This window comes from Carassius auratus, chromosome 30 (genome assembly GCF_003368295.1).
Source record: "Carassius auratus strain Wakin chromosome 30, ASM336829v1, whole genome shotgun sequence".
In the NCBI taxonomy this organism is placed as follows: domain Eukaryota; kingdom Metazoa; phylum Chordata; class Actinopteri; order Cypriniformes; family Cyprinidae; genus Carassius; species Carassius auratus.
The window spans coordinates 26190353-26330361 of record NC_039272.1 but is presented as its reverse complement, the minus strand read 5'-3'; the positions used below and the strand labels follow the sequence as shown (position 1 = coordinate 26330361).

The window sequence follows — 140009 nt, the reverse complement described above, 5'->3', positions numbered from 1 at the left end:
ATTTAGGTGGTACGATATGACATATTCTTGACTTTTATTTGTATTTTTATATATTTTGGCACTAACCAACAGATGATGCTTTTAGTACAGTCAGTTAATAATAATAATGAAGCATGTTTGCTGAGAGTTTGGTGATTTTAATTTTTTAGATTCACTATAACTGAATTAAATTTCAACACTTGGCTGTTGTGAAATATTGAAATGCTTCTCAGTTGCTCTTTGTACCTCGTCTTGACCTCTGCACTATCGCTGGTAGATTACACTAACACTACTAGTGCTACTGAACACAGTTAATGCTGGCTCGTGCTGCTGCCCCCTTCACATTCGTTTGCTTGCATTTCTGTTTTATAACCTGGCAATTAGAAGGTTATGTGGTCTGAACATCATAATGATCAGCAATGGTTGACCAAATCCTTGTCCTTCATCCATGCACTCAAAAGATCATTGATACCATCACTTTTTTTTAGTAATAATTAAGGCTGTGAGCTTTCCATAGCCAATATTTTCCCCCTCGTCTCAAGAAATATCTGCGTCCACACGAAACCATGAAACTGACAAAAAAGCAATGTAGTATACAGGCCAGACCAGCATGTGGTGCTGTAATTTCACTACTGAACTGTTTAAGGGGCCGTTCACATATCGTGTCTTTTGCGTGCTCAAGTTCGTTATTTCCTATGTAGGCGCGCAGTATGCACTCTCATAATGGAAGCGACGCGGTCGCGACACGCAAGCGGTGCGATGGGCCCGTTTTTCCAGGCGCGTCCACACCGCATCCATTTATCCTTTGCTGAAATTTCCGGGTCTTCATGGAGAGGGCACGTCATGGTTGCTTAGCAAAGGCAGACGCCTCAGGGGCTCTTCTGCCCGAGCGCTTTGGAAAGAAGAAGAAAGCGGCGCGGCTAGCGTTTTCCACGCGTTTTTAGGTGCGATATGTGAACGGCCCCTAAGAATTTTATTTGTGCAGATTCTCCAGTACAAGGTTGTTAGCAAATGTTTAGTCGTAAAAGCTGATAACATTGCTTTTTAACAGTTAACATTTAAAGCTTTACAAACATGTTATGTGATCAGTTTGTCGTTTACCAGTTCATAATTCAGACTTGCAGCCTAATTATGACTGAATGAGAGAGGTAAATGTTTGAGTATATTTAAAATGCACTTCTTTTCTAAGTATTCACTGCTCTTTTTCACACAGAAGGTTTTTTGTGTGTGTCCCAATTTTCTGATGGATTTTACTTTAAATTGTGAGTTCCATTCAGGTTTCATGCCATTGGCACTTTTTTTTGAAGGATTGTTTACAATTTCACAGCATAAGCTATAAAGCTTTTTCCCAGTAAATAATAAAGTACAATGCACTGCAATTTTATTCTGTTTTATCCTTATACTTATACTATATATGTTCTCAAAGATTCCTTAAGCTTTGTTTGGGATGTTAAACTACTTTAGGAGCTCTAAGGACTGCCATGGTGAAAACAATATTTGAAATCTCCTTGTGAATTTTGCTAGAGTATGGGTCAGTGTTTGATTGCAGAAGAGTTCGACAAAGGATTACTAACATAATAAAACAACTCCAGGTATATTTTTGATGAGGATATGACAATGCAAAATGGTTAAAATCTCTTAAAAATCTATGCTGAATGATAAAGACCCTTTATTAATAATTTACTTTACTTGGGGAAAAAATGGAAAAAACATTAGTATATAAGTACATAAACCGATTAATCGATTAATCGTAAAAAATAATCGACAGATTAATCGATTATCAAAATAATCGTTAGTTGCAGCCCTAATCTAATCCTGTTTACATGAAATAAACCTGCTCCCGAGCAGGTTTAAGCTTGCGGACCTGTTGCTATGACAGCAAGAACCAAACGATCCAAGATCACGCCAAATCGTCAACAATCAAATCCAGCTAACTGAGTTAGCGACGTACGAAGAACGGGCCCCTGGGCTGATGACGTCATTGTTTAAGAAAATATACGGATTCGCTGTCCACATGAAAATGCAAGGGTGGCATTTTCGGATTTATGTACTCTGGAACCTGCATGGTTACAAAAAATATCTGTTTCACTCTCCCAAAACACTGGATCTGTGTGGATGAAACACAAAATTTACAATATAGCTAAACGCGTCTCCGTGTGGACTGGGCCTAAGACGTAATATAATATTAGCATTAGTATAACTATGTAAATATTTAACACATTTTATACCCCTCCCTTTTTGATTTCTCACTGTCTTGTTGTTTATCTTCATGGGAACGAGCACACAGCACATAATCAGATCACTTGTACAGTTCAACACTGTTAAAAGCTGTTCTTTAAACATCAGTAAAATTCTTCTTCAAGCACACGCACTGTCCCCGTTAGGAGCAAAGCCACAGGTTTATGTCTGTTGAGGAAAGGTCATAATTTGCACAAACAATCAAAACCTATTTGGACCAAGACAATTGTTTTGCATTGTGACATCAGCGGTGTTTTCATTTTCTGTTTTGTTATTTGACAAAGTGAAAATGTGCGAAGTCTGCAAATCCAATGAGCTTTTAATGTCATCCCTAAAGAAATGAATTGTTGCACAAGTTTTGGGTGTAACACAAAAGACAGAAACAAATTATCTCACAATTCTGACCTTTTCTCACAATTGCAAATGCATAGCTAGACTTCTGTATTGTAAAGTCCAATTCTGAGGAAAAACTTGTTTGCGAGTTTATATCTCACAATGACATGTTATGAAGTTAGAATTGTGAGATAGAAGCTCACAACGATGAGAAAAACATTTCGACTCTTTTTCTGTTTGAATTTGGCTTTGTGCCACTGAATGAAAAATAAAAAGTTTACCTCACAATTCTTACAAAAAAAAAAATTAATGAAGAAAATTCAGAGGAAGAAACGTTAGAATTGCTATTGTTCAAAAAGGTTGGAAAGTATAAGAGTAGAGAATTAGCAGTTTGTCCCAACTTCTGGCTGGAGCTATAGTGAGTGGCTGAAGAGAGGCGGTACTTCCAGGGTTTTGTGGGTGTGACTAACACCTTGTGATTGGATTAATGGCAGAAGAGGGAAATGAAAAGCAGATGAGAGGTCACATGAGCAGTCAGTGCAGTACGACCAGCCTCACACTATATCCCTAAAGCTGTTCCTGAACACTAGCTCTGTCGTGCTGCACATGACTCGCTAATTGCGGCCTGATTGCCGAGACATACTTGAGAACAAAAGCCTGACAGGAAATACTTTTTTACTAAAAAGAAAAAAAGGACATTTTTGTACTGTCAATCAGAAAAAAAAACCTCCATTAAGAAACCAAGGAAGCCAGCTGAGAGAGGTGACAGATTTTGCCTGGGTGAGTTATTTCTGGGGAAACTCTTCAGTGGATTCTATTTTAGTTGATTTTTTGGTTTTGTATTATGTTCATCAATCAGATTAGTTTGTATCAGATTGCTTAATGGCAGAAAGGAGTGAATACAACTATTAACAGACGTTTAGTCATGTTTACAAGCAATCCATGGTATCTCAAGTGTTAATGTCTTTGTACTATATGATTACTGGATAAAATATTACAGTATTTACATGGTAATATAAAGAAAACTGAGATGCATGTCCAAAAAAACTACCAGTTTAACTAGGAATTTGAAGAGATTATATTGTTATTGTGCATAAAAATGTATAACTTTGAACTAGTGTGCAGACGTGTAAGTTATAAGAGAGTGGACACATGATGAGTTTTCCTTCTGGACAACACTGCACACTGTCTAGACTGTGTATGAAGACTGGAAACAAGCAGATATTTATTTTCTGAGTGTACTTTCTGACTTGCTTTCCCCTTTCTTCCACTGCTCCTCAGTTGACCTGGTTAGACCTGAATCTGAGCTAATTGTGAGGAAAAATTCCATTCCACGCTCTTGTAAAACGGTGTCTGCTTCGTCAAACAACAAAATGCTGACTACTGGCTAGTACAGAAAGTCTAGATAATCACATTCACATCTCTGATGAGTGTTTTATCCCCGAGGCTGTCCCAGACCTTTAGAAAAGTGGGTTTGCTGCTCAAGGGAGACAATAATTGTTTTATAGAGGTAACTGTTTGATTCTCTGGACGGTGAATAGCCTGGGGTTGTCTGAGCATTCGATTGTGTCTGTTTTTCCTTTGTCAGAATTTGACTGAAAATAACCAGTGGCTTCATTTAATACTCCGAGACCGTGAGAAGTATCTGGTTCCTAAAATAGGTACGAAATATCAGATTAACCCTTTAATATATCCACTAAAAATCACTGCTATACCAGTTAACTAAAAGTCATTGCTCAAAAGATTTAAATTATTTCTCAGAAAAAGAGGCAGTTGTTTGCACTTAGCAGATACAACTTAATTTCATATTTTATATATAACGCAGTGATATTCAGATATTTACAAGTATCCATCACTCTTTGGGGCTGCTGTATTTCTGGCTGCTGCTTTTAACCTGTAGGACAGGATCTTACAGATTTTCCTTCTGTGGAACCTGCATCAAATTCCTGAGCTAAAAAAGCTACTTTCAAGATCCAGAAACATTTGAAACATTCAGCTGTAGTATGTTCTGCTCCTTTCATTTAGCAGAGTAGTTCTAGAACATTCTTTATTATCCTAGAGAGCTGTCAAACGCATAACTTGAAGGTTTGTACTCTGATCTCTCCTCAGCACCTCTGTGAAGGAAGAGAAATATGTCCAATCCACACAGTCACCATATGAACCCAACCATGCAGTCAGTCTCGGACCATCACGGGGACCATGTGATGTCCCCCAACACGGGCCACGGAGATCACATGATGATGGTAAGACCACCAGGAGTCCATTAAGCCTGCGTTTCAGTGTTTAGAACGTTGACTTGATAAAAATCCATCTTCGCGTATTAAAGAAAGACGTGATCATGTTTTCTGTTCATTTAAAGCTGTCGTTCAGTGGAAGTAAGACTACTGCGTCGTTAAAATATTATCAGAATTGTGTTATTCATCATGGGGAAAAAACATAGGTTGAACACATTGACTGATTTATTCTTACAGCCAATGACCTTCTACTTTGGCTACAAAAATGTGGAGCTGCTATTCGCTGGGCTGGTCATCAACACTCCAGGAGGTGAGATGAAGGGCTGTTTTAAACTAACATGGGGCGTATGAATATGAAATCTGTTCGATTTTCTTCTACGATTCCGCATTCTCTGTTTTCTGTTTGGATTTTTTTTTTGGAGTCTTTGTTTTATGATTTTTACAAATGTATTATCAACAGACAGTGGCAATCAAATTAATGCATAATACTTTGTAAAAAAAAATTTAAATCAAATGGAAAAAAATAATAATAATAATAATTGTAAACAAAGTGAGGGTTAAAATTTAATTGTTATATTTCTATTTAATAAACATTGTTGTTATTGCTTTGTGAAGTACATTATATTGTACAAACGTGATCTATTTCTATCATATGTAAATGTAATCATAAATGTCTTTATGTGCTTTAATATTCACAGACGTTAGTCCATATCAGGATTTGATTTAGTGTATTTAATTATCCAAACTTTGTCACCCTCATGTCCTTCCAAACCTGTATGAATTACTTTCCTCTGTGGAACATGAAAGATATTTTGAGATTAACATTTTAAGATATTAAAAATCACATATGAAATATTTTTTTGTGTCCATACATTGCATGTCATTGGCCTCCAATATTCAGTTCCCAACATTCAAAATATCTTTTTTTATTTAATTTTTAGTGTTTTTTGAAAGACATACAGGTTTACAACGATGTGAGGAAATGACGACATTATTATTATTATTATTATTATTATTATTATTATTATTGTTGTTTTCCTTTCCTTTTTTTTCTTTTAGCATGTAGGTTTTTTTTTTCAAAGTCATTCACACCGGCAGCAATTTGCAGTGATGAAACAATAACATTATCCAGTCTTAATAAATTAATTTCAAGGCAAACTTTCATGCCAATGAGCATTGACTTGCCAGTGCGAGTGTAAAGCAACAGTGCAGTGACTTGCCATCCTCCAGTGAATCACTTTCAGTGTGAACCTAACTTTACAGAGGACCTAAAATTCAATATTGAACAAAGCATTAAGTGTAATAAAAGAACAACCAGTGGTGTTCTTGTGAATAATGTCATAAGATCCACTAAAAGGCACGTGTACTGGTTGCACAGGTTTTAATAAGCTGATGCATCTGAATTATCAGAACAAAGCAGAATATTTTTGCAGCCAGGAATTCCCGGTTACACTAGGGTAATAAGATAAAGTAGGTGACAATGTGAGGGTTCCTGGGTTTTAACCTCTCTTCACCCTCGTCTCTAGGAATGGTGGGCGCGTGCATTGCTGTGTTCTTGCTGGCTGTGTTCTACGAGGGTCTAAAGATCGGCCGTGAGTTCCTATTGAGAAGGAATCAGGTGAACGTGCGTTACAACTCCATGCCTGTCCCAGGAGCTGATGGCACCGTGCTCATGGAGACACATAAAACAGTCGGGTCAGTGAACGGAGTACTCATGTTTTCAGGATGCAATGCCAAAAAATCTAAATGACTAAATGTTCTCTGTTATGATATGGAATGGCCGCATGTTTCACCTGAACTACGTGACAAAATAAGTCAAAACCAATTGCATGTTGACCTTAAAAGTTATAAATACTGAAACCGGTCCATAAATGAGACCATTAGCCCCACCCGAACGTTACTGTCCAAATTTATAACTGGAGTTTTTGTGTACTATGTACAGTACATATTTATGGAAGCCCATTTCTGCCACATAAGAAAAAAAATCATGCTTTGAGAAGACATGATGGCATCAGTAAATGATAAAAGAAATCAAAATGATCAGATTAAAAAGTCAGCGGTATGACATATCAAGTCATTATTATAAAACAAACTACTCATAATTACTTCTAATGTTATTATGGACTTTTATCTCTCAAATTCTGATTTATCTGTTTATATCATAATTATTACTTATAATTATGTCATAATTCGGACTTATGTCATGATTAAGCTTGTAAGCAAAATAAGCATGATAATATAATGTTAATAATTGGCCTTTATATTGTTTATATATTAGCACCAAGGCCAAATGAAACAATTCAGATATTATCTCTATTATTAGATGTATAAAAAATAGATCCATTTATTAATTTAGTATCCAGTATTTTTTGTCTCTTTTTGAAGCACCACCTTGTCTGCAAACCGCTAGCTCCGATTGAAAACCTTTTCTTTCTTCACGGCTTTCAAAATGAGCTCTGTGAAAAACAGGCAAACCCAAATCAGCATTAAGCCTGTTTCCACTGATCTAATCATCCCCTGAATGAAGTCACTGCCGCACGAGTGGGTAAACATGCATGTCCCAGGTTGTCTTCACACCGATGACCTGCCTTTTCTAATCCTGTAATCAACTAAACACCTGCTTCGGTTCTCTCCTGCAGACAGCGAATGCTGAGTCTGGCGCACTTCTTCCAGACGTTTCTTCACATCATTCAAGTGGTGGTCAGTTACTTCCTCATGCTGGTGTTCATGACGTACAACGGGTACCTGTGCATCGCTGTGGCGGCAGGCGCCGGCTTCGGCTACTTCCTGTTCAGCTGGAAGAAGGCAGTGGTGGTGGATATTACAGAACACTGTCATTAACCTCTCTCGTGTATAACCACAAAAAACACCCACTTCACAATCCCAACATGCACCGCGACTCTATATGTGTAGAGCACTATATGATTTCTTTAATCTCCGTAAATATCAACCAAGTGGCTCTATTCATTTTCAAGCTCTAAAGCTCTCGTTTTTGTACAGTTTGCCCCATATTTCATATCCCGACAACCGTTCATCATCACCATCCTAATAATAGCATAAGTGGGCACAGCCTATCAGTCTACCTCCATAGTGCTGACGGTCACAAATGCCATTGTAACATCTTACAGATTCTTCTGTTTATGAAGGTGCTTCTGGGTGACGAAAGAGCCTTACTTAACCCTTTGCCTTAAATGAGGGAACACCAACATACACCCAAGAGGGCGACCGTAGACTCTAAAAGCCAAACTGGATCTGGTGGACCCAGTATATATATAAAAGTGGTGGGAGGGGGTTGTTTTTTTTCCTTTGGAGGTTGTTATGGCCAAGTGTTTCAAATCGCTGGAACCACCGTTAGTAATCAGTGACCATTGTTTAGACATAAACACTGGACTGAATGATGTTTGCACAAGAAAGAGAGGTTCGAAGTAGAACTTTGCTCCCTTTTGAGTGCTTTTAAGTAAATATGGGGAGATTAGTGGGAAATAAATTCTATCTGATGCCAGTGTCACCGATTTCATTTTTATAATTTATATTTGTAACACTCAACTGTACTTGTCATCAATGTTTTCTGGCTTTCTTTATGTGGATTCTTTTATGTTATGACTTTTTTAGATGAAAGATTCTGGCACATCTGTGATGTTGAGCGAATCATGAGTTGTTAAAAACATTGAGGTCATCGCTTCTGATAGTTACTGGGTCTCGGAATCTGGATTCTGTGTGGAAATTGATGATAGTTATACTCCTTATTTGAAAGGAGTGTGCCTTTTACATACAGGACCCAATGAAAGTGTCTCAAGACCACATATCTTAAACCAGCTAGCATGTAGGTTTTAGAAGAAAGCCTGTTAAAGTTTTTTTTTTTTTTTATACATTTATTTTTTCCTGTAATTTTCAGTTTTTTTTTTTTTTTTTCAACTGTTTTGTAGCAGTTGTCCCTTTGTAGAATTGTTCTCCATCATCACAGGTGTTACTCAAGCTGCAGATTTAATATATATATATATATATATATATATATATATATATATAAAGTAAGTTTGCATTGTCTTGAGTGGGGAAAAACTACAATTGTGGACTGAACCTCATTTCCAGCGCTGTGGCAGTGTAATGATTTCTTAGTCCGTTTACAGTTCAGTCAGGTCTGTAGAGTAATGTACTGTAATCATGAAGAAAAAGATGAATAAATACTGTATGATTTCAAAGAGAACTTCTTGACCACCTCATTTATAAACCAAACCATTTTGATGATCGGCTCATCTGTGTAATATTAATCCTTGTCTTGTTCTTGTTGTATTTTACAGTAAAACAAAAAGAGACAATTTTCCACATCCAACTAACAAGATTTTATTAACTCGAGTAGAAAAATAGTCCTCTGTAAATCAGTTATCACAAACACAGTTAACCAAAGTCTTTCAGGTCGTGCATTATTAAATCCTATGTATGTTCGGATTCTTAAGACCTTGTAGTGCATTTTCTCATGTTTGCACATTTTCAAAACTGAAGGTTCCCAAAAAGCGAGGGTAAGGTGTTAGGCTTTGGGAGGGGTTTGTAACCGATTCGCTCGTGGATCATCTGCTCCCTGGTCTTCCCGTCCGTGCCGCCACCTGATGCGCCGCTCATCTCGCTGGATGTGGCCACACCAACTACATCCACCTCATCCCTCTGTTTCTTTCGACTCTAGACAGACATGAGTAAGAAACATGGAGATTAAAACAAGATCAATCTATGCTTACACAAAACTATCTTTAAGTATCATACAGTTTTGCTTAAATATGCTATAGACAAATTGTTGTTTCCTGCTCAAACCAGATGGCATAAGTTTCACATATGGCATTTTCACAGGTTTTTTTTTTTTTGTTTTATCATCACTGTTAGCTGCTCCAGATTGGTTTAGGTGTTTGGTTGACAGGTATTTTGCTACACACGAGTCTCAGTACCAGAAGGAATTGTAGGTGAGGGAGTGAATGTACAGCACTCTTTTCTACCTTCAATAACCACTGCCCACTGCTTGGGGTGCGTGTTCACGGTGTGTGTTCACGGTGTGCGTGTACTTGGATGGGTTAAATGCAGAGCACAAATTCTGAGTATGGGACACCATACTAGGCCAAACGTCATGTCACTTTATCCTACAGCTGAAATGAGTAGTTTTTGGCTGGTCATGTGATCACAACATAAGCACAGTTTAAATACTATGTCTCACGAAGAATCCATCTTTTTCCTAACCTACTGCATTTTAAATCATGAGGCACTTCTGGTTTGTGGAAGTTCCACTTAAAATTAATGAAACAAATCATAGTTGCACTGCAAATAATCCTGATCCGTCTGAATGAGCTGTTAATGTTCCTTCATGCTCTATTTTCAGGTGTCAGGAGATTAACATTACACTTGGTATATTCTAGTACGTTATTTTAAACATTAAGTATTTAAACGGTAGTATTCAGTTCTTTAGCTTGTTTTGCCTGCTTCTTAAGGCTTGACTGAGCCTGGTTTCTTCCAAAGTTTTTCCCCCCCCTCCTTTTCTGATGGAGCTTTGGTTCCTTACCACTGTTGCATGTATGATGACAGTGCCTTAACAACATTGACACAGTTATTGAAGTCAATTAAATCAATATTGAACTGACCTAAATGGAATAATGACATTATTGTCTGCTGTAGCTGAAATTAACCAAAAATGTCCAAACAATTTGCAAGATTAAAACTGATATTTTCCAGTTTATTCATGTAAAGTTGCTGAGAAAATCTGAACAGTACAGTATAAATCACTATTTAAATAAATGTGACTTGACTTTAGATTTAAAACTTGTTAGTGTGGGAACCCCTTTAACTGATATCTCTACCACAGGACTGAGCTTACTCTTAATAAATCTGTCAAAAGGAAGAGATCGTTCCAGTTAAACGGTTATCACTTGCTTGTTTCAGTGTTCTTTTCTGGAAACTCCTAGTAATTTGTATATTAAGCATCTCCCAAACATCCAGTCGTGTGAAGAAGTGAATCTACTGGAGGATCCTCTGGACTTTACCTCCAGCTCTTTCTTGACGCTTTCAAACTCCTCAGTGTCGTCCAGCTTCAGCTCCAGGCGCGTGGGCTTCCTGCGCAGCATCTTCTCATCCCAGGCCTCTCGCTGCCTGAAGCGCGTGAAGAAGACAGACGATAAACCACTGAGCTATGGATACAGTTTAATTATAGCTCTGTGAGATGAACCCTTGTACACATTTGTCGCAAGGAAATTAGTATCAAAGCAGTCGCTCTGACTGCAATACCGATATCTGTACACATAAGACATATACTAGTATTTAAAGTTTAGCATTTTTAAGTAATGCATATACTGTCAATTTAAAGACTGTTTCATCGAGTCCTGCTGCAATTATTGTTTAGCAGCTACATGCTAATTCGCTCACTAGCTTTGAACTCTCGAGTCTTAAACACAAACATTCACAAACACCAGGGTACTGAACTATGAAGAGTGTCGTTTATTGTATTCAGCATGACAGATTATAATCGAACAATTTGAACTGAAATATATAACTGTCTGACACGACGCCACTCACCGCAATCAAACACGCTTCCATACAGGAAGTTCGGAAGGGAATCATGGGAAATGTAGTAAAAGCGCATTGAGAAGAAACGAGAGGACAGAAATCAGTCATTCAGGAGCACGATGATAGAATAAACTGAGATAAAATGCTGACTTGTTTGAAGTGGTCTGTGTTTTATAATTTCATAATTTATCAGTTTATATTTAGATTAAAGGCCCACATTATTAGTACAGTTCATTTAATAATTCGTTTTGGTATATATATATATATATACAGTACAGACCAAAAGTTTGGAAACATTACTATTTTTAATGTATTTGAAAGAAGTTTATTCTGCTCATCAAGCCTGCATTTATTTGATCAAAAATACAGAAAAAACTGTAATATTGTGAAAAAAACTTAAAATGATAGTTTTCTATTTGAATATACTTACAAAAAAAAAAAAATTATTCCTGTGATGCAAAGCTGAATTTTCAACATCATTACTCCAGCCTTCAGTGTCACATGTAACATCCAGTCTATCACATGATCATTTAGAAATCATTCTAATATTCTGATTTATTATGAATGTTGGAAACAGTTTTGCTGTCTAATATATTTGATGAATAAGAGGTTAAAAAGAACTGCATTTATATATATATATATATATATATATATATATATAAAAAATTATAATAATATATATTCTAATAATATATTTTCTTTACTATCACTTTTTGTCAATTTAACACATCCTTGCTGAATAAAAGTATTACTGACCCCAAATTATTGACCAGTAGTGTATATTGTTGTTACAAAATATTTTAAAAACATAATTGTTATTTTTTTTTCTTTTTATTCATCAAAGTATCCTAAAGAAGTATCACATGTTCTAAAAAAACATTAAGCAGCAGAACTGTTTCCAACTTTGATAATTTTTATCATATTAGAATGATTTCTAAAGGATCATGTGATAATGATCCTAAAAATTCAGCTTTGCATCACAGAAATAAATGATAAATTAAAGTATAATAAATGAAAAAACAATTATTTTAAATTGTAATAATATATCACAATATTACATTTTTTTTTTCTGTATTTTTGGTCAAATAAATGCAGGCTTGGTGAGCAGAAGAAACTTCTTTCAAAAACATTAAAAATAGTAATGTTTCTGACTCTTAAATGAATTTAATAAATAAACCCACCCTGAGAGATAAATAAGTAAATAATTATATAATAATTGCTGCAGCCCCTACAACCAGGGGGTCTCAATGTGACTTAAAATGGTACACCAAAACATGCATTGAAATAAATCAGCGAGGTTTAGAATCTCTACTCCACAGTTCACGCTTCAGCCTAATAAGAAAAATAATAAATTGATAATGATTCAACCGCTGGATGTCACTATTGTACAGAGTAAAACAGGCGGATATGAGGACATACTGTACGCCGGGTATCCTGCGTCGTGTAGTCGTGTTTGCAGAGAATACACATTAGATTTCATCTAAACAATCTTTTTTTTTTCTTTTTTTAAGCAAATTATTTGTGCGTGTGTGAAAGGATAAAGGTTAAGTGAAGAGTTAGTTGAGCTGGTTGAGATTGTAGCTTCTCTCAGACAGTTAGTTTCTGAGCACCCTGCAAAAATACTGCTGTAACTATACAGTAATACATCATGTGGTAGTAATATAATACTGGATGATTGCAGTTTTCATATAGAATGGTATTTACGTTGTGCTTCAGTGTAGTTGATAGAATATCACTGTACTATGCACTGTATTTTTGTTAGTTAAGGAGCACCATCTGACACTGTATGTCCTGTCATTGTATATTATCAATCAAAGTAAAAGTTGGAATGGCTAATAAGGTATGATGTAGAACTGCCTATATATTATCTGTAAATAAGATACTCAGGTTTAAAATGATGCCTGTTTTAAGTATCAGATACTCTGTGGTTGTTGGACAAATAGTTGAAAAGATGTCGGATGAAGACGAAGCTCCAGTTGTGAAAAAGTCCAGAATCTTCTATGGAAGCCTCGAAGAAAAGGAGAAGGAGCGTCTCAGCCGGGAAGGAATATCTTCCGCTGCCAAAGATGCTGTTAAAGCTGCCATTGAGGCCGGACATATTAATATCTCCAGTGGTAAGTTTGATAATTCAAGATAGTGAATCTTATCATCAGAGCCCAACTACAAACCATTCAATTCTTGAAATTTTGTCAAAGTGTTTTAACCCTAAGCCTACTGTAGTTTATTTCATTGGAAGAAGATTATTACCGGTATTAAATTTTTTCTAGAATTTCCCCTTTTTTATAAATTAAAAAAAAGTAACTTTTATAATTTAAAATGAACACTTGCTGGACTGAAGAAATGTATAAGTTTTAAGAGAAATCATATTAAAATGTAAGAATCAATTACAGTAATGTGACTTTTTGTTTAATCAGTTTGGGCCTATAAATAAAAAATAATTATTCCTAAAAAATTTGCTTCATGTTTTATTGTATCATATTATACAGGCCATAAAAGCCAGATGTATCAAACAGAATACATCTTTTCAAATGTCAGCTTTTACAGGGTTAGTCTGGGACAGGAAATGATGTTTGTTTGCTCTTGAGCAGTATTATTTGTATCTTGTTTCCCTCTCCTCAGGTGAGTCTATGGAGATGGAGGAGCGTGTGAGTGAGCGACAGGCTGAAGTGCTGGCGGAGTTTGAGCGAAGGAAGCGAGCGAGACAAATCACGGTCTCTACTGATGATGTAGAGGTCAAGGCCTGCCTCCGAGCTCTTGGCGAGCCAATCACGCTGTTTGGGGAGGGGCCTGCAGAGAGACGAGAGAGGTGGGTGGCCAGGTTTACTGACTATTGGTAAGCTTTGCAGCATATTCTAGGCGAGAATACTTTTGTATAAACCTTGATAAATTTTTTGCGGCGTTATACATATAACTCAGTTTTGACTAATTTAATTCCTCCTTGCTCAATAAAAGTATTACAAATATATATATATATATATATATATATATATATATATATATATATATATATATATATATATATATATATAACAAAAATAAAAGTACCAAACTATTGAAAGGTGGTGTACTTGACATTACATAAACACTGTATCTCAAATGACAGAATAAAACTGAAAAATAGATTTCCAGTTTTAGGTGTATCTGACTGTTTCCATCACAGACTGAGGAACATTCTTTCAGTAGTTGGTCCTGATGCCTTGAAGAAATCAAAGAAAGAGGATGAAAAAGCAAAACGGACTGCAGATGAGGTAAGAACACCTGATGTGGTTTGTTATATCCTTACGGTTACAGCAGACTGTGATAGATCTGAATGACTGATGGAAGGTGATTGTCTATGCATACGTTCTGTGCAGTATCAGCAGACGTGGTACCATGAAGGACCTTCCTCTCTAAAAGAGGCGCGTATTTGGTTAGCCAAGTATTCCCTACCCAGGTAGACAGAGGACAGATATAATTTTCGTGTTTCTAACAATCTAAATATAAAATGCATCAAAATGTATGTATTGTATGCTTTAGATCTGTGTTTTTGTTTGTCTCTCCAGAGCAGTGGAAAGGTTGGATGCTGCGAGGGCACAAAAAGAGATTCCAGAGTCGACGAGAACAGTTAAACAGCAAGAGCTTCACAAGACCCTGCGGGTATGCCCAGAAAAAGACACAGGCTTATGATGTGTGGTCATTTTCTTTCACTTTTAATGCTGTAAGTAATTATTATTGTGGTTTATTTAGAACGTGAATAACTTCTGCAGCCAAATTGGTGATGACCGTCCAATATCTCACAGCCAGTTTAGCCCCAACTCTGAATTGCTTGTGAATTGCTTGTCTCCAAATATTTGGAGTGACCATTTTGCCTGTAAAATAGAAGTGATTTTCCTGATACACTTGAACAGGTTTTTTTATTATTATTATTATTGTTTGAAGGCTAGTTGTTGGGCTTAATGTCTGTTGTAGAACTTGTTAATAAAAAAAAAATTTTTGGATTTAATAAATTGTTTACAAAGCAATTCTAAATAATATTTTAAAATATATGTTTGAGCATGAATTAAGAAGCATGTTCTTTGCCATGCAGATAGCCTTAGATGTTGATATGGTAATTAAAATAACTACTACTTTTACTGCTTTTTTGTAGGAGTGGCTTGTGTAAATTGTGGAAAGTCCCAGATTGTACACTTATCCGCACATTAAGAGGTAAATATAACAAATATGTTATGTAATGTTTATTCTTGAAGTTGTGTTTTTTTACATTCCTGTTTACTTTTACCACTGGATTCATTGAAGGTAACTCTTCTTTCTCAGGTCACAATACCAATGTGGGAGCAATTAGCTTTCACCCTCAAGCCACACTCACACTCGAGGAGTCCGATGTCAATATGGCCTCCTGTGCTGCGGATGGATCTGTTAAGCTGTGGAGTTTAGACAGGTGTATATTATTAGTATTTATTAAAAAATCGGTCTCCGTTTCTAAAGTAAAACATTAACGTTTACCTGTTCTTATCTGTAGTGATGAGCCTGTAGCAGACATTGAGGGGCACTCTATGAGGGTGGCTCGGGTGGCCTGGCATCCTTCTGGGCGGTTCCTGGGAACGACTTGGTATGAATGTTTATTTTTTCTGTTTTTCTGTATTTTTTTTTTTAGAAGTAAATGCAAAACAATGGTATACATTTTGGTGTTGGGATAAAACATTTCTGTCATATAATTAAAAGAACTGTTTTTTCTTTTTCTTTTTTTATTTGCTCTTTAGCTATGATAACTCATGGCGACTTTGGGATCTTGAAGTCCAAGAAGAAATTTTGCATCAGGAGGGTCATAGTAAAGGTGTCCATGACCTGCACTTCCACCCAGATGGCTCTCTGGCGGGAACTGGGTAAGGGCTTTGCACTGAACCCAGAGGCACTCCACTGTTTTTGTAAAAGAATAAGCACAACACTGTATCTGTACAGCTACTTTAATGCTCTTAGGAGTCCAAGCTGGTCTTACACTTAACATAAGTGGTTCCTAATCTTAAACCTGATTCCTCTGATTGCAGCATTGGTCCTGCAATATTCGCATTACCAGATAACCACTTTTCCTCTTTTTTTTTTGATTGTTCATTCAGTCTGCTTTTGATTGGTTGAATTTAGAGCTGTGAAATGTGACGATTTTTGATTGTGGATGATAAAAATGTCTCCATGATCTGCTTTTGAAGAAATATCGTAGTATTGTGCTACAGCGTACGTTCTGCCGCCTCCGTCATATACAGTTCAATGCCACATGCATTCACAGCTGTGTTAACTCAGCCGTAAGGTTACTCTCATTATTTCTGTTTGTTTTTAATGTGTTGATGACTGAGCGGTGATTGCAGTCAGGTACAAAGCACTGCACCATGTTGCTGTCGTTGTTGTTAACCGCTTTCAGACATGCACACAATATATAAAATACACGACGATAAATATAAAAATCAATATACAATACCTATATAAAACACTATTTATTTACACGATTGTAAATTCACTACATTCACTAAATAAAATAAAATTCACTGGGGGAAAATGTTCGCGCGGGAGGCCGTCATCAGATTTGGAAGTCGCTCAAAAGGCTCGTTCGAGCCACGGTTGTGGCTTTAGTCGAATTCAATGAGGCGCGGTGGTTTATGGGATGAGTAGTTCCTTCGCTCGAAATAAAAATATGTACACAGTCTTGTACCTTTTGACTTTTTTTGGATTTTCTTTTAATTTTTTCACTCAAAATGATATGTTATATGCTTATGAGTTCAGCCGTAGCTGGTTATCCTCACACATGCTCTAAAACTCTTTAGGAACTGATTTTTCCAAAAGTCAATGGGAGAAATGAATGGGAAATTTACTTGCGGCATCAGAGCTCTCTCGGGCTGTGGGCGGGACTGTGATGCTCTATAGATCACCCTAAAATTTTTGTTAATTTCTGTCATTATTTACTCATTGTCACGTTGTCCCAAACCTGTATTAATTTCTTTCTTGCGCTGAACATAAAATAATATATTTTGTAGAATGTGGGTAACCAAACAGCTACTGGTCCACATTGAATTAGATACTAGCAAAAATACTCTGGAAGTCACTGTGGACCAGCATTTATAGCATTTATGTTCAGAAGAAGAAAGAAACGCATTCAGGTTTAAAACCACTTTTGAGTGAGTAAATGGTGGTATAAAAATAAAACACTATGACAGAATTCACAGACAGCTGACAATTTTTATTTTTGAGTGAACTATTCCTTTAACATTAGTAAAACAACAAAACACAAAGAAAAATCTTATCTGCTATTTATATATATATTTTTGTTACATTTGAAAGGCTTTGTCTTTATAATAGGGAAAATAGTTTGGCTGTAATGCTCAGACATCTTGCAAAATAATAAAACCAACATCGTGATATTATATTTTTTCCAAATCGCCCACCCCTAGTTGAATTCTATTTTTTATGTAATTTATATTTGAATTATATTGTATTTTTGAAAAGACTGATATTTGTCTTCTTAATCCTTTATTTGTTGTGTTAATGTTATTCGTACAGTGGTTTGGATGCATTTGCTCGTGTCTGGGACCTGCGGACTGGTCGTTGCATCATGTTTCTGGAAGGACACCACCAAGAGATTTATAGCATCAATTTCTCACCAAACGGGTAAGTAAAAGAAATAGCATGTGCATATTGAAATGATTAAGTAAGGCTATTTACTGGTATTTAACCTTTATTTGATAATTATCCCCTAAATCTTCCTTGTACAGCTTTCACGTAGCAACGGGAAGTGGAGATAACACCTGTAAAGTGTGGGACCTTCGTCGTAGAAGGTGCATGTACACAATTCCTGCCCATGAGAACCTTGTGTCTTCAGTCAAGTTCCAACGTAAGTAGTTAAGAGTCATGTCAAGAGGACATTTATTATGAGTCATTGAGAGATTATTCATTCAAACATAAAAATACTCATCCTTTACTCGCCCCTCTTCTCAGCAACCTCAGAAAGTTCCCGAAATCAAAAAGCACTGTGGACTTTCAGCAGAATATGCGTGTTCCACCAAAGAAAAAGTCACACAGTTTTGTATGAACAAATATTTAATAGGATTTTCATAGGTCAATAGGTCAACTGACTGTCAAAGCTCAAATGAACTTGCAAATTTGTGTAACATTTTTGCAGTGTCAGTATTAAAAGAGTCACTTTCTTTTAGCTAATGACGGGCATTTTCTGCTGACTGGTGCATATGACAGCACAGCCAAAGTGTGGACCCATCCGGGCTGGTCACCTCTGAAGACTCTGGCGGGTCATGAAGGGAAGGTCATGGGGCTTGACCTTTCACCCAATGGACAGCTCATTGCCACCTGCTCTTATGACAGAACCTTTAAACTCTGGATGGCAGAATGAGATTCTGTTTGTCTCGATGCGGTTTTTATTTTTGCCCTACAGCTGGAAAACAACAAAGTTCAATTAAAACAAAAAATAGAATCAGATGTTCCCCACAATCTGAATTTTTGTAACAAGCAACACTTATTTCCAGTGGACTGTGAAATCCAATCTGTGCATTGTCCTGAATTGTCTCTCATGCCCATGTATCCTTTTCCATTTTGAGTTTAGCAGAATTTGACATTACTGATTCACTGGGTATCCAAATAAAATGTATTTTATTGTCCCAGGCAATTCTGTAAAGGAAGCTGTGACTTTCAGACAGCGGGATATCCACTGTCAAATGTTTTTGTACGTAATGTACGTGAATCTAGCACCACCAGCAGCAGAGCAGACAGTGTTTGCAACAAGGGCTTCTGTGGAAGCGATGATCTGCCACTGCCACATTGGCCCACGCTGAGGGGGGCTGATCTGTGATTGGCTGCTTTATAAAGGAGGGCTTGGTCTCCAGTGGTGCTTTCTGGCTGTAGGTTCGCTGGTTCTCCACTTCAGCTTTAACACCCAGAAAAGCTGCCAGGTCTAGGTCTAGACCAGTGGCGCCCCCGCGAGGTAGAGGAGTGTTCTGCCGGCACTGAGGACAGGGGATCCACATCTAGGGGATAAGAGAGTCAGCTACAAACATCTGACACTGCTCAGCTGAGGTGTGTGTGTGTGTGTGTGTGTGTGTGTGTGTGTGTGTGTGTGTGTGCGCATGTCAAACATCTACTATACAAATGTAATATATACAGCTTTATACAATACAGTTAAGAAAAGATAATGTTGTCATTTTCATCTTAATTTAGTTTAGCAACAACAGTTTCATTGTGGCAATACAAATTAAGTTTAATTATACAGCAGCTTTACTTAAGATCGTAATTCAGCTCATGTCATTTTAGTGGTGATTCAGAAAACTAGCTTCATGAAGTAAAATTTTTAGCCCAAGATTTCGCTTGATTAATCAATAAATTAAATATTGAATAATTTAAGCCAAGAGACTACTGGTGAAATCGGACTGATTGTCACGTAAGTCAGTTTTGTATTACAAGTTGTCTTATGATGTAATGTTTAAATATGCAAATGAGGTATTGCCTAATTAAGTTATTTGCATATATTTCCAGAACAGAAATCCGAAAATTGGGTAAAGCCAGGCTTACAATTGTTTATCACTCCATAAATCAGAAACATTTTGTCAGAAGCCATAAACAAACACAATTTAATGTTCATAGGAAGAAAGCGTTTAATATATATCATATCAGGCGAATTATATATAAACAAACCCTATTTTTTTCTGCAAAAATAGCAGTGCTCTTCCTCCGAATGTCTATGCTATCCTCTCTATCTGCCCTAAATAATATTGGGAAATTTGTATTGGATGGATAGTATGCGCACTGGGACGCGGGCAAGGTTTTGAAACATGTTCAGACAGGTAGTCCCGCCCCCAATCTCATGTCATTGGTTGACGACCAAAATAAATCTACGCAAAGCACATCTGGTTGCAGTATTTATTTATTTTTTTTATTATTTTTTTGCGTTCCCTTCTCTAAACAAAATAGCCTGTATCTTAGAGAGCTGTGGTACAACCCTTTTAAGTTATTATGGAAGATGACAGCTTTTTGCAAAAATGCCCCTAAGAATTATTAATTTATTTATGTAATGTCCTAAAATGTATTCATTGTGACAATTTTAACGATAATAGACCAGGATATCTTTTAATTTAGCAGACACTGTTGCGATGTTAAAAAGCTAGTATTTGTAGTTAATTAATATAATTGCATTATTATATTCATGAATATTCATATATATTCATGAATATAATATATTCATTCACAAATGGAATGAAAAGGTGCCGATTTTGAAGAAAAAACATTTGTAAGAAAACATTTTTTGGAAGCGATATCTGAAAGTAAAAAAAACTGTTAAAATAGATGGAATCTATTTATTTATTTATTAGGGTTAGGGTTATTAATCTAGCTTGTTAGTGCTGGATTATTAGCAGTTTTCCACATGCAAATCACAAACTCGGTGAACAATTTGTTTCGCACTTTAAAATAAACAGGTCAGGCAGAAATAGTGTCATTAGTGATATTTGTGATGGTAGCTGGAAGCCCACCTGGTCATTGATGAGGGTGTCCAGCCGCTTCAGACAGGTCTGGCAGAACGTGTGACCACAGTAGAGTTTGCGGGGGAGTCTCTCTCCCAGATTATACACACTGTAGCAGATGATGCAGTCCAGTTTACGGCTGTCCCTGGAGTTTTGTGCTCCAGCCTCCACGTCTCCTTCCACAGGAGCCTCAGACACAGGCCCATCTTCACCCGAGACCCTACAGAATGAGCTCAGTATGATACAAACATCTCCCAGTGCTTGCCTGAGATGTTCACTGCTGACTTTCTAATGGTTGATTATTTGTGGCCAACATAACTGGCCTAAAATCTTCAGTACGGGGGCAGCAATAAACATTTATTTGAATAATTAAACTTCTAGAATGCTCTTGAAAATATCAAAGCAGCCGGTTAAAATTGAAAAAATACCACAAAAGCAAAAACTAATCATTTACATCTCCCCCACAATATTTTACTCTTCCAGATACACTAGGTCAGCCGTTAAAGAGTGTGTAAGGCGAGTCGCATGTATCTGTTTACTATTATTGGCTGGCAGCAATGAAATTTGTATACACAAGATGTAATAGTAAAAGATCTGTATACTGTGGGTTCTCAACCTCTAACAGTGTTATTTTTATTCCAAACAAACGAACAAACACAAAACATAACCATAAAACATACAATGTGCTCAATCAACTTATGTGAAATATTAGATGGAAAAAGTTTTATTTGCATGATTTGTCAAAGACATTTCATTCTTTATAGCGAGAGCAGGAACCAGATGTTTATTTAATAGAAATCATCATTGCAAATATAATAAAATGAATAAAAAAAACACATGCACAATCTTAAGAAGAAATAAAGACAATTTCTTTCAAGTGAATGTAAAAAAAAAGACGTTTTTTACTCATTTGTTTCTCATTCGTATTTGATTTTCATTTGAAATAAGCACATTTTCAATGACATCTTATTTTAATATCACATAAGCAAGTTCCTAGAACTTCAAAAATGAATTTTCCATGCGGAGGATCTACCTGTCCACTTCATCCTTGTGTCTGTTCTGTGTGCCGTCGGTCTCCTGAGGTTCTGTCGTTCCGCTTGTCATTCCATCCATCTTTAAAGTACCAAAAGTCCAACTTCTGTCAACATTTTACAGCCGACTCTGTCTTGGTTTCTCCATGCTTCACATCCTCTGTCAGATAGTTTAACACTCGAGTGCACCCTCTGTTGCTTTCCTTGAAGTAGTCCTTGCAGTTCCCAGTAGCACGATCTCCGTCTCTGTTGCCGTTTGCTCTCTCTCTCTCTCTCTTTCTCAACCAACCACAACTGCCTCTCTGAAATGGAGGGCAAACAATGGTGTGCTTTCCCAGAGCCTTTAATATTTAAGCACCTCCTGTCACTGTGGACCTGTGCTGTTACACACACACAATTGCAAGTCCTCCCTTTAAAAAAACAAAAAAAAAACAATTGGTGCTTGTGGGAGGAGAGATGCATGTTGTTATGCGGGTGTTTTAATATTTAGTCCTGAGTAACACATGTATGCATCTTGATATAAACTGCTCTGTTGTTTTCTCTTATTAATTAAGTAATGATTTAATTCTCTCTTGCATATATTAAGGGAAAATTCAGAAAACATCCAAGAGCGAAGGAAAGGCCCACAGTCACAATGGCTTCTGAGAAGATTTGGGTTTAGTTTTGTGGAAAAACTTGAAATTAAAGACATCAGACATGTTTAGGGTGCAAGAAAGTAGAATGGGAGGAGGGCGTATCGCTTTACAGTCACAAAACAGGCCTGAAATTCAAGCCTAGTCACCCACAGACAGTCTGTCATCAATGTTTCCCTGCCAAATTAGTTCTGAGACCTTCATCACCCACATAGCACAGCTTCAGGATGATCATATAGGTACATATCTATTAATATTGACCAGGAGAAAGTGAAGTTGAAGGGGGTACAGCTCAATTAGAGTCACGTTAGATTTAATGAGTGTAACTGAGATCTGGATACCCATTTCCCTAGATGCTGGGGGACTTTAGGGGGGTTTGAGAGATGTGATGAATCACTCCAGATCTTTAGGAAAATGACACAAGAGATGAGAATTGGCACAAAAACACACAGTCCTGACTCTTGTGACGTCAAAGGCAGCAGTCTGGGAAAAACATTAAATCAGAGAATCCTGAAAGCATGCATCACTTTTTTACAAACATATAAAGCAGCACAACCATTTAATAAGAAAAATTTCTCGCACAGTGAATCAGCATAGAATGATTCCTGAAGGGTCATGTGACACTGAAGACTGGAGTAATGATGCTTTGCCGTCACAGGAGTAGATTTTAAAATAAGAAATGTTTTTCACGATATTACTTTCTTTTACTGTATTTTTGATCAAATAAATGGTGAACATAAGAGACTTCTTTCTAAAACTTAATAAAAAAAACTTCTGAATTTGTCGCAAAAATGTTGTCGGCTATTCAGGGCCACTTCTGAATGGTAGGTTGTTACAAACCAGCAGAGGTGAACATAACAAACTATATCTAAACCCTGACTCATTTGTTTGGGCAATACAATATTCAAGCTGTACTAAAATACAAAACCTAACAACAGGTAAGACAATGTTACTTATTTTGGGACGAGGGCTAGTAGTAAATATAAAAATGTACATTTACATTTAGTCAATTAGCAGACACTTTTACTTACAAACGAGGACAATAGAAGAAATCAAAACCCACAAGAGAGGAATAGTATCAAAACTCAACTCAAAAACAAGTAGATATAATATAAAAATATCTACTTGTTATCTACTTCAAGTATAACTCGTTTGAAGTAATGGTGCTTCATATAACATTATCCAGAGAAACCAATGTTAATGATAAATCCCCTGTTATGTTTGTACTGGCTACTGTATACAGGCCACCAGGGCACCATACAGACTTTATTAAAGAGTTTGGTGATTTTACATCCGAGTTAGTTCTGGCTGCAGATAAAGTCTTAATAGTTGGTGATTTTAATATCCATGTCGATAATGAAAAAGATGTATTGGGATCAGCATTTATAGACATTCTGAACTCTATTGGTGTTAGACAACACGTTTCAGGACCTACTCATTGTCGAAATCATACTCTAGATTTAATACTGTCACATGGAATTGATGTTGATAGTGTTGAAATTATTCAGCCAAGTGATGATATCTCAGATCATTATTTAGTTCTGTGTAAACTTCATATAGCCAAAATTGTAAATTCTACTTCTTGTTACAAGTATCGAAGAACCATCACTTCTACCACAAAAGACTGCTTTTTAAGTTATCTTCCAGATGTATCCGAATTCCTTAGCATATCCAAAACCTCAGAACAACTTGATGATGTAACAGAAACTATGGACTCTCTCTTTTCTAGCACTTTAAATACAGTTGCTCCTTTACGCTTAAGAAAGGTTAAGGAAAACAGTTTGACACCATGGTATAATGAGCATACTCGCACCCTAAAGAGAGCAGCCCGAAAAATGGAGCGCAGCTGGAGGAAAACAAAACTAGAGGTATTTCGTATTGCTTGGCGGGAAAGTAGCATATCCTACAGAAAAGCATTAAAAACTGCTAGATCTGATTACTTTTCTTCTCTTTTAGAAGAAAACAAACATAACCCCAGGTATTTATTCAATACAGTGGCTAAATTAACGAAAAATAAAGCCTCAACAAGTGTTGACATGTCCCAACACCACAGCAGTAATGACTTTATGAACTACTTTACTTCTAAAATCGATTCTATTAGAGATAAAATTGCAACCATTCAGCCGTCAGCTACAGTTTCGCATCAGACAGTGCACTATAGACCCCCTGAGGAACAGTTCCACTCATTCTCTACTATAGGAGAGGAAGAATTGTATAAACTTGTTAAATCATCTAAACTTACAACATGTATGTTAGACCCTATACCATCTAAGCTCTTAAAAGAGGTGCTTCCAGAAGTCATAGGTCCTCTTCTGACTATTATTAATTCCTCATTGTCATTAGGATATGTCCCCAAAACCTTCAAACTGGCTGTTATTAAGCCTCTCATAAAAAAGCCACAACTTGACCCCAGAGAACTAGTTAATTATAGACCAATCTCGAATCTCCCTTTTCTGTCCAAGATACTAGAAAAGGTGGTATCCTCACAATTATATTCCTTCTTAGAGAAAAATGGTATATGTGAGGATTTCCAGTCAGGATTTAGACCGTATCATAGTACTGAAACTGCTCTCCTTAGAGTTACAAATGATCTGCTCTTATCATCTGATCGTGGGTGTATCTCTCTATTAGTTTTATTGGATCTTAGTGCTGCGTTTGACACAATTGACCACAACATTCTTTTGCATAGACTTGAACACTTTGTTGGCATCAGTGGAAGTGCATTAGCATGGTTTAAATCGTACTTATATGACCGCCATCAGTTCGTAGCAGTGAATGAAGATGTATCATATCGATCACAAGTGCAGTATGGAGTACCTCAAGGCTCAGTTCTAGGGCCGCTACTCTTCACGCTTTATATGTTACCCTTGGGAGATATCATCAGGAAACATGGTGTTAGCTTTCACTGTTATGCTGATGATACGCAGCTCTATATTTCCTCGCAGCCCGGTGAAACACACCAATTTGAAAAACTAATGGATTGTATAGTCGATATAAAAAATTGGATGACGAGTAATTTCTTACTGCTAAATTCAGAAAAAACAGAGGTGTTAATCATAGGGCCTAAAAACTCTACTTGTAATAACCTAGAACACTGTCTAAGACTTGATGGTTGCTCTGTCAATTCTTCGTCATCAGTTAGGAACCTAGGTGTGCTACTTGATCGCAATCTTTCCTTAGAAAGCCACGTTTCTAGCATTTGTAAAACTGCATTTTTCCATCTCAAAAATATATCTAAATTACGGCCTATGCTCTCAATGTCAAATGCAGAAATGTTAATCCATGCATTTATGACTTCAAGGTTAGATTATTGTAATGCTTTATTGGGTGGTTGTTCTGCACGCTTGGTAAACAAACTACAGCTAGTCCAAAATGCAGCAGCAAGAGTTCTTACTAGAACCAGGAAGTATGACCATATTAGCCCGGTCCTGTCCACACTGCACTGGCTCCCTATCAAACATCGTATAGATTTTAAAATATTGCTTATTACTTATAAAGCCCTGAATGGTTTAGCACCTCAGTATTTGAATGAGCTCCTTTTACATTATACTCCTCTACGTCCGCTACGTTCTCAAAACTCAGGCAATTTGATAATACCTAGAATATCAAAATCAACTGCGGGCGGCAGATCCTTTTCCTATTTGGCGCCTAAACTCTGGAATAACCTACCTAACATTGTTCGGGAGGCAGACACACTCTTGCAGTTTAAATCTAGATTAAAGACCCATCTCTTTAACCTGGCATACACATAACATACTAATATGCTTTTTATATCCAAATCCGTTAAAGGATTTTTAGGCTGCATTAATTAGGTAAACTGGAACCGGAACACTTCACATAACACCGTACTTTCTACATCATTAGAAGAATGGCATCTACGCTAATATTTGTCTGTTTCTCTCTTGTTCCGAGGTCACCGTGTCCACCAGATCCAGTCTGTGTCCAGATCAGAGGGTCACTGCAGTCACCCGGATCCAGTACGTATCCAGACCAGATGATGGATCAGCACCTAGAAAGGACCTCTACTGCCCTGAAAGACAGCGGAGACCAGGACAACTAGAGCCCCAGATACAGATCCCCTGTAAAGACCTTGTCTCAGAGGAGCACCAGGACAAGAACACAGGAAACAGATGATTCTTCTGCACAATCTGACTTTGCTGCAGCCTGGAATTGAACTACTGGTTCAGTCTGGTCAGAGGAGAACTGGCCCCCCAACTGAGCCTGGTTTCTCCCAAGGTTTTTTTCTCCATTCTGTCACCGATGGAGTTTCGGTTCCTTGCCGCTGTCGCCTCTGGCTTGCTTAGTTGGGGTCACTTCATCTACAGCGATATCATTGACTTGATTGCAAATTAAAACAGACACTATTTCAACTGAACAGAGATGACAACTGAATTCAATGATGAACTGCCTTTAACTATCATTTTGCATTATTGAGACACTGTTTTCCAAATGAATGTTGTTCAGTGCTTTGACGCAATGTATTTTGTTTAAAGCACTATATAAATAAAGGTGATTGATTGATTGATTGAAAAAAAGAATAGACAATGCTAGTGTAAGAGGGGCCATTTAAAAAAAAAAAAGAACAGAAAAAGAAGGCTAGTTTTAAGAGGGTAATTTTTTCATTACAAATAAATAGAAAACAATTAGATAAAATTAGAAAAAGAAAAATTGTCATCATCAAAACTCACCATCATGTTGTTCCAATCCGGTATGACTTCTTAATGTGAAAAATATAAAAACAGATTTTTAAGAATGCTGGGAAGAAAACATTAAAGCCCTCTGGCTTCACACAAACAGACACATGGATAAATTATTACAGGGTACACTTTTCTCTGTCAGCCGCGACACGATGCGATTACGATTTGAAAAAAAACAGTGTATCCTTGTGGCACGGCTGATACAGAAGAGCGTAAGCTGCTTGTGTTCAGCTCGTATTCTCCAAAATGGCACTACGCTGATGCAGAGAGACACTGAGGAGAGGAATTGTTGAATAGTCATTATTTTTGTTTTATTCACATACAGAAAGTATTCTCGTTGCTTCATAACATTAAGGTTGAACCACTGATGGCAGATGGACTATTCTGAAGATGGTTTTGATACTTTTCTGGACCTTGACGGTGTAATTTACTTGGTAGTCTATGGGACAGTCACAAGCCTCCCGGTTTTCATCCAAAACATCTTAAAGTGTGTTCTGAAGATGAAGTAAGCTTTTACGGATTTGGAAAGACATGGTGGAGTATCCCTTTAGGAGTCAAGAAGGTTGAAAACGAATATCTTACAGTAATGTACTGCATCCTACACTTTACACCAGCAGATGACAGCACAGAGCAAATCTTCTTCATGGCGGTCAACTGTAACTCACTAAACATTTATGATTTCTTTTGCTTTGCCATCTCTAAATGGTGAAGTTATATTATTAATCAGTCACAAAAGAGAAGTATGGGATGGAGTATTTCCTCCAGAATAGCGGTTTTGGTTGCTGCAGCATATTTGTCAGTCTCTGATTTCACATGTTGGCAATGTGGACGAAGAAATCCAAGTTTACAATGTCCTTCTGCTGGCACAATGAGGGCAATCAGACGTCATTGGTCCTATCAATCCTTTGTTTAGTGTGTGCATGTATCTGTGTGTTCGGTGTAGTTTGTCTTTGCATGGGAACTCACCTTTGTGGACACCACACAGATCTCAACTTTCCCATGAACTCTTGATCATTATCTCGCGTGTAGGGTTGTGTTGCGGTAAGAAATTATGACATATGCAAATCCCATGACATTGTAAACACAGTAAAAGGTGAGGACCTGCTTTTTAAAATGAGATCTCTTTAGTTTATTTGGACTTGTAGTGGATAAGGAAAAACAATTACTGAATACCGTCCTCAGAGGACTCTGGCTACCCTAAATATTTACAATGTCTCTTAAACATTTTAACAGAGTTCATAAATCTATTTCCTGTAGATAAATACACATGAGACTAAAGTAGTGTTCACACTGACTGCATTTTGCTGTATTTTTCAAACCTGGTCAAAACTGGATTGTTGAGAGAGAGAGAAAAAAAAGTTAAATCGATGTGTAAGAGTGTTTACACTTACTCTTACACGTAGTTCAGTTCCCTTGGTCCTTTTGTCTGGACTCAAGAAGAAAATTAGGTAACACTTTAGAATAAGGTTCCATTAGTTAATGTTAGTTAATGTATTAATTAACATGAACAAACAATGAATAATACATTTATTACTGTATTTATTCATCTTCATTAATGTTAGTTAATGAAAATACAGTTATTCATTGTTAGTTCATGGTAATTCACAGTGCATTAACTAATGTTAACAAGCACAACTTTTGATTTAAATAATGCATTAGTAAATGTTGAAATTAACATGAACTAAGACTTATAAATGCTGTAGAAGGATTGTTCTTGCTTAGTTCATGTTAACGAAAGTAGTTAACTAACATTAACTAATGGAACCTTATTCTAAAGTGTTACCGAAAATTATACATTTAGTCCTTGGTTCACTCAGCGTCCACACTGTCATTTTTAACAAGAAACCTAAAGACACATAACAAAAGACATAAGGATATGTTCACGCGCAGACTGGAAAGCTTTAATGATGTGTATTTTGGTAACTTACTAAATATCCAAAACTGCTGTGTGCTGGGCTAAATGCTCATTAAATGCTTGTATATATGGTGGTATTTTTACCAGCTAATTCACAAAGAGCTTATAAAAAGTGCAAAGGAAAACAGTTCCAGGAAATCCTATGTTTGCACTCACAAATCTGCTGCAAGACAGAGCTTCTGATGCCCTGGACCAAACTGTAATGGGCAACATAGCTCCTTTGTACCAGATTTCATTTCAATCAAAAGAACCGGAAGTGACAAGTCGCAGTGCGTCATTCAATGAAGTTCCATTAAACCTACTAGAAGGAGCTAATGGGCTCATGTTAACCACTCAAACCTTAAAAGAATAGTTCCGCCAAAACATAGAATTCTGTCTTTTGTGTGCGAAAAAATAAATAAATAAAAATAACTTTATTCAACAATATCTTCTTTTTTTTGTGTGTCAGCCTTCTACACACTTTTACAACAGTACCATGACGCATGCTTTTTTGTTGCTCTGCTTGCAAACAAGGCACAGCACATCGGGATTCCACGTCATCGGCAGCATCACAAGCATCTACATGTGCTACTTTCATGAATGTGTGTTGAAGTCATTATTTTTGTTTTCTTGCACTCCTTGTAGATTCATAAAATAACAGCTGATTCTCTGATATAAACTCTTTTAATGATGTCCTTACTACCTTTCTGGGCCTTGAAAATGGTAGTTGCGAAGCGGTCTATGCAGGGACAGAAAGCTCTCGGATTTAATCAAAAATACTTTAATCTGTGTTTTGAAAATGAACAAAAGACTTGTGAGGTGAGGTGAGTAATTAATGAATTTTGGGGTTAACCCCATGCACACACTCTTTTGGCCAAATGCTGCTTTCGACCCTTGCAGTCCTCCTCCAAGCTCAAATTGTGGTGAAGCAATGTTACCAGTGGTTCTCAACCATTTTGACTCCATCACCTCATACTTTACACAACTACATTCTACTACAATTACAACTATATAATTATATTCAAAGGCCTTGACTTTTCCAGTTGTCCATGATTTATTTGATTAAAATAAATAAAATACTTTAAAATTAATATTTATTTTAAACACATTTGCAATTATTTATTTTTTTACAAGATTGTATTAATGACTGTTACAGGTCTAGAAATAACTGAAGGAGCTTACATTGTGAGTAGCCTTCTGAATCATAAAATGATAAATCGCACACCCTGTTGTCCCGTGGGCTTCACAGACACGCACAAGCAAGGACCTCAAAACCACAAGTTCACAGCAAATGTGCCATATGGGGACAATTTGTAAAATGTTATGCAAATAATGCAACAATGCAATGCCTTATGCAACGACTAGTACCAACAGCGGTGGAGACAATGATCACGTGATCTGTCTCCTGATACAACTGGATACTGCGGTGACTCAGTGACCCCCAGCGAGTCTAAACTGAAGTGCTGTGGTAGATATTTGATTCTCTCACGAACCTGAGATACCAGCCTCTGCCAGCTGGGTGTGTCCTTTGATTATAATGGATACTATTTAATAACCACAGGCTTTAAATGGTCTGAGAACTGCATTTAGGCTCATTTGAGGAGCAAGTCACCGCAGAGTCATAACCTGGGAAACATATGTCAAAAATTATGTAAGATACCACGTGTTGAGGAACTCGTTTTTGTGAGTGTGAGAAAAGAATTTGACTTAGTTTCAGTAAGGATCAAGTTGTTTTCTATTTCCTTGTTGATTTGTTTAATTTACCGCTGTTTGTTTTGGGAGAGCTGCTTTTTGCTCTGCTTTTACAAGTGGCGTCCTATTCTCAAAGACTTCAGATGGACTTACAGTACCATCACTAATATAAAAAATGTAACACCCAAGCCACTGAAACCCACTGAATGAGAAAGAGAGAAAGAGAATGACACAGAAAGTAAGACAATGATTCACTTAGTGTGGAATGTAATCCGGTCACTTGCATGTTTGACTATGGAACCAGTCTCTGATCAGTTCCTGTTTTCTTTTGGGTCACTGCCACAGGATTTGAATCGAATCATAAAACCACGAGAGTTTCCACATTGTGTCACATGACTAAATGGCCCAACTGCTTATGTCTTTGAAGTCATGAGCCATTTAGTCTTTAGAATCTAATGTTAAAAGGATTTTTGGTGATGCTAATGCTATATCATCTCTGCAATGATCATGAGAAAATGATTGTTGACATGAGATCAGAAAACATGAGAAAACTTGTTGAAGAGAGGTGTGCTTCTAAGTGATGCAATTTCAAATTCTGACCTGGTGGGTGATAAAATGTGTGAATGGAAATCCCATAGACTTACACTGAATAAGAGAATAAGACACACAGTAAACCCACAGTAATGCAGTAAAAGCAATGCACACCTTAGCAGTCGGACATAGCAACATTTTTACAGTCACCCACAACAACCTAGCAACCACACTGCAACGTGTTAAAAAATAACTCAAAACGTGTTCTGGGAAGATGTGGGAATTTTTTCGGCATGACCCTCGCAATGCATAATGGGCATACACTGGTGGTACGCGGGTAGGCAAGTTCGGTCCTAGAGAGCCGCAGACCTGCAGAGTTCAGCTTCAACCTTAATCAAACACACCTGAACAAGCTTATCAATCCACTCAGGATTACTAAGGTACAGGCAGGTGAGGGGTTTTTTCAGGGTTGGAGCTGAACTGTGCAGGACTGCGGCTCTCTAGGACCCAACTTGCTTACCCCTGCACTAGCCAATGTGTGTACATCAGTTGTACACTCGTTATTGCAGTGCATTATGGGACTGAATGAGTGCCTTCGCTAATGTCCACTAAATTGTGCCCTATTTAATGGTAGGGGCAATTTTTGAGACCGCCCAACTCCTTATGAAAACACTTTTGCAACTGCATAGAAACCCCCTAGGAGCCACCCATAACATGAAACCGAACAAAAACAGCAACTGCATATCAACCTCCCACAATCACTGGCAACCAAACAGCAATATGCTAAAAATATATAGATGTAGTTATGTTTCTAAGAATAGAAGATATTTGTTTCTCAGGAGTACATGATTTTCAACACTGTCTTTGTTTTTCTGCAATGTTTTATTTATTAATTTATTTTTTGCTCTTTTAACAATAGCGTTGTTTGTGCTGTTAGCTGCACCATGAGGCGCAAAAACAGAGTCATAGATGCTATTGATAGTTTCTTCTGTTTTGGTCTAACTATCTAGTTCTTTGTTGCTGATGTTTGTGTTGGCTGTCACTGGGGCTACCTTTGATTGAAGAGGTCTGAAGTGCCTCTTGAACTCTTTTCAAACCACTTTAACCTCTGAAAACAGAACCTGGTCAGACACGGCCTTGTTTATAATTCTTCTAACTTCAATCATCAAATGAGATCAAACGTGGGTGGGGTGGATTTCACGTGTGTATGTCAGCTGGTTCAGTCCGGATGGGCCTGCCACCTCCACAAAAATTTCAGATGCACCTTAAAACTCCCAGCAACACCATTTTTAGCTCACTAGTCAACAATGTCCTCATTCTCAGGCCTTGAAAAGAATGTGTTGGAACCTGTATGTGTGCATTGATATTGTGTTTTGTCATTGAACGCCCAATGACGCCATTCCATCAGGACGATCTATGCTTACAGAACACAATCTGGTCAAAGAATTACTAAGCATTGCAACTGAACAGGAAATCATGGTAAAAGTGTAACTACAAACAAAATGAATCACCTACAAACAAAAGAAATTCTTGGAAATAGGTGCATGGGTAGTTATTTATATATATATATATATATATATATATATATATATATATATATATATATATATATATACATACACACACACACACACATGTTTAGGTTGAGATTTAAGATTTTAGTTCAAAATTAAAACATACTGTAGGTCAATAACATTATAAAGCCATTGCATTAAATATCAAAGCAAGTAATATTTCCCCCCCAGAATTCACTTCCCAGAGACATTTTTACAATTATGTTTTTCATCTGATCTGTCAGTGATTTCAGACAGCTGGACGCAGGTGTAGTTCATCACTTTAACTATAAACATCATCCACTAATGTTTGACAACCACAAGGTCACACTCACAATACTTTTCATTTTCAACAGTGTGTCCGTTTTTGTGATTAAAACTTCTTTAAATAAACACCATTTGATTTGATATTTTGCTATCTAATACAATTTAATCTAATGCTAATGTGTGTATCTATCTATCTATCTATCTATCTATCTATCTATCTATCTAGATAGACAGATAGATAGTTCACACAAAGTGAAAATATTTTCATCATTACGTACCTTCATGTTATTTCAAAATTAGTTTCAAAGTTTGCTGAACCACCATCGAAAGTCTATGCAACCAAACATTTGATTTAAAAAACACACCAACCAAGGTTTAATCAGATGTAATTTATACTTTTATTTACATTGTCCAGAATGCATACGCTGTACATAGAACATATCAAATACATTTGATGATAAACTTTTTTGAAGAGTCAAAGTTTTGGTTGCATGGACTTTTAATAGAGACAGAAACTATGGTTACAATAAAAATATATAATATGTCATTTGAAGATGAATAAAAGTCTAATGGGTTTAATGTAACATGAGGATGAGAAATTGATTTTCAATTCGAAGTGAACCCTTTAAAGGTAGAAATGTTCCTCTTAAATTAATATGAGTTCATAAAAGCTGCAAATAACAAAAGAATTACAAAAACGTTGGTAAATAGTTTTATATGAAGCAGAGCATGTCACACTGCAGGACAGTACCCATACATATGTTTTCACTACTTTTATTGCATTACAATTAGCTCAAGACTGAACGAAATTTAATGACGTCAAGTTTTTGTAATAGGTTTCTCTTTCAACAAAAACCAAACCCAGACACCTTTTAATTCTCTCTCAGCATTTAAAACTGCAGCACCCTTTTACTTTCCCATTCAGAAGTAGTTTAAAAAGTAAATTCTGTTAATGTTTAACAAAGTTAAAACAAGGCTGTGGACAAGAGTCTGTGTGCTCCTCTCAGGCCCAGCCAAACTGGGATGTTTGCAGAAAGCATAACCACCTTACACAACAGCATCCACAGGGCAAAGTAGCTTTATCAGGCGTCCGTTTGATGAATTTTTTTCTTCTTCTTTTTATTTACTGTATCTTGTCTGGAACAAGTCGTCGTACTGTAATATTAATATAGTAATTTTAACATTAGCATTCCTGAACTCTCATTAACCCACCCCCCCTCACACACACAACATGAACACCCAAGGGTGGGGTTACATACACACTGCCATGTTTAAACAAGACTCACGGTCAGCTGGATTGCCACCGCCTCCTTTTCCCTCCAGCCTGGTGGCTCAGGTTTGTCTCACCTTATTTCGGAAACACGGAAGAACAGAAGTCACAGCAGAAACAGCGTGCAGCTGTGAAAACTGATTCCCACCAAACAAATCGCCCCCAGGCCTCTGCCGGTAAGCAGTTTCTCTGTATTTAAATAATCACTGACACAGGAAAAGTTAATTGTTATTTGTTTTTACTTTTTTACAAGGAGAGGGGGGGAATGGTTATAAGAATCTTGTAATATCTTATTTACAATAGGGGCTTAGGATATAATTTAAAAATTAAGCATTAAAACAGTTGTAGTAACAACTAAGCATTTATATAATTCTTAAAGTTACACAAATACTAAATTAAAACTTAATTCAAGCAATATCCGATTTGAAATCGTGCTGTTGTCCGAGCATCAAAGTGACGTTACGAGGCCGCAGATATAACGTTAATCACTGGCCTGCTGTTATTCAGAGCACAAACAGCGTGGGACTGTGATATTGGTTTATTTTATAGGCTACATCTGTACAAAAAGCAATAAGTTTAAATTGAATAACTTTAACTTAAGTTAAAATTTTGCCAAATATTTTGTCATTTTCTGCACAGCCAGTAAAGATTTCAAGCGAAAATCAGTTGTTGCGTCTCCGAGCAAAACACAGTAGTGACGTTCATGATTGAATCAGCTGATGTGTTTGAAAGAATCGGTTCGGTGAACGATTCAATGGAAAAATGGGGGAAAAAAAGAACTAAAATTGGCTTTCCACCGTTGTGCTCTATTTCTGTCATACTTTTTATTTTAATGAAAAAACACTAAGAACGGTGTTTCATTCCGAATTGCTGCCAGTCACTTGTTTTGTTCATGAATTATCCATGTCTTTGAACGATTCAATGACACGCTCATAATGACAGAAAGACTTGTCGCCACCTACTGGTGTATTTGATGTAGACCTGCAGAAAACGTCACTGAATCCCCATAACTATCTGGATATCTGCTCAGCCAATCAAATTGTAAAGTGTGAAAGTGATGTGACATACAGCCAAATATGTGAGCCATACTCAGAATTAGTGCTCTGCATTTAACCCATCCAAAGTGCACACACACATCCCGTGAATACACACCCAGTGTGTTCTTATGGTTGTAGAACCATAACTAAAGGCCCTTTCACACATTAAGGATAGGAATCATTTTCAGAACAACAGTCACCTGTCTTTGAAGAGCTCAGGCATATAAAGTGGGAGATCACACAACTGCAGTGGGCTTTTAATAAACAGAACCGAACTCTTAGTTTGAATGGGTTTTGTTGTATAATGTGTTTTTGTCATACAATCTCTTATTTGCTGTGCAAAAGTTAAAACAAAGAAATAAATTTTCTTTCCCCAGGAATATTCAAGAAAAATCTGATATTTGGGACCAGTTATGTTTCAACCGTTTTAACAGACTGAAACCGAGGCTCTTGATTATTCGTTTTTGACTTGCTTTCTCCAGCCTGACACCATGAACATCTCTCTTGAGAACCCCTATGGTGATGTCACCATCCCTCGTGCCAAACTGCGGGATCCGGCTGATTCCAGCACCATCATCATGAACCCAATGGCCTTGGAGAGCACCTACAACAACCGCAACTCTGCCTTAAACCCCTACAGCAGCTTCAAGACCCCAGGCGAGAACAACACCTCAAGTGTACCAGTTTACGGACAGGCCAGGAACGGCAGCCAGAACCCCCCTCCGGCTTACACGGTGAGGGAGAGCGAGGAGCAGGTGGGACGCTGCTACGCCTGTTGCTGCCGGAGGAAGAAGTGAGACTAGATTTACCCTGTGAAGCAAAGGATTATGGGTTTACCATTGGGAACCACCATTCCACCTCTCAAATTTTGGAAGCCAAATGCTATACAGTTCTAAAATGGCTGGATTTTGCTATTACATGAACTTGGAGATCATACTGCGGTTTGGACAAAACAAGACCTGACCTTCTGTGACCGCACCGAAACCTATTATATGAAATATTTACATTTGGATTACATCATTGTTTAGTTAAATTGGCACAGTTAAGTTCAGCTGGATTGCAGCCTTACCTTTATTTGCCTCCATCAATGGCATGCTCAGATACTCTTCTTCATTTTGGCATCACCCAATTGTTCCCATACACTTACTTAAAATAACTAATGTTAAAGTTATTCGACTAATGTTGTTGTTTTTGTTGTTAATGGAGTGTTTCTATAAATGTATAATGAGGTAAAACAGGTTTTATTGGTGCACTCAGCGGTGGGCTCTCTTGAAAATATGTCCAGGTGGACTTCTCCAAGTTTCTTTAGGTTTTTGAGCCACACCCTGACATGCCGTCAAACACAGGTGACTGAAACTTGAGGAAGGGATCCAAAAAAGGACACTGTCAGCTTTTAGTACAGGACGAGTGTTGTGCCAACAGAGTTTCTATTGAACGAGCTTTTCTGGTTACTGTAGACACACCGCTGACACAATGTGTCTAGGATTGCCAAAGGGATTATTTAGTGCAACATAAAACCCTTTTAGTACTATATTATGTGATTATAAGCAATATTATGGTAGTTAGATTAAATACAATGGGTCGTTGACAGGTTATTTTTGGCCATGAGACTGTGAGCCCGACTATTGTAAATATGATAAAATATGCCAACCAAAATGTTTTGGATGTCTGTATATGTTAAGACACGATGATCAATATATTTTTTGATACATAAAATCACATTTATCTCTGTAAGCAATTGTTTTCAACTCATTTTACTTCTGAACTACTCAGCGTGCCTTACAAGGTGACTCAAATTCTTTCTAGCTGAGTAAAGGCAGTATTATCAGACAGCAGCTGAACCGGTTTGTGTCCTGAGAGCAAGTTCCTGGAACAAATACACGTGGAGTCCGGATCAGCCAGTTTACAGGTGTAAAGAAACTTTGTGACCTGGAATCTCAAGCACTACAGTATTTCCGGTATATAGGGTTATTATACAATATTGACATTAGTCGTAGATTTTAGATTTATTTTCAGCATAGTGCCAAAGGCTTAGTCTAAAGTTACCCAAAGGTTTGCAAAGACAGAGGAGAGAGAGTCTTAACATTTAAAACATAATTAATATATATATATATATATATATATATATATATATATATATATATATATTCATTTAGGAGTCAGTTGATGATAGATTCAAAGGGAAACTCTTAACTGTAAATGTTAACCATTAAAATGCTGGTAAATTGATGATCCACTGTCTTGAGACTTTTGCATATTATAAACATATTTTAGTTTTACTTTCAAACTATTCCCCTTTAAGAAAGAAATACTAACCATAGAGGTATTGTGCAAAATGATCATAAATTCATATTGGATCTCATTCGAACAATCGTTTTCAGAAACTTTAGTCTTTTTTATTATTTGCGCAGGGGTGGTTATATTAATAGTGTAAACAAAAACGAAAATATGACTCCAAACGTAGTAAGAGGAAATTCTAGGACAAATAAATGGAAATAAGTATTCATGTGGTTCTCACGATGATGAACGTTTTGTCAGTGCAGACTGCCAGTAGGGGGAGATAAAAGCTTGTAATTGTAATAAAATCATATTTTCTTCCCTCCCAAGTCGCATTTTTTTGTTTTATTCATTGGCTTGCTCTCTTTAATACTATAACTTAAAACGTATAGCTACGTTTAGTGATAGTTATATTGTGTTTTGATATCACTGTGCTTCCTTCTAAAGCTGTATGCTTGAGAGGGTAGAGAAGACTATTTATAAAAAAAAATAAAATTAATGTTAATGTTTTACGGGTTAAAAATGTTCCCGATATTCATTCAATTAATAAATCATTTAGCTAGCTTAAACTGCAATTAAGCTTGATTCACAAACTCAATGTCATTTAAATACAATGTCATTTTCAATCTATATTAAGAAAGGGTGTACACTGATACTGTATGTCATTCAGTGATTTTTTTTTTCTTCTTCATTTTTGTTGACAGTGGTGCTACCCTTAAAGTTTTACAAAGGAGCATAGGTATTTTCGGCAGAAAATATGTTTTTTTTTTTTTTTGTAAAGCTAAAATAACGGTAGTTGTTGTATGGCGTCTGATGGTAAATTGAACGCAGTTGTTAGGGTGGCATGGGGATACACACCAAAGTAAACAGAAAGGAAATATCTGACTTCATACGTGGTCTAGGAAGAAAGTGCTAAGAGATGCACATTGATTTGATTCTCACAATATTAACTTTGTTTGGTCACTACAGACCTGGCGCCAGAGTGGGGGAAGCTTAAAATGAAACCTCCAGAACACGCGGGGGAGTGAAGAGGGTCGCGCGGGCTTCTCGAAGCTTCGCTCAATGGTTCTGTGGGTGACGTCACTTTTAAAATGATAAATATCCCACACAATCTTACTATTAATATTTAGTTATAAAACAATGCATCTTAAATGAGAATAATTTTAAATAAAGTAGGCTATAGCATGTCACATACGTTGCTTGATCCAGTTCCTGATTCAGCACTTTCAATTCTGCTGAGATTTTGTTCATTATTATTCAGGCTTAATACATAATGATAAATGACTTTCCTCAAACACCGCGGTCATATTTATCCTTTTTATATTCCCCATGTTTATACAAACTGTCCTGAGAACACAAACTGTATATTAACATTTTCCTGCTCAAGAAGCTGCAAACCTATTAGCTGAAAAAAAAGATACTGTAGGCAAAACGCTACAATGTTATTAAATCTTTATATTAATATCACAAATTTATATAACACAACATTTTAAATAACCTTCAAAATGTATTAATGACATGTTTCTTGCATCTGAACTAGTTTGAAATTAATGTCAGTGTTACATGAATAATTGATGAGACTTTTCTCCAAAAGAGTGTGGCCCAGTGCACAGAAAAGCCCAGTGTTTTCAACACATTCAAAACAAAATTTCCAGAGTCCTTCTCCTAATCTTCATACACATGTGTGGTCCAGATTAGGAGGGTCCGGAGGGTCTTTATCCTTAGCTCAGGGTGTAGAAATTGTCTGTTGAACTTGCCAAGTGCTGGTTAATAAAATAAAAGTCCAAGAACAAAAAATATAAGCCATACAACCACAAGACCTAGATTCATATCAAAAGGGGGTAAAACGTGTGTTAGTAAAAAATATATCTTGTGTTTTGGCACTAATCAAGTTGAGACAGCATAACACTTAACATTTATCTCCCAACTAATTGCTAGACCAACAAGCGAAGGCATTCTTCAATGCCAGAGAACAACAGCAGTGATAAATGTCGACCATCTTTTCCAAAACTCATTCTTAGTGAGTAAATGTGGCCAAGATTTTACTGTCAAAATGGCTTGCACCTTCATGAAGAGCAGAAGTTGGACGGAGAGAATGGTTTTAAAGATAAGCATTCTTAGGGTGACCAAATGTGCCATTTTCCCAGGACACGTCCTGGCCAGGATTTCTATATTGTCTAAAATATCCAGGTTCTGGCTTTGGTTTCCTGTTTTCATTCTTAATGAAAGTAATGATTGTTTGACCATTAACATGCAGACATTGTACGTAATCAACCATTCATGGTGCGTGAGAAACCGGGGTCTACAGAGAACAGTGAAAGCGATGCAGATACGTGTACATATTAGTGTTCCACTTGAAGCAGCACTGAGCATACCGATCAGTGTATGATACCAAAGTACCGTGAGAGCAATTACGGTACTTTGTTATACAACAATTAGTCTGCGCAGCACAAACAAAGCCAAAAACGTAAATATTTTAGGGAATGTAGAAATCCTGGCCAGGATACGTCTTGGGAAAATAACACATTTGGTCACCCTAAGCATTGTCAAATACCAAGGTACCAAATAATGATGGCCTCTCATACATTCCCAATGCTTGCAGAGTTAGCTCTGGAAGTCCTGAACCCTTCAAACCCTTCACACAGGTTGACTCAAGCCAAAGGCAATATGGGCAAACACTAAAACAAAACAAAATAGTTTTACTAAAACAAAATAGAAAAATAATTTAGAGTCCAAAAACTTCAGGGTGGCATTTCATGGTAAACAAATACAACGTGATGGTCTAAGCTTTGCTTATTTTACAAAAAAAAAAAAAACCTACGTACCCTAACACAACGACTGTGAGAACCCAATGGCAATAATGCAACAGTGGTGGTTGATTGAGTACATATGAACACACATGTATCTCAGTTTAAACAGAGTGCATCTCTGCAAATGTGAATGTATTAGTTTTTGAGACCCTGAATGCATCTGCACACATTAGTGTGTCCATCATCAGATTCCGTTCCCCTCTCATAGGCGTTACATTGTCCCAAGAGGTTCTCCAAAACGGATCTTCTGGCCTGCTTTCAAATTAAAGGTAAAATCCCGTGGAGCTTCGAATAACAGTACAATAGTGGAGCCCAAGTTGAATTCGCCCAGGTGTTCTCCTTTTCTCATGCTGACCCCTTCCTGGTTGTTGTTCGTTACGTAGCTGAAGTCATTGTAAGTTCCTTTGCTGTATCGAGGGTTGTTGGTGCGGAGCTCCTAAAGAGAGAAAAAAACAACAACTTGTTATTATAACTGCACTACAACCAAATGGTTTGCCTTTTAAAAATCCAACTACCCTCCAAATCTGGTACTTATAACAGATGGGGAACCTCTCTATTTATTTTATTATAAATTAAATCCAAATCCATTAGATTTAAGGAAAACGTACTTTAAGAAATGGGATATTTTGAAATAAGCAGGGTCACTTTCTCAAGTCGCATCCTGCTACTGAAACAGGTGACACTACCGTCTACTTTCAAACACTCGTCTCACCTATTATTAACCCAAATTGTTACGCAAGCTCACTGTCTAGTGGTCTGATTGTGTCCCATTAGGAATGAGGCCAAATCCACTCTTAGCGGTGTAGCTCAATATTCTGCTAAAGCTGAATGCTTTAAATATATCATATGCCAATTCAGAAATTAAACCATATAGGCCAAAACATTTTTTCTCTATTTAATGCGTGCATGCACTTCTTAAGCACACCAGTAAGTGATCATTGTTGATAAATCCCACACGTTCTTGAGCACCATGTTTGTTCACATTCATGGTAATTTGCATTCAGAAATGCCTCGAATGAACCATGTATAGTGAAACACCTCCCTTTATAAATCACGTGAATCTATATGTCCTCACCGGAATCATGATAAAGAAAGTGGTACCGACTGAGAAGCCATTCTGTGCTCTCACTAAACAGATCAGCGCCATCTTTGAAAATGCGTTCTCTGCACAGTTCATGGGTTGCCAAATCTTTCATTGAAGCGAAATCAGCCATGACACTATAGCTAATTACTTTCCAGCTGTCATTTATAGCTATTCACAACAAGCTTGAACTATGAAATTATTAATGGAGTATTTGCAATTAAAGGACAGTCTTTATGTAGTACCACCATTCTATCTCTAGATTCTCTGTGTAAGCATGCTTAGAGTTGTGCTTATATTTACAAGTAAAATTACAAGTTGGTAGATCCCACACTTTTTGTGAAACTGTTCTTACACACTCATTACGCACACATCATCATTTATCGACTCATTACTGTTGATAATTAGTTAATCAAAACCTACATTACTGCCTTTCTCAAGCCCGGATTTGTAGGGAGCAATGAACACTGTGTAGGGAGCATGTCAATGGGAACACAGTTCAAGCACGTAGCTCAGTTCTAATGAGCTGATGATCTAAATCGGGTGTGTTAACTAAGAGAGACACACAAAATATGCAGACTCGGGCATCTGTTGTTGCTGTCTGGTAGTTTGTTGTTATGGTTCTGCAAAGGACTGGGACTTTATTGCTACTTTGTGCACCAACAAATTATTGCAAAAAATTCAAAGCACGTGTGAGTTGAGCGTTCACAAATGCAAAGTTAGACAAATCAGTACATGTGCACAGTACACATTTGCTAAAAAAATAAAATAAAATTAAACCTAACTAAAAAAAAAATAAGGCAACCTCTTTCACTCAACTTGTTAACTCAACTAGCAAACGACAGCTTAAAAACTTTAGTTCATGTAACGAATAAAAGTCAGTCTACTGAGTGTTAAAAGATCTGTCAGAGCAAACAAAGATCTTTAGCATTTAGCAATGCTAATCCTTTTTTAACAATCAACTTTCATTTAAATTTGTTTATTTACAAAGCCTTCTACATAATATGTGAAGTATATGTCTCTGAAAAATAAAGGCAAACATTCATGCTGAAAGAAAAATGTATTAAACAAGTTGCAACAAGATGACATATACAGTACCTCAGCAGACAATTCTTAACCGAGCTGAGGATCAACAAATTTTAAATGAGTAAAATTATTAACTCTTATTCACATGACTGCTAACAGACAGTGAACAGCAGCAGCAAAAATTAAACCAGTACAATTTTAAACAATAATATTTTAGTAATAATTAACAATGTTTTCAAGCTGCAATGCCTGCTGGTAACTTGTGCAATATTGTTCAGTGTAAAATAGTTTGTTCAGATGGACTCGATATGAAAACATTTGGATACTCTGTGAACAAATACTTGAATATCTAAGGTAAAACAACCTTTGCTAGCCACATGTTTAGAGTACTTTTGTTCAGTTCCCACAAAAACTATAAAAAAAAGAAAGTTAAACTGACTTTGAAAGTTGGATTTTTCCAGTATTCAGATTACAGTTACAGATACAAATACTAGCTGCTACATGAAAATGTAAATATGTAATGTCATAATTATAAAGTTTTGGCAATTTACATATGTAATTGTTGCATTAGGCTATGAATTAAGCATATATTGGTAATAACTATTTCAAGTCTTTTCATTTACAGTAGCATGAACCACGAGTAATTGAGCAACTCAAGTATTTTAAAAAAAAGATATCGAATAGCAGAAATCAGTAGTTGTGCAACCCCTGATTTGTGGACAGGAGAGGGTGACATTTGAAGAAGCAGCAATTCTCAAATAAGAAGAACATTTTAGCAAACTGTGCTATTATTGTGGTTCAGTGTTATTTTTATACCAGTTAGTAGTTCATCCATCATATAAAAACTGCTCCACATGGCTCTTGGGGATTAATAAAGGCCTCCTAAAGCGAAGCAAAGAAAACGATCATACATGTGTTCACAAGAGAGCGGTGTTCCAGCAGATGACGGAGGCCTTCTATTGGACTAATCAATATCAACACCCATTCATTGCCATTATAAAGCTTGGAGGCGCCAGGACATTTTTTTTTTACAAATATTCGTCTGAAAGAAGAAGGTCATATAAACCTAGGAGCCTTGAGGTCATTTTCATTTTTGGGTGAACTATCACTTTAATTTCAGTTAGTTTTGCTTAAATTTGTTTTTAATCTCATATTTATAGTTTATTTCAGCTTTCAGTTTTTAATAGTGACTTTGGACAGCACTGTTAAAGCCTGTCCGAGAAGATTCATTTCACAGAATTGCTGCTACAGCTTTCAGAGCAGTGCATATCAATACTGCTGGACAAATCACCTCCTGTGATTAATGTTCCTGTTTTTATGTAGAAACTGCACTTTTATTTGTGAGATGTTATTGAGAGATTATAGGCTGTTGTTAATTTTTTTTTTTTTTTTTTTTGGTGCTACTGCTTTAAAAATAGCTGCAGTACAAAAATGGCTGGACAAACAGCTGGATACCATGAACTAGATGTTGCACAACCACAATATTTCGAATCAAACAGCTATGAAGTTTTGAACGAGGAGAATCACCCTGTGAGTCAAAGTGCTTATGAGTGGTTTTGCTGCAATGTGTACTGGAGCTTTTCATAGATAACATTCTACTGTAGAAGATCACAGTTATTTTGATCATGCAAAGAGCAAAGATTGAATATACAGATTTTAATATGATTTTACCATGTATTACTTTGGAAGGCGTTTGTCTTTCAAAACACAGTAAAGTGCACAAATTCACAAACTTTTTTGTCATCTGATCCTCTTTTTTCTAATATATTTTTATTTGAAGTACCGCTGAGATCATTTTAAAAGAAATAATTTTAACAATGAAGTATCTCACATGTCTGGCGTTGATAACATGACATGCAGGTAAACAAATATATATATATATATATATATATATATATATATATATATATAAATATTTTGAAATATTGGCCATATTCTCCTATAGCATTTACATGAACCTTAACAGCCTGATGTATCGAATATAATACTCAACTTGCACAAATATTTTTTTTTTCTAAAGGTCTAATAAACTGTTCCATTTCAAAACGTTCTTTTTCCAACTGTTATTTCATATGTCAGGTTTTAAAGGGTTATTATTAGGGGGTACTACTCCTTTAAACACACATTCTTTTGCAGAAGCTAAAAAAAGAGAAAAAGAGTGATATTTGTATTTCACTGCAGAGAAAAAAAGTTCTAACCTTGTCAAAATAGATGCGTATAGATCCCACATTTGTTGCTCCTACAGCCGTGAGTGAAAAGAAACCATGCGTCCACTCCCCACTCAAGACCACCCGCTCATTATGGCAGAAAAGTTCCTTGATCCAACGCGCAACTCCCGGGTTCACAGACATCAGAGAACCTATAATACACACAAACATATCAGACTATGCTCTGTGCTTCGGTTATGTAACAACACTCTGATGGTATCGCACTGCTCAGCCGCCATCAGATTAGAGAAGACGCTTATAACTTAAGAATATAAGACCTAAAGTCACTGTTGACTAATCTTTTAATAACAAATCATATTTTCAAAAAGCAAAGCGAAATAGAAAGAGAACATATAATGCCGCTGACCTGGGAAGTGGCGTCTGTGTGCCACCCTCCAGTCTGTAGGCGAGTGGAAGCAGTGGTAGTCACCTGGAGCCAGGTAAACTACGCAGTGAAACAACTCATTCCCCTCTTTAGTGACCAGGGCATCCTGGTACGTGCCAGGATCATCCTCATCTGAACAAGGTGAGAAAAACTAAAGTGATTATTTTCAATAATTGGTAGGAAAACCAATTTGAAACATACCGGACAGTTTGTTTTTTTATTGTCCTCACATGGCCTATAAGCTTTGCATGATTTACCCAAGGAGATGTTTCTTGATGTTCAGATTGGTCAGACAAGAATTTAGGGTTAGGCACAGGTCTTTCAACATTCATATCAGTATACAATTCCTTTTTTTGTTGTTGAGATTTTAGAGGTATTGATCAAAAGTCTTTTTTTATTTATTTTTTAAAGAAATTAATGCTTTAATTCTGTAAGGCCTCACTAAATTGAGCAAAAGTGACACTAAAAACATTTATAATGTTACAAAATATTTCGTATAAATATATATATTTGATAAAGAATCCTGAAAAACTCCTGGAATCCTTAAAATGCATCACCATGTCTGTTTTGAAGACGATGATAATATAATGACATTTTTCTTGAGCACCAAATTATCAGAATGATTTCTAAATGATCATGTCACACTGAAGACTGTGGCTGCTTGAATATTCAGATTTTCTATCACAGGAAGAAATCACATTTAAAAAATATTCAAATAGAGAAAAGTTTGACAGTTTTAAATTGTAATAATAATTCGCTGTACTCTTGATCTAATAAATGCAGCATTGGTAAACATAAGAGACTTAAAGTCAAACATACAGTGATGCAAAAATAACAATACGGACTGTGAAGAAAGAAAACTCAATGTAAACCAAAATGTTACATACAGGTCCTTCTCAAAAATTAGCGTATTGTAAAAGAAAAGTGTTTTTAATACAAAAAAAGTCAACCTTCAAATAATTATGTTCAGTTATGCACTAAATACTTGGTCGGGAATCCTTTTGCAGAAATGACTGCTTCAATGTGGCGTGGCATGTAGGCAATCAGTCTGTGGCACTGCTGAGGTGTTATGGAGGCCCAGGATGCTTCGATAGCGGCCTTAAGCTCATCCACAGTGTTGGGTCTTGCGTCTCTCAACTTTCTCTTCACAATATCCCACAGATTCTCTATGGGGTTCAGGTCAGGAGAGTTGGCAGGCCAATTGAGAACAGTAATACCATGGTCAGTAAACCATTTACCAGTGGTTTTGGCACTGTGAGCAGGTGCCAGGTCGTGCTGAAAAACGAAATCTTCATCTCCATAAAGCTTTTCAGCAGATGGAAGCATGAAGTGCTCAAAAATCTCCTGATAGCTAGCTGCATTGACCCTGGCCTTGATAAAACACAGTGGACCAACACCAGCAGCTGACATGGCACCCCAGACCATCACTGACTGTGGGTACTTGACACTGGACTTCAGGCATTTTTGCATTTCCTTCTCCCCAGTCTTCCTCCAGACACTGGCACGTTGATTTCCGAATGATATGCAAAATTTGTTTTCATCCGGAAAAAGTACTTTGGACCACTGAGCAACAGTGCTGCTTCTCTGTAGCCCATTTCCTGCACACGCCTGTGCACGGTGGCTCTGGATGTTTCTACTCCAGACTCCCCCAAGGTCTGGAATCAGTCCTTCTCCACAATCTTCCTCAGGGTCCGGTCAACTCTTCTCGTTGTGCAGCGTTGTTTGCCACACTTTTTCCTTCCCACAGACTTCCTACTGAGGTGCCTTGATACAGCACTCTGGGAACAGCCTATTCGTTCAGAAATTTCTTTCTGTGTCTTACCCTCTCGCTTGAGGGTGTCAATGATGGACAGCAGTCAGGTCGGCAGTCTTACCCATGATTGCGGTTGTGAGTAATGAACCAGGCTGGGAGTTTTTAAAAGCCTCAGGAATCTTTTGCAGGTGTTTAGAGTTAATTAGTTGATTCAGATGATTAGGTTAATAGTTCGTTTAGAGAACATTTTCATGATATGCTAATTTTTTGAGATAGGAATTTTGGGTTTTCATGAGCTGTATGCCAAAATCATCAGTATTAAAATGATAAAACACCTGAAATATTTCAGTTGGTGTGCAATGAATCTAAAATATATGAAAGTTTAATTTTTATCATTACATTATGGAAAATATCACAATATGCAGATTTTTTGAGAAGGACCTTTTACTCATTTGAAAATTTACTAGAAAATGCCTTACATGGAAAACAAACTGGCGACTGTAATTAGAGCCTGCTTAACTTTGCTACTGTTGTGACAATCAGTTAAGTGTGTTATTTTCTGCTGACTGTGCAGTGTGCATGCAAATTGATAAGAGTGAGTGATACTCTCCTTCCTGAAGTTGTGATTCTTTCCCAAGTCGTGTTTACAAACTAAAAATAGATTTAGCTGCTTGGAAAGCCTTGCATTAAATGTCGCTGTTACAAATGTTGTAGTGTTTATCTTGTGATGTTCCAATATTAAAGGATTTTTTGTCCTACTTGATAAAAATGACAAATTTATCGAGACTTACTTCTGTTAGTGGATAAATTCTCGGTCCAGTTGCGCGGCCCGAGGAACGTCTCCAGTGAATAGGTCACTCCCTTCACCTGCTCGACCTCACAGTTCTTCACGCGGCCAAAGTGAAGGATCTTGCCATCAGCTGGACTGATCTGTAGAGCAAATCAACAGTCATAGTAAACTTAACTAGTCCGCAAGGATCTTTGTCGAACAGGGATGTGCCATATTGTGATATAATATCTGGATATTTTCTGGGATTTTATCGATAATGATAATTAGATGATATTTTGCTGTGTGTAATTGTGCTGGTAGCTTAAGGATACCATGGGCTCCAAAAGTTTTAGGTATTCTTCACATTCTGTGTGGTGGTCAGTTCATTTGATCATTTTGCATTATTGACACACTGTTTTCCAAATGAATGTTGTTCTGTGCTTTGACGCAATGTATTTTGTTTAAAGCACTATATAAATAAAGGTGATTGATTGATTGACAAATAGAAATTAATCTTTTCCAATAAGTTTGAACTGATTTGTACATTTAATGGGCATTTTTAACTTTAGAAAGCCATTATTTTAAAAGTGTCCATTATCAGTTGAGTCAAATTGAATCAGTGATTTAGATTCGGCTGGCTGTTACCAAGCAAATTTAGAAGTTGCATCTGAAGTAGGGTGACCATATGCACCTTCTTATATGGGACATGTCCCAGCCAGGATTTTAATAATGCCTAAAACATCCAGAGCAGAAAGCGATTTGAAAGCATAAGGAGCCGTCTGCTCTGCTCTTCATAGCTCTCATAAATGTTACACAACGCTCAACCTGCACAGTGCAAATTGCCAAAACATGGATATTTTAGGAAATATTAAAATCCTGGCTGGGAAGTGTCCCTTATGAACGGCGCATATGGTCACCCTCTTATCTGAAGTGGCATTAGATATATTTACACACTGATTAATGCCTGAAATGAATGCATTTACCTGCAATTACAAATGCATAAACACATTGCGCTACACCAAATACACAAAATAATGTTCTTTTTAGCAACATCATATGAACCATTTAATAAGTTGTAATTGAACCAAATCAATGGTCAATTCATTTAGAACGAAACCCCATCATGTTGCTCAGAGATGCAAAACAGCGCTGTGGCTTTGTTTGGAATTATTTTTGTTGTTGAAATAGCACAAAAACAGGAAATATGGTGTCTAAAATGTAAGTCTCTTCAAATATTAACTTCTTGTTTATTGAATTTTCTGCCACCAATTGTTCATTTGTGATCATTCTAAAGGCATTTTAATAGACTGAATCATGCAGTGAAAGAACGCTCTAATGTTCTAACAATTATGATATTATCGCAGACGATATAACACACACTAGGTCGACATATTGTTTATTTGGTATATTTCTGTATTTACATTCCAACATAAGTAGATGGAATATGCAAAATTATCAAAATCAAATAAATATTTCAGACACCATGTAAATTTCATTTCAATAATAAAATGAAAATATTTGAATCTCCAAAATGTATAACATTTAGTCCATCTATTGGCTCTATTGAAATTGAAAATTTACGTACATGCTTGCATATGCACCCATTCTCTTGGGATTGCATATGAATGAAATTGAATGGGGGAAAAAAATCTATTCCATCTACAAAGAAAGCTTCTACAGTTACAGACTCAGACTCACCACGCAGTGGGAGTCGCACACTGGTCTGACTTGAGGCTTGAGTTTGCGCCGAAAAAACTCGCCCAAGTTTCTGTAGTGCTGTAGATCCTCTATGGCCGCTTCCTTCATGTTGACTCCAAACGTCCATATATACAATCTGAAGATAGGTTTCCGTAACCAATTTGGCAGGTCCACCTGGTTCAAGCGACCCCAGGCTCTGGAGAGAAGTCTTGTGGGTATGGACTTGTAGATTGTAACCTGCGACCCAAGAGACACCATGCTCAAATATCTTATACACAAAAGCAAACTTTTGAGACAAGTAAACACACTAAATGATCGTCCGCCTGCAAAGCCAATGTAAACTGCCACTTTATTTCTTTATATATCATCTGAGTAAAAATAAGTGATGTACCAAATTATTTGGCCACAACAGCAAAAAAAAAAAAAAAAAAAAAAAAAGATTTAGGTTTCAGTCAAAATGGTTTTGGAGGGCAGAAAACATTGACCAAAACAGGGACATGACATTCATATACAGTACTATGACCCAATTACCCAATTATATTTGTGTTCAGTTTTGGACTAAATGAAAAACACTCAATACAGCAGGGTTAAAACTCTTTAGATGCTCACATGCATCAGCCATAAGTTTACAAATTTAATGAATTATTAATTAATGAGTATAATTACATTTATGTTCAACAGGGTTTGCAGGGATCCTGTCTTATATTTCCTCTTTTACGTTTTTTCCCCCCTGCATGACTAACATATGAGCATGTGAGCATCTGAAGAGTTTTAACCCTGCTGTATTGAGTCAAGAACCTGCATATGGCTTTACGTCACCCTGCTGTGCACCATGTGCTCCAGTGTGTGCATTCCTAGAGTGTTTAGATCAGTGTAGCTCACTGATCGTTATTGATCTGGGCAAAAGGAATGACCCTAGATCAGAGTTACAGATAGTATGGAGGCTGATGCATGACAGGAGCTGACTGAGTGTTCACTGTAAGTGGATTACTGTAGTTAGCTTCAATCGCAGCTGACAGACAGGAGGCTAAATGTGGAGACTCTCGGAGTCTTACAAGGTTGGTGGGTTGTAGATAATTGGTTTAACAAGCAGGAAGTGTAGGATATCTGACCCAGAAAATTCTCTTTAAGAAGCAAAAGTGTGTCATCATATGTTCTCTTTTTTTTAAACAGCAAATAAATATTATGCCAAGATTAATACATTTATCCAAATCTCTCAGAAGGAACTGTAAATTAATTACTTTATAAAATACAAATTGAAAATTCAAATAAAAACGTTCCTAGAGTATTTTTAAAAAGTCAGCTCAATGTATTGATTATCTGTGCAATATGATTTATTATTAGTTTAAATAATGTATTATTATATTTACATTTGTTATATTTATTTAATTAAATTCCAGTTTCTAGTGGTAATGGTTTTGTTTGCTATATTTATGTTAATAATTCATAGTCATGATGCCATAACGCCTCCTGTATGTCCAACACATTTTTCTGTTTCTCTGTAACTTCCTGTCAGCCAGTGGAGATACGGTATCTGCTTCAGAGCATCAGCATGGGCTGACTGGCCATTTTTTTGTGGGAACTGAACAATAGTGGTGCAAGAACCACGGTGGCACGATGCCCTCGACTGGGTCTAGAGACAAACTGTTCCTCAGTTCAGAGCTGCACCGTGGGACAATGGCTCTTTTCACACGAGTCCCAATGGAGCTCAGAGCTCAGCGGGTCCATATGCAAGCAGCCATCTGCTGATAGCAGCACTTTCTGCTGACCTCACATCAGATTTGTAGCTGCCTTTCTTCTCTGGGTTATGAATGAAAAGTACTGATCCCAGATCAGGGTTACTTGGGGCATTATTCCTTTTTGATTCCAGTAATGTATATTCCTATAATCTTAGACAAAATTGCAAATGGCCATTACACACTGATTACTCACTTATGGATGGCATTTATGTCTCTGGATAGTGAGATTTTACAAACTCAAACACACAACATCAGTTTGTGGGCTCTATCTGTACTTACTCTGCTTGTGGGCCTCCAGCCTACTTTGGCAAGAGGTTTGAGTGCTCCAAAGGGCAGGATGTAGTAGAGGATGGACAGAGGCCATGAGCGAAGGCGGACAGTAGACCGGGACATGCAGCTCAGCTGGCCTAGTCGCCGCCGTAGGGCCAACTGTGGGAACTGCAACCTGCACAACACATCCGTGATGCCAAAGTGCACAAAATACTCAGACAGACACACGTGAAGTTTAAAGAAGGTGGAAATGAAAGATACATGCACAGATGGTCTGAATGTTGTCAAGCAGGGGTACTCCGTTCTGTTAATGGAGATCTATATGTGTATCATTCAGTTCAAACTATGCTCCAACCTGTTCTTGAAGATCTTATTTAATTGGTAATTGGATTGGTATTGAGCTAAACTGTGCCTGTAGACCTCCAGGAAGAGGATTGAGCACCACTGTTATAAAGAGAATCTCAAGAAACTTGTCAAGACCATTTCTGGATCATATTTTACCCTAAAAATCTTCAGAAAGAAGAAAGAATTGTGTGAATTTGGGCCAGGGTGATTTATATGTCGGTTCAATGAAAGACAGTGGAAAAAAATTATTTCTGCAGTACCATTTGTTGACACTAATAAAAAAAAAACTTTTTGACATTTTGACAACTAAGCATGTATTTCCAAAACCACTATTACCTCAAGGCAATCATTCATTTAAACATAAATAGTACATAAATATATAATATAATTAAGTTCTTGACAATCAAATTTGTCCACAATTGTCATTACCTTAAAAATTCAAAATAAAATTAATATTATTTAACTTAATTTTATATTATATAAAAATAATTTAAACTAAATACAAATATAATTATATTAAAAACATAGCTATCGACATGTATTTGTTTAATTGTATATGTTTTTAGTACAATAATGATAATACTCATTGAGAATAAAAAAATAAATAAAAAAAGTTTTTAAAAAATGTATACATTTGCTATAGAGTACAGTAATGGGAAATTGTGCGAAAATGTAATTTTCATGAATGTCATCAATGTCACAATGTCAAAAAAAAAAAAAAAAAAAAAAAAAAAACCCCGGAAAAAAAAACAACATAACACAACAGTCTAAGAAACACAATAGTCTTTTTAAATACAGTTTATTGTTTCTTATTGATTTTAGAGTGAAATGTTACCTAAACAAGCTTTCTTGAGATTCTTGAATAATAATAGAAAGAAGGAAGGAAAGATTTATAAAAACTCAGAAACATACACACAGCCCACACACACATACCAAAGACCAAACACAAAGACGGCCATACAGAAGAAAAAAGACAAACGCTAGAAAAGATTCCTGAGAGAGGAAAGAGAGAGAAACCGCAATTCTCCACTTTACATTAAAATCTAAGCTCATGGTCGTTTCCCACTGCTTTTCTTGACTACACTGACCATATACTCCTTTCAGCTCAATTCCACTTACATCAGTCTAAGCAAAGGCTGCTTTCACCTGCTTAACACCTCTAGTCTCATTTAGGGTTTATCATCACCTTCCTGCTACACTTGTGCTAGAAATGGTACATGAGGAGGAATACTTGACCAAAGGCCCGGGGCCAGTAAAAAAAAAAGCCACATTTTAATCAACATAAACCTATTTAACCAACAAGAACATGCATGTTTTTATGGGTCATGCCGAGTGGAAGCCATGAGGGACATCCGGCAGTAATCATAAAAAAAAAATTGTATCCAGCGCGTTATTTTTAGCACCAGTGCGGGTGGATTACATTCCAGATCAACACAACTGGAACGGCACGTGCAAGAATATTGCACCTCTATTCTGGTCCTGTTGGTGGAACGCGTTGACTTGTTTGGCTAGAACTGCTCGCTTTTTATTGAGAATGACACTAAGAGCTACTGCTTCTGGCTAAAGTGAGATTAGCTTTACTGTGTCAGTAAAGTGGGTCATATTTGGCCCTGAAAGTGATGACACAGCACCAGCGGGTTGACAGCTACCATCCAGGGCTGCAGCTACACAGGCTATCTATAGAATATAATACTGTGTCCACCCTAATCAGGATGAAACCGTTCTGACCTGTGGACAGAGGAGACTTAGCCATAGAAGGGTAACACAAACACTCAATGTGTCACCTGACTTTGCTCATCATACACACCAGAACATCTTTATGATGTTAATGAGGTAATAATCCTCAAGTGTTTTGACGATAAAAACTATAGCAACACTCACGCCAGGTTTGTCGGGCTCACTGGGCAACCTTTTGGTGCCTGGAGTACATTATTTCCCTCCACAATCTTAAAGTACAACGACCTGTCGTGCGTCATCATAACAGCATCTGATGTGCAGGCCTCTCCCACAGAAAGGTGTCAATTTTTATTGCTCTTACTCTAAATGTAGATACACTGCAGCAGGCATAACATCAGACCATACTTTGGAGACCAGTCTAGTCATAGCTCTGGTATGAGCAAATGTAAAAATTGATGCTCAAAGTCCTTTGTAAAAGAAAGTGAGTCCACTTGGCAGCCATCTTGGTAAACACACCAAAGAGAAACTTCCACTTAAGTACGGCTTCTATGTATTTGAAAGTTGAAAGACTGAAATCTCTGAAGTTTTTTGTCAATGTAACATTGAAATAATATTGCTTCATGCCGCTACCTAAAACTCAAAAATTCAATTCAGTTTCCAAACACTAGTGGGCAGTAGTGATGATTATTATTGGGGTAGATTATTAATTTGTAAACTAACTCACTTTGATGTTGGCATCATAAAATGTTCTATATGTATGGCTTTTCTGACAAAGTAAACTTGCTCGATAGCTCACCTGGTACAACACTGCACTTGCATTGCAGAGCATATATGTACAAGTCCCATGAAATATAAGAGCTCAAAAGCGTATGCAAGAAATTTAAATTGCGGGGTTGCTTCAGCAAATGCGTTTGCATTTCATGTCTGCTTTTGTTAACACTACTGGTTAGATTTAACAAGGTTAAGTCTAGACAGTACATAATTTTCAATGATGATTGAATCAATTTCGGTACTGCTGCAAAATGTACAACAACTTACGTAATAAAAAGTTGCCAAATTTACTTTAATCTGACATGTACGTTCAGTTTTAAAATGGACAATTCACAAATTTTCAAGAAGCAATGTAATATAATTTTGCAGAAATGTTGCCAGTGTGCCTGGGTTACTGGTTTTTAATGTTGCACTTCTTTTACTCAAGTAATACAAAAAAACTAATACGCATGAGCATTCAAATGTAAACAAACAGGTAATGCCTCTATTTAAAAAAGCATTTAGCAATGTAAACTGTGAAACATTATTACATAATGCTTAATATGGCCTATGATTAGACAGCTTCCTACCTCCTGCTCACATTTTTAAAAAATGTATTTATTTAAATTTATGAAAAATTCTACATAAACTGTCCTGAACCTGGCAGACAAGCATTTCTGCCTGGCAGTAAAAAAAAAAAAAGACAAAAGACTTACATTAAAGCTTGGATTTGAGCCAATACGGAGGGCTCTTTTCACTTGGGACACTAAGCAACCACGTAGAAGCCCATAGCAACGTCCTAGAATCACAAACGCAATTTTGCCGATGCCACCACCATTAACCTTTTCTTGAAAAAAATCTAGTTTCCTTTATCATAACATATTTAGAGATAAAATTAGCTACTCATTACACAACCTAACAATGAACCTGATAACCTGCGTTTACCACTAAATTTGTAAAAGTGCTGTGCAAATGCCCGGTATAACCTTTCACATTAAACACTTTTAGAGCTGTGCATTATGTAACCTCATTCTAGCGGATGGCAAATCCAGTAATGCCAAAGTGTGCGCTGCGCCCTAGTGCGCTTAAGCGGCTCTAAACAATGATTGTGGGTTTTTACGAGAGCTTTCAGTCATCAGGTTATCATTCAATTGAATTTAGAGCATTTCTACCCCTCCCCCATCCTGTCCAGAGCAGATGAATAGCCATCGAAAAACCTTGCAGTTCTACAGCTATTCACAGTCTATTACTCAAACTGCGGAGGCTGTTTGAGAGCTGATGATTGCAGCCAGTGAAAAAAACAACTTAAAGTCTTCGGATTCGGATTCAGACTCTTTCTCTTTCACACACACTCTGTCCTACATAGCCCCCCTCGTTTCTTCATTGCAGGCACATATTGGCCAATCAGTGGCTGAATCTGAGCCTCCCTTAGCTCTTTGCATCTTTCGCTCAGTCAAGGGGAACAGCATCTGCTCCAAGTAGAGCTATGCAAATGGTGTGGATTGTATTGGACGGAGAGTGCTAGCAACAGATTTATGTTATGTTGCAATTAAGGCTAACACAATTGCCGGGACAGTGAGGGGGGCTCATCCGGGGTGACCGAGTCCAATGACACTAACTCACACTGCACACTGATTGTCCCTCTGCAGGGTGCCCCAGTTCATGCAAGGTCTGTGTAATCCCTCTCGCTCGTCCACTTTCCAGCTCCACTGATCCTTCAATTGTCCTCTCTCACTCTGAGTGCCCCGACAACAACTGTTCTAGATGCAGCCAGCAATATTCACCTGTCATCCACACACATTCTCAGCCTGAACTACATCCTAGCATCTCACACACTCCCTGCCGGTACCTGAATCGGCTCCGGTGGCTGAGCTGAGTCGGGACCCCCGGGGCTCCAGGGCCTCCCGTGCCGGCGTTGTTGGCGCCGTGTGCGGGCTCCCCTGTTGCTCCCGCTGAGGAGCCCGGTGGACGGAAACGCCGCACATCAACCCTGACTCTGTGGAGGTTATAGCAAGAGGGAGAGCTGTTCAAAGACCTGCAGCATCTCACCATTTCCCCGCAGCGCTCCTCACCGGCCCCTTCTGCTTCTGCTGCTTCAGACTCCCCTGACACATGATCACTGTGGAGGGATTAGTGCGTATGGCAGGCTTCAGCCCTCTCTCACGCTCTCTCCGTCCGTCTGGCTTGGTGGTTTTCCGCTGCAAAGCTTAAAGACCAGCCCTCACTGCTGGTCACGTGTGGGATGCTTCACTGCGATTGGTCAGCCGGAGGCTGAATCCACCTTCTCTTCTAAGCCGCTGCGGAATTCAAGGCCTGGTGCTGCTGGGACGGTGGGTGATATGAAAAGGAGGAGGAGAGGGAGGGGTTTGTAAACAGACAATCCTGTCAGCATGTGCTCAGTAGATTCTGAATTTCATCTATGACCCCATCCCCCCCATCTCTTTCGCTTTCTCAACTGAAGGATAAAGAGCAGCTGTTTTATTTACTTGCATTTTATTTTAAGAACATTGGTTTCTGCATGTTCTATAAAACATTTTAGTAAAGCAACAATAGGTAAAATGTAGGTAAAATCTATGAATCATGGTAATCAAAGCACTTGGAAGTGGTTTTGGCACTGTGGGCAGGTGCTAAAGTCCTGCTAGATGAGGAAGAAAGCATCTCCATAAAGCTTGTAAGCAGATGGAAGCATAAAGTGCTCCAGAATTTCCTGGTAGACGGCTGCATTGACTTTGGATTTGATAAAACACAATGGACCGACACCAGACGTCACGGCACTCCAAATCATCTCTGACTTCAGAAACTTCACACTGGACTTCAAGCTGCTTGGATCCTGTGCCTCTCCAGTCTTCCTCCAGACTTTGATTTCCAAATAAAATGCAAAATTTACTTTTATCTGAACAGAGGACTTTGTACCACTGAGCAACAGTCAAGTTATTTTTCTCCTTATAGCCCAGGTAGGATACTTCTGACATTGTTTCTGTTTCAGAAGTTGCTTGGTAGCCCTTTTGTGAATTTCTTTCTTGCCTATTCTACACATTAAATACTTTGACAACCTGGCCTAAACACAAGTATACAACCACTTAAATAATAAAAAAAGACTTACAAAGGAAATCTTCACACTCAATTGTACAGTGACACAATAAGAGGTCCGTTGATCTTCTTAAAGGACTCCACTCCACTCACTGTCTTTGTACTAGGATCCACTCAGATATGACACGTGTGTGATGTCAACACTAAATATTAACCAGACCAATGAGTGAAGGGCTTACTTCCTATTTGATGACTGTCAAAGAGCCTCCATAAACACACACAACTGCAAACAGCTATAGCATGTGTATTCAATAGACACAGATAATTAAATATAACTGACAGGACCAAGCGCTTGTGATTGAAGTCATTAAGGAAATAATAATTTTCACAGAGCGATTGCTTTTGTGTTATGACTATTGCAACACTGTGACTCATAATTTATGGGGGGTGGAGGGGTTTCAGTGAACTGATATCACTTTTGGGAATTGGCTTGTAAAGATGCTGAGATAAATGATGCATTTTAAAAAAAAAAGAATCTATGAAAAGAATCTAAACACGTTTGTGTTATTTCAGTGCTTCTACAATCAAGCAAAAATGAAAGTGAAGAAAATGTCAACCCTAAAATAGGCAAAATAGACAGTAATTAATAATTCATGTTAGACATTAGCAATTTTTAGTTTTGTGTCAAAACATTGAAGGCTTCTTTATTATAATTATAAAAATGATTTAGTGAACTGACTTGAGTGCATCAGAATGTATAAATGTATTCCTGTTCTTATTTCTTTCTGATTATTATAATTATAAAATTATATATATATATATATATATATATATATATATATGACTATTTTATTGTATTTTTTAAATGCAGCCTTGGTGAGCATAAGATACTTCTTGTCAGAATCTGATCCCAAAACCACCTGAACAGTAGACAATAACAATTATTACACTTTAGTTTATCGATTTGGTATCATGACAGAAGATTTATCATCCATTTATTACCTCTAGGCTACAAATATAACAAAGCCATTGTGTGTCTTAGAAGTTTCTGGAAAAGGGGCACACCTACACAAAGAGTGTGTTATCTCCAGCAGCGAGGCTTTCTGCCAAACTGGGCCTTATCTGCAAATCTACAACAAAGCCGCTGAACTGAAATCTGTCCTTATATATCAGGCGTAACATAAAAGAGTCCATAGTTAATACATCTGAAAATGTCAAAAGCACTGGCTAATTCTACACGGTTAGGATGCAATGAAAAAACATAAGGGTTAAAAATGGCATTGATTCAGCCACTGTATAAATAGTCTTGTCCCTTGCAGCTTTGCTGCCCAACCCCCTTTCCATGCAAGAAGAAATCTTGCTATTGTTAGTGAGGTACAAGTCTGCCATGGTGCTGAATGCCCTTGAAAACCATTGCTGTGTGAATGCCAGGACTAAATCCCAATAAAATATATATAAATAGTCCTATATACAGACAGAGAGTGTTGGTTCTGGATGCTACTACTGTCTTTGTGTGTTACTCATACAAAACGTCCCAATGTCATGTTTAAAGTCACAAAGATCAAGTTTTTAGAGCTTGTGTCAACTGACTTAACCTCATTATAACAGCTTTGTGTGCAAACATAACTAACCTGCAATACAGGTCACCAATGGGTCACGATGAGTGACCGCTAAACAGGAGCTCCACGTTGGAGGCTGATGTTTATCTGTTATATGAAGCAGATAAAACACTACAGCACTCTAGGAAAAGCCTTCAAACAGCCAATCAGACGCTAGTAACAACACCAGTGAATTTCAACACGCTCAGGTGATCTGGACACTCAAACAACCCGATCAGCCGACTGGTATTAAAAGCCACACAATAAATGAACACTACATTGTACCTGTCCTGGATTTGTGACATGTCATTACATAAAATATCACATGAGCTGAGCTTCTCGCTGTGGTGAATTCGGCAGTGCTGTGAGTGGGAGGAGGTGCTCACCCCTCACCCCTCACCCCAGTGTGCTCATTCTCTGTCTGTCTCTCACACTTTCTCTCTGCACATTGCCTGCAGTGAAATCAGCTCTCAGGCCCAGCAACCTCCTCTTGTGTAGTAATGGTCACGTTTATGTCACAGTTTCTGGGTTGTGTTCCCTGGGTGTCCACTAGATGTCCTCTTTTCCCACGGTGTCTGTCACTTCATTAATCACATTCCTCACGTCCCTGCTTAAAGGGGGGGTGAAATGCTCGTTTTCACTCAATATCCTGTTAATCTTGAGTACCTATAGAGTAGTACTGCATCCTTCATAACTCCAAAAAGTCTTTAGTTTTATTATATTCATAAGAGAAAGATAGTCTGTAATGATTTTTCCCGGAAAAACACGACCGGCTGGAGGCGTGACGTGTGGGCGGAGCTAAAGAATCACGAGCGCCAGTAGGCTTTTGCGTTGAGAGCATGTGGAAGCTGTGACATTACGTGAGGACAAAACCAACCAAAACAAACCATGGCTAACAGTCAGATTCAGACGTTTATTTATGATCCAGAATCAGATCCCGAGGCTGAAACTGAACGAGAGCAGCAGCAGCAACGACTCGCTCCGAGCGGGGCTCGAACCCGGGTCTCTGGCATGGGAGGGGACGCACTAACAAGGAGGCAGAGATTTTTGAAGCAGTTTTACTCACCGTCTGCGGTTCCAACACACGATCGTGACCCTTTTTCGTTGGGATTGCATCATCCTTAAGAAATAAACGATAAGCAAATCCGGCGTCAAACTGGGCCTTGTTTGTAAAACAAGCATCTTCGAAATGCTGGGAACAAACAAAAACACTTGCACAACTCCGTTGATGCTCTGTAAAAATAAACTCCATCCACTGGTCCCTTAATGCTGTTTTTTTTTGGTAATCTGTGCAGGGTTGTCTTGCCCTGGCAACCAAAAACACACTTCTTTTGTGACATTTCGCGACGCTCTCGCTCTGATCAGTGAATGTCTGTTGTGCTCTCAGTGCTGTACTATACGGGAGCGCGCGCTCTTCCGGCAGACGTGCCCTCAGGACCCATATAAGGAAATTCCACTCCATCTAACGTCACACAGAGCCATACTCGAAAAAAACATTTCCGAAACTTGTGACAAACCGGAAGGAGTATTTCTGGAACAGAAATACTCCTTCAAACGTACAACTTAATTTTTGAAACTTTGTCCATGTTTAGCATGGGAATCCAACTCTTTAACGGTGTAAAAAAATCAGTATGCATGAAATAGCATTTGACCCCCCCTTTAATTATTGCACACAGCTGTCACTAATTACCAATCATCACACTCTGTCAGTTTCCCATTAGCGTTTGTCTCTCCTTGTGTATTTAACCCGGTCTGTCTTAGTATGTGTCACAGTGTCCTTGTTTGATAGTCATGTCCATCTCTAGTCTGGTTCTTGCTTTTTGTCCTTGTCAGTTTACGTTGTGGATTGATGTTTTGGTTTTGACCCCTGCATGGACTGTTTCTCTTTTGGATTTACCCTGAATAAATGACATACCCGCACTTGGTTCTCTCACTATGTTTCCTTGTATCTCCCGGCCGTGACAGTTTACCATTTATTATGCCATTTATCAGTCATTAATTTAATCAACTCATTTATGTCCCAACACAAAAACATGATGAATAACAAAAAGTAGGTCATGAGATTTGCATTATTGTGTTGTTTTAACAATGTAAAACGTTAGTAAAAACTGCATATGTTAAAGGAACATTAAATGTTTATATTTTGTTGAACTTATTTAAATTGGTTTAAAGTGAGTTTAAAAAACCTTGCACAAGCAACAGATTTCAGGCTTGCCAAACATAATAAATTGCCAAGTTCTTGTAACAGCTTGACATCTCCAGCAATGTCACACTGACACTTTCAGGTTTTAAATGTTTGTGCACACTGTATCATCAAAGCAACAACACAATCTCTCTGACAGAGCGGTAAATGACACAGCTTCTCTGTATCTTAGGATCTGTTTACACTTGGTCACTTAACTTTTTCATATAATTTATCATCAATATTATTTCTTATAAATTATTTATAACCAATAACTGAGCTTGCAACTTATTAAACTGAAACTACCCTTTTATCTGCAAAACAAAAACATAAATCAGCAAACTGCAACACAGCAGGAACATAACTCTCCAGTCTCCAGTCAACTGTGAGCAGAATAGGATTGGAGAGATGGAAAAGGAGAAAAATACAAGAGCTTTGAAGGGGAGCTGTAAGTCTGCACATAGCCACATATTTATAGCTTACTAAAATACTGTCTATTCACAGGGCCGGCCAGTGGCATGGATGACATAGGCAGTTGCCTAGGGTGCAAAAGGACTGGGGGGTGCCACAGGTTTTTATTTTTTTATTATTATTATTATTTTGGCCCTCTTGTGACCATTGTGCGCTCCTACACCCATATAAAATAGAAAAAAAAAATAATAAGATTTGTCATCATGTTGGACCAATTGAAACACTTTCTGGGTCGTGACATAGGCTAATTATAATACATCCTGTAAGTATGCAAGGTTAAAATAGTTTTGCCATTTATGTGCTCTTAAAGTGTCATTTGTAAAAAAAAAAAATGTGAAAAAGAAAATTATCAGAGGCACAAGGCAGGAAGAGGCACAAAGAAAAAAAGAATATGATTATAGAGGTAAGAATCACAAGTTAATGACTGTGTATAGCCCGTGATGTTCATGTAGTATTTTGAAAGACTTTTTAGAACATGTTAAGTGATCACACTGACAACGTGAAATATTTTTGCTTGAGTTAACTGCTTATTTAATTTTACTTTATTTTCTTCCAAATAAATGTAAGCTTTTGTGCTTGCTTTTAATTCACCAAAAAGTGTCTAAATATATTTTGAAAAAGACTATGCCTAGAACTATAATCTAGCATTCATAAAATGAAATAGGCTAATGGTGTCTCCATTCTGAAACTGAAAATTTGACAAAGAATGTCGCTGTTTGCAAATTTGCAGTAATTAAACATTACTAAGGAGATAATAAATAAATCTCATCTTGAAATTCGACCCGCTAATGTAGACATTTATGTAGCAGTCACAACATGCATTATTATAGTAACTGGGACTCATAATAACAACAACAACAAAAATACAATCATGTACATGCATGCATTTCACATAATATTATAGCCCAGTTTGTGCTGACTACAGTGATATTAGACTTTACCCATTTAGATATTTATAAGAAACTGAAAAAAGCACAAATATCAGGGCATGACAAAACTTCTCCAGGCCCCAAAAATACCCTTAGACTCCAGAGGGTTAAAGGACAAGAAATCTTTTGAAAACATAATTTAAAAACATAATTTAAGATATTTTAAGTTTTTAAGGACCAGTGGACACCTTATTAATATGTTAGCTGACGCAACTCTGTAAGGTAAGTTATATTTGTGTAACTAGGCTCTAAGATCAACTAACGTTAGGTCTCAGGATCCGTCACTTTATCCTTGACGGGTTCACCAGGATAATGCAAAAAAATACTCCCAACTCCCAGGTCCAAATACTCCAAGGTCCTGGCAGCAGCCTTTAACATGATGACGTAGCTGGATCGGATCCAATATATACTGGATACTTGACGAGCATGCGCAGTATTGGATTTTTATTTGCATGTGCACTGAAGCAAGTATTTAATGTAAATTAAACTGTAATTACGAGATTTAACTGTTTCATAGGATTACTCAACTTATATATACTGTGCTATTAAACTTTAAGCAACGATGGCATAGTTTTGAATAAAAGAGTTTGGTATGTAGCCTAAGGTGTTTTATTTTTTTATTAGTTTGATTTGTTTTAGAAATAAAACGCCACTAATTACAATTTATTTTGTTCTATATGAAAAAGAAGGGGTGTAGCTATAAAAAATTGTCTTTATTTTTTACTTGAGTGTTGTGTCCAAAATGATGACCATTGACACCTTGCACAAGGAGGGCAAGACACAAAAGGTCATTGCAAGAGAGGCTGGCTGTTCACAGACCTCTGTGTCCAAGCACATTAACAGAGAGGCGAAGGGAAGGAAGAAAAAAAAAAAAAAAAGTGTACAAGCAATAGGGAAAACTGCACCCTGGGCAGGATTGTGAAACAAAACCCACTCAAAAGTGGGAGAGATTCACAAAGAGTGGACTGCAGCTCTACTTGTGCAAGGTGTCAATGGTCGTCTTTTGGATAAGTCAGCAGTCTTCCCCATGATTGTGTAGACTACAGAACTAGACTGAGAGACCATTTAAAGACCTTTGCAGGTGTTTAGAGTTAATTAGCTGATTAGAGTGTGGCAGCAGGTGTCTTCAATATTGAACCTTTTCACAATATTCTAATTTTCTGAGATACTGAATTTGGGCTTTTCCTTAGTTATCAGTTAAAAACATCAAAATAATAAAATAAATAAGCATTTGAAATATATCAGTCTGTGTTTAATGAATGAATATAATATACAAGTTTCACTTTTTGAATGGAATTAGTGAAATAAATCAACTTTTTGTTGATATTGTAATTATATGACCAGCACCTGTACTACAGCGCTTGCACGTTAAATCCACAACGTAGTGTAGTAGTCCAGCTACGTCATCGTGCTGCAGAAAGCAGCGAGGACAGACTAGTTGATATATCATTAGCGTCCGACGGTTTAATGTAATTTAGATTCATTTACAAAAGGGCAAAATATAATGACACAATTACCTGCTGTTTCCCGTCCCTGACAGGTGGATAATAAACTCTCCGCGTGCGAGCACTTACAGTTGTCCCGTGTTCTCCTTCGGACTGATGCCATCTACCGGAATACAGCGTTCATTACCACAGCACTTGACACACAGCACTAGCTTTACAATCAATTAAAACATAAATACAACTTAAAATAATAAATAGCAAATGAACAAACATCTCATTTAAAACAAAAGCAAAAAAATGAAAAATATATTTAGCTGTTATCGTGTTACATGTCTAAAACCTGTAGTACCAGGTACAAAGATAAATTAACAAAACAAACAAATAAATAAACCAGAAATAACTATGTTAGTTTTGTTGTACTGCTTACAGGTACAGAAACATCACCATGACAGAACAAGGAAAGACGACAAAGGGGGGAAGAAGAAAATGTATTGGTATTAGTAAAAAAAATGTTTGAATGCACTGTAAGTCACTTTGGATAAAAGCATTTACTAAAGCAAGTGTATTTTGTTGGTTACAAAGTTTTTATATTTAATTTATTTAATTCATTTGGCATTTTCATTTTTATTTGTCATTCAAAAATATAAATTACTGTGATTTCAGTAAACCACCCCAAGCATGACACGGAGTCTTTAGTTAACACTATTTTATTCATAAAATATATATCAAATCACATTGACAGCAATCAAGCAAAACTTAGTGTCTGTCTGTTGGCGAGCTTAAAGAGAAGCACAACAGCAGCAGTATCTGTAACACTGCACGAGTGATGCGGAAATAAAAGATCAATACAAATGGAAATATTTCCATCTGAAAAAAGACCAAAGAGCTGATTTCACTGCAGAACTCAGTAGACACACGATTGCCTTTTTTACATTTGCTCTTGTGAGTACAATTCTAACACTTCAAAGTGATTCAAAGAGACAATACATGTCTGTAGGTTGAGTTAAAAACACATTTCTATACCACAGACATAACAGAGATGCTCATCGGGGGAAAGGTGTAGATTCTTTTGGGTTCAAGTGCAGATAACTGACTTTTCAAAGCCTTAGGTAATAAGTCAAAGGCTACATTATAATTGATTGTAAAAGTTTCCCATTAAACAAAACAATGCAAATGACAACATAATCACATCAAAACAAAAAATGTAATCCTCAAAAAATGAGAATAAAGTTGTGGAAATATATTGCACAATGGGATGATAAACCTAAAACTAATAGAAGTCTAATCTGGCCAACATATCGTTTTATTAGCTGCATAGAACACCCAATAAATGTCAGATCAGAAAAGCAGAAAGTGGATCTCACCAAACGCTTCACTTTTCTCAACCAGCAAAAAAGAAGCATGGATGCACGGCAAACCTGTATTACACACCACAGCTCCGTTTCGCGTGAGTAAATATATTCTATGAATAAAAGCAATTTCACATCTTACAAAAGAAAGTGGTTTTCTCCCATTTTTCTCAAACACAACCCAGTGGTTCGTCTATCCCATGTTCGAGGTCTATGAATGTAGTCTTGGGTATAAAAATGAAATAACTTAGGACTATTTTATAAAAATTTATAAAAATGAGTTTGTGGCATTCTTTACCCACTCTCATTTCATTACTAACCTGCATGACTTCTTTTCTTTTGTGGAACGAGAAGATATTCTGAAGTATGTTCCAACTGTTTTTGTCCAAATAACGGTTCAGAACGATGCTGGGTTCCGTTTATTGTCATTGTATGGCCATTTTTTATCCTTTTGCATTCTGAAGTAGAAAGTAATACGGGTTTGGAATGACATGAAAAGTGAATAAACATATCACATCGTAAGAATATAATGCTCAAACACTGCACTGTACCTTAAACGATTTATTTAAAAGAAAATAAAAACTTTAAATAGTTTTCCGTAGTCTTGTTTTTGGCCGAAAATCCCTTAGTATTTTTATTTATAAAGCTGTAAATACATATTCTAGTCCTGATGGGAAAAAAAATGGAACTGTAATGATAAAATCAAAGCTGCCAATTTCATAGGTCATTAGTAGTCAAGGACGAGCTACTCATTGTTTCAGAGACCTTGAAGGGCTTAAATCAATGGATCAGTAATTATTATTCCCACACTCATTTTTTCATCTGAAAATGACAGATAGGAATATGTTAGTTGCAAATGCAAGAAAAACACAACAAGGTTGCAGCAGTCACATTGTGAGGAATCAAAGTGCTCAGGTGAAGGTCTACTATACTGTGCTTATATTATTTGCACGCACACACACAAACACACACACACATACAGAGCTCTAATGTCTTTCCGCTTTACGCCTCAACTGTAAATGCTATAAGAAAACGTTTTTTCATTCTATTGCTAAACGTTCGGTAAACAACCATGTGTAAAGCGCAAGTTCTTTCCTTGATTAGGCAAAAAGATGAAAAACTACATTTTTGGTAACTGGTCAATTGTTCACAAGAACTAAGAATGGATTTGTGAAAAACAGAGCTTAAACCTCCAGGCCTTGGCGGGAAAAGTAGTCCTCCAGTTCTGTGAGCTTCTCGATTAGCAATACATCAAGGTCAACGTCGTCGTGTCTTCCCCTACGAGCCCTTCCTCGAGGCCCCTTCACACGCAGCGGACCCAGGTTAGTTTTAGCCTTGCGTTTCCGAGGCAGTGTGAAATCTGGGAAGTCTAGAACTCGCTTTCGTTTCTGATGACCAATGCATACCAAAGAGCCGTTCTTCTCTTTCGGTTCTTCAAATATAGTCTCAAGGCTTCTGTGTGAATGAAAAGCAGAAACCGCAAAATGATTTCCAGAATAAGACAATTATAAATAAACAATTGCAAAAACAAACCTGTTAGGGGTTGGAGACTTGTAATTCTTGTTGGTATAAATCTCCTCCAAACTGAATTCCTTTTTCTTCAGCCTTATTGGATGCAAAACAGAATATTTATGATAATCAAGGTTTTAACCAATGTTGTAATTATCACAAGTTTAAGCACTTTTTTTATTTAAATGTATCCATCAAGTTTCCTAAAGACCCGTCTTTAAAATATTAAATTGGTCATGAACTGCCTTTGTTTATTATTTTGTATAGTGCGGTCTATCGATAAAAACAAAAAAAAAACTATATCGCTTTCTCTCACATTAATTGCGGATGAATCCCACCTAACATTCAAGTTTTTATATATGCTTTTATATTGCAATAATTTCACATTCAATCTTCAAATTATTGTACAAACAACATAAAGACAGTATATTTTTAATATTTGTTTAATCTCATCTTTTTTATGACTGAAAGCCAGTATCATTTATACCGATTAATACTGATTTTCCCATAAAAAAAACATTTTCACCCAAATATTTAACCATTGACCATTCAACATTACATTATAATTAAGTGCTATCAATTTTAACATTTATTAGACTTATTAGAGCCCCCCTCTTGTGAATGCTCTGTTTGAATAGGTGTGACGGATTGTAGATTTGGAATTAAACGCACACTGCTATGATTGGCTAACAGTTGTGCATGTTTGTTTATGTTTCACAGATGGACGCTGCTGTGATTTAGGTTACAAACGCATAAATACTCAGAACATATCAAACAATCTGTTTAACAGAAAAAGCAATAGTGACCACATAATAAAAACAGTTACTCATACTTGTGTGTTGCGAGATTTGCGCCATTACTTTCGGATCCAATAAAGTCGGTACAGCATTGTCTTTTTGTTTCAAACTTTCTTAAAATCCTGCATAAAATTATGCCTTGTTTGTAAAAAAAATCTGCCTTAAAATGACGTTAACAAAGGACTGAATTCTTACCGACGTGTTCTGAAACATCATTGAAAATAAAGTTAATCCACTCTTTTCCTAATTTTGGGATCAGAAGGAAGGCAATGCAAAAATGCACAGCGATCGTTATCATTTGGTTTCTGCATAGACCTGCGTTTGCATCTATTTTTTTTACAGTACATGTGCAAATTGTTGGGCGGGGCTAAACAGGAAGTTATGTAGAAGCAGGCGTTGATCTTCCTCTGTGGAGGCGGTGCTTATCCACACTATTACATAATAGAGTTGTACATTCCACAACTTGTCTTTTGGCAGATTGGCTACAATATAAGGTATTTTTAGACTAACATGAAAGTTTTGAGTTCAAACTGAAAGGATGTTTTTAATAGTACAATCACCTCTTAATTGTCAATTTTGATTTCTCAGTTCTTGACCCCTTAAACATTTTACTCCAATTACAAGAACTGTAGCAAACTGTTAAAACGGAGTTGAATGCTCACCTCTTTGGTTTGGGAAGTCCCATTGGAGTAAGGTTGTTATCTGGTTTGGGAACAGTCTTACGAATACGAATCTGAGAGACCCTTTTAGAACGTTTGGAACCTCCTTGAGCTTCATTATTAGTGTCGTAGAGTTCCACCTACAAGAGAGATGAATGTCTAGGCTTGAGGAAACATAACCAGAATGCAAAATCCTTCAGTTCAGCAGTGTCTGAAGATCTCAATATTTCTCCTTACATTCTTCCTTCTACTTGAATTCTTCTTTCAAAACTATGAGTTCAAATGCTAGAAGAGATGAAATACTGTAATACCTGGTTAATTTCTGTAGATGTGCCCCGATTATGCAAACCAGGGTATTTGACATTTGCACTGGCAATAGCATAACTAGGCACAGATTCAGTGGGGGATCCATCCATTCTTGCCGATTTGGGGCTGATGCTGTGCCGAGAGGGGTGATCTAGGCTCCTTTCTGGTGTGAGATGATTTTTTGACAGATGACACAATGATAGGGATGAGGTGGCTTTCCTACACACAGTGAAAGCAGCAAGCATTTTAGAGAACACCAGGTGATAGCTAATTTAACATCAGTCAACATCTACATGATCAGCCTAGAAGTGTAGATAGCTGTGGATTGTAAAACTGGACTGCCTTCATGCTTCAATCACAAATTGAGAATGTCTGAAAAGAAAGATTGATTTTATTGCTACATTCCTGTTTTATTATGTAAACCGCTTTAAGGTGAAGTGAGTAATTTCTGTACCACTAGCAGTATCAAACTGAATAGAAATCAAACATTTTTGTTTACATTTTATGATTAAGAAAAGTCTATTGTCAAAACCAGCCATGTCAGCGAAACACAACGAGTGACAGGTGATTCTATTTTTGGAATAGTTTATATCACGAGTGACAACTTGGAAAGGAAATAATAAAGGAAAACAACAAAAGAAACAACTATTTCATTGGAAGTGTGAGACAGCTGTGCGGTTCCAGAGACAGAGCCCGCCCACATGCTCTTCTGATTGGCTGTGATTTGCTATTGATTTGCATATCTTGTAGGTATGTTGCAATTGGTATGGACAGACAAACTGTCATTAGAAATTTTAGCTCATTAGGTTAAAGGTATAATGTGTTCTGTGTGATTGCCAGGGTGTTGTGGGTGGTTTCGTACTGGCCCACCCCAAAGGAATCCATACTCCGGTCTCTATGATATCTTTTTTTCTTTTTACCTGAAAATTGTACACTCAGTCGCTTAGAAAATTAACAGCATAGCAAGTTGCACAAGCTTGTCATTCATGTATGCAGCAAAAATGCAATGTTTGATATCTCTATGTGTAGTTAAAGTTATAATAATGATGCTTGCATTCAAAAACACAGGAAACTCACAAATGCCACAAAATGAGTTTCAAGGAAACAAGATGATGACTGGCCACTGTAGATTTCCAAAGGTATGGAAAGCTTCTCAGCCACTCGATTTTGTGTTGCTAGTTGCACTAAAATTATGCACTTCACCTTCAATCTGAACTGATTAGCAAAGACTGATTAAACTTATTTTTTTTTATTTTTTTTTTATTGAATATATTGGCAAAAATGTGAAAGATGCAGGGGGATATGCCCACCGTGCTGAAGCTCTTTTCCTGCTGGGTGAAGCTTCTTGACTGGATCGGCGTATATAGCTATCAATGAAAAGATGTAGATCAAAACAGGTTGAATTGTAAGTGCAAGCAGCATGCAGGTAAAAACTGACATACACCTTTGATTATGTAAATCACATTTCAATCAAAACATGCACAACAAAGTTTTAACTTTAACTCACTGGTGATCGTTGTCTATGCCTGGCGGGGCTGTGAAGTCAACCAGAGGTCGAAAAGGACGACATTTGCTCCTCCCCAAAATCCGACTCACAACCGTATGGATACCAGGACGTGACAACTGCATGAGAGGAAAGTTGATTCGCCGGTGTCGAAACCACAGTCTGAAGGAAGCTGGAGAAGATAAAGCCAGGACGGTACTAACACCTGCCCCAGAGAAGCTTCCTTTGCTAAAAGTAGACAAAGGCGGACTGCTGGGGCGAAAAAGCTGAGATAAACTAGGACAACCTGCAGAGTCTTTATCCAGGTGGACAGGTAAAGCATCTGAAGGACAAGCTAGTGTACCAGTTAATCGAGGAGACACAGGAAGTATCAAGTCCTCAAGAATCGGCTGCCAATGTTTGGACATCCCTCCTGCCTGCTCAAAGAAGGACAGAGAGAGGGTTTCTCCAACTTTAAGAGCGGGAAATCCAGGAAGGTTTTGTTTCTTTCCACCACAGTCTTTGAGTTTGGATCCAGTCCTGCTGCAACCAGTCCATCTGTCCGAGTTGCTAGAGGAACAGCTTCTGGATACCAAGCGATAGGCGGTATCTGAGAGCCGATTCAACAGTTTGTTAGTATCGCTGTCTAAAAATGGTTTGGAGCACCCATTTCTTGGGGCCGAGAGATGTGAACTGGAGTGTGCTTGATAAAATGCAAAAAGCGAACCTAGTGATTGTTGGTCACCTACACCTTTTACCAATTGTTTCGGCAAAGCAAGTTCACAGTATGGCAGGACTGATGACCCTTGAAAAGGGCTATCCTTTGAGTGTGATATATTTGAGGACTGACCATCAAAACTTTGTCCCTTATTCCCTATCTTTGTGTTCTCCTCAGAATCTCCAGCATTTGTCTCTGTCAATTCATCTACATCCCTTGATGTATGGACGTGATCCGAGACTGAAGTAATATTACTCAACGAGGTAGCAGTAGAATGAAAAAGACCATTCATTTCGATCTTGTCCAAGATCGCTGCTTCTTTCTTATTAGAAGTCTGAAAGAGAACTGAACAAGCCTTGGATTCATCAGGATTGGGTTGTGCTCCTAGAGGCTTAGTGGAGAAAGGGAAGGTAATTTGACTAAAGGACTGCTGCTGGATTGTTTCACACTCATCTTTAGAAGAATCTGTCAATGCTGCTGGTTTCCCAGAGGGCTTTGAGTTCACTGCTTTTGAAAATGAACAATGATGATCTGTAATTGTGTTTGATCTTAAGCCACTAGGAGCTGAAGATCTGAAAAACTGAACGGAAGGCACCCGAGGGTTTTCAGGACCATGTAAACACTGATTATACAAGGTGTCTTCTCCTTCCTGACCAGTTTTATCATTCTCCACAATAGCAGACGACAGTACTTCTTGAATACAAGGAAGTCCCTGGCTGCCTTTGTCATCTGAGCTGCTAAGCACAGAATCCACCAATACGTTTAAGGCGACTCTGTCCTTCTCAGCTTCCAGTTCCATATCCAGGTCTTCAAAATCAGAAACAGGCGAGTAGTTACCCTGCAAACAATTGTCTTTTTGTTCTGAACGGCATGTTCTTAGAATGCCACATGATGAACTGGAGCTGCTATAATTTTCACTTAGATCTTGACAGCTTAGGTCCTTGGACTTATGATCAGGACTTTGGCTGGGCTGGAAAGGAGTAGACATTGCCCAAGAACACACAGAGTGCTTCTTAGTTTCAGGAGAAGAGATATTTGAGATTATTCCTTTGTAGTCTTTTGCCACTTCCGCATCCACTCCTGCAAGCACAAAATAATAAATCAAATAAAAATTGAATCTATGTCTTTGCTTAGATTTGAGGTCACTTACATTTCAAATGTTGACTAAGTACTCCTAAAAGTTGACTAAATTATCTTTTGGCTAACACCTGGAAGAACGTCTCTTCAAAATGTACTATTGCCCAATAAATTGCTTTTCAGACTGAGAACATCCTCTCCTCAACAAGCATTACAAATCATGGTTTATGGTTTTATTATAAACTACATAATGATAGCTATTAAAGAGGGGCATGTTTTCTTCAACTGCACCTTCATGCTACAATAAGAAATACATCAACACAGGAAGGAATAGTATGCTCATCAGAGCATTTGGGATGGGATATATGAAATTAGCTTCAAAGTACATAATTCATTCATTTGTCTATGCTAATATTAACATTTACCACGACCGCAAGCTGATGAAACACTTGGAGTAACTGGACAGCCAAAGGATAAGTCTCTTCCCAGCTGGCCAACTTTACTGTGCAGCTGAGCTAAACTGCGAGTATGTGCACTGCTTTGTGAACACAGCTGGTCCATCCTCCTCTCCACTGCCTCAAGACGCTGGGTCAGAGATCCAAAGGTATCAGTCAGCAGACGCTTCATCTCAGTTTGATGGGACACAAGAAATCGTTCCAGAACTCCAAGCTGCTCTCCGGATGGTCCAGCTGGAGGAGGTGAACTGAAGCTGGCAGAGGGCCATCGCTGATCCCTAAAATTGGCCTCTGCAAAGAAGATGTTGATCAAAAGCTGCGCTTCATAACATTTACCAAAACATTGTTTTGATTCTATTTGGAACCAACTGTTTTACAATATATCTGCAATGTTCCGTTTAGAAAAACGTGTGCACACTTATAAAGCTACTCCTGTGCGGACCAAAAAAAAGCCCAGAGGAAAAACTTAAAAAGATTTAGACATTTCATAAAATAAGGCCAAATGAATGGGCAGCAAACTACAGAAGACTTGAAAGACCTTTCTGTGCGGTTATTCTGTTTTAGATTCTATTATTATTTATATACATAAGTTATATTCTGTATTATATATTATCGTAGTATTATTTTGAAATATTCTTTTTTCTATTCATAAGACAATGTCTAAAAAAAAAAAAGTGTCTAACAACAAAGTTTGGCCTCTAACTATATCAACTCAATAACTATCATCAGGGCATATTACCTAAATATTTGCTATATTCTACTATTCAGATAGTCTGGAGTTAGGTTAGCTGTTTTGTTCTTTATGTGAAACTAATACTTTTATTCAGCAAGGATACATTAAAAGGATCAAAACGGACAGTAAACATATTTACAAAAGATTTCAAATAGATAAATAACTGTATTATCATCATCGAATAAAAAAATCATCATTTTGAGCACAAGGGATTCATTTCAAAAACATTTAAAAATTGTATTGGCCTACTTGGCAGACGTGAGCAGATATATTCAAAATTACCTTGCTTATTACACATGTGCATGGAAGTCGAACTAGGATTGACTCCAAAGTTACTACTTTTTGGATCAAACGTCATCGGTTTCAGAGCTCCTTCATTTTCCAGATGAACTTCCTTCAAGCTCAAGTCTGAGGGTCGTGTTTTGTCACCAGATTCAGTCTCCTCTCTGCTGGTTTCTCTGCATCCTATGGCCAGCTGTTCCTGATACAGTGGAGAAAGAGCAGCACGGTGGCATGGACCAGCCGCAGACGCAGGCACCTGCTCTGGACCTTTCTGCTCAGCCAGAGGATTGGACAACATCTTTTAAAGGGACTGATGAAAGAGAATGCATCAGATCAGCAACTGATTAAGTCATAACATGAATTACACATGGTACTTTTAATATATTACTGTTGTGTACATTCTTTAGTCTTACCAGTTTAATCGTAAAACCGGATTGGTATATATTGTACCATGTCATTTACAAAATGTAAGGTCTCATATAATAATATGGCATTGAATGATTAATATATATATATATATATATATATATATATATATATATATATATATATATATATATATATATATATACACACATCATGGTACTTACAAGATACTTAATACTTTGATACATAACATGGTACTGAATTATTCAAATTAATATACCATGGTATCTGCATTTGCATACAATTCCAAGGATCTTCAAACTACACCAAAATTGTACTGAACTGTCTATACGTGCACATACATTTCAATTAATACACATAAATCATGTTTTGTTAAAAAAACAACTAGTTTCTAGAATAACAAGAATGAATGAAAATGAACAGGTTTCGTCCGGAAATATCACTGATTAAAAAACACTTTTCTGTGTTTGATAAACCATCAAAGAAAACATCGTCACTTCAAAACGTTTTTTGTAACGTAATAGGTCTCGTGCATAATGATGTCAAAGAACAGGCTCCTCATGCATGCCAGACTTTCGAAGGCCCTGGAAACAACGAATACAAATAAATCAAGAGCGAGTCAGAGATGTTTCGTAAAGCAGTAACTTACCTATATTGCGTTCCCGTTAACAAGTGTCAGTCCCCGCTAAAGACGGTCTCCGGCGGTGAAAGTGTGCTGTTATATCACTAATACTCCCGATCCATCCTCATGATGATGATGCACAGCTCGGATGTGATTTCTTTAAGCCAGTAAAAGTCATTTCCGGCGACCCTTCACACTCATATTCAGACGGATGGACAGACTTCCAGTGCAAAATGATTGCACACTAACCTAGCGTATTATTACGACAACTATGTGATTATCTATATCATACAATTAATACACAGTGCTAACAAATTTCCCAAGCGTCATGATATTTGCTTTTGACGGTCCGTGACGACTTCCGTCATGCGTGCTGCTGTAAAGCGTGTTTCCATTGGGCGCTGCAGGAACTCAGACTCGTTTCTATTGGGCTGTTTTAATAGAAACACTTTCATCTGTATTTGAAAAACATATTTTATGACGCCGAATCTACTGTGTACCATTTTGACTGTTACTTTCAGTGGTGTATTAGTCAGAATAATTACTAAAATATTTGGTATTAAAAATATACAGTCACAATTTCGTTTATTTACTGACCACTGAAAGAAGTCTAATTGGGAAAGAACAGATCATAAAAATCACAGGGGGTTGTTTATGTTTATATTAATCGTTTATAGTTTTTTTTTTTAATCGATAGCGTATAATGATGATGAACTAATGATGATACTTTGTTGAATTTAGCTTGCTATTCATTCTTTATTAGTAGTCAAGACCATAGACAGTATAAAACGGTCAAGACAGAGAGTGAAGAGTATGGCTTTTGTTAGCTACTTTAATAAAATCAGTGTTCTGATATTTTGACCAGCAGAGGGCATGCATTCCTATTTAATGCTACTGTACGTTTCACATGCCTTACAAAGTATTTTCTTCAAGGCACAATTGAGTATTTATTCACACATAGTTTGTGGTCCTGTAGGACAAGTACATGTTATCAATGTTGCACTTCAATATTAATATTGAACACTGAATCAGCAAAACTTAAGAGTTTCCTTTTGAATTTCAGAATAGTTGTTTTGCTTTTATGAATGCATTACTAAAAGAGTCTTTTTTGTGTGTTGTTGTGTAATCTTACTTTGTGTAATAATCTTACTTTATCCTAACCAACCACAAGAAATAAGGCAAACCATGAAGCAAAACATGGCTCCGTATGCCATTCGAGTGAGTGAAAGGGTGTTCTTTTTTTAGACACAGCAATAAAACCCTATTTTGCTATCGTCTTATCTTCATATTCCATAGAGAATTAATATAATCAATTATGTAATGTGTACAAAGCACTTGAATATCATTCATAAGCATGATCCAATTAGCCACAGCTGGTAGACATTGTTAAGAGTGCGTTTTAGACTAAAATAACAGCTGGAGCTTCGCCGGAGGTTGCACTTCCAACCTGGAAGTAGGAACCCAGTGATAAACCCTGTTATGATGTCATTTCCCAGATGGCTACAGCTTACTGAAACTGTGTCGGTGAGTCATGGCACCAACTTCTTTTGTTTTCACTTGACTAGAAATCTTTTCCAGAGAACAATCCCTTCTAGTCAGAATAAACCACAAAGTGAACCTGACATTAGCTGGCTACACAAGACTATATGATTACTATAAATTGACTTTTAATTAATAATCCAGTTGGCTGAAAATATATTATGTATTTTGATTTGCAGAAATGATATCATAGGCTATATATTTTAAACAAACAACCTCTTTATGGCACTGGAATGCCTTGTTCAAAGGTACAATAGTAAAACAGCAGGATAGAATAATACAAAAATACACGGAAATGTGTTTTTGTTTGTTCACGCCATAACTGCTCGCTTTGAGTGGACATTCTTCCTTTGAGAAAAGCTCATGTTTGGTCTCTGTAGTTCTCCAGGTGGGATGAATAAATCTGCAGGCTCAGCTGACGTCTGTGTATTCACAGTACTTTTAAAGTCTATGGTTGCATACTCTGTGACGTCGTTGTTTGAAGTCTGATTCAGTTTTGCTCTGCTGGTCGCAGTTTCAGACTGTAGGACTTGAATCTCTGCGTAGTGTAAAGCATCCTCATTCTGCTTCCGGTTTTTATTCACCTGGGCATACTGCGGTTCAGCTGACGGAAGGTCATACATGTGAGCCTCAACACGGGCCTGCTGTGAAAAAGAGTTGTTGTCGTCACAAAAACATTTGCATATATTTGCATAAAGGTTTTTTTTAGTGACCAGTTAAACCAACCCACCTGATGGGAAGGAACCGCAGTTGGACCTGTTGTAAAGATGTACGTTGAATAGTAATCAACATTAATTACAATAACGCAAGTAATAAACATTGTTTTGCTAATCAGAGAATCTTTTTCATTTGTTATCTCATAAGTGGATAGATTAGTTTTATTGTGTTTTGTTACCTTTTCTTTTTGTCTGTTTTTGTGAAAGTTTTCTTGGATTTATTCTCCATCTAAGAAAAAAAAACACATACTACAATTATTTATTTGTTCTGTAGTTCCCGAAATTAAGTTGATAACTGATAGACTTTTCCATTTTAAAAAAATTAATAAAATAAAGATGAATAAAGAGAGAAATAAAAGGCCACTTGAATGTTCTTAAAGAGTGCACACTATCATGACAATATTATTAATAACCGAAGTATACCTTTTAAAAGTTTTACTTTAAACAAACAAAAAAAAAACCTTTCTAATCTTTTTGTATATACAATTAACAAAAGCAAAAAGACCTCTAACTAGCTTGCTCTATTCTTTTTTTATTCTATCTGTTTTCTTTTTACTTATTATATTATTTTAAAAACCCTTGCTAAATGTACTGCGTTAAGCTAATATCATTGCTCTTTTGTTGGTTTTGATTGGTTCCATTGTTCTCGTAAAAGTCTCCTTGGATAAAAGCGTCTGCTAAATGATTAATTGTAAATGTACGGTAAGTAGGGAGGGCCATACACACCACTGAGGTCCCCAGGGTCCGAACCTTGGTATTTTTCCAATAACAGAAGTCGTGAAATAATTAACTTAGGCTATAGTAATTCTGCTTTGGTGCTGCAAGGATAAAAAGCCAAGGTAACAGATCTTCTCATCTGAGATGCCTCAGCGGAAGAGGTGTGCGATTTATCGTAATTGTTGTTATAACGATGTGCGATTTGACATGATCGAGTATTTTGAAAGAAACATTCAAAACACCCATACAGAGCATACTCATACATTATGTGAAGTCTAGACTGGTGCGCGTCATAGACATATAGGCTACTATTTACAGTCCATTCTTTCTGCATGACTCGCTCTATTAAAATAAGTTTCGAATTATCACAAAATTCAAGAAATGGGGGCAGAAAATGTACATATTTATACCACTTCAAATATCACTTTCACACAAAAAGTGCCAATTTGATATATTTTTTACAACAACTCAATAAACAAAAAGTTAATTAAGAGTCTTACGTTTTAGACACCATGTTGCAGGTTTTTGCTCTTTTTCCGCCAACAAAAATAATTCCAAACAAAGAATATATATATATATATTCATGTTTAATAATTTTAGACATGTGATGTGATGAGAAACTATCTTAATTTCCAGTTTGAAGCGTGCATCATTCATTCCAACATTTAGCCTAATCTGATTCTCATGTTTAAGAATCTGTTAAATTGAAAAATAATTTATGCTACTACTGCTCACTGTTTTTAATGCCATTATCCAATTGATGAGCCTTAAAACATCTTAAAATGCACACATGTAGGCTAAGTCAGGAAAATCTACATTTTCTCGGGGAAACAAGCCCCTGAACCCCCTATCAGTCTCGATTTTGAGACCTTGGTTAGAAAAACCTGCGTACGGCCCTGAAAGAAAGCAATTTTTTTATTTTTATAATATCATCATGCTTTATTTTGATTTGACTTTGATGCTCAAGCACAAAATACTTGATAACTTTAACTGTAGTGTATTATTTGATTTGACATTTGAAGTTATTTCATTTCCAATGTGTAATTGCATATTATTATTAAATGAGCGACATACAAGTTTCAACAGAAATTACATTTTAGTAAACATTTTATTTACCATAAATATTTGTCAAGTATCCATTCGGCAGACTTTAACAATATTTCGAAATTTCGAAATTACATAAAAAGATGCACTCACGTCCTACTTAAGTGGGTCAAAAAACATTTTTAAGATAGCATTTAATACGAACCTGATCTATAATAGATTTTCAGTTAATTGTAAATAACATGAATCTAAGTGTCTGAAAACAAAAAGTGTACTTTTTTACAAGGTTAAGAGGAAGAATATTTAGCTTCCTACTTCTTTGTTTTGTTAAATGCTAATACAATACATTTCCCTCTTCTGAACAATGCAATACCTCATGAACACCAACAGCATTTGTTAAGCACTCCAACTATCAAATATGAACAGACACAGAGGATCATGTTTCTCAAAGAATAGCCTACTTAAAGGTTCACATTTGTGTTAAATAGTGAACAGATCATTTAGCAACACAAATGAATCTTGTTTAAGGCAGTTTCCTTCCCATCAAGATCCTACGCCCATGTAACAAGCACGTCATAGAACCCTGTCGCATTTGAGTAAATAAATACTGTAAACTGTACCCAGTATGTTTATCCATTTAAACATGCAAATGTTTAGCTACTCACTTATTTATTGCTTTGGTTAAACTGCTCCCCATGGCAGAGATCGTCGTCAGTGCACAGATGCCTAGAGTTGATCAGTTGCTCATTTTTCATTTCCTTGTTCCTCTGTAACTAGAGTCCTGCAGGTGTTGCTCTTAAAGAAAGCTACCTTTGTACCTTGAACTGCAACGCCCCTATCGTCGAGGCTGACCTTGAGGTCATGAATGTTTGGCAGTATCTTAAATGTTGTATATCTTTGCAGTCATTCACTCATGAACATAATATAATGGAAGTGATTAGGTAAAAAGAGATCCATTTCCCTGCAGAGAACTCTTGGTTTACATGGGACCTAATATGTACTACTTGCATTGTACAGTAGCTGTATTGTAATATCCACATACTTGCGAATGTAAATAGTTAAACAATCAATTTTAAGTGACATATTATGACATGTTTAGTCTTTTTAGAAAATCATTCATTAAAACTGAAGTGTGTAAGTTTGCGATGATAAAATCTTTCTCAGATCCGGATAATATGAAGAGAAAACTGTAAGTAAACTATGGTAGACTGACTTCCCAGGAAAGTGTGAACACTGTGATCATAGTGCTTTCAAAACTTTAATGATGTTTGCTGCGCTCGCTTTCTTACTTCAAACTCACATTCAGATCTGCATCCATCCAGTTAAAAACGATTGATCGAACCAAGTCATTACAACTTTAACACCGCAACAGTGGCTCAACCAATGGCACAGCTCTGGGGTAGGGCTATCTTTATAGCCAACCAATGGCTGGTGACCTTTTCATTTTCACAATTACTGTGAGTAACAAAAAATAAAAAAAAAATTATATGTCTAGCAAAAATTCACATATGGTGACAGAACCAGCAAGGTTATCCTGAGGGAACTTAACATGCGTCATAAAATTCCTGGGAGTACATTTTTACTCCCAGATGTAAAGTGTAGCATAAATGAAGTAACTAATGTACAGTACCAGTCAAAAGTTTGAAAAAATTCAGATTTTGTTGTTGTTGTTGTTGTTAATGTTTTTAAAGGAATAGTTAATTGAAGAAAGAAAGTCACCTACATCTTGGAAGGCCTGAGAGTGAGTAAATAAACAGCAAGTTTGCATTTTTGGTGAAGTTTTCCTCTAAAATAAGTATTTTATTCTTGTCATGTCTGCATTTATTTGATCAAAAATACAATAAAGCAGTACAATTGTGAAATATTATTACAATTTAAAATCATTTTCTTTTTATATATTAAACTGTGGCAAAATTATTGCAGAAATGCAAATCTATTAGCAAATCAGCACATCTGAGGAATCATGTGACACTGAAGACTGTTGCTGCTTAAAATATCAGCTTTACAGCAGGAATAAATAACATTTTAAACTAAACTAAACAAAATAATAATAATAGTCTTAGTGAGTCTCAGTGAGTATGTATATATATATATATATATATATACAGTATTGTTCAAAATAATAGCAGTACAATGTGACTAACCAGAATAATCAAGGTTTTTCGTATATTTTTTTTATTGCTACGTGGCAAACAAGTTACCAGTAGGTTCAGTAGATTCTCAGAAAACAAATGAGACCCAGCATTCATGATATGCACGCTCTTAAGGCTGTGCAATTGGGCAATTAGTTGAATTAGTTGAAAGGGGTGTGTTCAAAAAAATAGCAGTGTGGCATTCAATCACTGAGGTCATCAATTTTGTGAAGAAACAGGTGTGAATCAGGTGGCCCCTATTTAAGGATGAAGCCAACACTTGTTGAACATGCATTTGAAAGCTGAGGAAAATGGGTCGTTCAAGACATTGTTCAGAAGAACAGCGTACTTTGATTAAAAAGTTGATTAGAGAGGGGAAAACCTATAAAGAGGTGCAAAAAATGATAGGCTGTTCAGCTAAAATGATCTCCAATGCCTTAAAATGGAGAGCAAAACCAGAGAGACGTGGAAGAAAACAGAAGACAACCATCAAAATGGATAGAAGAATAACCAGAATGGCAAAGGCTCAGCCAATGATCACCTCCAGGATGATCAAAGACAGTCTGGAGTTACCTGTAAGTACTGTGACAGTTAGAAGACGTCTGTGTGAAGCTAATCTATTTTCAAGAATCCCCCGCAAAGTCCCTCTGTTAAAAAAAAGGCATGTGCAGAAGAGGTTACAATTTGCCAAAGAACACATCAACTGGCCTAAAGAGAAATGGAGGAACATTTTGTGGACTGATGAGAGTAAAATTGTTCTTTTTGGGTCCAAGGGCCACAGGCAGTTTGTGAGACGACCCCCAAACTCTGAATTCAAGCCACAGTACACAGTGAAGACAGTGAAGCATGGAGGTGCAAGCATCATGATATGGGCATGTTTCTCCTACTATGGTGTTGGGCCTATTTATCGCATACCAGGGATCATGGATCAGTTTGCATATGTTAAAATACTTGAAGAGGTCATGTTGCCCTATGCTGAAGAGGACATGCCCTTGAAATGGTTGTTTCAACAAGACAATGACCCAAAACACACTAGTAAACGGGCAAAGTCTTGGTTCCAAACCAACAAAATTAATGTTATGGAGTGGCCAGCCCAATCTCCAGACCTTAATCCAATTGAGAACTTGTGGGGTGATATCAAAAATGCTGTTTCTGAAGCAAAACCAAGAAATGTGAATGAATTGTGGAATGTTGTTAAAGAATCATGGAGTGGAATAACAGCTGAGAGGTGCCACAAGTTGGTTGACTCCATGCCACACAGATGTCAAGCAGTTTTAAAAAACTGTGGTCATACAACTAAATATTAGTTTAGTGATTCACAGGATTGCTAAATCCCAGAAAAAAAACATGTTTGTACAAAATAGTTTTGAGTTTGTACAGTCAAAGGTAGACACTGCTATTTTTTTGAACACACCCCTTTCAACTAATTGCCCAATTGCACAGCCTTAAGAGCGTGCATATCATGAATGCTGGGTCTTGTTTGTTTTCTGACAATCTACTGAACCTACTGGTAACTTGTATGCCACGTAGCAATAAAAAATATACTAAAAACCTTGATTATTCTGGTTAGTCACATTGTACTGCTATTATTTTGAACAATACTGTATATATACACACACACACACACACACACACACACACAAAACCATTAAAAAAAAAAATCACAATTATTCCAAACGTTCAACCTATATAACCCCAAAATAAATCTGTAGACTTTTTCTGCACTAATTTTAGCTTGGAATCTGCAGAATTCTGTGGAATGCATTTGAACAAACTGTGAAAGGACAACACAAGTGAGAGAACTTTGAATTATTTAAAATATCCAAAATATTTAATAAATGAGCATGAAAGTGTTGGACAATTCCAACTCCATAGACTTTTCTACAGAGTTCTGCTTATATCAAGTCCATCTTATTAACTTTTGCTTTCCTTCTGGTCCACTTGAATCTTGAGCTGGTTGATTTTAGGCTCCAGGTCCTCAGTTTTTCGTGGTGCCTGGATGGACAGTATCCCGTCATGTGAGAGAGGCACCTGCACCAGCAGCGGATCCACACCCATTGGTAAATTGTATGTTCGGGTAAACTCACGACTCACAAAGCCATGCTGGTCCAATTCTCTGAGCGTGCCGCCCAGTCACCTCCAACAGGTTGTCCACTGTTCGCACACTGATTTCATCCGGAGTGAACTGGCACACATCCAGCAAAACTAGAAACCAATCATCTTCAATTTCTACCTGAGAGAAGCCCTGCTCCAGCTGCTTGTTGATGCGAGGACGACTGTAGTAACCGTGGTACAGGACAGGGGCCAAAAGGTCCTTGGGACTCACTGCTGAGAATGTGAGAAGGCAAATACGTCATAATCTCAGTTAATCATACTCTCACAACGCGTCCACGGCATGTAATTTGTCTTCATAATAAAATTAGAAACAACACAATATAAACATTTTATGATTATGCTGCATATATCAGAACTTCCTCCTTCCTGCTTGGAAGATAATATAATAATTTATTATAATAAATCCATATAACCTGAACTAACCTTGCCTTATCATTAAAATGTCAAAGCATCTCATATTTTAAGATACTTATGACCTCATGATATCATTTGATGTTTTGTTTACTTTTTTGTGCACTATATGATTTGTTGGCTATTTTTTTCTTTTAATATTTTAATCAACAATGAAGCAGATTTCTTCATTTTAAAGAAAATATTGAATATAATATCCTTAATTATTTGAGTTTATTTTTAAGACTTTTTTTTCATTGTGATATCAGAACAGTTGTGTCACGCTTACACTTTAACTTAATACTTCCAGAATGGAAAAAAATCAACAACAAAAAAATATCAAATATCTTGTTTTATTTTTTTTCTACATTTGCTGAATGGTAGTTGCCCTACATGTATATGCCAAATGACTTAATTTTTTTTTATTCATTATTTTAATAAGACTTTTTTTCGCCTCCATACAGATGTATTGAAGTATCTGTATTGCATTTTTGATATAATTTTTGAATCAAATCGAACAAAAAATCCACACAAAGAAACTAAAATCATGTCATTGACCATGAAGCAATTTGCTACTATTAATGGAAATGCATCTACTATTATATGAAAAGCTTTTCTCTCTATATTCTACTAGGAAATCTCTTCTAGAAGGCAGAAGAAATCTGCATGTCAAGTCTGTTTACAATTTGTGATGCCAGCTACAGATCAAGACTCAGGCTGCACTTACAGTTTCTATTTTAATCCTATAACACGTGGCATTTTTACATACGCTGCTCTGTTATAGCTTAACAGTGAGTGGTGTTTTCACAGTTGGCCTCCAAACCTGCTGCTAACTTGTTTGATAAGATCAGCTCATAATCAGTCATGAAGAGGACAAGAGGTTTTTTTGGTCATGTCATGTGTGGAATTCTAAATAAAAATTGTTACTGAGGCATCACATTTCACTACTGTCATAGTATAAGTGCTAATATGGATGTTTTGCAATTATAAATTTATTAGCTATAGGCTGACCCTCTGACAATCAAAATGTTTTTTGTTGTTGTTGTTTTTTTTTGCTATGTGGTAAAATCAAATAGATGGGAACTGCTTTAAAACATTTTTAAAGTCATTGGGACAGCATGATAGCCTGCAATATATAAAAATACAAGTGTATGTGTACAATGTACACATACAGGATGTTTTGCCTCAGAATGTTGTATATTTCTATTATATTCAAGACTCTAATTTTACTGACCTTCTGCAAAGTTCTGATCATAGATTCGAGGGGTGAACACATCTCGTAATCCACACTCATTGGGTAGGCGTGAGGAACGGTGCGGTCAGCCATTCTGACCTCTGTAGCAGGTTGACAAGATAACGGAAGAATTCGCTGGATTGACAGACTTCAGTTACACTCATTTTCGGAGTATGAGAGGAGCAGGAAGGCTAGAAAGGGAGAGGGGTGGAAAGAACAGTAGGGGAAAGGAGAAGTGAGATAGACACACTTGAGACAGGATGGTGATAAATCTAGCTACGAATAGCTTTTAGTAAACACTGTAGACCTGCATTGCTCATATAGGAGGACATACTGTATACTGTACACAAATGCATGGGTTTAGTGATAGACTCAAAAAACAAAACAGTCTTACAGTTCTAGATCTCAAAGTAAAAAAAGATTGCTATTTCAACTCTTGCAAAATCTTGTTTGGAATAGGCCTTAAGATAAAACATTAAAATAAAATGAAATAACATGAATGTACTTCATAACAGCATTATGTTAATCAGTCAAAATGTTATTTGCAGCATAAATAATAATAATAATAATAATAATAATAATAATAATAATAATAATAATAATAATATTATATATATATATATATATATATATATATATATATATATATATATATATATATATATATATATATTTGACAACAATAATAAAACATTTCTCAATACATAATGAAAATCTTAATTATAGTTGAATTGAATTGTATAATTTATTATTTATTTTTTATGCAGCCTTTACAGCCACATTTTGTGTCAAACAATCAACATTTTTTACTAAGTTCATTATTGTAATTTTTTTCTTGCTAAACTAATAATAAGTCCAAGGAACTAAAAGTGCACCAAATTCACAAAATGTTTTATTTTTAATTTTAAAATATTCTCTGAGAGCACAGCGACCGAGAATGCTTACCCCGCTAAAATGATGATGTCCGATCAGCGTGCCAGCTCAAGTAAGCCGTGTACACACTGCCCAGCCGAGGGCTCGTTCATGGGGATTGACTCTGTATGGTGTTTAGCCTGGCACAGTGATCTCAGCCACATTCACTGTCAGATTCAGTAAAGACTAAACCTCCAAAGGGGCTCAGAACCTAAATATGCACGGGCACATCACCTCATGGGCATCCTAATCTGTGCTGGCATCAAATGAGCCACAGCTGGATGCACCAGAATGCCAAGCAACTACTGACTTTCCTCAATGTTGGCAGGTTCAGCGTAGTTTCCAGTGCAGTGAACACAAGGGACCATCAGCACTATTGGGGGCTTGCACTGTAATCCAGTTGGTATCTGACTGAATTGAAATCTGATCAGCTCTTTGGATAAATACAGAGAGTGATGGTTGGAAGAGGGGACAGGGTGGCAAGAAGAGGACAGTGGGAGGGCCAAAGTGAAAGAGGCAAAGGCAGGCAAACAGTTTACATCATTATTCCAGAAAGATCCACTGGCCGTCTTTGTTGCTCTATTTAAGCGCGCAGACAGAAGGGACGGCAGTTTTCTGAGTGCTGCTAAGGCCCAGACACAAAATGGACATCGCCATCCAGTATCCCTGGTTCCGTCGCTCCTTCTGGCCATCCTTCTTTCCCAGCCGGATCTTTGACCAGCACTTTGGGGATCCCATCTCTGAAGCCGACATGATTCCCTCGCTCTACTACCCACGACCTTCCTTTTTCCGCTGGCCAAGCTGGGTGGACAGCAGCCTTTCTGAAGTGAGTCTCCAATGACTTTTGTCAACGTTGTGCTTAATCTACATCAGCATTATTGTAGTTCCGTGTCTAATTTACTGAGTCGCTATCTCAAAATAAACTGGGTGTTTAGGATCTCAAAGCAAAGAGGAGGGGTCTCGTATTAACCTAAATGGTTTTAATTTGTGATAATGGCTGGCTGTACATTTTCTCCACTGTACAGTTCATATATAATGGGTGTTTGAAGTCATTTTATTATGTTAACACTGAAATTTAAGAAAACACTTCATATTATAACTATATGATAAAGTATTGAAAACCGTCCTGTCTGCAGGATACATTTTTTTTATGTTGAGTTTTTTCCCATTATACAAGAATTTAGGGGGGCATTTTTGAAATCACCATGAAAGAAATGTCCAAATTAATTAATTAATGATTATTTTGAATCTGAAGTGCTAATTGTAAACATTAGATTAAACTATTAAATATATGTCGTTTATTCTGTTTTCTTAGATGAAAATGGAAAAGGACTGTTTCTCGCTAAATCTGGATGTTAAACACTTTAAACCAGAGGAGCTGTCAGTGAAAATCAACGGAGATTTCATTGAAATTCATGCCAAACATGAGGATCGCCAGGTAGCAACTCACAATACATAAACACTGAACACTTCCCTGTTGAAAAAAACAACAACAACAACAGCTTATGCTGGTTTTTCAACAGGGTGTAAACTAAAACCTACCCAGACCTTTGCATGACTGGCTTTGCTGTTTAATATCCACATCACCAGCATCACTGGCCTTGTGCCGCAAGTAAACATTGAGTTAAGCAGTGAAAGACGGACCATTCATTATCACCTGCTCAGAACGATGTTGTGCTTTCCTCGCAGGATGATCACGGTTTCGTCTCACGAGAGTTTCTAAGAAAATACCGTGTCCCTGCCGGAGTGGATCCAGCCTCTGTCACTTCCTCCCTGTCTTCTGATGGCGTTCTGTCAGTGACGGCCCCGCGCAGGCACACAGACGGCCCGGAGCGCTCCATTCCCATCACCCGTGATGACAAACCCGCCGTGGCTGGGTCTCAGAAGAAGTAAAGCTGCTAGACTTCCATGTTTCAACTTTATGTCCCTGTTTCCCCTGTCCCACTGTGCTCCTGCTACATTACAAGGGAATAACTTATTAGCCCGGTGTTTCCTGACAGGCCAAAACGTAGCTTGTCTTTGCCACAGCGGCTAGAGAAGAACCGGTTATTAGGTTGAAAACTCCATTAGCGTCAAACGAACTGTAAACACAATCTCTAAATGATGAATGTTACTTAAAAGATACACTTTTACAATAAAGTATTGTCTTCTGTTGATGCCACCAAACAAAAGGGCTTTTGAATATCGTGCATCCTTGACAGCAAGACAAATAATTTGAGTGTAGGAGTATTTTTCCCTGGCATTTCTTTTATAACAAAGACAAACAGGCAAAAATGGGCCATTGTATTAAGCTGGATCAAATGGCAAAAGTCTCTCATTATTAATGGTGTGATTTGCAGGAGAGTCAGAAAACAGGAACACTTTACAATAAGGTTCTATTACTGTTACTCAATGCATGAACTTACATTAACAATGAGCAATCTATTTCTTACAACATTTATAATCTTTGTTAACATTAATTAATAACAAATGTCATGTTGTGTTATTTCTCTGGTCCATTAAATATTATTAACAGATGCAACTTTTGATGTTGAAATTAACATTAACTAAGATTAATAAATGCTTCATAAGTATTTTTCATTGTTAGTTCATGTTATAGTTAACTAATGTTAACAAATGGGAACTTGCTGTAAAGTGTTTCTTCTGTTATTGTGTATCCGGAGTATGTTAAAATGATTTGTTTGAGATGTCATAATGGCTATTTGGTTTGAAAAAGTATGTTTATTTTGAATTTAATGATGGATTTGGGACCAGAGGACATGGTGATGGAATGTTGATATGTTCTTAAAAAAGTTACAGTAATTATGTGTTTGATGCTGATCTGGTTTTTGATTGGTTAATGTCACATTTATGCTGTGCTACTTTCGCCACTGTATTCGCATGACAATACCAGGAGCTGGGCTTTAAAACCCAAGGTTAAAGGGGGTTATGAACCTCTTTAAAGTAAAAAATATGAATATGTTGCTCAACACAGCTTTAAACGGTTAATTGTTAATTCATGGTTAAGCAGCATGAATAGCACGTGCTTATCTCACGGTGATACAGTTACAAGAACTGCTGTTACTGCAACAACTAATGAGAATGAAAGCATATTAAAGCAAGTTTATTCATCTAAGCATGGTCAAATGTCTGCCTTGAGATTTACTAAATAATATATAAATGTTACTTTTGAGAGTGAGATGTCTGTGCCTGTGAATAAGTGCCAAACGTTTCTATTGTTTACAGTCACTGAGACGATTCGGTATCTTAGCAATGGCTCACTTATTCAACAAGCTGCTAATATCAAACTAAATCACTCACACGGTTTTTTTTTCTTTTTGATATGGAAAAGAAACATAAGCAGGTTGTAGGAAAAATATCCTTATTTCATTATTATCTGTATGTCACTCCACTAAAACAAAGGCCTGAACTACTGCATCACCCCACTAGGAGGTGCAAGTGAGAACATGGCTTTGCACTGTTCAATGCTTACATTCCTCATTAATCACAGCTGAAGCGCTGGATTAACTTATTAACGTCATTAAATAATTATCAATAAATACTTCATCCATTCGAAACCAGTGTGACTTTATTTTTATTTTATTTTACTGCATAGCGTAACTCAAAATGTTCAAATATTAGGGAAATCAATGGTCTGACAGATATTTAGTCTGCATACAAAATATATGTTGAAATTATGAATTGCTCTGCATTTTAAACTCAAGTATTTTTAACTTTTCCAACACTATCTCACAACTAATTTGTATGTATTTTACGAGGAGGCTAATGCAGTAAACCACAATATAATTGAAATAGAGAACTATAATAATCTTACCTGGACGTTTTCTTTCCACTGTATGCATGATTAAAAAATAGACACTTGCTTGAGCAAAACATAAGAATATTTTTTATCAATATTTGACAATGGTTCACTCACAGAAGTCAGTTAAAGGCTACTAAAGCTAATATAATTTTGGGAGCCAAATTTCTCTGCCAAAGGCTTCAGTTTGTCTCTGCTACACTCCCGCACTGAGGCTCTGTAGTCTCCCTCACTATTTCTTCTCTATGTTGAAGGCCTTTAAAGTCCAGTCTGTAGCAGGAGTTTGGCACACACTTAGTTTGTGGAGGGTCCAGCTCTGGTTGGTGGCCAGGGAAGCTTCTTGACTCTATCTTTGGGGCTGAAAAAGTGAAAATATAAGGTTATTTACAGTAGGCATAATTATTTTGTAGAATTTAAAATGAATTAATAAATTAAAAGTTAATAAAAACATTTTTAAATTAAATTATTTAATAAAAACATACTTGTGTAAACCGGCCGAATGACATCTTTCTTGTAGCTGGAATAATATGTGGTTTCAAAGTAGTGGGAGAACTGAGGAGTAGCAAATTCAAGGTTATCGGACTGTTATCTGTCTGGTATTTGGACACCTAAGTGACACTTAAAAATACATGAATGTCACTGCATCTGATAACTAAAAATCAAACCTAATTTATTTTAAAGAAAGACAGCACTAGCATACTTATAAAGCAAAACATTCACAAAGTTTTAAAACAAACAATCAGTGTTCAGTGTTTAAAAAAAAAAAGCCTTTTTGTGATTAACATGTTAAGTGGAACATGTTCATAGTTCAGCAACTAGCCTATAATTGTGGTTACTGGGCTGGACAAAAAGCATTGCATATTGCTCAAAAAAGTGAAGCTGTGAAAGGAATGCAGATACTTCTTGGTTTTATATGTTATTATCTAATGCACTGAAATTCAACATTTTAAATGTGACTTACAGTCGGTATTTCACTACGCAATACCAACCTGATGCGGAAGGGGGCGTCGTAACGCCACAGCACGGCGAGTGTCAAACCTCTCTTCTGACCAGTTCCCAATGAGGGTGGCATTCGAATAAGAGTCTTCATTCGTTGAACATCGCCAACCATACTGACGAAATTTCGCCTCGTCGGTAAAATCATCCCAGACCTCAGCTTGCCCAGACGCCCGAAGCATGTGATGAAAAGGAGGGCCGTTTGTCACCCAAGAAAACTCCTTGCTTTTATTGGACATCGTGCCACTACATTTTGAGTCATAAAAGAACAGACTTTTTAAAAGTTTGCAACAGCAACAATTAGCTAAATGCCCGATAAATAGGCCTAGTTAAATATTTTGTTAACATTAACATTAACATTTTTCGCATGTGCTTTTTATAATTTAAAATTATATTCTTATATATATATATATATATATATATATATATATATATATATATATATATATATATATATATATATATATATATATATATTACATTCTCAAATAGCCTACTTATGCAATAATTTTCATCAGACAGTAACTTCACCCTAGACCACAAACATTTAAATATTTTTAATAGTCGTCCATAAGCTACATAGTTGCCTCGCCCATATTAGTACAGCCCTTAACGTTTACATTTACATTTTATTTACTTAGTTAAAAGATTTTAATGAACTGTAAACACGCACTCACCTTAAATACCAAGTAATAGTTACGCGATCCTCGAGCTGTCGTTGGTCTCCATGGAAATGCGCATGACGCAACTCGGCTAGAAACCGAATATCTTCTGTTGAAGTCGTATGAAGATGATAAAGGCAGATGCAATCATTTATCGCTTGAGAAGTAATCGATTTTCTTTTTAGTTTTCATTGAAACTTTTCTTACCAAGAACGTCACGTGATACAAACAAACGGTGATCACTTGCAAGCAGCCAAATAGCAGCAGCTCAGCTTTATTCAAACTATTGCATCAACAAGCATTTACAGTCTAATGTCACTGATCTATATGTTTAGTAAGAAGATTTTAATTGGAGTTGTCTACTAGAAATAAGAAATGTAGTGACAGTATAAAGTGCAGAGTGGAATCAAAAATGGTGTTTATGTTCCAGCCAAGACAGCACACCATCCTAATAGCAGTAAAAGTCCCATTTCTGAAAAGAAAAAAAAAGGAGTATAATTAACCTTAAATGTCAGTTTTTTATTACATGTATTTGTCAGTGCGTCAGTTAGTTTTTGTTTATCATAGACAAAAGATTGAGCTACACACATCAGTCTGGACCTCAACCTCAGCAGGCATCAAGGCATGTGTCTCTTCAACAACACTGCTGGGGAAATATCCCAGACGAGCTTCCTGCTCTCCATAATATGACCCTTGAACCTACACAAACAGTTATCTTCAGTTATACTTTGTAACTTCATTGTCAGAGGGGGAAAGCATTTGTTTTTGCACACTTTGTCAATACAAGAAAATCATGCAAGTTTTAATTATTAAAATACTGCAATTGAGTTCACTCAGTAATACAGCTTACACTGCCAGCCCAAAAGAGATTCCCACGGTCTTTCAGCATGGCGTACACATAGACAGACTGGCCTTGGTGTATGTGAATGAAGCGACAGTCTTGAGGGTAATAATCCTGCAGAGCTCTAGCGATGAGAATGGGATCTGTGAATGCACAGATGGTTATTATAACAATTGTATCACTACTATTTAAATGTATTTTATTTTATTTGAAACATTATGTATAGCCTAAAGAAAAAAAAATATATATATGTAATTTTTTTTATCAAAAAAACTATGACTTCAACAAATTCTTATTATAATTTTTAACAGTAATTATTAATCTGATTTTTCACTTTATGTTAGCCCAGGTCCAATAAATAGTAATAAGAACTTTAGATTAAATAATGCATCAGTAAATATTTATATTTAAATGAACATTTAATAAAATATATATCATTGTTTTGATGTTATTTAATGTTAAATAATGTTAACAAATGGAACCTCATAAAGTGTTTATGTTGAAATGCAACATTTAAAAGAAAACACTAAAAGAAAAAAGAAAAACTATCCTGAAAGTTTTCTACAGTTAATATGTTAGAGTTAAATCAGCTGCTTTGCATTACTCACGGCTACACTCTGAATCGGCGCATAACTTCTTGTCTGAGAGTTTTGACATCTGCCTGCCAGCCTGAGTGTTCAGTGGCAGGAGGCCACACAGCACCAGGAGAAGGGTCCAGTTAGCACCGTGTTTCTCCATCTCTGTGTTACTTATTCAATGCTTGAACAGGACTAAAGCTCGAGTGGGAGGGGCCAGTTGAGGCCAAGCCCCGCCCATTTTCAGAAAGTAGACATGTAATCCATATAATAACAGGAAACATTGCAGTAACACTTCACTCAAATGAAGCATGTTTATAGAACACAAGTTATTTTTGTAGGTGGTTCTTGTGTTACAGCTGTAAGCCAAGATTCAAAGCAGAGCCCATAGCTGAAACTAGCTTCATTCAAGGTCTGTAAGAGAAAAATATGAAGTCAAGAAAACAGGAAGTATTGCTGCAAGTTTCACAGACTCTCACTTGTGTAGATATTACTAATCCTATCTGAATCCACAAACAGTTCATTATAACCACGGAAAGGGACATAGCCAGGCCACGGGTCCCATAGCACCTAGTTACTGAGGCTGAGGCCTTTGCCAGGGGTTGAACAACCTGTCCTTTCACAGCAGCAAAAATCAACACTCGCTTTGGTTCAGAGGATTCCTTATGCTCTCTTTGAGCCACCTCCATATTTGGATTACCTTGAAATATCAAAAACAGTCCAACAAAACTAATTTTACATTGCAAATCCAATACTTTACTAAGTGAAATCGTGACCTCAAGTTATCTATCAAGAAGAAGATGATTGTCTGCAACTAGAAGCTGCTCCCTCCAAAGTGGCAGCACTGAGCAGGTTACCTAACAGCCCCTGAATGGGTGCTTTTATGATGAGAAATGTTATGACAGTCTGCATAACGTCTGACACTTACAGCAATTCAGAGAGAATTATAAAATGATCTTTGAACACTCTGAAGCATGTTGTAGTAATAAAATGTAGAGATTCATTAATTGAAAGTTTTATGAAAGTTTTAATACATAAGCACAATCCTTTGTTATATAATTTAATTTATATTTATATTAATTTAATTTATAATAATGTATTAATCTTTCAATGCTTTATGTAAAGAATTATGATAACACAAAAGAAAATAGAGACAAAGTTAAAATATTAAAAATATATATATTTATTTTTATTAAGATAAAAACTAAAATAAGACAGTAAAGTTCACTGAAAAGTTTTTTATGAAACCGAATAGAGATTAAAGTCCAGAATTGTCTTTTTTAGTAATCCTTATAATTTAGTTCAGCTTAATTGGCAAAATTCAGATTTGAAATGTAGATACATTTTGATTGTGCTTTTTCGACATCTACAATAATGTAAATTAATATTCACCAAAGATAATTGTAAAAATAATAATTTGTGACACATTTTCTATTGAAAGTAATGATTATAAAGTAATATGATCATTTATATTCCAGAGTTGGCAGGGTAGGCAAATTTGTTTGTTTCTTTATTTTTGATATAAAAGTAGAAATAAGCAGAAAGAAATGTATTATCTTTCTGTTGACAGAAACTGAACAGATATTATTCAATGACAAGTCTAAGTATGAAAACAACTTTCTGATTTCAGAAAAGTAAATGGAAAAGACTAAAAGACAGAAGTTAAAACTTAAGACAAAATATGAAAAGTGAACCGAATGCATACAAGCAATAAATGAATCAATCATTGGCTAGGTTTTTTTTATTATTATTATTATTATTTTTTATAAATAGCCTATTAAATATTTACAATTGCAGCCAGATGATACATTAGAATAAACAGAAAAACAAACATGATGTTTAAGTTATATAACACAGTTAAATGTTCACAAAAACTACTTTTACAGCTTTCTTATTTTTGGACCTTCATATTGTTTTTTGAGCTTCCAAAATAAAAAACAAAGGTTAAAATCCCCCATGTTTACATTCATGAATAAATCGTAGGTGCGAAGGTTTCCAGGGAATTTTAATTTTAACTATTTATTTATTTTGAATAGATCGAAGTTTCATACTATATCACTGTGACTGTGTATCTCACCTGAACGCCTGACGTCAGCGTCACCTTTCCTTTTTGTGTGTTGGGCTCCTCCCACTGAACTGATGACGCCTTGAGAAGGTGTGGCTTAATTAGTTTCACAGCAGCGCTTCCAAGGCGACCAGTAGTACCTCCCTGTCACCTTTCGTGGTGAGTTTGGAGCAGGAACTTCCCAGGTAGGAAAAACAAAGCATTACTTATTTTAAATAGTAAATACTAACATTGCTCAGGGACGCTTTATTGTTTTGAATATAAAACATTCATTCAAGTTCTTAAGTCTTTTAATTAAGCCTTTATTTGCTGTGAAGTTGAGACAAACAATTTGGGCTGTTTTATTTACACTACATTAGACTAATGTAGTTGATTCAACAGTTTCAATGAAATTAAAATACCGCATTATGTTAATAACAAACACTTTAGCCAGAGTTTCTTCCTGCGCCTGGATTTCCTCCATTATGATCCACAGACAGTTCCTGTTTTATTCCAAGAAAACATTTTACAGCCATACTAAATAAAATATCAGGTCACCTATGTCTTAGTTACCTGTGCTCTTTAAAACCTGTTTAGCCAATTGTAAGGGGTGTAGTCACTGGGCCACTGAGGAGTCTTGAATGACTACTGGAATGCGAGAGAAAGACTGAAACTTTGTTATGCTGGTCATGTCCACAAAAGAAGCTCCTAGACAACAATAGAAATGCTCAAAGGTAGAAATGGATAATGTGGTGTTTGGATACACATACTGCATAGGGACGAAATCCAAGCTCTTTACAGTCCAGGAGGATTAGATATTATAAATGAAAACACCTGCCAGCTTTGTGTCATAATTTTCAGGGTGAGTTCCAACACAATTGTCACCTGTTTCAACACGTTTCTGTCCATAGGGAGATTTATAAGGAAGACTCAAGATAAAGCCAATAATAAATCAACTGATTATTCCACCCTCGGAGGAACCTTCAGCCTCAGTACAGCCTACATGTGACACACACAAGGGTTGATCATCTTTTGAAGGATATACAAAAACCAAGAGGTGTCAGGTGCTTTGTTTTCTTGAAAATCCAGTCTAGACTAAAGCCTCAGGCATTTAGACTGGGAAGGATGCAGATTAACAACTTCTGACTATCAGGACGGTCACTTGGAGTCCTGCTTAGACGTGAACTTGAGGAACAGACCAATGTTTCCATTCAGGAAGGAGAACCTACCCTCTCCCATCCTGGAGGATTCTTTCTTCCCCTTCTCTTCATCACACTCTTCCTCCGGTCACCGGATCATGGCTCCTACAATGGGAGCAGATGATCTCCTCGCCTCACCTCAGGATGACAGCAGTCCTACGCTGCTGGAGAAGGACCTGATCTTGGCTGCTGAAGTGGGCCAAGCTTTGCTGGAGAAAAACGAGGAGCTGGCTACTCAGATAGAGCAGATGGAAAGGGAGATGGAGGTATGAATGAAAATGAGTGCTCAGAAGTGATGGAGTATCTATAAAGGCCTGTTAACGCCACAAACTATAAAGTTTTAATAATCATTTCAGTTCTTTGACAATAGCGATAGTCCACACCCCAACTATAACAACTCAGAGGAACGATTTTATTAGAATCACTTTCAGAATGATTTTTTTCCCACATGTTAAATAAAAACATTAACAATGTTTAAGGTCAAGCCTTTAAAACAGCAGACAGCAGCTTATAATAAACAGAACATTATTGTCTGCTGGTTTGTACGCTTATATAGCTAGTTACCTTGATAATTCTTGGTGTGAACGGGCCTTAACTAATATGTTTATACATTATATGTTAGCAGTTGTTTAAGCTTTTATTAATTATTATTTGCATCTTATATATATATATATATATATATATATATATATATATATATATATATATATATATATATATATATATATATATATATATATATATATATATTATTAAAATATATACTTTTATTCAGTAAGGACACATCATTAATTGACTGAAAATCACAGTAAAGATTTTAGATCTTTTGAACTTCCTATACATTAAATAGTCCTGAAAAAATATATCATGACTTGCACAAAAATATTAAGCAGCACTGATCAGAAGTGCAATGTTTTCAACATTGACAATAAGTAAGCAGTAAATGAGCATATTTGGAATAATTTCTAAAGAATCATGTGACACTGAAGTCTGGAGTATATCATTGACTGCTGAAAATTCAGCTTTGTTCACACTGGAATAAATTACATTGAAAATATTTTGGAAATGAAAAAAGATTATTGGAATAATATTTCACAGTATTGCTTTTTATTTATTGTATTTAGATCAATTGAATTTGGGCTTGGTGAGCAATAAGAGAAACAATTTTATGGTAGTGTAAAACAGTTTCTTAAGATGCTGAAAACTACACAGTGGTAAACATCTACTAAAGGGCTTGACAAGAACGTACAAGAAATAATGGTAAAGAAGCAAACACACAAATATTATGGATTCTGAGTGTTTATAACTCCTGCATGGTGACATTATGTTGCATATGATCCAACAGTACAGTAATAGTTTATGGTGGATCTTCATTTAGAGATAGTTTGTATCAATGGTCTCAAATAGTGCCAAAAACCTGAATGATAGAACCTGTTATAAAGGTTACTTTATACCCATTACGCCACTTTCAAAAACACATTCTAGAACCTCAAAATAAACATTTCACCATAAAAGGCCCATTTAGGTGGATATATATTAACATCATTAAAGAACTCGTGTGAAAAATGTGTGAATTGTTGACAAAGTGTGTTTGTCTCTGTACAACAGGCGATGCAGCAGGAGAAACACGTGCTGCAGCGACGTCTGGAGGTGCGGGACCTCGAGGCAGGTCAGCGGGAAGCAGAACTGCAGGCTGACATCACAGCGTTGCGTGCGCAGTTGGATCAAAAACACGTTCAGAGTCGTGACCGGCGTCGTGAGGAGAGTGAGCAACTGACTCAGCTGTCCAGCCACAACCAAAAACTTGTGGAACAGCTGGCAGAGGTGACCAATCAGAAGCTTTTAAGTCCCCAGCTTCCTGTTTTTAACAGCTTCTTGCAAATCTTTTCAAAAGCATCCAGATGCATGTGGGTAAACATGTCTAGTGACGTAGTAACACTGACACAGTGGTATACAGGGCTGGAATGAAGACTAGCAGGTTTTCTGTCAGAAGCAGTCCTAGAAATAATGTTTGACTACATCTAAACCTTTTCAAATCTTTCTTTTTTCTCTCTTCCAGGCAGTGGCCTTAGAGCATACTTTGCGTACTGAGCTTCGTTCTTTGAGGGAAGAAATGGAAGATACAAGTTTTAGCAAATCCATAAGCTCTGCTAGACTGGACAGTCTGCAAGCAGAGGTATACACAAAATTAGTGATCCAACTTATACATTGGCCAGGCCAATTACTCTTCTGATATTTTGACATGATCAACTTTGATATTTAGCAGAATAGTCAAATAAGTTTGTTGACTGTTTTTGTCTGTTATTTTTCACTACTGTTCCTGTATCATAGAACAGGGTTATGAAAGAGCGCTGTACTCATATGGATGAAAGATTGAAGTCAGCTCAAGAAGACAACCACCGGCTGAGATCTGAGAGGGATGGATTGAGAGAGAGGGTGACTGAGCTACAGACCAGTCTGAAAGATAAAGAAACGGAGGTGAGGAAGATGTGCCAGAGGATAGAATTTGGGTAGAAAGGTATATAGCAGATGGGGAGCAAATCTCTATGTAAGATAGATATCAAATATAAATACTGTATACAGTTAGAATTTACACTCTACATTCATGGCCGAAGCCAAGTCCAGGGGGTTTCTATAATAATCCTCTTATTATAGAATTGTGCTATAGTAACCCCTAAAAATACAGCTAATTATATTCTCTAACTCTTAAAAAGAGACAGAAAAGTAAATGTTTTTGGAGGGATGCTCATTTTTAGGAATACCCAATGTATTGCATCAAAGTTTGTTAATACTATATCTATAGGGTGGATAATTTTATCAGTTGTTTATTATTTATGCAAACATACATATTGCCCACCAAACATGTTATTCTCAGATAGTCAAGACTACAAAAGACAATACATGATAGTCAGAGGGTCAAACCTGTGTCATACATATTTTGACGTGATCGACCTGTGTTCGAATCCTCCTTTTGGCAACATTTTTCTCCCTTTTCAAATTTCAAATCACATCAGAAAAGCGTTTATTTTCAATGAAAATGAAGTAAATAATCAAAAAGTAAAGGGTAGGTGTATAGGGAGGGCTTTATTGTCCCAATAAGGTAGCGTCCATTAAATTAGGCTCAATAAGTTATTATTGCATACGGTTATACTACAATACCGAGGTGCAGATAATTGGCACTATTTTCAGTCAGTAGTATAAATAACAGAAAATCCTGCTATTTTAACATGGTATAAATAGAATCTATAGATATTTGCACTTAGTGTTAATAGCATATCACAAAAAAAGATGCTATTTGCACTTGTAAATAGCCGCTGCCTTTTTTGATAACTGCCAGACTAATGCCGGCGATGCAATGTTGCCAGATATTGCTATTAAATTAAACAAAAACCTATAAATAAATTAAATAAACCAAAATTATTTCAAATATTTTGGAAATTAGATAAGATAAAGTAATCGCTGATTCTAAACTGCAACTTCCTACTTTATTAACTTTCTAAAGTTAAAATAAGTAAAAAAACGCTTACAGTAGCTGAAGGCTTCATCTCGTGCTCTCGCTCACAACACTCTGAAGACTCGTTCACTTCAGCAGCGTCTCGCAGCGATCATTTTCATACCATGGATGCTAAACATTCTGAATTATACATGCAGACATTCATATGAGGAGCAGCAAATTAGTCAATTTTTATCTTGAACATGAAAAATTTACCGAGGTCCAGACCTCGGTGACCTCATAGCTGGCTATGGCCATGCCTAAATTAAACATGATAATTGGTTTGTAGCGTTTAGTGATGTAAAGCTGCACCAGGGCTCATTCTAATCTACAAACTCAAACACTAAAGTACTGCTGGGAAGTCCATTTAACACTTTTAAGAGTCCACCACAAAGAAATAAAATGGCTAATTCATATTATGAAATATCAGCTAATACCCTGAATAAAATGCATCAGTGTACCACAAAAATATTAAGCAGCATAGCTGTTAATAAAATAATAACTTAAATAAAAATGCATGGAAATTGATTAAGGGTCAGTGAAGACATATGTTACCAAATAAAAAAAGAGTTTCGGATAAATGGTTTTGAAATTACTGTTCATCAGAAAAATCATGAAGAAATGTATGACTGGTAAAAGCATTAAGCAGCACACTAATATAGTGTACCATGTGACCAACGTTGCATACTATTTTCACAGTACTATGATTTGAAGGCAACTTAATCTAATCTTGCACTATACTGTTGGTCATAAATGTGTCCCTGGAGCACAAAACCAGTCTTAAGTCACTGGGGTATATTTATAGTAATAGCCAAATATACATTATAGGGGTCTAAATTATAGATTTTTCTTTTATACCAAAAATCATTAGGGTATTAAGTTAAGATCATGTTCGATGAAGATATTTTGTACATTTACTACTGTAAATATATTAAAACTTAAATTTCAATTAGTAATATGCATTGCTAAGAACTTAATTTGGACAATTTTAAAGGCAGTTTTTTCAGTATTTCAATTTTTTTGCACCCTCAGATTCAAGATTTTCAAATAGTTGTATCTCTGCCAAATATTGTCCTGTCATAACAAACCATACATCAATGGAAAGCTAATTTAGAATTGACCCATATGACTGGTTTTGTGGCCCAGGGTCACAAATAGTATGAGAATTGGGAATTGGGCAGCCTAGGTTTCAGGTTCAGGTTTCGCTGGTCAGAGTACATCCATCCCTAGAGAGTTTCAGTCTGGCTGTCTCTGGCTCTTTCACAGCTGGAACAGGAGCACAGCACAGTGTTTCAGCTGCGCACGGTCAACCGAACGCTACAGCAAAGGGTTCAAGCCCTGGGAGAAGAGGCCAGTCTGGGGGAGGCTACCTGCTTCCCTATGTCACTTCAGAGTGAGATCCAACAGTCTCAGGTAGCGCTCAACCCCTGCTTAGTGAAAAGATAGTTGTGCATGCTTCAACTTAGCTTTTAGAAAATAATTACTTACACTGCAAGTGACAAAAAAAAAAAAAAAACACAATTAGGTTGAGGTTTAGGTTTAACGTATGTCAGTGCTTGTTTTTCTCCTCACTCAGCTTTTTTTTTTCCTCACCACACTTTCTATTTCTGGTGACTGGTTGATTTCATTTTTTATCTCAAACAGGCGAAAGAAACCATTTTGGCCCATTCAGCCATTTTGCAAGAAAAAGAAGAAGAAATTCAGAGGTTACAGAAAGAGGTTAGCTACATGATACAATGACATCACAATAGCATGCATATAGACTGAGTATCTGCATCTTAAGTTTTATGCAATGTTTTTTCTTTCATCAGCTACAGTTTAGAGAAACTGAATTAGAAGGGCTGAGGGAGGAGGTGAAACCATTTCGCAACAGTCCTGGCAAACCTACTTACAGGTGAGAGCTGGATCAAAAGGCTTTTCAGCTGCTACCTTTTTGTTCTCTGTGTGTCATATTTAATGACAGAGGTAAAGTGATAAGCTAACGATATGTGATGAAAGGGAGATATTTTGCATAATAGTCTGAGGACAGATTGAAACTGTCTATTGCTTTATCCAACCCTATCTGTTTTTCTTTATTACTCATAGTGCCCTGGAAGAGGAGATCAGTCTGGCCCGACAAGAACGTGATGCACTCAACCAACAGCTTCTGAACACTATCAGACACAAGGTGGCACTTTCTCAGGAAGTTGAGTCTTGGCAGGTTGGTACTGTAACTTGTAACTTGATTTCTAATCCAGTACTACTACAAGAAGCCCTATTCATATTTTTTTCCATAAAAAGAATACTTACCATGCATTGCACAGAGCCGTATTTGACATCAGAAACCCTCTTAAAGTACAGTTGTTGGGTGTTCCTCAGAGGTTAGTCTTAGGACCATTTTAGTTCCTGCAGTGTGTCACTGTATAGAACATGCACTGTTTTATTGTAAATTATGGTTAACCTCAACTATACATTGCATGTATTTATTAATAAGTATTGATTAAATATAGAAAATGTATTTTGTTGACCAACAAATTTTGGTTCCAGGAGGACATGCGTCTAGTGATATGTCAGCAGGTTCAACTACAACAAAAAGAAAAGGAAAACGACAAAGAACGGACAGGCCTTCAAAGAGGCACTCGCACCACCAAGTCACTGCGTTTACGTGGGGAAGATGGAAGGAAAGGATTTTTTTCTTCTCTGTTTGGGGGAGACTGACTGGAGAACAAATAAGAAGGGACAAGAAGAAAAGGGAATACAGTAATGAGAGACTAATCACTTTTTTTTCTACAAATGTCAAGTAATCTTTAAAATCACCCAAATGTGTAAATAGAAAGACAGTAGAAAGAAATGACATGTACTCCATAGTGGCACTTTTGCATATGTATGTTTATCAATATTTATTTGCAACTTCAAAATCATACATAAAAATAAATGTATAGTATTACTTTTTTCTCGTCTCTTTTATAGAGGGGTTAATCATTCTTAAACCCTAAAAAATAGTCTCTTTAGCACCATTCAAATAGTTCAGTAAGGAAATATGCAGCATTACAGTAACATTTCATGTAAACATATAAAACTTTTACACTCTCAGGCTGATTTTTCAAATACAAGACAGTTCCCCAATATACATAATAATCCATGATGATAACTAAATCTTTGATTATATATTATAGCACCATTTTATAATAGAAAATGTTTAGAACGTCCTTTACAGAAAACAAGTGTACATACACATTGACATACATATGGTAAGATATGACATGGAAATAAAACCCGCACAATAAAACTGTTGTGTCCTGAAAGATACATGAAGATTTTTTTATATATTTTGTGTTAGTATGCCAAACATTCTATTTCCAAACATTATTTTTTACAAATACTGTCTTACAATCTTACAAACTATCCCTATGTCAGTTTAAAATCACACAAAGAGAGACAAAAAATAATATAAATTTTTTTTAAAGAGAGAATTCCATTAAAACATTTGTGGGAACAGCAAAATATACTTTTGAAGCACTTGTGAAATGATGCTGTAAAGAGAGAATGTTTTCATTGGCAGTATTTTCTTGGTAGTATTGGTAGTAACTTCTATTACATAAATAATTTTTTTTGGAGTGACCACCATTCAACATTTTGCAGTTGTTTCCAAGTAATTTTAATCTTTAATCAGATTTTATATACAGAGATTTTCACTACAGTGGTCTTAGATCCCAATTTGTGTAAATAATGATATTATAATTATGATATGAATTTTGGATGACATACAATACACAATAAAACACTTAGAATTTCAATTGTCCAGTATTTCTGGTCAGTCAGTATTGCACTGCACCTTAATCTGCTTCATGTAGCACCTGGAGTCTGTTTTCAAAGTGTCTGATTGCCCATTTATCGACTAGACGGCTTGTCTTGTGACGAGTTGCATCCCAGTGAAACTGCAGGATGTGTAGCTCCAACTTATTCCTGAAGTAGGCACACTTTCATAGTTCAAACTGTGTTCAACATGACCCTCAACTGAGCAACCAGCAATAAGATGGCCAGTAACCAGCCATGTTCCTTCTATTTGGCCATACAGAATTCAGCTTGAGAGTTTAAACGGATATTAATATCTGTAAGATCCAAGAGTTCCTGATGCAGGAGTTCTTGTGAGTTCCTTCAGGAGAAAACTGTAAGTGCTATTGATGAAAGGGAAATTAACCAATAGTTTTCTCCAGGTAAAACAAACTCCAGATTTTGCTTCTATGTCAAGTGTTATTGCCTCATGTTATGAATATTCTGATCTTCTGCATCACTAAACTAAATCTCTAAAGAGTTTTCATTTCTATGGCATTGGTCAGGGGAAAGGTTGATACTTTTTTGCTTGAATTTGGTTGCAGACTCCACCTTTGGAAGTCGGTTCAGAATATGTATATCCTCTTTAAGGGCCTTCATAGTTTAGATACTAGAGGTTTGGATGTTTATAATGCTTGTCATATCATGTCTTGGTTCATAACCACTCTCTGAGTTAGAATCAGACAAAAATAAGCTGTCCTCCTCCTCTTCAGCAGGCACTTCTCTTTCATAGCCACTGCCAGAAGAAAAGAAAAGCGTTTCTTCTGCATAATTGCTATCCATCTCTGAGTTTACACACATGTTCACGGTAACCGTTCGTAGTATTTGGGATGATCTTGAAATGTTTAAAGTATTATCACAGAGAGATCCTGATTCAGACTCGCTACCTGAATACATACTGTCGTCATCCATTTCAGATATTTCATTTTCTTCACTATCTTCTATATCATTAGCCAGTGTGTACTTATCATACTGATTTGATGCCTCAGCCTCCTCATCTTGCTCTGGTGGGATGACACTGGCGATGGATAATGTAAAGTTTTCTCTCGGTTGATAGAACACAGAGCCATCCTTGGAGTCTTCCTCCGATGAAGAAAAACGTCTCTCTCCGTTCATTTCTTTTTTTGGTGGGGTCACTGTGATTGGCTGGGATTCCTCAGGGGTTGGTTTTAGGACCCTTTTATATCCTGGAATAACAATCTGTAAAGGACATACATACATTTATTTATTTGGCATCACTTTACAAGTTAACTAACATTAATAATGAACAGTTGTTTTTTTTTTTAGAAAGAGTGGCTCAGAAAGAGAAGTTAGGTCCTAAAAAAGCTCCAGCATCATTTGTCTGCAAATGCCACATATTTGGATATGTTGTATCTTTGAATTTTGATTTGAGGCCTATGCACATAATACATGTATATTGTATATAAAAATATGAAACGAATTGGAAGGGTAATGTTAAATAATAATAATAATGTTCACTATGATTTCAATATAACAACTAATAAATGCAACTTAAATTCTAAAGTCAAATTAGGACATACACAAAGCTTTATGAACTATATAAGGAACATACCAAAGGTTTTGGAATGCGGAGATTCTTGATTTGAAGCCTCATGTGGTAAAAACAACCAAAAGGCAAAAAAATCCCAGTCGAAAAAGTAATCAGCAGGATGGCCACAATGCACACCACTAGCACAAAGCTTTTAGTAGAATCTATAAGACATATTAACACACAAACAATATTGTTTTAATAAAGCTGCAACATTTTTGAAGTAAAGCTATGCTCACCAAGGCTGCATTAAATTGATCAGAAGTATAGCATATTGTAATATTCCTGTGATGCAAAGCTTAAGTTTTTAACATCATTACTTCAGTCTTCAGTGTCACGTGGTCCTTCAGAATTCATAATATGTAGATTTGTTGCTCAAGAAACATTTCTTCTTATTCATATTATATTTTTTTATAAATGTCAGAAAGAGTGCTTCTTTCTATATTTTCTCCAGGATTATTCAATGAATAGAAAGCTTAAAAGAGAATTTACTGTATTTGAAATAGAAATCTATTCTAACATTATACATTTTTTCTCACTCAATTTTTAGCAATTTAATGCATCTTTGCTGAATAAAAATACTAATCTCTCTCTCTCTCTCTCTATATATATATATGGATATACACATGCTGAACAGTATAAATAAAAATATATCCATTACCTAATAGAAATATACATTTGGTGGTGTTGAAGTTATTGTCCCTCGAGGCTTGTTGATGACTTGCAGAAACACTAACACAATAGTTCTTGCCAGATGGCACATCATGAAAAATGTAAGGAGACTCATAGGTTGATATCATAGCTACAAACTACAATAAAAAAAATTATGCATTTATGCATGTAGACATGTCATTGTAATAATCAGTGATTGTGCATAACAAAAATATAATGCATTTACCTTTAATTCCCCTGCAGGACTGCTCTCAAAAAGATACAGCAGGTATTCCAGTGGTCTGACCTCGGGTTTTAATTCCAGCCGATGACTAAAATTAATTTTAATGGAGTTTTGTTCAGTTGAGATTTTTACACTCGGGGGACTCAGGAGTGCTAAAGAATAATTCAACAGAAAGTCAAACACAACCATTTCAGAAGAGCATTATTTAGCTTTGCTGACCAAAACATTACGTTAATTCTGAAAGTGTTATATAACATATTTGAGCTTACTGTCTCCATACGGCTGGAAAGACTTTGATGTAGTTGTCCAGTGGGAGCTTGTTCCTCTAAATGTTGTCTTGACCCTCACAAAATAATTCCAAAAATAAAGCTCATTAGGTTGCCCATCAAAAGTCAGTTGGCATTTCAGTATGGCTGTGTTAGTGCAGTGTTGAGTGTGATTCCACTTTCCTCCAGACCTACCCAAAAAACGGATACAAATTATTATTATTTTTATCTGTTTGACAAGTCACAAAGTAATTTTTGTATTGATTGATTTTATTTAATTTTTCTTCCGTGAATGTCTGTATGTACATTTTTTGCGCAGTTATAAACTCCAAGGTGTATCTGGTATCTGGAGGATTTCCTTGTCCAGGAAGCCATTCAGCTATAGCCTTAAAATCCAATATTCTCACAGTCAGATTCTTTGGAGGAGAAAGAATTGCTAAAAGGAAAAAAAATGGTGCATTAATTACAAAACAAATTTTAAAAGTGCCAAAATACACAAGCCAACACATATTGACAATAACATGGTATGTGCATGGAAAAAACAGTACTTATATATTTGCATTTTGAGATTAAAAAGGAAGGCTACCATTTGCATTATGTGAATCTCAGTTTTGATTCAGAAAACAAAAGTACACTACCTTTAGATGGCTTTAGACATATTTGAAGCAAAGTGAACATGCAGACTAGAAAGCGGGTCATTGTGTCATTAAATCATGTCAAACCTTTAAAAAAGGCTGGACGTTTATCCTTAATCGTTCCTGCAAAAAGCGGTACAAGACACATAATTACAACAGATCGCAGGTAATATTTAACATGACGTTTGGAGAAATACAAATATAGATGAAAAACAGTATTACATAAATAGAAATATGCAAAATAGCATGATTAGTTTGGTGCAAACAATGTTTGTCTTAAAGGGCCAGAACACGTTTACAACTATCATATTAGAATCATTACGATACCAAAAGGAGAAATCAATCAACTGAAATAAAAACAGTAAGCGTTCAGTTAAAGCCTCAGTTACTAATTACGGACAATTCAAGCCACACTCACCACACTGGAGTCATCTCTGTTTCTAGAAATAAAACACCAGTCCTGAAGACGGCAGATCCATCTTCCATACCAGCAGAATACTGAGATGGGTTTAAACAAATGATCCAAGACAAATACTACTACTATCAAAGCATCACTCGTTCACCACAGATAAAGATTTGAGAGGAATGTCAAGCTATATTTCCAAGCAATCTTAAAAAGACTAAGAAAAACATTTATCCGTCTAAGCATTCTACAGTACACAGAATGAGAGAACAACTATCTGCAGGTTTACACTGACAACATGCTGTATGAAACAAGTCCAGACTTCTATACTGATCTACTGTAAAGGTATATTTGGGACTTAAGCCCCTCCCCTGTCACCTGAAACATGAAAACAGGTTGGTCCAGTCCCCAGGATGGAATCTCGTCTTTCGTCCTCGTCAGTCTCCACCCAGCATGCACCATTTACAAACACAAATACTGATCAAGAGAATCATGTTGTTCTGAACATATAGCAGAAGCTTCATTATATGTTATTATTAATATCTTATATATTCTCTTCCCAGATAAATTCCAGATGTATCTAATAAATCTATGCCCAAATTTAACTATCTACAACTTCATATCAGATAACATAGATATAGATATAGATAGATATAGATAGTGTTCATTTATTTGGCCAAAGGAGAACGGTCCCCGGACCGAGCCTGGTTTCTTCCCAGGTTTTTTTTTTCTTCTACATTTTGAAAGTTTAGAGTGGGATCCTTGACATTGTTGACTTCAGCTTGCTTAGCTGAAACAAACTGAAATACGCTGGATGACTGTCTTCTATAGAACTGCTTTACAGATGAATCACATCTTGCGAAATCGTCACAGTTAACGAACTCTGAAAATGGAAATTGAAATTGAATGAAAATTGAATCGACTTGAGCTGGATAACAACATTACTACCTTCTGCAGAGCTGCTTATAGCTAAAGTGAACTTCTTTCCAAATTTAAGAACTTTATACTGTTATTAAATTGAACTGAAACAACACTGACTTAAGCTAAATAATAATGACACAATTTTCTTTTCAGAGCTGCTTTAAAGCAGGATCTTGATAATCTCCATAAATTGTCATAACTGATCCTACTATTTTTGTTGTGAAGCTGCTTTGAAACAATCTGGATTGTATAAAGTGCTGGATTTCACAATAGCTCCCTTTTCAAGCCGAGAGACACAGGACTAATGGAGATGGAGCGAAAGGGAATGGGAACATGATATGTAACTTGCAGTCAAGATTTTCTTCCTAAATCATTGTTTATTGGGACTATATTGTTTTCTCCCTTAAGAATATTTTTTGGGAATACAGTATCCTTATAATATGTAAGGATACAGAAATTTTGCATATGCCTTATAACCTTTATGTGTACAAGTGCTAGTGTTTTTAATGAGTTAGTTTGAGGCTGGATCACCTACTTATTTCTACAACTGTTGGAAGTGTGTAGTAAATGCAATATAAAACTTATTTTTTATTTTAATGATCCTGTATCTAAGATATACTTTCTCTTGAACACTCAGTTTCAAAATCCCCTATTCCAGAGTTTGTATATCATAACTTTCATGTGTGAGACAGGTGCTTGAGAAAACTGACAGAACACATCCATTTACTCACTGCTTTATTTACAGCAGCTCTTTATAATGAGACCTAGATTTGACCTGAAGCCAAAAGTATCTACTATACTTCTGACCCTTGGATACAGTCGGGGAATTTGAAAATGGAGCAAAAAACGATGAGAGCATGGTGAAAGTTTCCGAGACAGTTTGAATGTGTCCTTCATATAAGAAAAATGAAAAAGCTAAAATCTGTTCGTTTTAACAACAATCAACCCTGAAACATAAAAGACGAATCATCCCAAAACATGGTCTCATTAATCACATGGCCAGCATACAAACAGCTGCCCAATGTCAATTGTCACTTCACCTTAGTTTTTAATCTTAAGTATAAACAGTTTAGTAATTTACAGGAACAACCACCGCATTTTACAACGTTAATTCAGTGACAACTGCATTGAGCAACATGAACCAAACTGAACAGCTGTTAAAGACATATTTAAACTTGCATCAGAGATGAGCCTCTCTTCTGTGTATGTTCAGTGAATTATATTTGGACTTTGCTACAAAAAAATAGATCTTTAATAGAGAAGTCACAGGAAGTTGAAACTATATATTCATTTGTGTGGTCTCCTCCAACAGTTGTAAAAGTTGCTATCTCCTTCTTAGGTAAGATAATCAGGTTACTTTGGGGCCAATATAAGACCAAAGCAGTAAAATCATTGGTTCAGGATGGAACCAACATAGAGGGCACATTCCCAGTCTTTTCAGCCCTCGTTCCTGCTTCCCATGAACTGAATGTTTGTCCAGTATGGCAAAGAGGGCTTTGATTAGATTGCCTGTTCTGTCCATTGTCTGTGTTGGACCAGTGTCTTTGGGCAGACATGAAGTCCCCAGTCCTAGGCGGTGCCTTTTTTAAGTTAGGTTTCGTATCTAACCAACGTTGACCCCAAGACCGACCTGTAACTTGTCTGCCCTGTGGTTGACAAAGGCACCCATGATCAATGTGGCAGGAAGAGGGTAAAGCCGCTTTTCCAGAACCCCACCAATGATACAGCGGCTGTCCAACATTCCTAAAAAAACATCCAAATGAATATACATATACATATTTCTTAATATTACTGTTCGTATTGTGTTTTTGTTCAAACTATGCAGCCTTAATCATGAGATTTTAAAAAAAATGTACCCAGATTTTTGAACAATAGTGTATAGAATAAGTTACCTTTTCTTGCTTGTTTAATTTAACTTCTAAATCAGTGACAGAAACGGTGCCAACCCACTCCAATTTTACAGACTTGTGGATTCTAGACTGCACTATTGCTTAACACATAATCTCATGGTAAGTAAATTTTAAAGTTTAGTTGTTATTGCCAGGCCAAAATAAAGTCTGCAACCTCTTTCATTTCCTGTGCTGATTTTAGACGGAAGATCTGTGTCATTCTGTGCATTTAAACAAGGTCAAAGTGTTTAAATGGAGTGTAGTAAACACTGAGACAGCTCAGAGCAGAATGCAAACTAGACAAGTGTTTAAAAAAAAAAAAAAAGGGTGGAACACAGAAATTTGTTAATAAAAGGCCTTCTATTATAAGACATGTCATTTGTCTCTGTATATTCTAATGGGATGTTTACTTCCTGAATGCTGCTGTTACAGTCTGAATGGAAAGTATGAAAAACAAAACACAAATCTAAGTACAAGTATTTGAGGAAATTTTGTTTAAAAATATATGGTGAAATTCTGCCCTGCAAAGAAACTCAGTTAGGGCTGAAATCGCTAATAATTTTACACAGATAATAAAAATATTTATATCATGGTCATGATATACAATTTGTTTCTAAGATTTATTAATATTTCAGCACGATGTACTAATTTATAACCCCGTTTTAAGGAAATTGTGAGCATTTCCATGAACAGAACGGATTAGTAAATTATGCACACAATATATTTCAAAAGAGGTAACATGATATAAATATTTTATTCTGCATATTAAATTCTGGGGCTTCATAGAATAAATAATAATAAATAACAAAACAGTGAAAACTGATATCAAAAAAGATTTCTCCGTTCCAATGTTTGAGTAGTTACTAATGTGTGATACATTGCACAGTGAGCATATCTGCTCTCCTTACCTTTGAAGACCATTTTAGCTTCAGGAAGTTCCATCTGGTAACCAAAAGAAAAGGTTGTTTCCTGGGTCCTAGTGCTTGCCTCGAACTCCACTCCCACCTGAATCTGTGGAGATGAATTACAGGCTGCAGCATTACCAATCTTTTACTGTGACAAATCTTATCCTACACCACCTTACCTGTTTATTTGCCCTGTGGTAGTAGCTGGCATGTGCACCTCCTTTACCAGCATTCAGTGTAGCAACCCAGTTTGGCCCTAAGACAGAAAAGATAGGACATTTGAGTCTCAAGTGCCTTTGAGAAACAGAAAAACATTGTACATACAAATAGGATGAGTGACACTGAAGATGTCACACAGTTTAGGACGACTTATACTATAACAAACAGATGACCGCTCTAACCCGAGTACTGGCCTGCCAGGGTGAGTATGCCCCCTTCTTCTGCTCGACCTCGATGGTACACCAGCTCTCCCCCCAGAACCAGCTGCGGGGATACACTTTGGAGAAAGTGTGCAACCATGATAACTGTCGCGAAGAAAAACAAATGCACAAACAGATAACAACATTATAGGTGTAATGAGTGATATTGACAGCAAGCAGTTGAACTACAGTCCGAATACAAAATATTGGAGAGCTTTGTTTCTTCACATGAGTTGCCAGATTGAGGACATGCAACAGGAAGGAGCACAACTGATAATGGAAGAAAACAAGGCTTAATTGCATTTCATAATTAATTGCATTTTAATATGCCTCTGACCATAGAGATTTTTAGATGGATGCCATGGCTTTTTTTATGGTGGGGAGGATCTGTAATCTCTGACCCTGTTCATATGCTGGCTTCCATGGCTTCGATATGCTGTATTTAGACCAAACACATAGACCAAAACAAAAACAGACATTCCGACACAGAACCACTGTTTCTGCTGTTTTTTTTTTCCCAAAGAATTGGGCTAAATTAAAACTGTTGCAAGGTATTTTTTTCATGTCCTAAGGTTTAAGTGACCCAAATAACATAATATTTAGCCCTTACATTTTTTTTTTTTTTTTACCAGGGACGCATTTGGGCTACTTTTGGGCTAGTTTTGAGTAGAAATTGGGAGGGTTTTGTTGTGAAAACCTGGGAACACCGCACAAAACCCACATTTTAAAGTAGAATAACAAATATGTGAGCTTAACATTCTTCTCTGGCCTCTGTTAACGTCCCGTTTACAGACTCGGGCATGATTTATTTCTTGTATTATTTGTCCCTGTCCCATACTCATCAAAATAATATGTTTAAAATACAGCACAAAGACAGGAAAAATTTTATGCATTTTTTTTTTTACTATTTTTCTATTATTTTTGAGAGATACTGGGACAGTGCTAAGCCCATTTCGTTAAAGTGCATAACAGGACCCCTTTAACAGAAGCAGGCTGACTTATGGAATTTAAAATGAATGCAGTGCCACTGAATAAGCATGGAAAATAATCACTTACAGCACAAAAACATTTACCTCAATTGGCAAACGGAAACATTCATCAAAATGCATACGAAGACAACCAAACAGAAACCTGTTCTGCCTGGAAGGCATTGCTTTGTTGTAACAACTAACGCACATTCCTGTGACGTCTATAAATCAGTATGTCTTCTGTTTTAATGAGGGATTCACATGATCCTACCTGATTCCCTCAGAATGTCGGGGTTGGCCATAGTAACCGCTGCTGTGAAGTCACTACCTCTATACTCCGTCTCAAACTGCCATGTGACAAACTGTGCCTGTTGAGTCTATTAATGGATAAGCAGTCAGTCCACATAGTGTTCAAAAGTATTTATTTATAAAAGTGCAATATTGCATACCACTGCTACTTACCTGAAATACGGCTTTAGCTTTTATTTTCTCACTCAGATGGAACAAAGAGTGTGCATTTAAGCTGCCAGAGGAGTCCATTTCCCCAATGAGCATGGGTGAGCCCTTTATACACACAACATCATTGGACTAAAAAAATCTCATCACATTAAACTGATCTAATACATCTATGCCCAATTAAAAACAGAGTTCAAGTCAATGTCCATTAGGTGAACAATACTGTTTAAATGCCCTGATTATTGCTCATTAAGATTTGTTTGCCTGCACAGCTTTTGAAATATGTTCCAAGAAACCTTGTAGCTTGTATTGCAGGTTTTTAGTATTCAGTCATTGCATAACATGCAGTAGGAGTCATACTACAACTATAAATAACCGATGATTATGATTATCCAATCCAAAATAATGAAATAAATCAATTTCGTGTCCACATGAAGTGAAGGCATATTTCCAGAACAACATCCTTTGTCACTTGGAAAACAACATTCCTATCAAACAATCATAATTTACTCTTATTTTTTCCATTTTATTATTTTATTAGTTTGGTGTATATTATCATATGGCTTTATACTCTACCATTTAAATAACTGGGTTAGTACTTGACTTATTTTTATGAAATGATTACTTTCATTCACCAAAAGCATTAAGAAAGACCCCTATTCCAATAAATGTTGTTCTTTTAAACTTTTGATTTATCAAAGAATCTTAAAAAAAGTTTTCATTACAGCTGTTAACTGATAATAAAGAGATGCTTCTTGAACACCAAATTAGCATATTAGAAAGATTTCTGAAGGACATGTGACACTGAAGACTGGACTGATTGTATAAGCACCTAAAATAAAGTTTATTATCATCATTACTGTTTTTCTTACAGTACTCCTTATTCAAAACAAACCCACAGCTTATATTCCTGTCACTTTGTCCTGATTCAAAACTAAATCCTTACCAAAAGTGCTGAATTTGTCAGTGTGACAGCTGCTTGTAAACTTCTAAAGTAATTTCCAGCATAGCCAAGTAAAACAGTCATTCAGAGGAATAACAGAAAAACTATGTATGCCTCTGCCCAAATGTACTGTACTTCTTGGCAATACATTTTTATAAGAATGTTACCCTTATACTGCACAAATCCACATGAACAGGAACAAAGGCACTGTTTCAGATTCTTACCGTCTCTTTGCTGTCAGTGTCGGATTGTAGGTGTTCAGCATGAAAGCGATAACTGGATGGAGCAACAGCGCTGAGGTGAAATGTGTGACTGACCTGAGGTGAGAATTAAACCACAAATGCATCCATTAGGCCTTTGGAAAGATATAAAAATATACAATGCTGAATAGTGATACATTTCACTTAACTGTCCTAAACAGTGTCGTAACTGTACTATATATGAACAAACCTTGAAAAAGCTGCTGAGAGTCTTATTTATCACCAGTTTCACTCCTTCAATCTGCTGTGGAAATACATCTAGATACACAAACATTGACATGACATCTAACTGTCTTAGATGCCTTACTTTAAAGGAACTTATGAAGATGCATACAAAATCAACAGAGACCTTTACAGTTGCGATGCAAACCATCAAAGCTCCCCGGGTTAGGTAGCCGTCCATCTCTCCTATCCCACCGTGACAAGGGTCTAGCTTGTGGAAAAGGGGAGTTTTGGCGCCCTGGACGGGTTGACAAGGCCAGCACACTGCCCATGGGAACCCAAAAGCCAAATCAGAGGATCTTCTGAACTGTGAGAGACAATAGTTATTTGACATGCTCATGTATAGTAGTAATAATAATAATAATAATACACAACACTGGATCATGCATCAAAATGATGCAAATCAAATAATGGGGGAAAGTCTATAATTTTAAAATCTGCTAGTACACAAATCTACAGTGATGTTAATGAATAATCTGCACATTTATTAATGCATTTGAGCGCGTCATCAGGAAATAATCATTGCATCTGAACGATGGTCAGTAATCACGCATTTGGGAATATTATGCTAGGCTTTAAAAGTCTGTCTACTTACGCTGAATAACTGTGGGCTGTACGATTACAGTATGCAAAAATGATATCCTGAAATCATACTAAAATGCAAGCTTTATACATGCAGTGACCGCTGGAAGAGAGTAAGGTGAAAGGATGCTGAGGGATGCAATGACAACTCAACTACAGACTCTAGCGGCGGAACCAGCTGATCAGCGCAGTCATTTAAAGAAGAGCAGCTTGGAAACAGTTCCGTGCAGAAACACACTGCTGTTTATTCGCACACCCGTGAAAACACGACCGATGACTGACGAATAAAACGTATTTGAAACGTTAACATACGATATTTTCTGATATAATACTTGTTAGCTAATGTAATAACAAATTTCACCTTAAATAAAATATTGTGACGTCACGGGGCACATTTATTTGGGTTCCTACTCTGAGTCAACTAGTGACGAGAGGTCTGACTCGTTTTCGCAACTTGGTTCTTTTGAACTGTTCGTTTTAATGAACCGAGTCACGAAATGACGTGATCCCTGACATCCCAGCCATCTGTTGGCTCATATTGCTGTTTATAACGTGTGTTTATAGGACTGTCATATCTTTTTATATGCAAATATATGAGGTATTAGGCTTTTTGTCCACTTCAAACATTCTTATCTACTATAAACTCACTCAACGAGACGGTTCTCGCTCAATGATTCAGTGAGATACACTAAAACGAGCCGACTCTCTGCGAATCGCACATAGCTGGAGTCAACATGGCAGACGAAGCCACTAGGAAGGCAGTTTCTGAAATACCGCTTTTAAAAACAAATTCAGGACCAAGAGATAAAGAACTATGGGTTCAGAGACTCCGAGAAGAATATTTGTCTCTCATAAAGGTGAGTTGTAGCAATGTATTGTAACAAAAGTCTTAGGGAGCTACTATGCTAGCTGTATGAATGAATAACCATACGTGTCATATTGAGTTAAAAAGAGTTCAGTCTAATTGACGCTGACAGCCCATCAGATTGTTTACAAACTACACATGAACTGAATATAACACAATCTACGCGCTTCTTAAAGTAATGGTGTTGTTTTGCAGTATGTTGAAAATAACAAAGCAGCTGACAATGACTGGTTCCGTCTAGAGTCCAACAAAGAGGGCACAAGGTCTGCTTTTTTATTGCTAGTTCTTCTTTTATAAGTTTTAATGTTTTCATTAACGCTTTAGAGTTGTATAAATATGTAATTTCTGTGTAGGTGGTTTGGAAAATGCTGGTATATTCACGAGCTTCTCAAATATGAATTTGACATGGAATTTGATGTAAGATATTTTGGAATTCCAATATATTTATCTTCATTTTATATTTTGTTAAAGTGCAGAGTAATTGTTTGTATCCTAATGTGCAGATTCCAGTTACATATCCTGCCACAGCACCTGAAGTGGCCATTCCAGAGTTAGATGGGAAGACCGCAAAGATGTACAGGTTTGCTGCATATGTTAATAATTTTAATTGTTTTTTTTTAAATCACAATTTATTATACATATATATATTTTTAGTTATTATGTACCTAATTGTTCAAAAAACACCTTTTGTCACAGAGGTGGAAAAATCTGCCTGACCGATCACTTCAAGCCACTGTGGGCAAGGAATGTCCCAAAGTTTGGTCTGGCTCATCTTATGGCTTTGGGTGTAAGTTATGTTGCATGTCTAAAATCAAGTGTATTCTGTCATTCGTTTCCTAAAATTGGTGCTTTGACATTGTTGCGTTTCAAATGAATAGCTAATCTCTGTTCTTTCCTAAGCTTGGACCATGGCTTGCAGTTGAGATTCCAGACCTCATTGCAAAAGGCATAATTCAACATAAAGAGCAGCAAAACAGCTGAAAACAGTAGAAGCCTTTGCATTTCACCATGTCTTACTGATGCCAACACAACTGACAGTTTTAACAACATTGGCTTGCTTTCCCTGTGGTCTCAAGTTTTTGTTTGCAACCTCACATAATCTATGTACTGCACATTCATATTTGTACATGGATCTGTTTTTTTTTTTTTTTAACTGTATATCATAGTGGTTCAATGTTGGCAAGGCTTATAATACCTGTCCAGTGGAATACGTATGTTTTTCATCAGTAAAGCTTGTTAAATAAATGTGGGACTGTTTTAATTGTAAGAATTGGTTACACCTCATGAGGATTTAAAATTAGAAGTAGAAACTATGCAAAATTTAACAAAAATTCTCAGCTGAAAATGATTCTTTTAGTTTTTTATAAGTATTATAAGGGGGGAAACATTTTCAAATTATTTGTGAAATAGGTTTCTAATTGTAAATCAATTTAATTTAAGGTGTTTTAAATGACTGTGCCTCTGTGCAGTTGATCCAGGGTGTTAAGTCAAGAATTGTAGATTGATATAATTAAATATTATGTAATGTATCTGCACTTATTTTATTTTTTATAAAAACTGGAGATATCGATATAGTTATCTAAAAATATAAAAATATACATTAAAAATATGCAGTCAAGACGTTTAGGTTAAAAGAATCTGGTAACTCCATCTAAGCTGAATGCTTGGATATATTATGAAATCAAATCTGTTTTTCCCCCCTTGATGGGATTGTGAACAGGATGAAATCTTAATAATTAATAGTTACTGACAGCAAAGCAAAACTAAAAAAAAGTAGGTTAACATTATGAAATATACCTCTATGCCTATAAAAAGCAACTAGCCATAGCAAACATTCCTAGAGGTTTTGCATATGTAATAAGATCAGGAATAGATCTATATACACTGACTACTCAAAATGACTTAAGGTGAAAAGCTCTTTTTATTGTCTGCGATACTGAATGTTTAAAACATTCCTGGTTGATTGAAACAAATCTCTACAGAAGTCCTAGATCTTTAAGTCATATGTGATCATATGCATTTCAGTTTTAAATGTAACATCAAATATAGTGGCACATATCAGCAGGAAAATAATTTGTCAGAGCATAAATGTCAAAGACAATTGTGTCACTGAGAACTATGAAGAAAGTAAACAATCTTGTATACACAGATAAAGTAGCTTTCAACACAACTTCAAGCATCATGCATTGAAGCATGTCAAAAAAAGTAATGCCTCTGTCGTGATTTCCTGACAAGTTTGTTAACCGCACACATGTTTGGTCAGGAGAGCGCAGATAGTCTTCCCACACCCCCAGCATGACTGTACATTATGAGCAGGGCCTAGTTTGAACTTGCACACTGTACAAGTACCTAAGGTGTTCGAATTAGATGGCCTCTTCTTATTTTGAGCAATGAGCTGTTTGAGTTCATTTAAGATGGTTGTGTTGGGTGCAAGAGCAATATCTGTGACCTCGATACGCTGTGGGTCATAGACACAGTCCTCTTCTAGACCGCTAGGCACAGATTTCATGCCACAGTTAGGAGGCACCCAGGCAGTGTCATAGCCCTGACTATGCCAGGTCTTCTGCAGAGGATGGTTATCCTTATCTATTCTTTTGACTTTTCCACAGTCAACGCTTAATTTAAGCACTATTCTGTCAGTAGGTAGGGATCTCAGAGGATAGCGCTCTGCTTTCTTCTGGTCACGGCTCACATAAACTCCAGGTCCCAGCATTCCATCTGCTGATTGTCTGAAGCCTGTTGTTATGATCTGACGAGCTGTTTGAACAGACGTGCCGTGATACATGGTGTAGAGACTGCCTGATTTGGGTGCCTGGTCTGCCTGAAGATGACGATCTTCATCATAGAATGCTTCCCAGCCATAGAAAGGGATGGATGCCATCCTTATTTTGGTATCTTCTGTGGATTAAATGTAACCATAATATAATATACAATATTATATTGCAACTTTATTTATATTTTTGTATATTTTAGAATACTAGTCCCATCATAACCATGAAATAAAACAACTGCAAGTATGAAAAGTGACTAAAAATGTTAAACAAATCAAAACTATTTTCTAGATTCTTCATTGTGTCTAAACTACAACATCTACCTGGTCTAAAATGAAATTTTACATTCCAAAGAAACGAATTTTACTTTGGTAAGGAAACTTTTTACTAATTTCACTAGAAATAACTTAATTAATCATTTAGTCTATGCCAAACAAATCAACATTTTCGAAATGAAACAGGAATTCTGTAAAGTTGTTCCAAATCGTTCACTGGTAAATAGTCTGTCCTTTTGACTTCTGCTATATAGTTCAAGTTTTGAATTTTGAACTGAATTATGTGTAAACATTAACAATACGCCAGAACTTCCAATATATCGTTCGTGTAAAATATGTGATTTAAATGTTTAACACATTGATTGTGGCCTATATTATTCTAAAGGAAGCGTTATGTTGTTCCGAAGGAAACAAACTTACCTTAAAAGAGGCCTACTTCTCCCAAGTAAACAAGAAATGACTACGCGTCTAAACTTTCTTTCTAGGATATACTTTTAAAGCTAACCTTTCACTTTCAATTTCTTCTTAAACACGCCTTCCTGGTTTGCTCATGGAGTAAAACAAATATTTATACGATAAATTAAAATAGAGTTTTTCAATTTAAGTAATCAAACGATGTCAGAGAGTGTTATTCATCATGTTTTCGTTTAATTATTTAAAGCGGTCACACTTTTTAAATGTAAAATAATGTAATATGTCAATCAAACAGTGTACATCCGCCTTCTTTAGGTAGAATACACGTGCAAGAAGCGCGTTGACCAGTTGTTGCCATGCCTTCTTATTATAAGTAACTTGTTTTTAAACATGAAGTCGGTCAATCGCTATCAGTTTCCAAAATACCTCATCTTCACCAAAGATTAATTCCAATAAAGTAGATGTATTCACTGATTCATGATTTAGATTGACCAATCTATTATAAATGCTATAGAATACTTCATAGAATACTTCAGCGTGACTGTTCCTAACGTCCAACACAACCTGCTGTCTCTGTTGCGGCCTCTACAAGATAATCTAATTTTTTCAATTAAACTTTCAATTAAACTCTGCATTACACGTTTACTTATTTGATAAGAATCAGATTTTTATTGATTTAATTTAAATACTTATTTGGGTATATCAAAACGCTTTTTTTCTGGTAAGATCTGGCAACACAGCCACTGCGCGCTAACATATGGGGGGAAACTGGAACGTGGACAGTGCATGAATATTTTGGTTCAACAATATTGCATATATTACAAATATTACATCTATTTTGAAAATACAAATACTTTACAGTGCTGCTGGTAGATAATTTCTCGTCATAATATCTATATTGCGTCGTTTTTTCTTCCGTCTTTCTTTTTACCGGACTGTTCCTACAGGACAAAATACAATATTTATTTGACTAAACAGCGAAGTGGCAGTCGAGCGCAGAGTAACGGGTGTTCTTGTTAACGGCGACAGAAGAGTCGGTTGTTGTTTTCCACTCTGCGGCATTCCCCGGGGAACGAAACTTCACCGCTGTTGCACGCTAGCGTATTTCTCTATCACACTTTCTTATGTAAACCTGCTTCTAAAACCCAAACCCATAGTGTTCAAGTGTTAGCTCTTAAACTCCGGCAGTACACTGTGGTATTTTAATTAGATTTCAAGCTGAATCGCGACAGATGTCAGAGCAGAGCGTCATTAGTCGTCATGGTGACATGCGGTCTAACGTTAATGCCGCAGTGTGTCCTGCCAGGCTTTGTTCAAGCTCGATAGTCGAAGGGACGCTGTAACCCTCGGACAAATGTATGGGAAAGTTTAGTTCTCCTGTTAATGTGACAGCTTGCTCGGTTGTTTACTCGACATTTTCTGGAAATGTCCAAGACAAGAGAAGTGTTACTTGTAGGGGAAGGCAACTTCTCTTTCTCGGCGGCTATGAGCGAGAACTCGAGCGACGACGTCGGGGTGACCGCCACGAGCTTTCAAAGCGAGAACCAGACGTACAGACAGCAGGGAGCTGTCCTGAACATACAGCGACTCCGTGACAGAGGTCTGTCCTTATGTGATTCTTCATTCTGATAATGTTGTCTTGTATGCATGTTTTTACTCTTGTGGTGCTTTTTGGTGCCTTTGCTGTCCTGTTTTCATGGTAACCTTATCTGAAAGCTATTTGTTCGATTTCATCCTAGCCACAGTTTAGTATCTGCTAATGTAAGCATTTTCAAGGATACATGTTCTTCTTCCCAAACATCAAGTATCATAGTCCGTATCATAGTCCTGAATTTGCATGCGTGCAGCCAAGTCCACGAATTTACACATTTGGTTGCTATGAAACCACAGTCTCTGTATGAAACTGCCAGGGAGGGTTAAAAAGCCTCATTGAATTCTCTATGATAATTCTGTAGAGGCATTGACTTCAATGCAGACTCCCATTGCAGGATCAGTTGTTCTGTTTGAGGTGGATTGCACATGCCTAAAGGAGCATGAAGCCATTCAGGATCATCTCTTTGACTGCATTATCTTCAATTTCCCTCACTTTGGGCGTAAAAGTGGAGTAAAGAAGAACCGCATCCTGTTGGTGAAGTTTTTCCAGAAGTAAGTGTGACACTCTTGTGGCAACAGTTTTAATTAAGGTGTTACATAAACTTGACTTCCAGTGTTATATAAGGTTAATTACTGAGGGGATCAAGAGTTGTGAGGTCTTTTGATGTTTTGTGCATATTAAATGTGTGATGGATTCATGTTTTGTGTTTTTTTTTTTTAGTGCCGTTGCAGTCCTGAAGGACAATGGTGAAGTGCATGTCACCTTGTGCAATGGCCAAGGCGGCACTCCGTGTGACAGTCCAATGAGAGAATGGCACAATAGTTGGCAGGTGGTTGCCATGGCAGCAGAAGCAGGGCTAATTCTCAGTGAAATCCGTCCTTTTGACTGTGAAGCATATCAAGGTTACAGATGTACTGGTTACAGGTAAACAGCTTTGGACAAGTGGATACAGTCCACTACTAAGTGATTTAACATGGTGTTTAATTTTGACTTTTAATGGTCCTGTTACAGTTATGTAATGGCATTCAGTTTTGAATTCATCAAAACAATTATTTTGCTTAGGAGTCAAGACAAAGGTTTCCATGTAGAGGAAGCTCTGACCCACATCTTCACTCGGAGTCTCCCGCACACCATGCCAGAGAAACTGAAAATGGAGAAAACCATTGGGAAGGAGAGGGTTTGTTTTGAGCTTCCGGCAGAGTTGAGTAATTATATCAACAGGTAAGTGGTAATTTGTTGCTGACTTAAAAACAGCAGCTCTAAAGTCTCTTCATAAGAAATACAAACCCGTTTCCAACAAAAGTTTTGACACTGTATCAGTTGTGAATAAAAACAGAATGCAATGATGTGGAAGTTTCACATTTTAATATTTTATTCAGAACATAGATGACATATCAAATGTTTAAACGGAGAAAATGTATAATTTTAAGGGAAAAATAAGTTGATTTTAAATTTCATGGCATCAACACATCTCAAAAAAGTTGGGACAAGGCCATGTTTAGCACTGTGTGGCATCCCCTCTTCTTTTTATAACAGTCTTCAAACATCTGGGAACTGAGGAGACAAGTTGCTCAAGTTTAGGAATAGGAATGTTGTCCCATTCTTGTCTAAAACAGGCTTATAGTTGCTCAACTGTCTTAGGTATTCTTTTTCGCATCTTCCTCTTTATGAGGTACCAAATGTTTTCTATGGGTGGAAGATCTGGACTGCAGGCTTGCCACTTCAGTACCCGGATCTTTCTTCTACGCAGCCATGATGTTGTAATTGATACAGTATGTGGTCTGGCATTGTCATGTTGGAAAATGCAAGGTCTACCCTTGTTCTAGAACTTGGATATACCTTTCAGCATTGATGGTGCATTTCCAGATGTGTAAGCTGCACGTCACACACACTCATGCAACCCCATACCATCAGAGATGCAGGCTTCTGAACTGAGTGCTGATAACAACTTGGGTTGTCCCTGTTTTCCAAAAAGAACTTCAATTTTGATTCGTATAACCACAGAACAGTTTTCCACTTTGCCACAGTCCATTTTAAATGAGCCTTGACCCAAAGAAAACGCCTGCGCTTCTGTATCATGTTTAGATATGGCTCATTTTTTTACCTTTAGAGTTTTAGGCAACGGCGAATGGCACGGTGGATTGTGTTCATCGACAATATTTTCTGGAAGTATTCCTGAGCCAGTGTTGTGATTTCCATTACGGTAGCATTCCTGTATGTGATGCAGTGCCATCTAAGAGCCCAAAGATCACGGGCATCCAGTATGGTTTTCCAGCCTTGACCCTTACGCACAGAGATTGTTCCAGATTCTCTGAATCTTTAGATGATATTATGATATTATGCACTGTAGATGATGATAACTTCAAACTCTTTGCACTTTTTCTCTGAGAAACTCCTGTCTGATATTGCTCCACTATTTTTCACCTAGGCATTGGGGGAATTGGTGATTCTCTGCCCATCTTGACTTCTAAGAGACCCAATCATGTTGCCAATTGACCTAATAAGTTACAAATTGGTCCTCCAGCTGTTCCTTATATGTACGTTTTAACTTTTCCGGCCTCTTATTGCTACCTGTCCCAGGTAGCTCTTATGAAATCCATAATGAGCCAATATTTGGCACGACATTTCAAAATGTCTCACTTTCAACATTTGATATGTTATCTATATTCTATTGTGAATAAAATATAAGTTTATGAGATTTTTTACTTACAATTTTGTATGGTGTCCCAACTTTTTGGAATCGGGTTTGTACTTTACCCAAAAGAAAAAGATTGTTGACTTATGTTTTGGTCTGTTCCTCACATAAAGCTATATTATGGCCCCAAAAGACTTGACAAGTCATTTAACTATTGTTATGTTACTCTTTGCTAGAGTTGTATGAAAGAGCTGTACCATATTGTAATTGACCGATATTACAGGTTTTCTTATTTAAGTGTCTTTGTTATGCAGAATATGTAATTGCACATGCTAATCAATAAATGCTCATTTAATCTTAATAGTAATTGAATAATGCTGTAAAATGTAATCTTTGCCTAATTTTTATCTATCAAAATCAATATCCCATTTTTCAAACCAATTTAACATTCATTATAATGTTGTGACACCTAAATCCACTTTATACTTTAAAATTCATATTAAACTTGATTTGAGGTATTAGGTTTTTTTTTTTTTTTTTTTTTTTTTTTTTTTTGATAAAATGTTCTAGAATTTTAATATTTATCGTTTTGTCATTTAATGGTTATCATTCAAACCTGGGCCCAAACCAGGCCTGGATTCTTTTTTACAAAAGTCATACGGTTTGAGGGTCAATAAATCTTGACAGAATATCCTGTTTTGCACGAACTATTCTTTTAGTAAAGTAACAACCATTTAAAAACTAGAGGTAACTGCACGATCATGCAATTTATTAGTTATTTGTATGCACAGCAGCAAACACTTCCTCAATACCTTGTTCTCTGTGAATGGTGGCATTGTGAAGCTATGCCTTATCTGTTATCAGTCTTGTATTATATTATACAAAAAAAATGGCCTTTTTAATGTACGGTACGTTTATCAGTATGCTTATACATCATGTATTTAAATGTATACATTTAGTAGAATTTTGATCATATTACAACATATTTGATGCAGATTTCAAAGCTTTCTTTCTGTGGTAGGGATTTCCTTGTGCAGCAATCACATCATCCAGTGAAAACTGTCCAGGAGCAGTTACTTAGAGAGCTAAAGTCAATCTGGCCTGTGTGCACTATGAATGAGGACTTCCCAGAACTGGTAAGCTGCCTACCTGAAACACCAGAGGCATGTGACTCCACTCTGACCTACTCCCAGGTCTATTGGATTAAACCTACTGACACCTATATATTTGACCAAAGTGAAAATGAGCAAAACAACTGTGAGTCTATGGATGACCAACAGAGCTTTACTGGCAGCTATGCACTTCGACCGTCTCTGTTGTTGCATGTCCAAGAGATCACCCAGAATGAAGACTTCAGTCCTGGTACTCTTCATGCAGTCAGTGGCCTGGTCTTTCAGAGAGTGCCCATCTCCCCGAGCCGTTCTCCTGCATTTCACCAGCTTCTGTTGGTGGGAATGTTCCCTGTAGAATCCCATCCTGTCCAGTGCTTCCAAGATTGTTTGGAGTCACTGTTTGCTTCTTATGGCGTCTCTTTCGAGGAGGCACAAACAGGCCTAGAGCAGCAAGTTTGGATGAATTCAAAGATGCTTTCCAAATTTGGGCGGATTGCGTATCTGCCTTCCTTTTCCTCAGCCCTCGATGAAGGTTTGCAGTTAATCGCGGTCTCAATAAACTTGGATCATTTAGCTACCTTGATTTTTGGCATTTCTGATTGGCGCTTACTTTGGAGCACCGATCCTCGGTTTCTTAAGCATTTCGAGCTTAATCCTCTTGGACCTTTCAGTCCTTTCTCCCTTTACCCACCAAGTTACTTGCATGATATCAGTTTCTGGATTGAACCAGAAAGCTATGATGAACTGGACTTCCATGCACTTGTGCGAGAGGCGTCTTGCGGTGCTGTTAAGGATATGGCATTAGTGGATCGCTTCAGACACCCACACATGGGTCATGCAAGCCTCTGCTATAGGCTGACCTATCAGTCGCCGGATCGGGCCCTCTCACACAGCCAGGCATTGGGACTGCAGAATCAGCTGCGGAGACTGTTACCGCTGCGTCTGCAGGTCACACTGAGGTGATTGAAGAGGCTTCAGCGACAGTGGATCAAATTGATAAATAATCTCAGATTTAACATTTTAATGATGAAGGTTTACTTTATAGAGTAAATGATAGTCTGTTTATTTTGACTGATTTGTTCTGCAGTTTTTTTTTTATAAATAAAATGTGTTATACCCATTTATTTCAAACTGACATATAACTTATTTGAACTAAAGGGATTTTTGTTGTTGTGTTTTAAATTCTATCATGTTTACATATTGCTTGTTTCGCTAATTAATCTAAATTTTACATTAAAAAATATTGTGGGTTTATTAAGTTATCCAAGAAATGTTTACAGATTTCAGTAGGACCTTGTTGTTTAGTAAATTGCAATGAGAAAAAAAAGGAAAATATTATAAGTTGCATCCTCCTATGTAAAATTAATTATGCATGTTTAGGGATGTATTCAGTTAAGTAACTTAGAGATGCACAACTGAAAATCATTTCATCGTATACATAAAAAAATATAAATATTAAAATATTTTTCTATTTTCTTTGTATGGCACATAATTTGTGTTTACATTATCTATGAAGCTGCATTTGATACTGTGATATTTCGGGAATGTCTATGATTATGTTTATGATCATGATATTTATGCTATATATGCTGTATGTTATTTCAGTTATTGCTATATACAGAAGGGTGAAGTGTGTCATTTTTCAAACAAATAGAATTGCAAAAATAATGGCTATTGCCACACACAGATACCTGAAAACTAACCAGTTTTCTATTGTTTGGTCAAGTGTTGTATTGGTTGGGATGCTCAAAGCGCTGGTATAACCTGCTCGTTAAGCCCAGAAGAGAAAAACATTTCATCCCTGGACCTCTTTGAACCTGTAAAGACTGGTTTGAATTCCGTATATAGATATGTAAATAAAATTTACGAACACTTTTATTCATGGCGCATATCTAAAAACAAATGCACACCGTAATAATATTTTTTTTAAGGTGCAGAGTCCAAAAAAGCAAATGCAAATTATGCTTTAACCAATGGTCTATCATTAAATAATTTTTTGAGCATTTAACAAGTGTGCAGTTTTTTTTGCCTTTATGTATCATTGCACCCGCACAAAACTGTTCATTATGAAACAAAAGGTCCTGTTTAAGAGTACTAAGAACATTATGGCTAATGTAATATTAGAGCTAGTGTAATATTCTAATCATTAAGTACCATGTTATTGCCATCTAATATTATGTCATGAGTGTACCATAGTACAATTGTGTACAAAGGTTTATAACAATATTTTTATAATGATATAACAATACTTACATAAACCATTAACAAGATTAGTTGTTCATTTGGCTTAAATATGTGCAAAATGTACTGATGAGAAAAGATGAGAAAATTGTGTTATGAAATGTCATACTAAAATAACACAGGTAACCTAACGTCCTCTCACTAATGACTCTCCTCAAACCAGTTGACTGTTTCATAAAACAAGTCAGACTAACTGAAATAAACCTGGCTTTTTTGGTAAACTTGTTTTATGAAACAGACCCCTATCCTGTGCTCCTCTAGCGATGACGTCACGCGCCGCCAGTAGAAACATGGCGACGAAGGCTCTCCGTCAGCGCAACAGACGAGGGAGCAAACAAGACACGAACAACGTGACCAGCACACCTACCGCTGACCACCGAGCAGCAAAAGACGACAAATATGTTGAGGACAATAAGTCCAGTGACCCCCGAAACGAGTAAGTACCCATAAGCCAGTCCAGCTCCCGCGCGGTGTAATGTGCTGTTGACAGCTCGCTTGCTCGATAACGTCAGGCTGTCTGGATATGCCAATAATACAGAGAGTAAACATATGTAATGCCAAATAAACTACATAAATAACACGAATACAGCGGAGAGAGACAGCAATAGTCAAATGCACTGTCCAGGCGACACGAATAAGCTCGCTTTAGTGTAACATGAACGGCTTTCATTCATTCATTCATTCATTAATTCAATCACATCCCATCTCCAACGGAGTGCAAACACCGAGCTGCAAAACATATTCTTTTAAATCATGACTGTTTTAAAAGATATGCCATTTGTGGTTCATAAGATGCATTGCCTTAGTGACACTAGACAGTGGCACAATTATTATGGCATATAAGTTTATTTGATGCTGTATGTGTCAGGTGCACATGAGCGCATGTCCAATTTCATAATCTTCTTACATTGAAATATAGCGCATGAGGAATACATTGCCCCTCGATCGACGTTGTTGTGTTTTTGCTCGGTGTGAAAATACGGAGTGTCTGTATTGGTTATGCTTGTGGATGAGCTGTAGACTGGTTCTAGTTTAATACTGAAATAAATGAATGCCAGCCTGCCTGGTATAACTCTGTGCTCTGTTCCCATATTGCTTATTAGTTTGCTCCCAGATAAGCCCATTAGCTCCTATCCCCCGCCTCTCCTTTACAGGTCATCCAGTAAGGCAGGGCAGGTGTGGGCTCCTGAGGGCTCCACGGCCTTCAAGTGTCTGGTTTCAGCCCGCTTCTGTGCTGCGCTGCTCAGTAACATCTCAGACTGTGATGAAACCTACAATTACTGGGAGCCAGTGAGTTGCACATTTTCTTGGTTTACAGTTTTATTGGTAATAAAAGTTTATTGTTTTTTTTTATTTACATTTATTTTTTTCCTTGTCTAAGCGACTAATAAAATTTTGGTCGACCAAGCCTCTAATGATTAGTCGACTATTGGGGGCAGCCCTAATACTTTATAAAAATAGCAGTAACAGCTAGGAAAAGGTATTGTTAATATTAATATTAATTATTAAAAGCTTTAATAGTACAATTAATGTCTTTGTACTTATAATAATAATTATTAATAACATAAAATAATTCAAATAAAAATGTATTTGCAATTATTGCTGGAACCTATATAGCTTGTAACACCATGACAGCTTTTTATCCAACGACTGTGACATAATGGTGAAAATCATTTAGTATTTATTATGTTTAACTCATTTTATATGTATAGTATAACTTTATTTTTAACTATATTTTTAATATAATCATATGTTTTATTATATTAAAATATAACATCTTATGGTGGGACAAATGAACATACATTTATAATAGTTTTTAATTCAAAATTGTATGTAAATTTATGACAATGGTACAAAACGTTTTTTGTTTATAATTTTTATCTTATTATATAATATGTTGTTTATAATTATATTTTATTTATAGTTTTCATCCCATTCTATATTGTTACATGTACTATTTTGTATGTTATATATACTATAACATATTATAATAATCATAATAGATTTTATTTAGAATTTAATAATGCTAAAAATGTATAATGTTTATGGTGTAAACAGTGAAGTTAAAAGCTGAACTACTGGTCTAACTGGAACAGCAGAAAGCAAATCCATATTGTTGAGCCTTGATCTATGTCACCGTTGTATCCCATAATGCCCTGGAGTATTAATAATCCAAACCACTAGAGACTGTAAAGGTGCAGTTCAGATGCAAAAGCTTGTTTTTGTATTCACTAGAAAGTTATCATGTCTATTCCTGAACATAAACGCACCATCAAAGTAAAACTTATGAATGGGCCATTTAGCTGAGTGTCAGTCTTCTTTTGAAAACTACCAAATTTGTATATAAAAGAAAAGTTAATTCAACAATTTTTTAATTCTTTTTCTGTTTTTGCTGGCCAGACTCACTACCTGCTGTATGGTACAGGAATGCAGACATGGGAATATTCCCCGGTCTATGCGATTCGGTCCTATGCGTATCTTTGGCTCCATGCCCTTCCTGCCTGCTTTCATGCCAAAATATTACAAACCAACAAGGTAAACTAGTCACCAACCTTATACTGATTGTTTAGCAATTTTGATTCTGTGTGTTTTAAAGTATGTGCAATATTCATTATAGTCCTTCTTTGACATGTACACATTGACTAATATGTTTTTTGGATTTGTTTGTTCCCATTCAGGTCCTTGTGTTTTATTTCCTGCGCTGCATGCTAGCTTTTACTTGCTGTGTGTGTGAGCTCTACTTCTACAAGTAAGTCTTACTACGTATTGCACCTTAAATCAGCATTGGGCTAAAATAGGTGACTCTTACAATGAATGTGGTTTAAAGATCTAATCTCATGCATTTGGCACAGGGCTGTGTGTAAAAAGTTTGGCCTGCATGTGGGCCGGCTTCTGTTGGCGTTCCTAGTCTTGAGCGCAGGGATGTTCTGCTCCTCTGCAGGTGAGTCAGATCAGTGGCTCATAGTTGGCCTTTCTGGTTGCTTTCCAGTTTTCTTTTTTGACATTATTTTGTGAATGCTCTGCAGGTTAATGTGTTTGTGTTATGTGCAGCTTTCCTCCCCAGTACGTTCTGTATGTACAGTACGGTGGTAGCTATGACTGGCTGGTTTCAGGGGCGCCCGAGTCTGGCTGTGCTGGGTATTGCAGCGGGGGCCATAGTGGGCTGGCCCTTTAGTGCACTGCTGGGGTAAGAATAATCTATATTTTATATGAAGATTGAAAAGAAGGGTTTTCTACCACAAATAAATAATTTCCTCCCATAAATATTCCTCATCTGACATGAACTTGTGTTGCTGTATTTATATTAAAATACATATTTTTATCGTAAGTATTTGGGTGATTCATATTTTAAGAATTATTTCCATTTTCTTTACCCAAACACTTTTGGAGGTTCAATCCATTTAATCCAATATTCTCCCTGTACGTGCATCAACATTTTAAAATAAATATATTTTTATAAATAAGATTTTAACATAAATTGATACTTACACACTAGCATTTGCAATATTTTTATTTATTTAAACTTTTATATAGAATGCATTTACTTAGCATTACACTGATCAGAAGAAGCAGTAAAGACATTTACAATATTAAAAAAAATGCTGTTTAAAATAAGTGTTGTTCTTCTGAATTTATTTCTTCATCAAAGAATCCTGAAAAAAAGTTTTCACAAAAATATTAAGCAGCACTATAATAATTAACAATCATAGGCGGATTAACCATATGTGCAATTGGGCAAGTGCCCTGGAGCACCACGCAAATACATGTTCTGCGGTAAAACAGGGGATGTATTCTCAAACGTCTATCTAACTGTGGCCTTTTTCATCAGAACATACTAAGTTCTCTGAAAGTTTTGTTTCCTCATGCCAGATTTACGCATAGTCTAGACAACTGCGTGAACTGGTCTGCTTTAGTTTCGACGGCTATATATTACTCAAACAGATTCTAGGAGCATGCTTTCGTGCAACTCCCATCTCTTCAACTAAAATGCCTCGCTCATGGATGTGTGAATTCGTTATGGAGTGTCAGCTTTGCGCTTTCACGTTTTGCAGCCATTGGCAGTCAAGAGAGGGGCAAAGTGTAAACAAGCCAGTTTGTAAGTTTTATTTTCAATTCAAATCCTCACAAAACTATATGTAGTTATATACATTGCTTAAATTTTTTTAATAGACTACCTGTCAAAAACTTTTTTAACTATACTGTAGGGGTGCACAATAAATATTGGCCAATAATTAATACACATCTCGTCAGTAAAGCCGGTTCTCTAATCAGCAGCAGATGCGTGATTTCACATACTACACAGAGCCTGTTGGTAACTGACAAGCTGCGCAAATCCACATTCATTAACATCAGCCGATATTTATTGTGCACCCCTAAAATATTGTGTTATCATTCGGCAAATAACAAACTGAAACAACTAAATGGTCATAATAACCAAAAACTTGCACTTTTCCACAGTCTCAGTTGTTACTGACTGCCAGATAGTTTTAGTTGTTCCCAAAGACTTGCTTTTGATTGATCTTTTGTGCAGTTTATCTTACAATCATTCAATCCCACCAATAATTATATTTGAGCATTAGAAACACTACTGTGACTAAAGATCTTACACATACTGGTAGATCAACCATTACAGAAACATAACAATGGTAATTTTGGGAATCACCAATACTTAGTTTAGTGCAGCTGTGGCACAAACTTATTGGGGGTGGGGGCCTGATAAATGTGTTAAGCACTGTATATATAATTGCAAATGAGACCATACACTCATTGGCTATGTTTACATGCACACTTTTTGGTTCAGTCAGACTGAATTCAATATGATTGATAAATCTGATTGTAGTGTTTAAATGAACGCTAAATAAAGTGATCGGGTTATATGTCACAAGCTTCAAATTGGAATAGATTTTTTTTTAAATGCGCACACTGAACGTGAACGTGTGCTGTGTTGCTCATATGTAGCGTGCAAAAAAAAAGAGACCCTCCCAGCGACCAAAATGGGTTGCCTGTGGATGAGTATCCAAAACAAGGTTGTCCTGCTCCACTTCACAGTTGCCGAGTGAAAGGAGAGTTTTATAATTACAGAACATGCAATTATGAAACACTTTATTCAAAAGGAAGAGCCAATCATTCCATGAGTCATACGTTATTATGTTATTTCTGTGTCATTGCACATGTGCAGTTCTTTCAGTTTCTGTGTTCAATCCGATCGAATGTTTAAATGCACTCTCAATCGTATTAAAACAGGAATAAACCACCCCCTTCAATCCAATTGAAATTTCATTCAGATCGAGTTCAATCGGATCGATTAATGTGTTTATATGAACTTTTTCAATCTGATTTAGCCGTCAATCCGATTACAAATGGATTATTAGGGTGCATGTAAACGTAACCATTGTTGCATTTCTGAAAACACTAAAACATTAGTGTTTAAACATTAGAAAATGTGTTAACACTTTAGAAAAAGGTTCCATTAGTTAATGTTAATGTATTAATTAACATGAACAAACAATGAACAATACAATTATTACTGTATTTATTCATCTTTGATAATGTTAGTAAATAAAAATACAGGTATTCATTGTTAGTTCATGCTAATTCATAGTGCATTAACTAATGTTATCAAGCACAACTTTTGATTTGAATAATGCATTAGTAAATATAGAAATAAACATTAACTAAGATTATTAAATGCTGTAGAAGGATTGTTCTTGTTTAGTTAATGTTAACTAAAGTGGTTAACTAACATTAACTAATGGAACCTTATTCTAAAGTGTTACCAAAAATGTTTTTGTTAATTCAATATAAATGAATGAAAAAGAGCTGAGCACAACAATGACTCTAAAAAGATTGGATTGTTATTATACCTGTAACAGTTGGCTTTACTAGTTATAAAATGTTGCTGCATACAGTTCAGATTTATATCACATCGTAGAACAGATTATACCTGTAAGAGGTGGCTTCACAAGTTATAAATAATTAATATCATAATATATTAAATCAATTATATAATAATATAATTTCAGAGTACACTGTAAAAGGTGGTCTGATTTTGTAAGGATTTTTGTAGCCTTGTTATTAGATCAGTTTATTGATATACAATTTTGCAAAAAAAAAAAAAAAAAAAAAGAAACACTCTAGGTCCGCCACTGTTCACAATGTTACTTGGGTAAAAGATCAGGGCCCGTATCCCTAAAGATTCTGAGAATCCTCTCAGAGAGCTCCTAACTTAACCTAAAAATTCCTTGCCAGGAGTTTTAGCTTAGAAGTGATTCCAGAACATTTTCAGTGAACTCTGAGCAAGGAGTGGATGGAAAATCTTATCTTAGTGAGGAGGTGTGGTTGACCCCGTTGCTAGGTATGAGTCATCATTTCAAAAGCCGTGATCGGTCGATCCTACAAGTTTGATGAAAATGAACTTTTGGTGATGATAAGCAAAGGATGTACCCTCAAATCAATAAACATAATTATACACTCTAATCTTATGCAGACTGTAATTGTTAATATTTCACATTCAAGAAAATATCTGGAAAATTAATAGTAAGCTGTAGGGGTTATAGCCTAATATTAGAATCTAAAATATGTGAAAACTTAAGCTCATTACACCCTGTTCAAATAATGATTTGTGTCTTATTTGATCATATTAATATCCTAGCTGGCATATTTTGTATTTTCACTCCCATATGGACCCCATTGAAAACAAGATGGCCTATCTCAAGGGGCTGTCCTTAATGAAGTAGAAATTACAACGTTACAACTCAGTGTGGTCTTAACGAGGGTAACACGGCTCAGCTTTTATCAATGTCTGTGATTGCTGGCTGGTCTATTTATGAAGGCTTGTTAACAAATATCCTACAAACACAGAAAATGGAGAAAAAAAGGAATCGCAAGCCGAACTGGACTGAGGAGCAGGGTTTGTTGCTGGCCCAGTTGGTGAAGTAATTGCATCTCTAAGGAGATCCACCACAAACATGATTCCTGTACAATCCAATCTGTAGCGTCTCAATAATTCCCTGTCATCCAGTGTTTGCAGGACATCTCTCCTGCCTCCTCTGTTGGCCATTTTGTGCAGATGCTTAGGGGAACTCCTATGCCACTAAAAGTCCTATTCCCTGCTCTTAGCAGATCTCGCCTTAGGAGCCCTTTTAAGCGCTAGGAATCTTGAGGAATAGCTTTTATATTAACTGGGATTTTCGTGTCACTTTTCGGGGAAATTCTAAGAAAACGTCATGACTCTGAGAATTTTCTTAGAATTTGGCCGCTAGGAGCCACTTTTTGCACAAAAATTCTTTAGGGATACGGGCCCAGAATATTAGAATGATTTCTGAAGGATCATGTGACACTGAAGACTGGAGCAATTCATCCTTGCATTATAGGAATAAATTACATTTAAAAACATATTTAAAATTATAATAATATTCTACAATATTACTGTATTTACTGATTAAATAATTGCAGCCTTGGTGAGCTTAAGACTTTTTTTCAAAAGCATTAAAAATGTTACTAACTTCAAACTTTTGGTGCATGCTTCCTTTTACCATTTCACCTAATGTCACTTTTAAATCTGCAATTTCATAGTATGACTTAATCAGTTACCTATTCAAATATGGGGCTTTGTGTTTTTGTCCTCTGATCAGAATTGTGAATATTTACATGTTCAGCAGGTAAATGACCCAGGTTCGACTGTGACCAGGGTCATGTCCTCATCCCACTTCTTCTTTCCCACCACTGCTATCCCGTCTACTCCATACTTCCCACTCATAAAAAGCTAAATAAATAAATAAAAAAGTGAGTGCAAGACTGTAGGTCTTGCAGTTTAATCCATGAATTATACTGTAGTTCCTTTATAAATAAATATGGTTAGTAACTATGTTTCATTTATTCAACAAAGTCAATATTTACTAGGATTTGGTGAAAAGCCAATAGAAATAATCCTGATCAGCCAACTAGGTGAATTTCGGCTTTGTTTACTGATTGTTGTTGCAGCATACCCATTGCCTTTGACCTGCTGTTTCTGAAGAAGAAGTGGAAGAGTTTTATCACGTGGACTCTGGTGGCGTTGCTCCTCTTTCTGGTTGGGAAACTCATTGATTTCTGTATCCATCTTAGGTTGCTGAATTGTTTTTATCTTTTTTTTTATCTGACTTGGGAAACTGAGATTCCATCAATAACAAAATGGAATCTTAAAATAAAAAAATATCCAAGAATGGTGTATTATACTTATGTGATAACACTTATCTTTACATGTTTCTGTAGGTCCCTGTTGTTGTAGTAGACAGCTACTACTATGGAAAATTGGTGATTGCTCCTCTGAATATAATACTATACAATGTGTTCACTCCTCATGGGCCAGATCTTTATGGTAAACTTCAAATCATTTGTATATGCATTTAGAAAATACTCAAAAATAAACTAAACATTTTTTTACAGTTAAGTACTTTTTCATTACAATGTTTTTTTTTCTTTCTTAAAGGCACAGAGCCCTGGCATTACTACTTTGTGAATGGTTTCCTTAACTTCAACATTGTATTTGTGTTGGCCCTCTTTTCTCTTCCTCTCACGGCACTTATGGAGGCACTGCTCCAAAGATTCAATGGTAAGAAGGATTTATCTTTGACTTGTTTTGTGATGTGCATGTAGCGTTCTGAACAGTCTGTTAATCTGTATAATTGCAGTTCAGAACCTCGGCCGGCCATACTGGTTAACCCTGTCTCCTATGTACCTGTGGATGCTGGTGTTCTTCACTCGTCCGCATAAAGAGGAGCGCTTTCTGTTTCCCATCTACCCTCTCATCTGTCTGTGCGGGGCAGTGGCTCTCTCATCACTGCAGGTTAGAATTTTTTGCTGATGGTGATACAGTGGTACTGAATGATAAACATATTTATTAACCATGATATTTCTGTACTCTGCCGTTCAAAATGTTGTTTTTTTATTTTGTTTTTGAAAGAATTCTCTAATGTTCACCAAGGTGCATTTATTTAAACAAACATACAGTGAAATTGTATTATTTATATTAGATAAATACTTATATACATAGACAGTGATGCACTTTTTTCACAGTTCTTTAAGAAGTTCAAAAGAACATTTATTTAAAAAGAAAATGTTTAAAAGAAAATTTAAAATATAATCTTACTGATTTAAAATTTTTGAATGGTGGTGTATTCATATAACTTTTCAAAACAAAATATTAGTATACAGTGCCCTCCATAAGTACTGGAACAGTAAAGACAAATTTGCTCTGTTTGCTGTGGAATCAAGAAATTTGTAAATTTGATTTAAAAGATGAATATAAGACAAAACTGTGCTTGGGGGTTTCAAACACATACATGTTTTACCAGCTAAGAAGATCAGCACTTTTAGAGTCTCATCTCCCTATCTGATGTGAGCATATGTTGTTTGGAAGTGATCAGCTGTGACCTGCTGCATTAATTCTTCAGATATTAAAAGCATGGAATGTGTCGTATCAGTTATATCCATTGCTTCTGTATTGTGAGTATTGCATCCAACGATGACATACACAAACCAGGATGAAGACGAGGAAGACAACTCTGAAAGAAAAGCAAGAGGAAGTCAATTAGAACCATAGAAAGAACAAAGGGCATGGAGAAATCAAGGGTTTGGAAACCAGCGGCGACATCAGCAACCAATGACGACCTGATTAGAAAAACAACAGTAGTTTATGACAGACAAATCATAAAAGCTGTGAAAATGAACCCTAAAATACATGTCTGTAAAATCACCAACAAACTTCAGAAAGCTGGGGTGATGCTCTGTCAATCTACAGTACACAGGAGAATTTGATGCAGAATTACAGAAGCTACAGGTACACAGCAAGATGCAAACCTCTGATCAGCACCACAAATGGAAAGGCATGATTAGAGTTTGCAGAATCCAGTAGAGTTTTGGAACTGAGTTGATGGACCGATGAGACAAAGATTAACCTTTATCTAAGTGACTGGAAAACAAAAGTGTGGAGAAAAAAGGGAACTGCAAAAGATCCTAAGCATACAACCTTATCTGTAAAGCTTGGGGGAGGTATAGTGTCATGGCATGGGCATGGATGGCTATCTTTAGAACACGACCTCTTCATTTTAATGATGACTTAATGTATGATGGCAGTAGCAGAATTAATTTGGTAGGGTACAAAATCATCTTGGCTACCAATATTCAAGAAAATGCCACCAAACTCATTAGAAAACACTTCATATTGGATCAGGACAATGACCCAAAACACCCTGCCAGTTCAGTTAAGGACTTTATCAGGGCAAAGAAATGTAAAGTCTTAGATTGCCCAAATCAATCTCCAGATTTACATTCGATTGAACATTAATTTCACCAGTTTAAGAGGAGCCTAAAGACAGAAACTCCCCAAAACAAGCAACAGTTGGAATCGGCCTCATTAAAGGCTGGAGAAAAGCATTTCAAGGCATAAGACCAAGAGTCTGGTGATGTCTATGTGTCACAGACTCTGATTGCATGCAAGGGATCTGCAACTAAATATTAGCTTTTAATCATTTACATCTTCCTTAAATTCAACTGTTCCAATACGTATGCTCACATCAAATAGTGGGATGAAATCCAAAACTGCTGACCTTTTTATTTGGTAAAACGTTTGTGTGTTGAAACGGAAAACTTCTTGTTTTCTTTATTAGCATATTTCCTCAGTGTTGTCCAAATTTGTTCGCTGTTAAACCTGTGTAAAATGTGAATGTGAAACTTGAATTCATTCCCCATTTAAAAATGTTTTCTGTCTGTTTATCCATGTAGAAATGCTATCACTTCATATTCCAGCGCTACCGTCTGGAGCACTACACCATCTCCTCCAACTGGCTGGCCCTCGGCTCCGTGCTGCTGTTTGCAGTGCTCTCGCTGTCCCGATCTGTGGCCCTCTTCAGAGGTAAGGATGCTGAGAGCGAGAGAGGGACCAAGAGATTTTGGCCAGTTCTGCTGAAATTTGCCCACACAGTAGAGTTATCTTAAAAGTGACGTGACATTCAGCCAAGTATGGTGACCCATACTCAGAATTGGTGCTCTGGATTTAACCCATCCGAAGTGCACACACACAGCAGTGAACACACACACACACCGTGAACACACACCAGATGTCTCTCTCACATGGGGTTGCTGTGTGTTTTTAGGCTATCATGCTCCGCTGGATTTGTATCCAGAATTTCATCGCATTGCTAAAGATCCTACAGTCCACACAGTTCCAGAGGGAAGACTGGTCAATGTTTGTGTGGGCAAAGAGTGGTATCGCTTCCCTAGCAGCTTTCTGCTGCCCAACAAGTGAGTTTGAATTCAAATTAAATTCTCAAAACTGCACATAAATATAAACTTTCGTTCAAAGAGTTATTCATCTTTTCTCTAAAGTACTTAATAGTTTTATTCAGCAAGAATGCATTAAATGGCTCAAATCTAAAGACTTTCATAATATTACAATATATTTCAAATAAATGCTGTTCTTTTGAACTTTAATCATTAAAGAATCTTGAAAAAAAAATAATTCCCTAAACAAATGTTAACCAGCACAACTGTTTTCAACATTGATAATAAAAGGAAATGTTTCTTGAACACCAAATCAGCTTTCTAGAAAGATCGCCGAAGGATCATGTGAAACTGAAGACCGGAGGAATGATGCTGCAATTTCAGCTTTGCCATCTCAGAAATAAACTCCATTTAAAATATACAGAAATATAAAACATTTTAAATTGTAATACAATTTCACAATATTACAGTTTGGGCTGTTTTTGATCAAATGATTGCAGCCGTGGAATAAGAATAGGAATAAGAAACTCTTTTCAAAAACCCACTAACTTTTGAATGGTACTCTAGATCTATAATGTGTATTAAGTGTTAACTGTATCATCTTGTTTTGCAGCTGGCACTTACAGTTCATCCAGTCAGAGTTCAGGGGTCAGTTACCTAAGCCGTATGCCATGGGTCCTGATGCCACCTGGGTAATCCCATCAGACATGAACGATCAGAATCTTGAGGAGCCGTTACGATACGTGAGCGTTCCTCTACAAACACCTCAATTTAGCATTTGACTCATTGAAAGGTTATAAAGCCTCATAACAGCTGAGGTTTTTTTTTTATCATAGAACTTCCTCTTTATTTGTTAACTGTAAAAATCAGTTTCACTTTCAAGTTGAGTTAGGATGACATTTTACTTTGGAAAATCAACTATTAGTTGAATCTTTAACACCTCTTTTATTTATAGATTTTTAACTTCACACCAGTTCAAAGAAAGATAACTAGTGTTACTTATCTAAAATCTTGACATGTGTCTGCATATGACATTGTTGCAGCTGTATGTGAAGTACTTTGTAATTGTCCATGTTCTCTGGCTCTCAGGTAGAACTGAAGCAGTGTCATTACCTGGTGGATCTGGCAACGGAAACAGAAGCCCCTCGTGAACCACGATACGCCTCCAACAAAGAGGAGTGGAGCATTATTGCTGAAAAGCCTTTTCTAGACACTACCAGGCAAGTCTTTATGTCTGGAGTAAGGACATTTTTGAAAAACGGGTGGAAATTTGTTAACATACAAGGGATTCTTGTGGATTATCCATGCAGAGAGATGAACACAACTGTAAAGAATGATTGAAAATTGTAGGGCCCACTAGAGGGCCCCCGTGTTCTTTTAAAGATAACTTGTGTTCTTATGACATCATTGTCAAGTGCTCAACATAAATATTTGTGACACTGGATGTCTGATCAATCCTAAAAGAGATTATCCTTGACCCAATGTATCAGTAATTATCTCTGGTTGTCATTATTCTGTTCGCGGTGGTGAAATAAAAGTGTAAATGTTTGATTTAAAAAAAAAAAAAAAATTATGGATTTTGGAGACTGACATTATTTTTCGCTGTTCATGACCCTGGTGCTGTTCCCTTTTCGTGTCTCTCCCACACAGGTCCTCCAGATTGCTCAGGGCCTTTTTTATCCCATTTCTGTCTGAGCAGTACACCACCTACAGCAGATATGTCATCCTCAAACCGAGACGACCCAAACACGCCAGGAAAAGAGTGCAAGGCTGACCTGCTGTTCCTGCTATTTTTCCTTTATCGCAGTCAAAAAGCCCCTGCAGTGCTTCATCCCCTTTGGTCCCAAGGTGTTCCTCCTAAACTCTTTTTGTGTGATCACATGTGTGATTGTGTTGTGAGAGAGAGTGAATGAATGAATGAATTTGCCAGAGTTTGTTTGACCATCTTGGCTATCAAGCCATGCAGTATCAGCCTGTTTATAGACTTCAGAAGTGCTACCCATCCTGGACAGTTCCAGCACAGAGCATGGATGCCTTGGCCATCTTTCCCGATCATCTCCCGTCCATTCCATGCCCTCTGTTGCTTTATTCCTGCTTGGGCTTCTCTGCGTCTTTCTGAAGCGTTTCAGAAGATTTCTGTTTAGACGACCCTTTAAGGACCACAGGTCTCTCATTTGTTATGACCTCATCCTTGATCTGGGACAATGAACTGTACATGAACTGAACATGAGTGCAGACCCAAACCAGATGTCATGTGTCATCTATCCATCCATCTATCCATCCATCCAGAGCTGAACTTCTGTTCATTTGTCCTGTCAGCCTCAGCATCTCGGGATGAAAGTTGCACCAAAAACTCTCTGGGTGTTCTCCAGTTCTGTCATCAGTAAATGTGGACATTGACTGTGAGGTCAGACTGCAGACCAAGACTATTGAGTGTTTACATTCCAAATAATGTTTGTCATCTTAATCATATCAGTGTTAACTGTGATTGAGTCAAATAAAAGAAGGCTGTCTTAACATGTGGCTGTGGCATCTCAGAGAAATCATCTGGAAAGGCCGAGAAGCATCAAGCAATTGTTATTTCAAAACAAGTCTAAAATAGTCAATGAAACATGTAAAATCTTAAATCAGTGATTTTTTTCCTGCTCCGTTCCAATACATAAATTAATTAATTAGTTAATAAAATGTAAAACATAAATTAAAAAACATCTAAAATTGATCATATTTCTATTTAATATAAAATCTTTATCATAGTTCTGCTGTTCTAAAAATGACAAATATTTATTTTATTTAAAAATAGACCAAATATAAAATTCACACATTTCTATTTAATATCAAACATGTAAAGAAAATTCTCTAGATTTGCTCTACTGTAAAAATTATATATACGTATTTTTTACTTAAAAATGTTTTCTAAAAATGTCACACATTTATATATGTAAATGTTTTTCCTACTTCTGCTCTGTTCTAAAAAATTTTATATTTTATTATTAGTAGCAGTAGTATTATTGTTAATTATTTTTTTTATAAAATGTTTTCCTAGTCCTGCTCTAAAAATTATATATTTGTTTTTT

General features: G+C 36.6%; 16 protein-coding genes and 1 pseudogene across 23 annotated transcripts; 7 read left to right on the top strand and 10 right to left on the bottom strand.

Moving 5' to 3' along the window:
- Nucleotides 1-3070: 3070 nt before the first annotated feature.
- On the top strand, nucleotides 3071-8292 carry LOC113049812 (high affinity copper uptake protein 1-like; annotated as a pseudogene).
- Nucleotides 8293-9100: 808 nt separating this feature from the next.
- LOC113049813 (anaphase-promoting complex subunit CDC26-like) lies at nucleotides 9101-11367 on the bottom strand. Of its 2 annotated transcripts, none has more exons than XM_026212459.1 (3): nucleotides 11331-11367; nucleotides 10802-10907; nucleotides 9101-9458 (listed from the first exon to the last, which is right to left on the bottom strand). In XM_026212459.1, exons 2-3 carry the CDS (start codon nucleotides 10880-10882, stop codon nucleotides 9273-9275), a joined length of 267 nt encoding a protein of 88 aa, XP_026068244.1. In that variant the 5' UTR covers nucleotides 10883-10907; nucleotides 11331-11367; the 3' UTR covers nucleotides 9101-9272. The 2 variants fall into 2 exon arrangements, with proteins under 2 accessions (XP_026068244.1, XP_026068242.1); XM_026212457.1 differs by having other exon boundaries at nucleotides 10802-10945; nucleotides 11331-11366.
- A 1810-nt stretch (nucleotides 11368-13177) lies between these two features.
- Nucleotides 13178-18961, top strand: LOC113049809 (U4/U6 small nuclear ribonucleoprotein Prp4-like). Of its 2 annotated transcripts, XM_026212455.1 has the most exons (13): nucleotides 13178-13435; nucleotides 13941-14127; nucleotides 14482-14569; nucleotides 14675-14754; nucleotides 14864-14957; nucleotides 15048-15141; nucleotides 15447-15506; nucleotides 15615-15738; nucleotides 15820-15909; nucleotides 16061-16183; nucleotides 17847-17954; nucleotides 18059-18177; nucleotides 18497-18961. In XM_026212455.1, the coding sequence occupies exons 1-13, from the start codon at nucleotides 13216-13218 to the stop codon at nucleotides 18688-18690; spliced, it is 1581 nt and encodes a 526-aa protein (XP_026068240.1). In that variant the 5' UTR covers nucleotides 13178-13215; the 3' UTR covers nucleotides 18691-18961. The 2 variants fall into 2 exon arrangements, with proteins under 2 accessions (XP_026068240.1, XP_026068239.1); XM_026212454.1 differs by lacking the exons at nucleotides 13178-13435; nucleotides 15048-15141 and having other exon boundaries at nucleotides 14451-14569; nucleotides 15448-15506.
- A 44-nt stretch (nucleotides 18962-19005) lies between these two features.
- Nucleotides 19006-22997, bottom strand: rnf224 (ring finger protein 224). The gene is made up of 3 exons (XM_026212456.1): nucleotides 21843-22997; nucleotides 20819-21029; nucleotides 19006-19321 (listed from the first exon to the last, which is right to left on the bottom strand). The coding sequence occupies exons 1-3, from the start codon at nucleotides 21920-21922 to the stop codon at nucleotides 19040-19042; spliced, it is 573 nt and encodes a 190-aa protein (XP_026068241.1). The 5' UTR covers nucleotides 21923-22997; the 3' UTR covers nucleotides 19006-19039.
- A 16128-nt stretch (nucleotides 22998-39125) lies between these two features.
- Nucleotides 39126-56489, bottom strand: pisd (phosphatidylserine decarboxylase). 2 transcript variants are annotated; one of them, XM_026212452.1, is made up of 7 exons: nucleotides 56050-56489; nucleotides 51438-51603; nucleotides 49420-49656; nucleotides 47744-47882; nucleotides 45182-45331; nucleotides 44806-44966; nucleotides 39126-40936 (listed from the first exon to the last, which is right to left on the bottom strand). In XM_026212452.1, the coding sequence occupies exons 1-7, from the start codon at nucleotides 56250-56252 to the stop codon at nucleotides 40712-40714; spliced, it is 1281 nt and encodes a 426-aa protein (XP_026068237.1). In that variant the 5' UTR covers nucleotides 56253-56489; the 3' UTR covers nucleotides 39126-40711. The 2 variants fall into 2 exon arrangements, with proteins under 2 accessions (XP_026068237.1, XP_026068238.1); XM_026212453.1 differs by having other exon boundaries at nucleotides 56250-56488.
- Nucleotides 56490-64546: 8057 nt separating this feature from the next.
- Nucleotides 64547-74640, bottom strand: LOC113049807 (uncharacterized). The gene is made up of 9 exons (XM_026212451.1): nucleotides 74260-74640; nucleotides 73224-73533; nucleotides 72179-72499; nucleotides 69983-71756; nucleotides 69786-69842; nucleotides 68481-68694; nucleotides 68173-68309; nucleotides 66738-66809; nucleotides 64547-66659 (listed from the first exon to the last, which is right to left on the bottom strand). The coding sequence occupies exons 2-9, from the start codon at nucleotides 73519-73521 to the stop codon at nucleotides 66389-66391; spliced, it is 3144 nt and encodes a 1047-aa protein (XP_026068236.1). The 5' UTR covers nucleotides 73522-73533; nucleotides 74260-74640; the 3' UTR covers nucleotides 64547-66388.
- A 7362-nt stretch (nucleotides 74641-82002) lies between these two features.
- LOC113049804 (heat shock protein beta-2) lies at nucleotides 82003-86769 on the bottom strand. The gene is given in 5 exon segments (XM_074559833.1): nucleotides 82003-82492; nucleotides 82494-82708; nucleotides 84120-84152; nucleotides 84155-84310; nucleotides 86689-86769. Coding segments are annotated over 4 exon segments (504 nt in total). The 5' UTR covers nucleotides 84213-84310; nucleotides 86689-86769; the 3' UTR covers nucleotides 82003-82294.
- On the top strand, nucleotides 85320-88143 carry cryabb (crystallin, alpha B, b). The gene is made up of 3 exons (XM_026212446.1): nucleotides 85320-85857; nucleotides 86347-86469; nucleotides 86721-88143. Exons 1-3 carry the CDS (start codon nucleotides 85675-85677, stop codon nucleotides 86922-86924), a joined length of 510 nt encoding a protein of 169 aa, XP_026068231.1. The 5' UTR covers nucleotides 85320-85674; the 3' UTR covers nucleotides 86925-88143.
- A 137-nt stretch (nucleotides 88144-88280) lies between these two features.
- On the bottom strand, nucleotides 88281-90653 carry cfap68 (cilia and flagella associated protein 68). Its single transcript, XM_026212448.1, has 4 exons — nucleotides 90504-90653; nucleotides 89820-90072; nucleotides 89313-89382; nucleotides 88281-89188 (listed from the first exon to the last, which is right to left on the bottom strand). The coding sequence occupies exons 2-4, from the start codon at nucleotides 90063-90065 to the stop codon at nucleotides 89013-89015; spliced, it is 492 nt and encodes a 163-aa protein (XP_026068233.1). The 5' UTR covers nucleotides 90066-90072; nucleotides 90504-90653; the 3' UTR covers nucleotides 88281-89012.
- A 78-nt stretch (nucleotides 90654-90731) lies between these two features.
- On the bottom strand, nucleotides 90732-92091 carry mia (MIA SH3 domain containing). The gene is made up of 4 exons (XM_026212449.1): nucleotides 91938-92091; nucleotides 91339-91472; nucleotides 91077-91187; nucleotides 90732-90960 (listed from the first exon to the last, which is right to left on the bottom strand). Exons 1-4 carry the CDS (start codon nucleotides 92065-92067, stop codon nucleotides 90937-90939), a joined length of 399 nt encoding a protein of 132 aa, XP_026068234.1. The 5' UTR covers nucleotides 92068-92091; the 3' UTR covers nucleotides 90732-90936.
- Nucleotides 92092-94064: 1973 nt separating this feature from the next.
- On the top strand, nucleotides 94065-101365 carry bicdl2 (BICD family like cargo adaptor 2). Of its 2 annotated transcripts, XM_026212444.1 has the most exons (10): nucleotides 94065-94154; nucleotides 94860-95413; nucleotides 96756-96971; nucleotides 97207-97323; nucleotides 97479-97625; nucleotides 99907-100053; nucleotides 100285-100359; nucleotides 100452-100534; nucleotides 100726-100840; nucleotides 101167-101365. In XM_026212444.1, the coding sequence occupies exons 2-10, from the start codon at nucleotides 95150-95152 to the stop codon at nucleotides 101335-101337; spliced, it is 1335 nt and encodes a 444-aa protein (XP_026068229.1). In that variant the 5' UTR covers nucleotides 94065-94154; nucleotides 94860-95149; the 3' UTR covers nucleotides 101338-101365. The 2 variants fall into 2 exon arrangements, with proteins under 2 accessions (XP_026068229.1, XP_026068230.1); XM_026212445.1 differs by lacking the exon at nucleotides 99907-100053.
- A 344-nt stretch (nucleotides 101366-101709) lies between these two features.
- crfb12 (cytokine receptor family member B12) lies at nucleotides 101710-106507 on the bottom strand. Of its 3 annotated transcripts, none has more exons than XM_026212442.1 (8): nucleotides 106217-106507; nucleotides 105802-105921; nucleotides 105470-105599; nucleotides 105167-105354; nucleotides 104901-105049; nucleotides 104664-104748; nucleotides 104027-104166; nucleotides 101710-103653 (listed from the first exon to the last, which is right to left on the bottom strand). In XM_026212442.1, exons 2-8 carry the CDS (start codon nucleotides 105860-105862, stop codon nucleotides 103057-103059), a joined length of 1350 nt encoding a protein of 449 aa, XP_026068227.1. In that variant the 5' UTR covers nucleotides 105863-105921; nucleotides 106217-106507; the 3' UTR covers nucleotides 101710-103056. The 3 variants fall into 3 exon arrangements, with proteins under 3 accessions (XP_026068227.1, XP_026068226.1, XP_026068228.1); XM_026212441.1 differs by having other exon boundaries at nucleotides 103019-103653; nucleotides 104664-104811; XM_026212443.1 differs by having other exon boundaries at nucleotides 103019-103653; nucleotides 104664-104811; nucleotides 105886-105921.
- A 1337-nt stretch (nucleotides 106508-107844) lies between these two features.
- On the bottom strand, nucleotides 107845-113961 carry LOC113049798 (mitochondrial import receptor subunit TOM40B). The gene is made up of 10 exons (XM_026212440.1): nucleotides 113780-113961; nucleotides 113312-113491; nucleotides 113153-113220; nucleotides 112927-113019; nucleotides 111766-111867; nucleotides 111575-111680; nucleotides 110318-110440; nucleotides 110096-110172; nucleotides 109920-110022; nucleotides 107845-108865 (listed from the first exon to the last, which is right to left on the bottom strand). Exons 2-10 carry the CDS (start codon nucleotides 113454-113456, stop codon nucleotides 108726-108728), a joined length of 957 nt encoding a protein of 318 aa, XP_026068225.1. The 5' UTR covers nucleotides 113457-113491; nucleotides 113780-113961; the 3' UTR covers nucleotides 107845-108725.
- A 500-nt stretch (nucleotides 113962-114461) lies between these two features.
- On the top strand, nucleotides 114462-115880 carry ufc1 (ubiquitin-fold modifier conjugating enzyme 1). The gene is made up of 6 exons (XM_026212439.1): nucleotides 114462-114623; nucleotides 114827-114894; nucleotides 114985-115048; nucleotides 115135-115211; nucleotides 115328-115418; nucleotides 115532-115880. The coding sequence occupies exons 1-6, from the start codon at nucleotides 114501-114503 to the stop codon at nucleotides 115610-115612; spliced, it is 504 nt and encodes a 167-aa protein (XP_026068224.1). The 5' UTR covers nucleotides 114462-114500; the 3' UTR covers nucleotides 115613-115880.
- A 617-nt stretch (nucleotides 115881-116497) lies between these two features.
- Nucleotides 116498-118340, bottom strand: gig2p (grass carp reovirus (GCRV)-induced gene 2p). Its single transcript, XM_026212437.1, has 2 exons — nucleotides 118098-118340; nucleotides 116498-117529 (listed from the first exon to the last, which is right to left on the bottom strand). Exon 2 carries the CDS (start codon nucleotides 117510-117512, stop codon nucleotides 116871-116873), a length of 642 nt encoding a protein of 213 aa, XP_026068222.1. The 5' UTR covers nucleotides 117513-117529; nucleotides 118098-118340; the 3' UTR covers nucleotides 116498-116870.
- Nucleotides 118341-118717: 377 nt separating this feature from the next.
- Nucleotides 118718-125425, top strand: fdxacb1 (ferredoxin-fold anticodon binding domain containing 1). The gene is made up of 5 exons (XM_026212436.1): nucleotides 118718-119691; nucleotides 120080-120236; nucleotides 120406-120609; nucleotides 120748-120906; nucleotides 123342-125425. Exons 1-5 carry the CDS (start codon nucleotides 119517-119519, stop codon nucleotides 124393-124395), a joined length of 1749 nt encoding a protein of 582 aa, XP_026068221.1. The 5' UTR covers nucleotides 118718-119516; the 3' UTR covers nucleotides 124396-125425.
- Nucleotides 125426-125913: 488 nt separating this feature from the next.
- alg9 (ALG9 alpha-1,2-mannosyltransferase) lies at nucleotides 125914-139458 on the top strand. Of its 2 annotated transcripts, none has more exons than XM_026212434.1 (15): nucleotides 125914-126109; nucleotides 126777-126963; nucleotides 128074-128208; nucleotides 128352-128422; nucleotides 128526-128614; nucleotides 128725-128860; nucleotides 133657-133744; nucleotides 133927-134032; nucleotides 134144-134266; nucleotides 134346-134500; nucleotides 136438-136567; nucleotides 136809-136956; nucleotides 137549-137678; nucleotides 138025-138155; nucleotides 138586-139458. In XM_026212434.1, exons 1-15 carry the CDS (start codon nucleotides 125937-125939, stop codon nucleotides 138707-138709), a joined length of 1926 nt encoding a protein of 641 aa, XP_026068219.1. In that variant the 5' UTR covers nucleotides 125914-125936; the 3' UTR covers nucleotides 138710-139458. The 2 variants fall into 2 exon arrangements, with proteins under 2 accessions (XP_026068219.1, XP_026068220.1); XM_026212435.1 differs by having other exon boundaries at nucleotides 125916-126109; nucleotides 126828-126963.
- The last annotated feature ends 551 nt before the right edge of the window (nucleotides 139459-140009 follow it).

Bases quoted from the DNA above. Each gene is read 5' to 3' on its own strand.
- LOC113049813 (XM_026212457.1), bottom strand. From the start codon at position 11,351: ATGGAAGCGTGTTTGATTGCG. The intron at 10,946-11,330 runs GTGAGTGGCGTC...CTGTATCCATAG, and splicing joins TGGAAGCGTGTTTGATTGCG to CTCAGTGGTTTATCGTCTGT. The intron at 9,459-10,801 runs GTAAAGTCCAGA...ATGTCTGTCTAG, and splicing joins GCGTCAAGAAAGAGCTGGAG to AGTCGAAAGAAACAGAGGGA.
- LOC113049809 (XM_026212455.1), top strand. From the start codon at position 13,216: ATGATGCCTGTTTTAAGTATCAGATACTCTGTGGTTGTTGGACAAATA. The intron at 13,436-13,940 runs GTAAGTTTGATA...CCCTCTCCTCAG, and splicing joins ACATATTAATATCTCCAGTG to GTGAGTCTATGGAGATGGAG. The intron at 14,570-14,674 runs GTAAGAACACCT...CGTTCTGTGCAG, and splicing joins CAAAACGGACTGCAGATGAG to TATCAGCAGACGTGGTACCA.
- rnf224 (XM_026212456.1), bottom strand. From the start codon at position 21,922: ATGGATGGAATGACAAGCGGAACGACAGAACCTCAGGAGACCGACGGC. The intron at 21,030-21,842 runs GTAGATCCTCCG...CTCATTCTGTAG, and splicing joins CACAAGGATGAAGTGGACAG to GGTCTCGGGTGAAGATGGGC. The intron at 19,322-20,818 runs GTGGGCTTCCAG...CTTATCCCCTAG, and splicing joins ACACCCTCATCAATGACCAG to ATGTGGATCCCCTGTCCTCA.
- pisd (XM_026212452.1), bottom strand. From the start codon at position 56,252: ATGGTGAGATGCTGCAGGTCTTTGAACAGCTCTCCCTCTTGCTATAAC. The intron at 51,604-56,049 runs GTACCGGCAGGG...TGTGTTGTGCAG, and splicing joins AGCCACCGGAGCCGATTCAG to GTTGCAGTTCCCACAGTTGG. The intron at 40,937-44,805 runs GTTAGAACTTTT...TTCTCTCTTTAG, and splicing joins TACGCATCTATTTTGACAAG to GAGCTCCGCACCAACAACCC.
- LOC113049807 (XM_026212451.1), bottom strand. From the start codon at position 73,521: ATGTTGTCCAATCCTCTGGCTGAGCAGAAAGGTCCAGAGCAGGTGCCT. The intron at 66,810-68,172 runs GTGAGCATTCAA...GCATCCAATAAG, and splicing joins GGACTTCCCAAACCAAAGAG to GCTGAAGAAAAAGGAATTCA. The intron at 66,660-66,737 runs GTTTGTTTTTGC...TCATTCACACAG, and splicing joins AAGTCTCCAACCCCTAACAG to AAGCCTTGAGACTATATTTG.
- cryabb (XM_026212446.1), top strand. From the start codon at position 85,675: ATGGACATCGCCATCCAGTATCCCTGGTTCCGTCGCTCCTTCTGGCCA. The intron at 85,858-86,346 runs GTGAGTCTCCAA...CTGTTTTCTTAG, and splicing joins TGGACAGCAGCCTTTCTGAA to ATGAAAATGGAAAAGGACTG. The intron at 86,470-86,720 runs GTAGCAACTCAC...CTTTCCTCGCAG, and splicing joins CCAAACATGAGGATCGCCAG to GATGATCACGGTTTCGTCTC.
- cfap68 (XM_026212448.1), bottom strand. From the start codon at position 90,065: ATGTCCAATAAAAGCAAGGAGTTTTCTTGGGTGACAAACGGCCCTCCT. The intron at 89,383-89,819 runs GTTGGTATTGCG...GCTACTCCTCAG, and splicing joins GACGCCCCCTTCCGCATCAG to TTCTCCCACTACTTTGAAAC. The intron at 89,189-89,312 runs GTATGTTTTTAT...TCACTTTTTCAG, and splicing joins CATTCGGCCGGTTTACACAA to CCCCAAAGATAGAGTCAAGA.
- mia (XM_026212449.1), bottom strand. From the start codon at position 92,067: ATGGAGAAACACGGTGCTAACTGGACCCTTCTCCTGGTGCTGTGTGGC. The intron at 91,188-91,338 runs GTAAGCTGTATT...CTGTTTGTGTAG, and splicing joins ATCTCTTTTGGGCTGGCAGT to GTTCAAGGGTCATATTATGG. The intron at 90,961-91,076 runs GTGTGTAGCTCA...TTTTCTTTTCAG, and splicing joins AGGTTGAGGTCCAGACTGAT to AAATGGGACTTTTACTGCTA.
- bicdl2 (XM_026212444.1), top strand. From the start codon at position 95,150: ATGTTTCCATTCAGGAAGGAGAACCTACCCTCTCCCATCCTGGAGGAT. The intron at 97,626-99,906 runs GTGAGGAAGATG...GCTCTTTCACAG, and splicing joins TGAAAGATAAAGAAACGGAG to CTGGAACAGGAGCACAGCAC. The intron at 100,360-100,451 runs GTTAGCTACATG...TTCTTTCATCAG, and splicing joins TTCAGAGGTTACAGAAAGAG to CTACAGTTTAGAGAAACTGA.
- crfb12 (XM_026212441.1), bottom strand. From the start codon at position 105,862: ATGACCCGCTTTCTAGTCTGCATGTTCACTTTGCTTCAAATATGTCTA. The intron at 105,600-105,801 runs GTAGTGTACTTT...TTTTCCTTTTAG, and splicing joins ATGTCTAAAGCCATCTAAAG to CAATTCTTTCTCCTCCAAAG. The intron at 105,355-105,469 runs GTACATACAGAC...TTTTTTGGGTAG, and splicing joins TTTATAACTGCGCAAAAAAT to GTCTGGAGGAAAGTGGAATC.
- LOC113049798 (XM_026212440.1), bottom strand. From the start codon at position 113,456: ATGGGCAGTGTGCTGGCCTTGTCAACCCGTCCAGGGCGCCAAAACTCC. The intron at 113,020-113,152 runs GTTTGTTCATAT...TTCTCACCTCAG, and splicing joins CTCTCAGCAGCTTTTTCAAG to GTCAGTCACACATTTCACCT. The intron at 108,866-109,919 runs GTAAGGAGAGCA...ATGTTTTTTTAG, and splicing joins AGCTAAAATGGTCTTCAAAG to GAATGTTGGACAGCCGCTGT.
- ufc1 (XM_026212439.1), top strand. From the start codon at position 114,501: ATGGCAGACGAAGCCACTAGGAAGGCAGTTTCTGAAATACCGCTTTTA. The intron at 114,895-114,984 runs GTCTGCTTTTTT...ATTTCTGTGTAG, and splicing joins TCCAACAAAGAGGGCACAAG to GTGGTTTGGAAAATGCTGGT. The intron at 115,212-115,327 runs GTTTGCTGCATA...CTTTTGTCACAG, and splicing joins AAGACCGCAAAGATGTACAG to AGGTGGAAAAATCTGCCTGA.
- gig2p (XM_026212437.1), bottom strand. From the start codon at position 117,512: ATGGCATCCATCCCTTTCTATGGCTGGGAAGCATTCTATGATGAAGAT.
- fdxacb1 (XM_026212436.1), top strand. From the start codon at position 119,517: ATGTCCAAGACAAGAGAAGTGTTACTTGTAGGGGAAGGCAACTTCTCT. The intron at 119,692-120,079 runs GTCTGTCCTTAT...CTCCCATTGCAG, and splicing joins ACAGCGACTCCGTGACAGAG to GATCAGTTGTTCTGTTTGAG. The intron at 120,237-120,405 runs GTAAGTGTGACA...TTTTTTTTTTAG, and splicing joins TTGGTGAAGTTTTTCCAGAA to TGCCGTTGCAGTCCTGAAGG.
- alg9 (XM_026212434.1), top strand. From the start codon at position 125,937: ATGACGTCACGCGCCGCCAGTAGAAACATGGCGACGAAGGCTCTCCGT. The intron at 126,110-126,776 runs GTAAGTACCCAT...ATTGCTTATTAG, and splicing joins TCCAGTGACCCCCGAAACGA to TTTGCTCCCAGATAAGCCCA. The intron at 128,861-133,656 runs GTAAGAATAATC...TTGTTGTTGCAG, and splicing joins CCCTTTAGTGCACTGCTGGG to CATACCCATTGCCTTTGACC.